Below are 143,680 nucleotides of genomic sequence, written 5' to 3'. Positions count from 1 at the left end.
AAATACATCAGCTGGTTCGCATGCATGCTCTCTCAAACTCCAAATTCTGTCTACCGTTGCTTTTTTCTCTTACAAATTCTTCTAACTCTAAACCACCCACCAGCTAGGCAGCTAAATATAAATGAAAGTACTGAAGAATTCTTGTCAGGGGGGGGGAAATGCAACAGAAAAACTGTTAAGTGCTATAATCAGAATAAAATGAAGCAGGAAAGAGTGGAGCTGGACCCTCAGCAAATGCTGTCAGGCACATGCATAGGGTTGCCAGGTTCAATCCCTGAGACTGATCCTGTATCTTTAGGAGAAGAGAAAGTCAGCCAAGTGCAGGTGTTCTTGCAACCCTGTAATGGGAAAAACCACAAGGTGGAATTCTCCCTTCCCCCTCCACAACTTTTAAAGATACAGAAGACGTCTTGGAGGCTGGGCCTGGCAACCAAGAGCTCTTCTATATCTTTAAAAGTTGTGCAGGGGGGAGGAAGAATTTCACCTTGTGGTTTTTCCCATTACAGTGAGCCTGGCAACCCTAATTCTGACCTGCATTTGTCACAAGCACTGCTGTTTCCGTTCCACTGCAGTTCAGCTTTCACCAAAAACAGCTGCCACATCGTTCATTTCAATGCAAAGGCCACTCATTTAAATGAAAAGGAAACAATGCAAATGATATGGGAAGGGGGGAACATAATCAGTTATGTATCATTTGTGGACTGAAAACATCAGCGACTACTGATCATATTCGCTGGATTGATTTCCATTCTGGACATAGGACAAATAAGCAATCATCTGCAATTTCCGCTCCCCTTTCTGTTAGAATTCGCCGACATCCCTAGTGAATCCCACCAGGATGGCCCATCTGCCTTGTCCTGCCTCTTCTCAAAAGTTCTGCTGTTGTGATCTTCACAGCTACAATCATATAAGTGAGACTGCACAAAGGCTGTAATGAAGAAATTGGTATTGCTTCTTAGAAGGTGAAATGAATGGACAACTGGCTTAAGGAGCAGTTTTTATTTCTGTTTGGTCAGGAAAAATATACACAGCTTTGATTAATCTATTTTCATCGCAAGGATTATTTAAACATGGGCTGGGAGCATGATTTATCACCATGTCTGATGATTCACATTAATAGGACTGTTGGCTCCCTAATAATTCAACTCCCCCAAGTGTCTGTGCATAATTACGCATGCCATCATGCAAAATTAACATTCTGGGCACTGGCTTACTGGGGGAAACCTCCAAATTATGCTATTTAAAAGAAAGCACAGCAACTAAAGATTATGATTCTAAATATTCACAAGCAATGCCAAATTAAAATGGAAGGGCCATAGCACAGTGGGTAGAACACATGCAAAAGGTCCCAAGCTCAGTCTCTAGTCTAGCATCTCCAGAAAGGGCTGGAAAAGATGCCAGTAAAACCCCAGAGAGCTGCTGCCAGTCAGTAAAAACAAGACTGAGCTAGCTGCACTACTAATGTCATGGTGTGAGATAGCTTCCTACATTCCTATGAAATCAATGGGACAAAAAAATTGGACAGGACTGGAACATTTCTAGTTTAATTAAGTGTCAATAAAGTGATTCTTGCAAGCATTATTTGGAAAGATCAGGAGTAAGTCAGTCCCTGCTTTTACAGTTAAAATCTAACAGACATGACACAAAAGGAAACAGGAATGAGGAGGGAGGAAGAAAAAAGCAAGCTCAAACACCAGTTCTTATTACAACCAACTAGGATGAAAACAGCTGAGAAAGCTGTTGAGTCCAGAGACCTAGCACTCTTGAAAATAAGAACTTAGACAAAGGCTAAGGTTATTGAATGAAGATGTTTATTTCAAAGTACCTTCCTTGCTCATAGTTATATATATACTGATGTTCTTCCTTCCAGAATTCTCTGTAACTCCTGGGGTGGACCAGCCTATGCCTAGCCCAGAGCATTCCAGAATCCTGGTCTGGATCAAGGAATGGCTCTGCCATAGATACAGTAATACCTCCCTTAAGGAATCCTCCAGGAACAAAGTTCCTTTTAACAAAGGCTTTTTTAAAGGTGAAACTGACAAGCCTGTGTCTTTGCTTTGCTATCAATAAACTGATAAGCCTGTGCCTTTGCTTTGCTAGAGTGAAACTGGCAAGCATGTGTGTTTGCTTTGCATTAAAGATCTCTCTTCTTTCTCCCAGGCTCTGCCATAGGGAGGGAAGGATCCAATATGATTCAGAGGAGGAGAAGGAGGGGCGGGAGGGGGAGGGGGAGGGGGAGGGGGAGGGTACCAGGTAGGTACACTTTAAAGCTCCTGTTGAAGCTGCCCCCCATCTATAAGCAGGTGTAGGAACCTATCCCTATTCTTTCCATGTTATTCCTTCCTCCGGTACCAACAATTCTGTTAAAAACAGAATGTGCAAGAATGCATCTACTTTTTCAACGGAGATATTACTGTATTACGAAAGCCTAATGGAATGGCTGCTGTTTGGTGATCGGTGAGGCTGGACCAAAGGCAGCTGATCTCTTAATGAAATAGCTCCACCTCTCTTCTTTCCTTCTAAGAACATAAGAACATAAGAAGAGCCTGCTGGATCAGGCCAGTGGCCCATCTAGTCCAGCATCCTGTTCTCACAGTGGCCAACCAGGTGCCTGGGGGAAGCCCGCAAGCAGGACCCGAGTGCAAGAACACTCTCCCCTCCTGAGGCTTCCGGCAACTGGTTTTCAGAAGCATGCTGCCTCTGACTAGGGTGGCAGAGCACAGCCTGATGTAGTTTTGTAAAAATATTGACAATTCAAACACCAGGAGGCATTATTTTACAATATCCATTAGATGTTAACTTTTACTGTCAGGCTCACTTTCAAATCTGCTTTGTCTCCTAATTTCCAAACATGGATTTGCTGTGTTGCATTTGTCATAGAATATAGATTTTAAAATTTGTTTTTCAGCTGCTGCATAGAGGAAGAAAGAACTAAAATTTCTGCACACAAAAATCTGCAGATTTTCACTACTGTCACTAACATCACACTCTTTTATGGAACTTGACAGTGAGATGCAGCCACCAAGTGGCATAAAAGAAATATCATCCTAAATCCTTTGGCGAAAGAGTTCAAAATGTTCCATCCAAGCAGCAATGTTTATTTAAAATATTTCTTGATATAACAACCCATCAGAGGGAAAATAAAGATGTAGTAGAGCTTTTATTTGTAGTGTGCTGGTATACAGGGATGCCAACAGGATTTCTGTGGCCCAGTACATTGTATGTGGATTGGGCCCCTGCACCACCATCCCTGCACAATTGTACATGGATGCCTCCAGGTTTTGATTTCTAACTTTCTTTGTAAATGTTTGATTGACTTAGTTTTTTTAAAAAAATGAAAGTGAAGAGTCCAGTACCCAGTACACATGTACCTCCTGTAGCCCACACTGTTGGTGACCCTGTTCAGACATTGCTGAGTTATGCCTGAATTGCCAGCGATATTTTTCCTTATTCACAAGTCAGGTATACGGATCTGGAGTGTAATCATTCTGCCATTTTTATAGGACTTACAAAAGAGGGATGTGTGTGTTAGAGGGAAGGACCATGTGCCCAGCTATGTGCATACGTGTGGGAGAATTTGTAGTGCAATCCTACACATATTTCCTCAGAAGTAAGTCCTACTTTGTTGAAGAGACTAGTCTTGCTTTATAGGAAGTCTGTTTAGGATTGTACCTCCTCAGCTCAAGGTGACTAGATGCAAAATCATTCCAAGGCACCTATGGGCTGATTTTGTATTGTTTCATGGCACTCTCTATATACTTTGGGTTTGACTTGTGGCACAGTCACCACAAGGAGATTATTTGAGGAGTTGTAAAAGCCCACCTCAAGCTCTAGATGAAAAATTAACCTGTCAACTTCAAAACACATAAGGACACACAAAAACAAATTTTTTCAATCACTTGGTATCCTTAGATTTGTTCCGATGATCGTGATATTGATTACTAATACTCTCTCGAAAGCATTTTTGGTTGAGACCAGCGCACGGGTCGACATTCAGTAATTGCCCCTGATGAAGGCTGTATATTGTTAGCCAAAACGCGATGGGCTTTTTACAAGAATTTTAAAAAATACATGCTCCTAAATAAACTTTTGGTAATTTCCTACCTATGTTTTTCCCTTTTTTCTTCTGTCATTCTGGGGCAACCCCCCCTCCTCCCTTCTATCCTTTTATCCTCAAAAGGAGAGCCAAGCTTTTAAAGTTCCTAATTCTTCTCCAGCTCAAGTCAAATCCAAGCGACAGAAGAATTGTTGGTTTCCCTCCTCTAGTCACCACCAGTCCTCTCTACAGCCGCCAAACACTCTTTGTCACTACTGATCTCCCATAAGCCCCTGGACCTTGGTTCCAGTGTACTGACATTCTACTCAGGATACTAGGGCAATAAAGAGGGAGGGAAGGAGGGAGCAAACCTCTTCTCCCCTCCTCTTCTCTCCCTGCATGCCACAACTGCTGCTTTCATTGTCACTGCCAGATAAGGAATGGTGAGAGTCCATTTCAGAGCAGGGTCCACCAACCATTTTTTGGCCTGTGGGTACATTTGGAATTTTGAGGGTGTGCAATGTCACAAAATAGCTGCTATAGAGGCATAGCATAACATAACATGGCTGCTACATTTGAAAGCAGAAATAGAAGCAGCCCACAAAATGATGCAGGCATCCCACCCCTGTCAGCTGCCCCATTGGGTGGGGGGCAGTACCTATACCAGCCTTAACTGTGTTGACTCACAGTGAGAAGCTCTTTGCACCTCTCCTCTGTTCAGAACTGAAGTAACATCCTGGCATCTAATGAAATGCGGGCATATTTAAGAGGGTCTGTTCTATGTGGGAGAGGCTGAGTCAGCGCAACAGGAACTACTACTTTAAAGGGACAGGGTATGTGTGCTCTCAGTAAAAAGCCCTTTCCAGAGTCATTTATATGTGCAGGGGGAAGAAGCAACTTTAGCCATGAAAATGAATATTCAAATCCTCCGAGACTATGTAAACCTTTCAAAGAGCTGTCCAAGGAGCACCTTGGACAGCTTCTTGAACGTTTACATTAAAACCCGGAGCAGATTCCGCTGCCCCACCAACATGGAGCCACTAGCTGCCACTGCATGTAAACACTATACCTCCCCAGGTAATCTGGAATTTATTCCTGCTGTAAAAGGAGCAGAGCATAATGCAACTCAGCAAAGTGCTAATTTATCCAGTTATCACTAAAAGACGTTTATGTTAGAGTGTTTTTTCTCACACACAACCACACCTGTATCACAACGCCATAAAGAGCTCCCAGAGTCACCTCTCCATTTCTCTGCAGATAACTTTAACGTTATTGGGTAGAGATGCATATTTGGCACTGTGATCAAAAACCAGAGCCCACATTCCTGAGAGAAGGAAGTGGATGTGGTCTGTAGATGAATAAAGAAGAGTGGAAGGGCAAAGCAAGACCTAAGAATTGTGAAAGAGGAGTTTAATCTGACCCATACCCTAAGCTGATTTAGATAGTTGTGCTGAAATTAATCAAAAGGCAAGCCTTCGTATTTGTTTAATTAATTTTGAGGGATGTATTTTTGCCTAGGGCCTTTCCAGATGTGCTTTCTCTTGTGCATGCATGATGGCATCAGGGCAGTTAAACCTAATCCTGCTTTCAGTAGTGTTGGGGCCTGCAAGAGGGGCAGGCATACTGCTTTGTTCCTTATACATCCATGTCCTGTAGCTTCTTGCTGAACTCCTGTAACTTTTTATACTGCAAATGTTCCAGGGATGGGTGGGTGGGTGGGTGGGTGTTGGAGACCCATTGTCAGATGGAAAGATGGGTTATACATATTTCAAATAAAGAGAAGTATCAGGAGCCATGCTACTCACAGTAGTCCAGAGGCTATGAATACATTTTACTGCACAGACTGACCCATCACAATCACAACATAGAAATATAGGAAGCTGCCTTATCCTGAGTCAGACCATGGATCGATCTAGTTCAGTACGGTCTACTCTGACTGGCAGCTGCTCTCCAGGGTTTCAGGCAGGAGCTTTCCCCAGTCCTACCTGGAGAGACCAAGGATGGAACCTGGAACCTTCTACATGCTCTACGGTCCTTCCCCACCCAGTCTGACTCCATGATCAAGATGGCGCCCTCAGCAGTAAGAGCTTCACATTTATGTCACGCGTGCACTTAGCCACAGCTGAGTTGCATACATAATCCAGGACAGAAATGTAACATTAACAGCTTTCTTTTTCTTATACTTGGGACTGTGGGCAATTTAGCACCAATTTTTAATCAAAAACCAATTAGCTTAGAAACTACTAGATCTGGGCTGAGAACCACCATCCCAGAGAGCATCGGCTATGGGGCAGTATACAAATGCAATAAATAAATAAATAAATAATAAATCCCTAAAATGGAAACAATGAAATGTCGCCAAATGGAATAAAAAAATAAAGCATATGGGAATTAGACATTGCTAGTAGAGAATCAGGGTGTTAATTACTAAACATTATTAAATTAAATAACAACATGCAAAGGATAGCTTTGTCTTTTGCATTTTGGAACTATTACAGATACAGGCCAGAAGACAGGTTTTAAAAATGAGTTTTTAAAAAGGAACATTCACATGTATTTACTGACAGGAAAAGAGGGACATGCACAAATTGATCTAGGTACTATTTCTGCTGAAATAATAACTCCACACTGACGTCTGCAAAACAAAATCCTTTCTGAAAGCAAATGCTGCCACCTTGTGAACAATGGGGAAATATCCATGTAGAGAATCAGAATTTTATGAAATAGATGGGCTGTTGCAATTCTAGAATGCAGCTCAAGAACCAGCAACATCGAGAAGGTGTTCATATACAAGGCTTAATTTGCCCTTTGAGCCTTTCTGGTCTTGTTTAGATGAATGTCAGGTCATACTTAATGCAAAACAGAGGCATTTATCGTGTAAATCACGTTCTGGCCATTGTAGGCCCTACAATTCGATATGCATAATTTTAATTATTGCTGTCAAGTTGTATGGGTCCCAGACCAGGGGCCCATGCACCTAGTTGTGATAGCTAGTGCCACACAACCAGGGTAAAACCCACCTTGCCAGGTAGTAATGCTACCACCACTCCTCATGTCCTCCCCACCTTGGGCCAGGAGACTAAGAATTTAATCCTCGATATCCTTTGAGATTCACTGGAACAAGAGCTAAAACCAGATTTTCTGTCCCTTGAGTCTCAAAGCCTCTGCAGTTACTCAGTAGCAGATAGCCAAACAGATAGGACCAGATTTAGAACCAAATCTCATCAATAAACTACAACAAATTATAAGAGGTAGATTTTATTTTAAAATATTATTTAAAAATATAGCGGCATAAAATAGGAACCCGCATCTAGTGAAAATATACAGATAATAAGATGTTAAGAAATACCACAGTGCAAAATAGGGAACTCACAAGGCAGACACTAAAACAAATAAAGCTAACTTGCCTACTTTAAAGCAAACCACTTTAAAGCATTTGACCCCACTAGCCAGGAAATAGCACAGGTCTCAGCATCCAAGAGAGGGATCAAGATGTGTGGGGCAGGGAACAAAGGATCCTGAAACACTTTCACAGAACAAGCCTAGCAAAAGCAAGGCAGATTCCTCAACCAATCAAAAGGGCACTTGAATAGACCCTTCTGATGACTCAGAGGGGCAATTGGCTGGAACCTTCCAGGCCTAGAGGGTAGGTGAGAGTCTCACCACTAAGGTGTGTGACTCCAATTAGCAGAGCCATAACAGCCTTGAAGGGCAACTCATATCAGAGATAGCATGTGCAAGAAAATATCTCACACAGGCAAACAGAGAAGATTGTAGAAGGAACATAGGCTAGCTCTTTTCCCAGAAATGTGAGCACAAGAGCCACTTTCTAGGACCAAGAAATCAGGATTTCTTGACAGTTATTACTGTGATTTCATTTCATATGGGCTTGTGGATTATTTCTCTCCAGACAAGGTATGAGCAAAAGCCAGGGTTTGTTCTTCGCTTACCACTCACGGTTTGTTTGGAGAGAAACAAACCATGAGCCCAAGTTTGCATGTAACAACACACCAGAGTATAGTTTGTTCCCTCCCATGCTGATTAAACCATAGTTTATTCAGACTTATGGTTCAATATTGCATGCAAATCAAGCCATATACAGGCTAACATTTAATGAAGTAAATCTTTTTAAAATAAGGGATATCTGGTATTAGGTTTTCAAAGATAATGTTCCAGACGAGGGGTAGCCAATGTGGAGCATTATAGATGTTATTGAATTCCAACTCCCATCAGCCCCAGCCAACATGGCCTGCATGATGTAGTGGTTAGAGTGTTGGACTAGGATCTTTGAGACCAGGGTTCACATCCTGACTCAGCCATGAAGCTTGCTGGGTGATCTTGGGCCAGTCACAGTCTGTCAGCCTAACCTACCCTCTAGGCCTCTAGGGTTGTTGTGAGGATAAAATGGAGAGAGAGGAGAACCATGTATACCACCTTGAGCTCCTCGGAGGAAAGGTGGGATATAAATGTAATAATAAATACAAATAAAAATAATATTCAGGGATAATGGAAGTTACAGTGCAGCAACATCTGAAGCACCACGGTAGCAAGACCTGATCTAGGCCTTTGAGAATGTTGGCTGAGATGGAGCCAACATGTGATGAACAAGAATATTCCAAGGCAGTTAGGGGAGTCAGGCAGTTAGGGAAGAAGAGTTAGTTAGACCCAGATGGAAGAGAAAAGGATAGAAAGAGACTTCTCACTTTTTTTTTAGTCTCAGGATTTACTGTTAACAACATGTCAATGTTATTGGTTAGTATCACAATATTAATTTATTGTTTATTTTTTCAGTGATTCTTTATGAGTTATTTTACAACAACTTTCTCCATCTCCTCCATGTTTCTGAAGTAGAATTTCTACCTGGATCTCTTTTGGATTGCGGTGAGTAGCTTCACAAACAGGATTAGGAAGCCCAAAGCCAAGTGAGCCAAATTGAAGGGAATTCTTGGGACAAAGTTCCACTCTCAACACATGTTCACTCCCTTCTCTATGCTGCATTACTCCGGTGCTCTTTGACTGCCTAAATTTTCAGGAAGTCCCTTAAAAAGGGGTGTGCCCTTTCTGGAATTTCAGGGGGGAATTGTTAACTTTGTTTTTCTTATTTAAATATTCAGAGAGAGGAAGTAAAAGGTTTTGCTAGGTTAGTTGGAAGGAGTCACCCTAGGGAAGAGAGAAGATGGGCAGGAGAAAAAAGAAGGTGCTGCAAACAAAGTGGCACAGATTTTTTTTGCCACTGTCACGAAAACAAAGGTGCAAAAGGAGTTATTCTCAAAGACGCACAGACTATCATAAAAATGTCTTGCCCTAGCAGCACTGCAAGAATTATGTCAGGCAGTATAGACTGATTTGCTCTGATGTCAGCGGGGCAGTGAATCCACTCTGGGTTTAGTCTGAACTTTCAAGGCAACGTCCAAGGTGGTGAAACCTATTTCCAAAATAGGTTCAGCACCTTGGACAACTTCTTAAAAGTGAGGACTGAAACCCAGAGTGGATTCACTGCCCCACTGACATCAGAGGCCCCAGTCTCCATTGCTTTCAGGTCATTCAGAAGTAGCCTTTCATGGACAACAGCGGAATGGAAAGAGCCTTGAGTGAGAAGCTTATGGAGGGACTATTTGATGCTGTTCTCCAAAGGGGATTAAATCCTTTGCTGAGGCAAATCCAGGCATGTTGTTGAAATATGTTTATTGATCCAACGACCATTACAAACAATTGAACAAGCATCATAAAACCAGTTATTCCATGGTTTTTAATCTCTGAGCAGTTTAGCCCTTGTGTCAATAACAATTCTTAAAAATTTGGTAACATTTAAAATGGCATAAGAACTATTACTGTTTAAACATCCTTTCAAAATAACTTCTTCAGCTCTACTGGGAAACTGTTCCTAAATGGGGTGCAAAAATCTGTCGCTCACACCCTGTAAAAATATGATACAAAAGCATGTGCACTATAGTCTTAACAGCACTTGAACCACATGGACAGAATCTCTGGGCATGGGGTATACCTTGGAAGCATCTTTCCATTGTCATAGAGGGTATGGCATTAACACTAGCCAAAAAAAAAAAAAGCTCTATATTTTGGCAAAGGTAATTTGAAAATCCAGGCATGCCATTTTGCTATTTGAAGAAGGAAACAAATTATGCAGTTTGGAGGTGGCTAGAAGCAAGATGTTCAAGCTCTGTTCACAGACCAAAGCTGCAGCTGCATTTCTGAAAGGGCTCATAAAAATGCAGCATTGGCACAGATTCAAATTAGCCAAGTGAAAGCTAACCTGAATGGAAAGCTACCATGGACAAGGAATTTTTGCAAGAACTGATGGACCCATGACTAGTTCAGCAGTTTCACATGGATTGTTAAAAAAAGGTTGCAACAGAGAATTGGAAACATGAATACTAGTTCTAGGAAGGAATCGGATCCTCACTGATCAGTTTGGCATAGATGGCAACCCAGGTTGCTGGAGATAAGGGAGAATGGGTGATATCAAGAAGAGATGTACAGCAAAAACAGGAATGTTAAACTGGGTGACCAAAAGCAAACAGCAGGCTAACAGACATCTTGATAATTTGATGTTCCTCCAGACAAAGTCCTTAAATTTAAAAATCCAGGTACAGCAATGTATGTAGAGGATCACTGCATTCCCATTAAGGCTCCAAAATGTAAGTAGGAAAAATGGATCAGGAAAAAAGTTGCTTTCCAATCCAATTCAAATAGCTTTTCAAAACAAAACAATCTTTTCAGACAAGATACTCAGAATCAATTGAATCATGCAGTTGACAGATTAATTCATCCTGAAGTCAAGGAAAGCAAGCAGATGCCATCTCAGAGGATGTTTTAGGGAACAGCCCTGCAGATCTGCAGAAGCAATTTGTCTTGCTCATTCACAGCAGCCCAGGCCAGAAAGAAAGAACTGCAGAAGAGAGATGGCATCCTAGTGTGGAAGCAGAAAAGAACAAAATGGCCTAAGTGCAGCCATCTTGGATGACTTGTATACGCGACAAGGGAAAAGACCTTATTTTTGAGTCAAGGAAACCACAGAATGTGCTGCTCAGTTATGTTTCAGGAAGATAGTGGGTAATGCCTGATTAGGCATATCTTTAATATGAAATAACAGCTAGCGCTGCGATAACCTAGTATAAATACTTGCCTAAAAGATTACACCGGCTGAAGATCTGCTCAAGGACAGGGGACACTCTGTCTGGTTGCTGCCTTCTCTTGCAATTGCTCGAATAAAGTGTCTCTGACTTTGTTGCAACCCAAAACAGAGAGTAAAGGCTTCTTTTCTTCCACACTAGCAAGCTAGGTCAGTAGCAGCAAAAGAGAAATCCAGTATGGGAAAGGACCATAGCTCAGTGGTAGTGCACCTGCCTTGTGTGCAGAAGGTCCCAGGTTCAATCCTCGGCATCTCTAGATAAGGCTGGGATATCCCCTGCCTGGAATCTTCAACAGCAGCTGCCAGTCAGGGTAGACAATACTGAGCTAGATGGACAGCTGGCTTGACTCAGTATAAGGCAGCTTGCTACGTTCCTATGTGGCCGGTGCTCGAGAAGCTACAATCATGACATGGAATTTCATTCACATGGAGAGTGCAGTCTGCAGCCTCCTCATGAAGACTGTACTATGTGTACACAAAAGAAAACCTTTTGGCATCATGGCATCACAGCAGAGGACCTAGAGAGGTAGTCAATCATCTGCTGCCAGTCAGTGTAGGCAATGCAGCAGTAGATGTACCAGTGGTCTGACTCGGTATAAGAGAGCTGCCGATGTTCCTATGGTCTGCAGAAGCCAAAATGGTCTGAGGAAAGAGAGAAAGAGAGTTCAACAGCTAGAGAATGAGATTTCTATGCCTTGAGGACATGAAAGGGAGTGCCCGGGAGCCTCTCACCATTAACATAAAAAAGAGACGGAAGCATTTCTCCAGACCACTGAAGACCTGATGGTGTAAACAAGAAGAGCTGGACCACCAAGTCACAGAGCTGCACAGAATCACCCCAAACCAAAGAAACAGAGACATGAAGGAACAGCGAGAAGCTGCACCAAAACATGCAGAGAGATCAGATACTCGCTTCAATAAAAACGTGTTGTTTCCTATGATATATTGTTGTAAAATGTTAATGCCTGGGGACCTTAGGATGGCCACTTATGCATTACCAGAGGACAAAAGAGGACACAGATACACATAGCATTGGCGGATGCTAATTTATTTGTCTAGATGACAAATTTAGAAATAATTACTGTAATTTAAATAGAAATACAACCATCTCACCGGGGTAAGGTGAACCAGGTGCCTACTCGGTCTGCTGTCCAAGTGCTGACTGTTGATGAGCAACTTCAAGACCCGTCCTGCTCTCCCTGTCTAGGGTTCTTTAGCTTTAAACCAGACTTGGACTGGACAGCCTTTCAAATTATCTTCTGCAAAGCCACCCTAGACATGAATTCCTTTTTCCTTTTGTATTGCATTTCTTATTGCAGGGACTTTCTTAGCTTATCATTAATCGTTGTGAAATTGTTGGCAAATTTTGGGCACTTTATAAGGGAATAACATCAAATCTGAGGTTCTTCATGGGGTAATAAGAACAACCACCGTAACAGGGGCTTGGGGGCCCTTTTGGAATGTTGGTGGAAAACGGCTTGTGATTGACAGGAGCATTCCAAGACAGTTAAGAGTCAGAGACTGACCAGACGGTCAGTTAGAGAACAGGATTTAGTTAGATTAGGGTGAGAGAGAAAAGGGCATAAGAAGACAGTTTAGAGCCTGGAAATTTATTGATCGTTATTGTTAACATTTTATAGGGAGTATTGATTAATGAGATAATACCTACTGTTTCATAATTCAGTAATTTTTACAAGATTTCACATGAACTGGCTTTGTCTCTTTCACATGTCTGAAGAAGTATTGCTACCTAGACCCATTTAATTTTCCTAATGCTAGGGAATTCCTCCCTCTGTTTACTCCACCCCTCCTTTGTTTTGTCCTTCCTCAGTTTCCCTAAAGCGTTATCAGCTGTGCTGGTGCACTGCGTTTATTGTGATTCATAGCTTTCTTTTTGCGCATTTTACATCAGGGATTACCAGCCCATGATTTTTACCTGGTCCAAAGACATCATGAAAGGATTTTTAGCAGAGTCATTTCTATTGATTTGAGTTTAGATATTCCAAGGGGGTCTTTTCAGGTTGCCAAATTCAAAGAAGAAAAAAAAATCAGTTTCTGGAAACCATTAAAAGTTGAAAGCTACTATCCTAATTGTACTGTGAGAGTGTGTTTCCCTACCACACAAATTTTTAAAAGGTTGTGACTCCATATCAACTGGTATCCTTGTCAATGCAAGTGGCAATACATTGTTTTCCAAACGGTACAAAACCCTACTCTTTTCCAGATTCACACATACCCAAACCATCACAAGGTTTCTGGGTCTATCTGCTCAGTTTCTAAGCCCTATTGGACCTTTCTTCCAAAACACCACAACATCCCACATCCCAGACCCATATACACAGTCTCATTTGTTCCTTCCCCACTTCCCCCACCATCACCTGCAATCTGAGATAATGTGTGATTCACAATCCCATTTTCTCCCCTTTCCATGTCCCCAGTGGGGCTGGAACCCACACTTAGGAAATCCTGAGCTTTATAAACCTGATACCAGTACAATATGCAAGATTGTTTGCACCCTTCCTTGCTGGTGTGCTATGTCCAGTTTAAGATATTTGAAATATTCCTGTTGAAACTATTTGTCCTGAGGGATCTGGAAACCAGAGATGATATTAGATCTTTGGTTTTAAATGGGATAACGATCACGCAAGGATTTTCTGTTTTATTAACCTGGGAGTGCTGTACTCAATTAGAAATGTTAGAATTGAATATTACTAAAACAGATTAAGAGCAAGCGGACAGCTTCCACATATATAATTGATACTTTCTTCAGAAGAGCTCAGTGTTTTTCCCTAATAGGACACATGAGGCAAATTACAACCATATTAAATGCTTAATTCCTGATGATTTCAGTGAGAGGGAAGCATGCACTTAACTGCCCCACTGAAAGCAATGGAGTTACATTGTGGTTAACTGTGGCTGAATTGTTCCATCTTGTTTGTTTGTTTAAGAAAAGAAAAAGACCTCTGGTGCTTAAAAGCAGTCAAGGGTACAAAAGGTTAGGTAGAAAATTATTTTTATCTGTGTATGAAAATGTGTACCTCAGCTTTCACTTCTATTCTAGAACCACCAAGGTGGCTCATAAACTATATAAAAAAGACAATTCCACGTAGTTTCAAATGGGATTACTTCTGGAAAAGTCATGAAGAAGAACGGGGGGGGGAATTCAAAATCTACATTCCAACGATATTTTTATTAGGCCAACCAAAATGTCACAAAAGAATTCTGCAATCTTTTGATTTCTGCAGAACTCTTCATCAGGCTAGATCAGCCTTACCCAAACTAATTCCCTGCCCACCATTTTGGATTCAAACTTCCTTCAGGCCCTGCCAACATGGCCAAGGATGAAGGAGTTGTAGTCCAAACCATCTAGAGGTCACCAGATTGGGGAATGCTGGGCTTGATAGTGCTGCTCTCTTCCTCCACTTGCTTTGTTTGCCATTTCCTAATGCAGAGTTCTGGAGAACTCAAAAGCCTGCACACAAATGTTGTGACATTTTGGGTGACCTAACAAGAACCTAGCTGAGAGTCCAGTCTGTGAGTTCAAATCCCCACTCGTGTCTCCTGGGTGTCAAGGGCCAGCTAAAGGTCACCCCCACAGTGAGTGGCTCAGGGCTTACGTGTCCTGTCACCTGTGCAGCCATGGGCGAGCTGCATAGTCCCAAGGAGCCCAGTTGTCCCCCAGCTGGCAGTTGCAGACAAGGGGCTGGCTTGCGCAGCTGTGGCAAGCTGAGCAGGCCCTAGCCAGCTGAGGAGGACTAGCCTCAGAGGGAGGCAATGGTGAACCCCTCTGAATGCTTTTTACCATGAAATCCCTATTCATAGGGTTGCCATAAGTCGGCATCGATTTGAAGGCAGTCCATTTCCATTTTCAATAAGAGTATTCCCCAAATGTGGCTTTTGGCTTTTTTAAAAAATGAACCGACAAAACTGCTTTTGTTTTTTGTATGACTTAAAAGGAAAATGAGGATGATGTAGCAATTTTTAGATACTCTGTCAGAAAAGATAATTACTTCATTTTTTGTCATAGGCTTTCTTTGGGGGGAGTCATTTATGTATTACAATGCAGTTATGGGAAGATCAATACCTGTTTATTGACTGCCCATGTCATCAGCTATTACAGGAAGAGAGCTTCAGTAAAGGAGGGGGGTGGAAGTGGCAAGCCTATATGGTCTTGCTGGCAGCCTAGGGATAGCATCCTGGCCTGCAAAATACACATTTTCCAGTGGTGGCTGATGGCTCCGTATCAGTGGGGCAGTGAAATCCACTCTGGGCCTTAGTCCAAACTTTCAAGGAGCTCTTTTCGCACCTTTGACAGCTCCTTGAAAGTTCAGACTAAGACCTGGAGCAGATTCCACTGCCCCACTGACATTGAGCCACCACTGGTGTATTCCCCCAGTACTACCCAAACTGTATGTGTGCACTTTTAAATATATATTCCAGGTGTTTTGAGCTAGTACTGGACAATTTGATGGGCTATGGAGACCTTTCAGTGTGAACATTCCCTTCCCTCAGCAGGCATCAATGAGCATCTAATATATCCCCCTGCTTTTTTAGGGGATAGTGGATAACTTTAATATTGGGTATATATCAGTAAAAACTGTCAGAAGGACTATTGGTCTAATTTGAAATAATTTATATTGTTTTAAAAAATAGTTATTCTACCTTTCTTATAAAAATAACTCAATAGAGCCAACAACATATCAATTATAGCCAAAACTATAATAATCAAATAATCTACAAAAATATGCAACTTGGAAAAATAAACAGGAAAAGTCCAAAGCAGCCCAAGCAAAACACACACACACACACACACACCTGAGGGTTGTATTCAACTAAGACCTGCTCAGAGAAGACCCACTGAAATCAATGAATCTAAATCACTCATGTCTATTCACTTTAATCAGTCTGCTCTGAGTAGAACTAGCACCGAATGCCACCCAGTGGGACCCCCAATAACCTAGCAGTTTATCAGTACACCAAATAAGAAAACAAACCCAACATAAAAATCTAAGAATTAACATAGCCCAAAGCTACTCAGAAGAGCCAGGATTGAACCTGATGCCTGAGCCTATAAAGTGTCTGATGGGCTTCCCTCAGCTGGTCGTTCCACCAGGTTGGCATCAAAACCAAAAAGGGCCTGGCCCCTGGATGCCCACCACGGCTCTTTCAGCAGAGGCGCCCACAACAAGGCCTCTGATGTTGAACGGAGTGCGCAGGGTGACTCAAAAGGCAACTTCTCAGATACTCAGGCATCAAGCCATTCACATTAAGGCTTTATAGGCACCAGGAGCCGTGTATCCAGTTTTGTGGGCCCAGTTTTGTGGAACACCCTTCCACTCGAGATCAGACAGCACCTCTCCCTGTTGACTCTCCAGCACCTATTTTATTTAATTTATTTTATTGATTTTATTTAACAAAATTTATGTACCGCTTGAATGTAAAGACCTCTAAACAATTTACAAAAATTGCTAACGAAGACTAGTATTAGTATTATTTTCAGCAGGCATTTAAAGTCATTTCTGATTTTACAGTTAGTTTTGAACAGATTTTATCTCTGTTGTATTTGTTGATCTTGTTGTACGCCACTCAGAGACGATTGCAATGAAGTGTTATATACATTGTCTAAATAAATAAATCCAGCACCCTGAATTGAGCATGAACGCAGACCCGTGACCAGTGCAAATCAAACAAAAACAGGGTGATATGCAAACAACAGTGGAGGCTGGCTCATTAGGACAAGCAGAGCAGTGCCACACCAACCTAAGTCTATCCCAGCCAACACTCAGCTGCCTGACTTACAACCAGCCCAGAGAGTAGCACTGCCTGTCGGTTTTGCCCTCCTTAGTCTCAGCTTTGCCTTTTGTAGAACCCAGCAAGGAGGAGGATGGGGCCAAAACTAGTATTAGTTGGTGCTGCCTGTCATTGGCTCTGGCTCCACCTGCTGGTGGCTCCCTGCCTTCTGCCTTACCAGACCCAAATGATCACCAGCCACCACTAGCAAATAATGTTCATGCTAAATGTTTTTCTTAAATTCTTAAACAAGCACTAAACATCTGTCTTTTATTTTCAGGGTGCTGCATGCTCAGTAACCAATTTAGTTTTACAACAAGGCTTAGGAAAAGTAAGTTGGAAGGTAAGTCAAGTGTCGCAGCTTTTTCTCATTAAAAAAATAACACAGGCCTAATCCAGGTTCTAATCTAGACATATGGATTACAGGATGTGATATATCGTTAATAATGAAGATTTCTGAATATCTTCCTTGTCATTATACAGTGCAATTAAGTTGCTAAAGTGTTTTAAAGTAAGTAAAAATGGATGAATAGATCCAATCAGTCCTTCTTCCCAAAGAATTCTTAATAACATAACAGCTGGGCAGTCCTATTCTGCAGTAGGTGCAGCTTCTGGACAGTCTTCAAGGGTAACCCCATGTAGGTCACATTGCAGTAGTCCAGTCCTGAAGTTTCCAGGGTATGGTCAGGACATCCCAGTCTAGGAACGGCTATTCCTAGTGAACCAGCCATAGCTGCAAATACACACTCCTTGCCATTGAAACCATCTGGGCCTGCAGTGACAGCATTGGATCAAAAAATACCTCCAAGCTACATATCTTTTCCTTTAGGGGGAATGCAGAACCATCTAGAACAACATCTCCCTCCTTCTCAGACACAAGAACAACCTACCAACAGCTCAACTATCTTATCAGGAGTTTCAGTTTTTTGGTCCTCATCTAGCCAGTCACTGCCTCTAGACGGTGATTTCTTAAATAGATTTTCTTACTTGTACTATCCAGTACTTGCACAGCCTAATTGAGATGGAATGGAGAGAGAGACAGCTGGGTGTCATCAGCATCGTGGGGACACCACACTCCAAATCCCTGGATGACTCCTCCCGGTGGCTTCATGTAGATGCTGAAAAGCATGGGGGGCAAGATGGAACCCTATAGAAACCAGCACTACAAGTGCCATGGGGTTGAGCTAAAAGTCCCCAAAGCTATTTTCCGGTCACAGGCTCAATGGTTGGAACATAAGACAGTGCCCCCAACTCCCAACCCACAGAGCCATTCCAGAAAGATTCCATGGTCGATGGTATGAAGAGCTGTTGAGAGGTCTAGGAATATCAACAGGGTAGCACTTCCCCATTTTTTTTCCTGATAAAGGTCATCAAACAGGGTGGCCAAGGTTGTTTTGGTGTGAAACCCACAATGTCATAGGCAGTCAGCGAAGTAGTGCTTTGCATCTGAACTCAGTCCTTAGAAGTAAGATTGTACTTCTGATTGTACTTCTGTGATGACTCTTCCATAGCATACTCACAACTCAAATTATGTATGCCAATACACATACTAGAAATTTCAATGCGATTTAAGCAGCCTCTGTGCAAGATTGCAGCTCAGATCAGCTGATACCTAAATTCACATGTCCTTCATATAGTTTATGATATATCATTTATGAAAAAGGTAATCTTTTTTGTATCTCGGGGCTGCTCTAGCTCCAAATTTCCTGCACTGAACAGGGGGTTCAACAAGGAGGCAAAAGAAATACATTTGACATCGTTATTACATGGATCATTGTCTTCTTGAAATCCATGCTAAACTGACTCATTCAAATTTTCCCCAGATTTACAAGACAATCAACAGTAACTTCTTGATATCACAAGCGCTTTTTGCTCAGTGTTTTGAGCTCAGAACAGATTTTAAAGAGACATTAGCAAAATACATGGTAAGTAATATTAAATGAACTATAATAACTTTTACTAATGTCTGTCATGGTAAAGACAACAACTAGATGATCAATCCATTTCAGTCTGGTTGTGTCAATAAAATATTTCTGTTGCAGAACCATTTTGAATTCAATATTTGTATAGCTTATCCAAGACTAGACGCTGTAGCAAAATATTAACCAGAAGTTTCAATCATTGTTTTCCACTGCGTCATCTCATTAGACAGATACCTTCCAAAGAGCAGAGGAACACACACCCATTTCAGTACTTTCACTCTTCCCCCGGATCTTCTAAAGCTGCTTTAGGTAAAATAATCTTATTATATTCACTCCAGCAAAAGTTAATTGGAAAGATTGCCCCAAGAGGCTACTGACATTTCAAATCGGCATTAACAAAGTTGTCTGAAACTTGATGTCTTGACAATAGTTTAGTGGCTCTATTTGTAATGTCAAACTGGACTCTGTAATCTTAATCTAGGCTATTTTAGCACGCAAGCTGCTTTCATGTAAGGTGGCCAGATGCAAAAAGAGAATAAGGTCTCCCGCACCTTTGCTACTGGTGTAGACAAAGGGTCATTTCAACAGGGGTAGTTTGCATGACTTAGCTTTTCAGATACAACAGATACATGAAAGTAAGGTGGTCAGATGCAAAATAAGAGGGGGATCCTAATAGCTGTGTAAGGTATGGAAATTCCCTCTTTACCACAGCTACTTAAGGTGCAGGCACCCTGCCTTCTTTTGCATTAGCCATCCCACCTTCACATGTTTGTTATACCTGGAGCTAAGTAATGTTGGCTTTTACAGTGCTGTAAGCTCATAGTGGCTTTCCTGTAAATATGTTTTGTAAAGAATAGACATCTAATAGAGATGCAGTTGAATTTCCAGATGCTGGAGGATTGTGTAGCTAATACTAGACTTGAAGTCTTAAATCATTGTGTTACGCTAACAACAATTCATCCATCAGTAACTGGCTCTGAATAGAATTACTGATATAAGAACCAGGTGTTTATAAAAGCATGGATGATCCTCTCCCATGTTCTGTTAACTACTTAACTGCTTATTTTCAGTGCGTTTTTAATGGAGATTAGGAAACCAGATTTGGTTGCACTTAAGTGTCTTACTTTATTGCAGAATTTTTAAAAAAATCTTTAAATATATTAGAAACCAGACACTGACTAGGGAGGCAGACATTCAGACCTTTGGACAATAAGGGAGTCAAAGGTGCACTAAAGGAGATTGCAGAAAAGCTGACTGAATGCTTTGTCTTCCTTGTGGAAGAGGTAGGACAGCTTCCTGCACCCCCAAATGTGGGGAGTGGTAAAGGAGAGTGTCTCCAGAATGCTTGGGGATTGTTCAAAACCACAATAATCGACACTCAGGTAGAATGTGCTCATAGTTCTTTATTTCTTTGCATTGGCTGCGTGTATTTCTTTTGCCACCTAGTTGAACCCCGTTCTGTGCAGGAAATCTGGAGCTAGAGCAGCCCTTGAGATACAGAAAAGATTATCATTTTCTGAAGGCAGCCTGCATGCCTCTGATATGCTTCCAGCAGAGTTTTTAGACATGTTTTTAAATATGTTTTTGTTTTTAAAGTGTTTTTTTTAAAAAGACTTTTTAGTAATTTATCCCTTGTTGTTTGCCACCCTTGGTTCCCTTTGGGAGGAAGGGCGGGACAGAAATGTAAATAAATAAACAAATCATGCTGGCATCCTCTTGGCTCTTGCCCTCAGGTCCCATTTAAGGGCTTCCTATAAGCATTGGGTTGACTGCTATGAAAACAGGATGCTGGACTAGATGCGCCTGATCCAGCAGGGCTCTGCTTACATTTCTGTTGTGCTCGAATACTTCTGATCCATCAAAGGACAACAATATGAACGCGCACAGACACAAAAACCATCGCTAGACAGACATGAGAAACCTGTGCAAGACAGCAAGTGTAACATTAACCTCTACAATATGATTTTTTTTAAAAAAGATTCTGAAGTCTGCATTATCTCAGCCTGAGAGGTGGAGGAAGAACTTTATCAGTAGCCTTTTATATTCTTGAAATCTGTGGCATGTAGAAGGACTACCAGAAAATGACTGTATTTTGTGTGCTTTAAGGGAAGGTAGATGAAGAAGGGAGAAACAGGAATTTCACAGATTTCCACAGCAATTAGATCTATAAAATATTGTTGCCTGTTCTTGACAATCTTTGTCACCGTTCAAAGATCCCCCCCCTTCAGGAATATGTATGCTATGTTATAGGCATTCCCAGGGTTTCCATTTCTTTCACCCCAGTGCCTTATCACAAATCTCTGTTGAACCTATCCCAAGTGAAAAGTAGTTTGCTGCCTACCCTGAGAGACTGTTTTTAAAAAGCCAAAGCTCTATAGCAGGGATAGCCAACATAGCGCCTGTCAGACGTTGCTGGACTACAACTCCCATCATCCCTGACCGCTGGCTGGCGCTGATGGGAGCTGGAGTCCAGAAGCATCTGGAGAACACCCCATTGGCTGCCCCTGCTCTATAGGAAGGGTTTCTTCTTCTTCTTCATTATCATCATCATCATCTTAACTCTTTGAGATTTTTATGTTTAAAACTTTAATATTTTGGAACAGGCCTAGACATCATGGGTGATATTGTGTGTTAGTCAGTGTAGTGGTTAAGGTGCTGGACTATGATCTGGGAGACCAGGGTTCAAATCCCCACACAGCCATGAAGCTCACTGAGTGACCTTGGACCAGTCACTGCCTCTCAGCCTCAGAGGGAGGCAATGGTAAACTCCCTCTGAATACCGCTTACCATGAAAGCCCTATTCAGAGGGCCACCCATAAGTCGGAGTTGACTTGAAGGCAGTCCATTTCATTTCATTTCATTTCCAGTTTTTGAATGTTCATTTGATTCTTAGATGTTTGCTTTGTCATACATTAACATTCTCACATGCACACAGATAGTGCACAAAAGGTTCAAAGGCTCTTTTGATAGACAATCCCATATATCTGTGGTGGAGAACCTATGGCCCTCCAGATGTTGTTGAACTACAGCTCCCATCATCCTTGGCCATTGGCCCTGCTTGTTGGGGCTGATGAGAACTGTAGTTTAGCAACATCTGGAGGGCCAAAGGCTTCCCCCACCTGCTGTACATGTGATTCAGAAAAGCCTCATAGAGAAAAATGGAGCTTACTCACAGGTATAAGTGTGCACAGAATTGCAGACTCGGTGTTATTTATACATTTCATTGTTTCATGATAGTATATTGCCTACCTCATGAAGGTTTTTTGCTTTTTGCTAATTAGTACAAGTACTTGGGTGACCTCTAGTGGCCATGGAATGCTATAAACCACACAAACATAAAATATACAATTGACTTGAATATAGTGGGCAAACCACTTTAAGAGGAGCAACAAATAAAATCGAAACTGTGCACAATCTTCTTTTAAAATGACCTATTTTAAAGCCAGTTTTTGTTAACATGTATTTACCAGTGAATACAAAAAATGTGGCAATATGGATTATTCCTGCTCAGTGTTCAAACCTGTCAGCCACCAATACCCTCTTCCAAAATATTCTGTTTCTCCTGCCCCCTGGTTCATTATCTCCACCCCCACCCCAGTCAAGGCAGCATTCCATGCCCATTCAGTATGCTAAGTCCTCTTTGGGCTGTTTTTCTCTAAAATATTTTTTGAATTCTTGCAAACCTTGGGGTTCCCTGAAGCCTTCTTTCTGTGCATGGATGGTGGTGTATTGGTTGCATAAAAGAGCCATTCAGAGAATGAATGCAGTGTTTATAGGATTTAACTTGGAATACACTCCATTCTGAAATAGAGCAAGCAGAATGAAAACCTTCATTCATACTATTCAATATGAATATTTCATGCTGTATATGTACCATCTCCCATCTTTAGCCACAGATCCTCAGAGACGCGGCTGACCACCTGAATGCAGTTTGCAAACCACAGGTGGTCCATAGACCACAGTTTGGGAGCCCTTACCTTAGACCATAGTTTAAACAAAACACTTAAACCTCCTTGTAATCAGAGAGATTTATTTTTATTTATTTTATTTATTTATTTAAAAAAATTTCTATCCCGCTCTCTTTCCAAAGAAATTCAGAGCGGCATAACAGAGTAATTATAAACAATTAATATCCAATAACAAAGTAAAACAGTATCTCACAATTTAAAAGCTAGAGAGAATAAAAAGGTTTTAAGCTGCTGATGAAAAATTAAGAGGGAAGAAGACAGACGTATTTCTTGCGGTAAATTGTTCCATAGAGTAGGGGCAATTACAGAAAATGTCTTATTTCTAACAATGGACAGATGAATTTGGGAAAAAGGAGGAATAGTAAGGGCCGGATCTAAGGCAGATCTCAAAGGCCGAGGGGGTTCATACAAAGAGATCCAATTGGATAAATAGGAAGGGCCCAGACCATGTAGTGCTTTAAAAGTTAAAGTTAGTATTTTAAAATGTATTCGATATAAAACAGGCAGCCAGTGAAGTTGTTGGAGGAGCAGAGTGGTGTGTGCTTGCCAGTTTGCTCCTGTTATCATTAGAACCGCTGCTCTTTGCACCAATTTAAGTTGTTGCAGTATTCTTTGGGGGAGCCCAGTATAAAGAGAATTACAATAATCAAGTCGAGAAGTGACCAATGCATGGGTCACTTTAGCTAAATTAGCAGTCTCCAGGAATGGACGGAGTTGACGAACCAGTTTTAATTGGGCGAAGGCACTTCTAGAGACTGCCGAGATCTGTGCTTCCAAAGTCAAGGCGGAGTCCAGCAGAACACCCAAGCTCCGGACTTGAGACTTTAGTGGCAAGGTAATTCCGTCCAAAATTGGGTGATTTTCATTTGCTAAATCAGGTTTACGACTAACTAAAAGTACTTCAGTTTTATTCGGATTTAATTTCAATTTATTGAGACGCATCCAGGACATCACTGCGGACAAACAAGAATTTAAAGGTTGAATAGCCTCTTTAAGATCGGGAGGAAAAGAAAAATAAAGTTGGGTATCGTCCGCATATTGATGGAAGGTGACTCCAAACTTACGTATAATCTCTCCAAGAGGTTTCATATATATATTAAATAGAAGTGGTGATAGTACTGAACCCTGAGGGACTCCATATTGCAGAGGCCAAGGATCAGAATGGAAGTTTCCCAGGCGAACTCTCTGAGATCTGCCTTCCAGGAAGGAGCGTAGCCACTGCAAAGCAGTGCCTCGTATTCCCATCCCTGAGAGGCGATCAAGGAGGATAGTATGATCAATGGTGTCAAAGGCCGCCGATAAGTCAAGAAGGATCAATAGAGAAACATTCCCTTTATCTAGCTCTATTCGGAGGTCATCGACTAAGGCAACCAGGGCCGTTTCAGTCCCAAATCCAGGTCTAAAACCGGATTGAAGAGGGTCAAAGTAGTTGTTATCATTTACGAAGTATTGAAGTTGATTAAAAATGACTCGTTCAATGATTTTACTCAAGAACGGTAAGTTGGAGACTGGACGGAAATTATCAAATTTAGAAGGGTTTAAAGAATATTTTTTTAAGAGAGGTACAACCGTAGCTTCTTTTAGACAGTTGGGGAGACAGCCTTGTTGGAGGGAGGCATTAATTATCACACAAATCCAGTTGGTCAGGTCCTTCCTAGATTGTTTTATAAGCCAGGATGGGCAAGGGTCAAGAGGACAGGTGGTAGGTCTCATCCCACTCAGTAGTTTGTTAATATCGTTTGGGTATATAGGTCGGAAGGAGTCTAATATAGTTGGTAAGTAGATAGTGTCAGAAGGAACAACCTGCAAATCTGTAACAGGATTAGAGTCTAATGTGGAGCGAATCTGTGTAACCTTGTTATGAAAAAAGGCAGCGAAATCTTGGCATCGTGTCTGGGAGTGGTCAATAGTGTTCTCGCAACGTTTCGGGTTTAAAAGAGAGTTAACAATCCGATAAAGTTCTTTAGGTTGATTGTCAGCAGAAGCAATAGCAGCAGAATAAAAAGTTCTTTGAGCTAAGCGTCTGGCTGCTATATAGGTCTTTAAGTAGTTTTTTGCACAGGTCAGTTAGGGCCCGAGATTTACGCCAACGGCGTTCCAATCTCCTAAAAGTGTGTTTCATTGTTAACAATTCTTTAGTAAACCAGGGAGATGATCTATCTCGAGAGCGGGTAAAAGGACGAAGGGGGGCAATAATATCAATTATTTTAATCATCGAGTCATTCCATGAGTTAACTAGAGTTTCAATTGAGTCCTCACTCTTCGGGTCAGGAAACTCTTTAAGCTTCACTATAAAAATAGCTGGTTCTAAGAGCCTTTTTGGGCGGATCAATTTGGTGGTTTTCTCACTCACAGGTAGAGAACATGAGATTAATAAATTAAATTTAATCAGGTAATGATCAGTCCAGGATAGAGGGGTAATTAAGATGTTATTTATTCCTGAAATTTTTGAATTATCAGCGTAAAATATGAGATCCAAAGTATGACCTGCCACATGGGTAGGGGTTAGAATCCGTTGGTATAGGCCCAAAGTAGTCATACTAGTTAAAAAATTCTGGGCTGCTCCAGAAGAAGGAGATTCAGCGTGAATATTGAAGTCACCTAGTACTAACAATCGAGGGGACTCCAATATCATTTCTGAAATCAAATTGGATAACTCAGGTAAGGAAATTGAAGTAGCGTGGGGGGCACAGTAAATTAGAAGGATGGTTACATTGTTCTTAGATCCTACTTTTAAACAAATGGCTTCAAATTCTATGGATTGTTGGAGAGGATGTCTAAATAAAGGAATATTTTCTCGGTATACTATAGCCACTCCACCTCCTCGGTTATTGAGTCTGGCTTGATGGAATGTAGCAAATCCAAGGGGGCTAAGATTGATGAGGTTTGTCCCCCCATGTTCGTCTAGCCACGTCTCAGTAATGCATGCGAGGTCGACTTTTTCGTCTAAGATGAAATCCTGAATAATATCTGACTTGTTATTAACTGATCTAGCATTCAAAAGTAAAAACAAAAAGTCAGAAGGAATATTTTTTAAATGGGATTGATTATTCTGTGCAGAGGAACAAGAAGGGGTAAGCAGGTAACGGTTTACTATGGATTTCCTAGGGTATTGGGAGAAACGATTCTTACCGTGTCTTGCCCCACTTACAATAACTGGGATGGGGCAATTTAGAGTAGTTCCATTTGGGAAAACTGAATTTACAAGTAAAGTAGAGGATGTTAGCTCAGATTGCAATAAAGGTCAGGTTAAGGAAGTATTTAATTGGTGTAATGTTGTATCTAGCGGAAGGGGATCAGTATACAAATCACCCTTGGACTGTTCAGAAAAGAGAACAGAGGGAGAACAAAAGTTATTACTGGGGCTGCAAACAGTCTCTATATTTGGTAAGCAAGAGGATTTCACATTCAGTAAGGTCTTAAGAAGGGAGTGTAAATCCTCAATAATCTCCTGTTGAGTGTCTTTAGAGAAATTAGGGAAACTAATCACTAATTCATGAACCTTATCCCCAGAAAGTGGAGATAACAGGTTTTGTAATTCTTCTGAATTGGGGGTTTTTAATGGTAATTGAGTAGTTGTCAAAGTAGTAACAGGCGATTGTGACATATCAGAACTAGTGAGTGCAATGTTAGGAGGACTAGACATATCTTTTAACTTTTTAGGGTCCACTGATTGAGGAGAGGGTATAGGAAGAGAAGGATGTTCTTGGGTAGATTCGCTTAAAGTTGGCATTAAAATGTCGTTGAGCATACCCTCCAGAGAAAAGACTACGCTGTATAAGAATACACCTTTAGTAGCTATGAAAAGTTTATTAACAGTGCCTGGCTTGTAGTACAGCAAGCTACACCATCTGTTTTTTTAAACTATTTTCAAAAAGCTCACCAACAACTGGACGTAATTATGCTCCATGAACATGTAAGCCTTGTGCATCTGGTGCCTTCATTGTAACTTCCACCATTATGCTGAAGACACACCTCTTTACCCAAGCCTTAAGGACATACGAACAACCTGCTGGATCAGGTCACCTAATTCAGCATCCTGTTCTCAGTGACCAACCAGATACGCATGGGAAGCCAGCAAGCAGGACCTGAGCACAAGAGCACTCTCCCTTCCAGCGGCTTCCAGCAACTGGTTTTCAGAAGCATGCTGCCTCTGACTTTGGTGGCAGAGCACATCCATCATGGCTAGCAGCCGCTGATAGCCTTATCCTCCGTGCATTTGTCTAATCTTCTTTTAAAGCCATCCAAGCTGGTGGCCATCACTGCCCTCAATTGAGGCAAATTTAGGACCCACTCTATTTTTCTGATATAAATTGTTTTAACTGACCTTAACAGTGTATTGCATTATAGTACAATTTTTATATTATTGTAACCTACCATGGTGAAGGGCAGGTAAGAAATCATATAAATTGTGCTTATGATTTGATGGGATTTGATTTGAAATTTGATACAAATGTAAGCTACTAAAATTCTCCATCTGCTCCTCAATGAAGATTCTTTGTTGTGCAGCTACAAAAGACACCTTGGACAGTAGTACCCAGTTGAGTAGTTCCATCAGCACAAGGATTTCCATTTGCGCAACGTTAGTTACCCCTCTCCTGACCTCCCAAATCTGCTCGAGGGTTGGCAGAAATCTCAGAATAGATTTAGGGGGCATAAAGGAAGAGGGAAACTTCTGTTGCTCAGTCAGACGCCCTTGCAGAAACAAAACTAGTTCATTGGATAGCGCTCCTCAAGTTGTGCTTTTTGCCCCACTTTTGTACACTTCCATTATTTTGTGCTGCTGGTTTTATATGACAGGGAAGGTTATGCTTTGGATCTTGTTTACCAAAAAGAATTGGAGACATTTTAAATAAAATACTAAAAGGCATTTATCATTACACAGTCATGAATGCCTACTAAACAAAAGCATTTTCCATCGTCCCAGGTTCTCAGTATCTGGCTTTGCTGCTCTGCTGTTTATTTTTATGGTACTTGCAGTTTTGTGTGTTTTGAATTATAAGCTGCTGTCTCTAGACTGAAAATTGGGATAGAAATCTATGAATAGACACAGACCAAGTGAAAACAAGGAAATCATTCAGTATTATTTCAAAATAGCCTATACTTGGCTCACCAGCTTATTTTCCAGAAAACATTAAGAGGTATCTCAACTGATTTGCTATACAAGACCATGACTGGCATAATTCATATGAAGTATGAGTGAAAGGAAAATTTTATCCTAGACAGATGGATTTTAATCAGAAACACAGTGATACTGTAATTTCTACACTTCAAGTTCAAGTGGATGATGTGAAAAATGTCATGACTCAAAATATTGAAAAGGTTCTGGAAAGAGAGGAACGTCTGAGCGAACTGGCTGATCGAAGTGATGATCTCGAAACAGCGGTAATTCTACATTTATTTACTGCATGCAAAATATTCATTAGTAGAACAGCTTTAGAGTGGCTCTTTAATTTAGGGATCAGCATCAGGCAGGCTGATCTGCAGGGAAGCCATGTCACCTGTTTTCCAACCATGTGACAACAGGTGTAAAGATAGTACCAGCCAGCAGGCTACTCTGGGGGGCCACTATCAGTTGCTTTTCTGAGAAAAGGTTTTAGTGGTTAGGGCCTTCAGTATTCAACATGCTATTCATGCTAATTAAGCAGCTTCAACTACGCTAAATATCAAGACAAGAAATATCTTAGGCCTATTTTGTGATTCTGCCCCCACCTGTATCACTCATTCAACCTGACATGAGGCTAACAGCACGATCCTAACCATGTCTACTCAGAAGCCCAATTTAATTCAATGGAACTTACTCACAAGTTTACGGGTTAGGATTCAGGACTGCAGATTGTGCGATATAATACAGTTCTTTGAAAAACAATGCAAGCTGATGGATGAAATCCAAACACCCTAATTAACGGTTGTGGGGCAGTATGTAAATTGAGCAAAACAGCTTCCACATTCTAAGTCGTTTCATCTGTTTCATGTGCCCTAATTATTAACTTGCTCGTTTCTCGTTTGCTTTCAGGCTCATGGTTTCCAAAAAACTACTACAAAGATTTCAAGGAAGATGTGGTGGAAAAACACTAAAATGATCATAATTATTGTTAGCATTCTCCTTATCATTGTTGTTTTCATCATTCTTCTAGCCACAGGCGTTATCCCAACATAAGGAGCTTTTAAGCAGTACAAAGCACTGGCATTCTGAAAAAAATAGTTCCAGATTAAAATGCAAATATTTATGTTCACTATTTTTATATAAATAAATGCAACTAACAGCCACAAATTGCTTTCATCTACTGCTTGCCTTCAGGTGGCAACAAGGCCGGGATGGGGAATCTGTGACCCTCCAGGTGTTGCTGGACTACAACCCTCATCATCCCCAACCTATCATTGCCTATGCTGGCTAGGGTGGATGGGAGTTAATGATCCAGCAAGATCTGGAAGGTCACGTTTCCCACCCCTGCCATGAAGGAATGAGCTGTTTTCCCCCACCCCATTTTTATGTTTCATATTATAGAAAGTAACAGGGCGATTTACTTAATTAGAACCCTCAGACAAAACTCTTGAGCAGAATTCCCAATCTGCCATTCATGTGTCCAACCTCAAGAGCATTCCTATTGAAAGGAACTTGTTTTCCCCCAAATATGACTAGAAATGGGTGCTGGAGTATCAAGTTCTAACCCAACTTGTTGCATCTACTTCCTATTTTGCATCTGTATATGACCACATTCTACAAATATTGACATTTCTTTTAAGATTTGTTTTCAAACCAATACCAAGTAGAAAAGTTCTTTAATAAAGGGGGAAGTCATGCTGCAAAACAGCAGTACGCTTCTAGCAGTATGCTTCTTAAATCAGCATGTACTGCCCAATCCTTTTGGCTTATTGATTCACTCACTACAGTTCAGTTTCCTCCTTCCGGGAGGAAGGGTGGGATATAAATTAAATAAATAAATACATTTCTTGTTAATTGGCACTAGCCTCGCAAATAAACCCATCAAGCCCCAGCACAGGTGTGTCAACTCACTTCTTTAGTCTCTCTAGCTGAAAACCGGCAAATGTGGCCAGTCCATCTAGAATTACACCCAGACACATATACTCGCGTGTATGTAGCGCCAACCTTTTAAGAAATTGAGGAAGGAGCAGTGAGAAAAAGACTGAGGCTTGCTGCCAGCCACTGACAACAGAATGTACCTGGCCCCTGAAGAAGCATCTCTTTAGAGCCATGAGAACAACTGTCGAGATGAATGGATTGTGTATATAAACCACAGCAGCAGAGCGATTTCATTATTTCACAGCAGACTGTCAGGACCCTTGACAGGACCCTTAACTACCAGTCATATAAGTACAAAATTAATGAAGTGCTAAACATTCATAAGTGTTGTCTTACTCCATTCAGCTGCTCAACTGATTATAGAAAAAATTCTGTCCAACAGTGATATTGAAGTAACAATCATACCACAAACTTAAAATCAAAGAATGTAGATACCTATATACCATCTGCCAATATTTGTATTACATGGCTGTTTTCAGAACTCACACTTTGTTGGGCAACTCACACTGTTATAAAAGCTGGCAGAATGTATCATCTCCAATATTGTGTGAAGTTTACTTTGTAAAAATGTGTTTCTAGCACTCAGGGGATAGAGGAAAAGAGAACCTGTAGTTGTACTGGATCCTAACCAAGAGCCAGTAAGCAGCGTCAATTCAGAAAGGCTATCTGCAATACTGAAATTATCTTGTGTTTAGGATAACTGACTCATACATGATACAGATATGTACTACCAAGTATAATGTAAGCCAGTTTTCATTGCCAAATACCTCACGCATAACATCTCTTTACAAATAATCAACACATACACTTAGTGTCTGGTGTCCACATGGAATGAGAGCCAGTGTGGTGTAGTGGTTAAGATGTTGGACTATGACCTGGGAGACCAGGGTTCGAATCCCCACACAGCCATGAAGCTCACTGGGTGACCTTGGGCCAGTCACTGCCTCTCAGCCTCAGAGGGAGGCAATGGTAAACCCCCTCTGAATACCACTTACCATGAAAACCCTATTCATAGGGTCGCCATAAGTCAGAATCGACTTGAAGGCAGACCATTTCCATTTTTTTTCATCCACATGGAACAGGAATACATTTTTGTAATCTGGAAACAACTGTAAAGTATTTAATACAGTGATCAGATTTCTAGTTTTCAAGGCTAGACAAGAGTAGTACAAGCTGCTGCTGTTATAGGCATCTTGTAGTTGCTGAGCCTTAAATGATGTTCCTAGAAAGCAAGGTGCAAGATGCATCTTAAACCTGTCTAATGGCCCATGCATTTAATCTTTCCTAACTTTGACTACCAGAATCCAAATTAAAAAATCTGGAAGTGTTATATTTTGTTATAGGACTGTGTCTGTGATTAACTGCCCACCACCAATATGTACAGCTGCAGATGTCCCCTCTTATAGTTACTAGGTGGTGGTATTTTTCATTTATTTTTATTATTACTATTACTAAATAAATAAATAAATAATAATAATAATAACAATAATATAATAATACATCTATTACTCATCCTTCACCCAAAGGTCCCAGGGTGGGTGGCAATCTAAAAATACAGCATTAAAACAATTGAAAAACAACCTAAAATCACAAAATTGGGTAGGTCCTAAAAATATACATCTCAGGTGTCAAAGGCTCAGGCAAAGGCCATATGTGTAAACCTGTACAATGAAGTTGCCAGGTGCACCCTCAGTGGGATGGGGGTTCCACATCTTAGGGGCCACCACAGAGAATGCTCTTTCCTGGGCCACCACCTTGAGCTTCTGAGGCTGGCAGAATTACCAAAAGGGCCCCCTCTGCTGCTCTCAACATCCAAGAGGGTTTGTAGGGAAGGAGGCAGTCTTTCAGATATTTGGGGCCTAAGTGGTTTAGGGCTTTAAACTGGTATGAGCACCTTATTAAGTCTGGAAACTGGCAACCAATGTTAATGTTTTTTATTGTTGTAAACCGCCCAGAGAACGTCGGCTATGAGGCGGTATACAAATGCAATAAACGAACAAACACGGCTGTTTTAAACCAGCTAGAACTAGAAAAATGCACTCCTAGCCACTGAAGCTGCCTGAACCTCCAGTGACAGTGTTGCATCCAGGAGTATCACCCAAGCTGCAGACCTGCTCTTCAGAACAGGCCATCTCCCCACCTCCCAGACATGAGAACTCTGGATGTACAACACGGCTTTTTTCCAGGATTTAGCCTCAACTTATTGGCCCACATCCAGCCCATATTGATGCATACTGATGACACCTCACTACAAATCTCCTGATGACAGCACCCAGCAACTACAAATAGATGTTAAATAGCATGGAGGACAAGATGGAATCCTGACCACCACCACAGGACAGCCTCCATGGTGCCAAATAGCAGCCTCCCATTACTACTATTTGGAAGTGGCCCTGGAGGCATGAATGGAACTACTGAAGCCCAGTGCCAAAACCCCCACCTCCCTGAGATGTTCCAAAAGGATACCAAGAGATCAAGAACAAGCTGGGTCATGCTCCCCCTATCTCTCTCCCAACAGACGTTATCAACCAGGGTGACCAAGGCAGTTTCAGTGCCATGGCCAAGCCTGAAGCCAAACTGGAATGGATCCTACTAATCAGCTTCATCCACGTATGCTTGAAGCTGGACTGCTACCACCTTCTCAAGCACCTTGCCCAAAAAAGGGATATTTGCCATTGGGCGATAGTTGTTTAAGACAATTGGGTCCAGGGAGGTCTTCTTGAGGATGGCACCTCCCCCTCCTCCAGTGAAGCATTAATCATGCCCTTGACCCACCTAGTCAACCCTCTATGGCTAGCTTGATGAAGGCAAGAGTCAAGGGGGCAGATGGTCAGCCACAATTCTTCAAACAGCTTGTCCACATCCTCAGGCAGCGATAATTGAAACTGATCCAATAGATAGAACAGACAGTGCTCTGGACATCTCACAGATGGTGGCATAGTGGGCGGACGTGTTAACTCGGAGCTCCACGAACCGAATTTATAATAGCCAACCCACCGCCTTTACATCTTCTTAAGTGAGTGCGTAATTTAGTTTACACCCCCCTTTTTTTTCGATGAGGCTTGTCCACCTTATCGTGGAGTGGGAGCAAGAGTGGTGGCACCGAAGGAGCACTGTGGAGGCGACCGGGTCGTTCGGCTTGCCTTTGTTTTGGGTGCCGAAGGCCGCGGAGAGCATCGGCCTGCCGTCAGTGGTGAGAGCACTGAGGAAGGCGGCCGAGCTCGGGGTGTTGCGTGCGGAGGATATAGAGAGCCTGGACCCAGCGGTGGTGAGAGCACCGCGGAAGGAGACCAGGCTCGGGGCGCAGAAGACACCGCACAGAGTGGCACGGGAGGAACGGGATGGCCGGGGTGTGGAGAACAACGCGGGCGCCCGAGTGAACGTCCAGGGGCTGCAGAACAACCCGGCAGTGGTGAGAGCACTGACGAGGTCGGCTAAGTTTTCGGTGTGGCCAGGTGCAGATTGGCGCTGAGTAACGGCGGCGGGAGAGCACCACACGGAGCGGCTGAGTGTGAAGGGCCGTGGGAAACACCCTGGCCCAGCGGTGGTGAGAGCACCGCGGGAGGAGGCCAGGTTGTCTGTGCAGCCCAGTTGCCGGCGGCGGCAGTGGTGGCGGCAGGAGAACGCTGCGGAGAGTTAGAACGCCACAAGGAGTAATCAGAGCGTGGGTGCGACTCGGAGCAGCGGGAGAACGCCGTGGAGAATGATCAGGGACTGGATGTGATTTGTTTCCCTGTCCCCCCCCCCTTTTTTTTCCGGAATATGGTTTATATTGGGGGCGGTAAATATAACGGCGCTTTACAACATTTAGCGGCTGGCAGTTTTTATTACTTAATTGGGGGATTGGCCGCCATTTTATAAGTGGTCAGATTGTATCTGTTTAGGTGTGAATGAGTGTGTGAGTGTGTGTGTATGTGTGTTTTTTATCATGTGCCTGGGAAAGAGAACTTTGCACCGAGTGGGGAGACTTGCGGGAGCCCCAATTAGCGTAGTGACGGATAGCAGGAGGTATGGTGGTGGGAGAAGGACATGCCAGGTAAGGGGAACTCGGCCCAATTAGTGGCTGTGCCCTGTTCCGGTCCTTCTCACATCCACAGGGTTGCTGGATGTCCTCTCAGCCAGCTCTCGGATCTCCAAGTACTGCTTTTAAATGCCAGATCGGTACATAATAAAACCTCCCTTGTCCATGATTTAATTGTGGAGGAGGGGGCCGGTCTGGCATGTATAACCGAGACTTGGGTGGGTGAGCAGGGAGGAGTTACTCTCTCCCAGCTCTGCCCACCTGGGTATATGGTTCAGCACTATGGTAGATCCGAGGGCCGGGGAGGTGGGGTTGCTGTGGTCTATAGGAGTTCTTTCTCTCTCATCAAGCATCCTGTCCATGTGACTACTGGTCTGGAGTGTCTTCACCTTGTCTTGGGCCATAGGGACAGACTGGGAATTTTGTTGGTGTACCGCCCACCCTGCTGCCCAACAGCTTCCCTAACTGAGCTGACAGAACTGGTCTCGGAGGCATTGTTGAGATCCCCTAGACTATTGGTACTGGGGGATGTCAATATCCACACCGAGGCTGCTTTATCAGGGGCGGCTCAGGACTTCATGGCCTCCATGACAACCATGGGGCTGTCCCAATTTGTTACAGGCCCAACACATGTGTCGGGACATACTCTAGATCTGATTTTTGCCACTGGACATGGAGAAGGTGATCTGGAGCTGGGGAATTTTTCATCTATTCCTTTGTCATGGACAGATCACCGCTTGTTGAAGTTTAGACTCACAGTGGCCTTTCCCCTCTGTAAGGGTGGGGGACCCATTAAGTTGGTCCGCCCCCGGAGACTGATGGATCCTGAAGGTTTTCAAAAGGCTCTGGGGATTTTTCCGGCTGAGAAGACTGGCGCTCCTGTCGAGGCCCTGGTCGAACTGTGGAACACGGAAATGACCCGGCCCGTTGACACGATCGCTCCTGCGCGCCCCCTCCTATGTAGAGCTCATACAGCTCCGTGGTATACCCCGGAGCTGAGAGTGATGAAACAAGAGAGGAGGCGGCTTGAGTGCAGATGGAGACGAACTCCTGACGGATGCAATCTTGCACTGGTGAGGGCCTTCACTAAGCGGTACTCAGAAGCAGTGAGAGCAGCAAAGAAGCGATATTTTGCTGCTACTATCAAGTCATCTCTCTGCCGCCCGGCAGAGCTTTTTAAGGTTGTCCGAGGGCTATTACATTCTGGTCCTCGGGACATTATAGAGTCATCGGAAGCTGGCTGCAATGAGTTTGCTAGGCACTTCCAGGACAAGATCTTATGCATCCGCCAGGACTTAGACTCCAATATTACAGCAGTTGAACCTAATGAGGCATCCAGAACACAGTCTTGTCCTCATTTATTGGATGAGTTCCAATTGGTGCAGCTTGAGGAAGTTGACAAGGTGCTTGGACTGGTGCGTGCGACCACTTCTGCTCTGGATCCTTGCCCCTCTTGGCTGGTAAAATCTAGCAGGGATGGAACAGCCGGCTGGGCCAGGGAAGTGATAAATGCCTCCTTACGAGAGGGAGTGGTCCCCAGCTGCCTGAAAGAGGCGGCTGTTAGACCACTTCTAAAGAAGTCTTCCTTGGATCCAGAAAACCTAAATAACTATAGGCCGGTAGAGAATGTTCCATTCCTGGGCAAGGTCTTAGAGCGGGTGGTTGCTAACCAGCTCCAGACATTCTTGGATGAAACCGATTATCTAGATCCATTTCAATCCGATTTCAGGCCTGGTTTTGGTACTGAGACAGCCTTGGTTGCCCTGTATGATGACCTATGTCAGGAGAGGGACAGGGGGAGTGTAACCCTGTTGATTCTCCTTGATCTCTCAGCTGCTTTTGATACCATCGACCATGGTATCCTTCTGGAGCGACTTATGGAGTTGGGAGTTGGAGGTACTGCCTGGCAGTGGCTCCGCTCCTACTTGGTAGGTCGGCTCCAGAAGGTAGTGCTTGGGGAGCATTGCTCGATACCCTGGGTTCTCCAGTATGGGGTCCTGCAGGGGTCAGTTCTGTCCCCCATGGTCTTTAACATCTACATGAAGCCGCTGGGGGCAGTCATCAGGAGTTTTGGAGTGTGTAGTCATCAGTATGCTGATGACACGCAGCTCTACTTCTCCTTTTCATCTTCTTCAGGTGAGGCTGTCAATGTATTGAACCGTTGCCTGGCTGCAATAATGGACTGGATGAGAGCTAATAAATTGAAACTCAATCCAGACAAGACTGAGATGCTGTTAGTGAGCAGTTTCTCTGATCAGATGGTGGATACTCAACCTGTCCTGGACGGGGTTACACTCCCCCTGAAGGAGCAGGTTCGTAGTCTGGGAGTTCTTTTAGATCCTTCATTGTCACTTGAGGCCCAGGTAGCCTCGGTGGCACGAAGTGCGTTCTACCAACTTCGGTTGGTAACTCAGCTACGTCCCTATCTGTGCAGCGACGACCTCGCTTCAGTTATCCACGCTCTGGTAACCTCAAGACTGGACTACTGCAATGCGCTCTATGTGGGGCTACCTTTGAAGACGGTTCGGAAACTGCAGCTCGTGCAAAACGCTGCGGCCCGATTGTTGACTAGGACCAAACGATCCGAACATATAACACCTGTTCTGGTCCGTTTGCACTGGCTGCCTATATGTTTCCGGGCCAGATTCAAAGTGTTGGTCTTGACCTATAAAGCCTTACACGGCGCAGGTCCGCAATACCTGATGGAACTCCTCTCCCGATATGAACCTACCCGTACACTGCGTGCAACATCGAAGGCCCTTCTCCGGGTCCCAACTCATAGAGAGGCTCGGAGGATGACAAGATCTAGGGCCTTCTCAGTGGTGGCCCCCGAACTATGGAACAGTCCCTCTGACGAGGTGCGCCTGGCGCCAACATTGCTTTCTTTTCAGCGCCAGGTTAAAACGTACCTCTTTTCCCAGGCATTTTAATATATTTTAGTATATTTATAACACTCTGGTATACTAAATTAATTGTGTAATATGTTTTTAGCTTTGAGAACTGTTATTATGTGTGTGGTAATTATTATGTGATTTTATCTTATTGTATTTTTATATTTATGTTGTTCACCGCCCAGAGAGCCGTTGGCTGTGGGTGGTATAGAAACTGAATTAATAATAATAATAATAATAATAATAATAATAATCTCCACTGGACTTGCTCTAACTGTGGCTGAATCACAGTGACTTTGTCCCTGAAGGGCCTTGCAAAGACGTTACAGCAAGCCTCCAAGGGTGCCTCTTGGCCGGATGACAAAAGCCCACTCACCACTTGGAAAAGCTCTGATGGACGGCTACCTGCGGACGCAAGTGGTGGTGAAATAGGCTTTCTTCACCGCCACCACCACCACTGCCACATGGTAGGCACGATGATGCAATCGGACCGAGATTTACGCCATCTGTGCTCCAGCCACCAGCCCTCCTGTTTCATCGCTCAATGGTCAGTGGGAGTTACCAAGGTGACCTAACTGCTCCACAACAAAAGCGAGGGCTCTCAGGAGCAATTGTGCTGATGACTCCATGCATCTCGCCATTCCACAGTGAGACAAGAGCCTCAACAGCAGCACCAGCCATGTAGATACATAAGCACCTTCTGTGTGCTGGAAATCCTTTGAATAACTCTCTAGAGCTTCCCTTCCCTATTCCCGGGGGGGGGGGGGGAAGAAGCCAATGCACGTTTATACAAAAAGATTTATTAAAAAACCAGTAAGACACTACTACATCATGACACTGTCACACTGGGCTTTAAACACAAGACTTGCTCTACAATACTGGGGAACAAATGGGCGTGGGCATAAATCAAATTGATTCTTAAGCATAGCAATTAAAAAAAAAAAAGACGGTGAAAGCAATTCTGTTGTAATGAGAACACAATCAAACTTCAGAGGGACCAACATCTTACTTCCAATTCAGGGACTTGATACAAAAAATTTAGTTTGAACTGCTATTAGCAGGCAGCATGAGCCACCTCAAAATGAATCTTCAAATGAGAATACTGCTTGTCCACCTAGAGAGAAAGAAAAAGAGGTCAGTTTGTGGAGACCATGAACTCTAGCCAAAGTTACAGAAAATGTTTAGATACCCCTATGTCCCACTATGTAAATATTGTATCAACATTAATCAAATATGCTTTTTTATATTAAAGCTGAACAGGAGAGTCCATGAGCTGGAAATCCACATGTGCACGACTGTTTGAAAAAGAATCTTTCATCATCTCTGAAATTACTCAAAGAAATACTTGTTTATTCACCAAATGCTGTAAAGCAGCATCTCCCCAAATCCTTAGTGATCAACCACCAGCAAGTAGCAGTAGTTTAGCAAGTGGTTATTTTTGGCCCAAACACTTCTGTTAGACTTATAATTGCCAGCCAAGCAGTGCTACGTGTCCATTAAGACAAATACAATAAGGAAAAAGGGTTAAATGTCTACTATAAGTAGGTACGTGTGTATATATATATATATATATATATTGAAAAGTTATAAGAGTTGACACAACAGGACTTCAGCTCAAGAACATCTTGCAATTACTGCTACAACGTCTATAAAAATGGGAAAAGCAAGCATTAAAATAGATTAATAAAATATAAAATTAAGACTGGAAAATCCAGAGACAAGCTGTATCCTTAGAAGAACAAACAGTTAAAATTATTGAGTAAGCTGACGTATTTAACCATTACTGGGCCTGTAAAAAATGCATTATAATTACATTACAAGTAGTTTTACAAGCAAAGAAATAAGTGAAGGCAAAGCTTGAAGTATCCATTTTATTATAATGCTGATACAGGATGTTGGAAGAGACCATACCAAACGGCAGCATTCGAGAGCGTGAGCATCTCGTACCCTGTCCGCATTGAGCGGGCCTGTGAGAATCGGGAAGTCAGCGCGACACAGGGCCTGCAAGGAAGTTCCCGCTGGCGGGTACAAACAAGGTATAATATCAGAGTTAGTAGGCAATACTGTTTCGCTGCAATTCCTTAATTTGTACCCATTAGCAGTACTTTACCTGTTAACTTTAATGACTTGTTAATTTATAGGGCAAAAGGCAAAAGCTTAAGAGCACCTGTGTTACTTATCTTCAAAGGCATTACGTTACATTACGGTAAGCACTTCTGGGTGCTGTGAAATTTTAAAACATCAATCATTACAGTATCTTACACAATGTAGTTGAAAACTAATATTAATTTTAAAGTCAGAACTCAGCTTACAAACACAGAACATACCTGTTTGGGATGGGCTGCCATTGGAATAATTTAGTACGGTTTGTAGCTATTTTGATGACCTCCTCGCCGAGATATCTTCCCATAACCACTCTGCTGATCTAAATACAGAAAAGGCGTCATATGATTCAAAGGACTATGGAGGCCACTGAGCTTTAGGGCTATTTATTAATTTTGTAAAAGATTAGATCCCCAAGCGACATCATACTGGAATCACGCATACAACCACAGAACCTTCTTTTAAACCCATCAATGCCAAGATAAATTGACAACTAATTTTACAGCTACATCTTATACAACCTACATGAGCCCAACAAGGAAATTCATTAAAAGCTTCTGTATTTAAGATCCCAAAAACCAAACAAAACAGGAATCAGGTTAAAAGGTGATACTCCAATAATTCCCCTCTCAGAAGGTAGTAGCAGGAAGGAGGAGAATCTGAGTCTCATAGCAGTACAGAAGGATGGAAAGCAAGCAACTTAAGTGTAGGACCAGAAGTGTACAGCCAGGGCAGAGCTCCTTATTAATATGAACTTTGTAACTAGACTAATCTGTGATTTCAAAGGAGCTCCAACGGCAATATAAATTAAAGTGCAGACTAACAGTCAACCTTCGTGCTATCATGAAAATTGTATTTAAAACAAGACCAATGCCATTTCTTGATAACAAGTGACTGTGTACTACCTTTATGGTGATATGCCTGACTAGTACATCACAGAAAGTCAAGAGTCTTTTAAAAGATCTTAACTTTCTGTCAGTGTCACTGAACCAGACAATGAAGAACCTACAGTCACTCCCCAACTCTGTGTTAAGTTTATTGTGTTACGTAGGTGTACCAGCTTTCTGCTTGCATGTTTCTCCGTCAGGCTCCTGTCGCTTCCATGCTGTTTGGTTATTTTGTGTGAATGCACAAAAAGCAATACAGGAACAAAATGAGGGCCAAAAAGATAACTGCAGAGGGGCTCTAGTGCAGGCGTACGCTAAGGACTGTTTCCAAAAGAGCACTCCAAAGAAAGCAACTAATATTCCATTAGTAAAAGTAGTGAGCCTTTCAAATTAATTAGGCAGATTTCCTCTGCTAAGAACAGAAGCCAAGTATTTTCCGTTAAAATGAGTTGTGCTTTTCAAACTCAGTTGTGCTTTTCAAACCCTCCCCAAACAAACACTCTAGATAGCCGTCACCTAAACCCACAGCATTTGTTGGTATTCAGAATATAACATGAAGGCTTAAGTAGCTTTATACTTACTGCTATAATCCCCATATCCATAATAGTTGTTGTAGCCAGTGTAGTCATAACCTCCGTAGCCACCATACCCTTGGCTGTTGTATCCACCGTAGCTGCCATACCCCTGATTCCAGTAATTACTGTATCCCGGGTTCCAGCTTTGACTGGGGCCTGCAACAGAATTAGGAGATGGTCATGGGAAAAAGGAGCCAGAAACAGGCACAACTAAAGATTACTATAACTCTATAGAAGAGAAGAGAAACTGGGCTATTCCATCACCTCAGCTGCGACCCCAGCTGCTTTTGGCCCTCCCTGAATTGTCACCTAGCAACTGCCACTCCATCAGGCTACCGGAACCATTTCCATTCCAGCTGATCATTCTAAGAGCTGTAACTTCAAAAAAAAGTGGTGCCGGTTTTTCTTTTTCTTCTTCTTCCCTCCCCATTTCTTTTCCCTTGAGTCATGTCTTTCAGACTGAAACTCTGAAGGCCGAAACTGTCTTCCTACCAAACTTTGTAAGCTGCTCTGGATCCATTTTCGGCTGAAAAGCAAAATAAAAGCGCTTCAGATAAAGCACTTTTATGCACGCTTAATCGGAAGCAATTTCATTTAAATCAGTGAGCTTTATTTCCAAATTCATTTTAATTTCAGGTAGATTAGGGGGTTTATGGTTCAGCAACAGCTACATTGTGCCAAAACACCAGAATATGTTAACTAGCTTTCCACTGTGACCAAGTATAACTTTATTCCATCAGCAACAGTCAGGTCCCCAGCATTCCCAAATTCTTAACAAGGACTGTCAGTTAATATTTTTTAAAAAACGTGGCACAAAGATTAATGCCTTCACCAAGCAATGAAGCTACAGGTGCTGTAAATCAGGTAGGTAAGCTGAGTTCACAGAGGAGTTTGGTGAATTGTTAAAACAAAGTTGAGAAACATGCAGTTAAGAGAGATACTGGTGTTTAGTATCAATGCAAGTTACACAGAAACTTACCTCCACCTCTGCCACGAGCTCTTCCAGCAAATCCCCCTCGAGTTCCCCACTGCTGTTGCTGCTGATACTGTTCTTTTGACATTGCTACTTTTATTTCACACTGAAAGAATGAGAAGTAACAGCACAGGTAGTTGGTTATTTTTGCAAAGTGCAAGGGAGCACCTATCCCATGTTAAATACCCATTTATGTTTAAGACTTCAGAGTTAATCAGAAATAGCAATGTAGCATAAGGAGTAAGTGGTTTGGTACTGCAGTTTAAAAAGAAATTATAGCAAGTAAAAATGCAACTAGATGATATTTAAGTGTCAAAACCAAGTTTTCATAAACACACTAGGAAGAATTTGTTTGTTTGTTTATTATTTGATTTATATCCCAGCCTTCCTCCCACCAGGAGCCCAGGGCGGCAATTGAATTGATGCTCAAAAGAATTAAACTTTGGATATATAGACACTGCTCAACATTTAGCAACTTTAACAATCTTTTCAACCAGCAAAATTATTGTTGATAAGCTCCAACTGGTTCCTGCTCCGGAAAATGTATAACACATTTTTCAGGGCAACAGGGTTATTTGGAGCTTGTATCTACAGTCGGCAGTGGAGGGAGGGATTGCTATTAAGTAATAAACACTCTTAGCAAAGATAATCACAAACTGCACAGCATAAACTTAAGAAAAGTTTAACTGCTTGTGACATTACACAAAAGATGTAATCCAGGGATGAGGAACCTCTTGCCCGTGGGCCTAATTAGTCCCAAGTGAGCCTGTGAGGTCATTTTCCGCATACCGTGCCCGCCTGCCCCTTATCTGCACATGACACAAGCAAGAACACAGCTATGAAGGAACAATCGAGACTTTAAAGTGAGCTCCTGACTGTTCTTTTGCAAACAGAAGTTACTGGCAGTGCCAAAGATTAGCAATTACAGTGAGCCCCACTGGGATCAGCTACATTCGGGAGCTCCCCATTGGGAACTCCTGTCTTGGCTGCTTTCAGTGCTGTCAATTAGCCCCCTTGAATGTACACATTCATGGACAGTGCACCTTTAAAAGGCTCACTGTAACTGACAATCAGCTGATCAGCTGTTACAGTGGCCTCTTTGAACTTTAACAAGTGGGTGGCCCCACCCACCTGCTGACATTGGACCTCAGGGGTTGGGAATTAAGGATATGATCCACTGGCCAGATCCAGTTCCCTACTCCTGCTGTAATGTCACAAGCAATTAACAGTCCAGAGTCTGTCTCCGAGACAAAACAGGATTAGACTCAATCATATACAAGTGGAACCTATGGAGTGTGCTTGTTCTAGTTTCCAGCCACTCCATACTACTCTCCCTCCCACCTACTCCCAGGTCCTATTCCCCCACTCCCCAAAAAACAGTCAGCATCCCATGCCCTCATTGGACTGTTCTGGGATTTCCCCCCCCCCAATTAGGTTTTTTGAAAGTTTGTACTTCTGCAAACTTGGGGTCCCCTCAAGCCTGTTCCCTCTTATGTGTAGATGGTGCCATTAAGCACATAAGGACCAGCTATTAAGTATATAATGAGGATTCCAAAGTATTTGTTCAAACAGAAGTGTTAGAAACATTTACAACACTTGTGCTGGTGCATACACAAATGCAGTTTCATCCCTGACATCCACCAAGAACTACACCATTTGTATACTGATTACTCTTCAGTCTTTATAAGCACTTGCTGCTATTAGCTGAGCAAAACCAGGATTCTCTTTCTAAAGAGGTGGTGTTTAGGAATCATAGCTTGCAACATACTTTACTGAGACCAACGTTGTGGTATTTTTTCTCCATAATCTTCTTAACTGGTTCTTCTTCTTTGAAAGTAATGAAACAAAATCCACGGCGTTTGTTGGTTTTGTTGTCCATTGGAAGTTCTATTGATTCCACCTGATCAAGAAATACATGTAACAAGCAAAAGTATGTATTTTGAGTTGATTATGCAACCAAAAGCACATGAAAACTGTCTTTTGAAAATTCAAATTACGTAAGAATAATATAGGATGGGAACAGTCAGGTAGCAACCAGTCTGGCTCAAATTTAGACATCACAATCAACAATGGTTTGTATTGACCAAACCAAGCCATAATCTGAACTTCTTAAAGCACAGGCAATCCATTTAGAAGAGTGATGGGGAACTTTTCTGGCAGGTGGGCCAAATCTTTATTTCCCTATCCTTGGCTGGTCAAATTTTTAAAGGGCGTGATCACCACCTATCAATCACCTGACATCAGGCGACACTGCGCTTTGAACGTCTGAAAACCAGACTTGATGAGTGAAGACTTCAATTCTGTTCTCTGCAGGGGTCTGAGCAGGATACGCCCCCACTCATCAGCTGATAAGAGGGGGTTAAATCCTGCTGCTTGGATGCACATGCCTGTTCCCTTGGTGAAAACAGGTGCACACTGCCAGCAGAGCATGGAACCCCTCCCTTCAGCGGAACCCCTCCTTGTGCCTATTTGAGTGATTTCAGCTGATTGGCAGGTGGCCAAGGCTTTGGAAAATGACCTCATGTGCCAAATTGGACCCCCCCCCCGGCAGGCCAAGACTGACCCATAGGCCAGAGGTTCCCCACCGTGGTTTAGAGCCATTTCAAGACCCAAGTCTTGAGGCACAATCTCTTTCAGACAGCGTAACTCTGATTTGTGAGTTCAGACACTGCAGTAAGCAACAGTAAGCTTCCTTAATCGTAGTTTACCATAAAGTCTGAACTGAGCCTCTGTCGCCAAGCAAGTGCACAGAGAAGTAACCCCACTCACCACGAATTACTAAGTTATTGAAACATAGCTATGCTTAATGCAGAAAAGGCTGAGAGCATTAAATCGTTCACAGTCCACTTAACTCTTAGAGACAAGATGGTTGCAGTTTGACCTACCTCAGAAGAACTTTGAATACTTAGCAAATCCCAGGCTCCCCAAAGAAAACATAAAGTGATATACTACTGAACAATTTCCACCAATTTGTCTTAAGGATATTACCAGTCAAATATTTAATTTGAATTTTTATCAGCTGAGTCAATTAAGACTAGGGATTTGTAGAAGTAAAGGTAAAGGTGTCCCCTTTGTACTGAAACAATAATAGAAGTGTGCTCTACATCCCACTAGCAAGCCTCCCACTGATCTCAGCGGAGCTGACAAGACCTTACGGCTCTGGAAACTAATTACTACCAATATAATCATAACATCCAAAAGGTCACAAAGCAGCTTTTAAATTGATTTGTAGGGGAAAGACAATAGGACCCAAGAAGCTTCTGATATAGGATATTACTTAGAGATTATCAAAAAGTCTCTGCTCTCAAACAGAGGACAGCATAGAAGCTGGTAATAAGAATGTAGAGACAATAGTGTGCCAAACAGTCAAACATATCATAGGAAAAACGGCATGCAAACAAAATGGGGAAAAGTACCATACAGCAACAGTTTTCTTATTGGGTAGCTAGACATGTGCCTACAAGCTGGCTCTGTAAGGAATACCAAGCAGTGATCTCTTTGGTGTGCCCGTTACCATGTATGTTTCATTATCCTTCAATGGTTGCTTCTGAGCAGCAGGCCAGACTAGCCCTATGGGTCAAGAAATAATTCTGACCCCACCCAGCCTTTTTCCATTTTTGTTATCAAGTTGTTTTCCAGAAAATATTTGGGAACAAGTTGTGAGAGGAATCTAATAGCATCTGTCCCATGATTGAAGGAATTCATTAGCAGAACTGGGCAGGGAGACACTTTTTGGCAATTTCCCCTTTCCACAACAGCCTTCTACACACACACACAGCAAATTTAGAGGTGAGGGAATTATCAAACTAATTTATAGAAGTAGTGCAAGCTTTTAATACAATTTACAAAAACTGTGTTGGCAGGCATTCCCTTAGATGAGGCATTCATCTGTCTCACGCACATGAGGAAATATTTCTTCTAAAATGGGGCTTGCTATAGTGCCTAATCTAAAAACAGGTATTTTCAAAACCAGTGTTGTATTAATATACACATTTAGCAGATTTAATCAACAGACTAAAATTTCTTTAATAAGATGTCTGTACGTGAACAGATAGGCAGGTGACTTACCTCACCAAAACCTCCAAAGTATTCCCTTATTTTCTCTTCAGGTGTATCTGGAGATAAGCCACCAACAAAAATCTTTTTAACTGGCTCTTTTGTTTTCATTGCTTTAGCTCTTTTAGGATCAATCACTTTACCATTCAGTTTGTGCTCTTTCTGATCCATGACCTGTAAACAGTTACAACATAAAAAACAATTCTGAGAAAACAAGGCATCTTAAAACAATATTTTCATGGATTATGAAAGAACTAATGTCAAGACTATTTCTGCATTGTTGCAACAGTAACAATATCTCTTGAAAACATACCTTGTCGGACTTCCGGGAAGGGTGACTTAGCCTGTGCCTGCTTTTGAGACGGGCTCCTGCCTCAAAAGAAGCTTATTCAGATATATCAGTCAGTTTTTTCTTTTTTTTTTGACTGATTAAACTTCTCCCGGGTAGGGAGAAACGAAGAGATTAACCTCAAAGCCTATTTTTGTTGGGACGACCAGATCTCATTAATTTATGGGACGAGGTCCAGCCGACGATTTATGGGACGGATTTTCAACAGCAAGCTCTATCTGTTAAAGCGAACGTTCATCTTATCTTCTAAGAGAGAACGCACTAACAGGCAAGCACCCTTCTTTCTATATTTTTCTTTTACTTGACTTAAATTGTTGCTGTTTAAAAGAGATTTGCCAGATTGATCAGTTTTTGACATCTCACTGGGGAGCCATAACTTCTCTCTGCTACGCACTAATTAATAGCTTATCTCTGTTTTTGTTGCAAAAAGCTGTCCTGGATTTGCATTCTAAAGATATACACAGAAGAGGGATTTCTATTCCAGATTTTTATTTTGAAAAATATTATACTGTTTTGAGACTACTCTCTTTTTGGTCTATTTTATTTTGACGAATCTGTTTCTTGACGATTGCCATTAATTGTTTCGATCCTGGGAACTGCATTTTGTTTACTTAACTATTGGAGAGATAAGGCTGTCTGCTCTGTTTATACTGTGATGTCACCAAGTTTGGAGAATTAACCCAATTGTTGCTGAAATAAGAAGTGGTTTTCCTATATTTTTCTTTTAAAATGGCAATTAAGAAAGTGGCTGAAAATCTGGAAATAACCATGTTTTATAAAATAATGGATGAGATTGAGATAATGAAAATTGAATTGAGTAAAATGAAGCAGGAGATTAAAGATATAAGGGTCCCTGTGAGAGAGGTGACCCTGGAAGGGGTCCCTGTGAGAGAGGAGACCCCGGAGATTGGAACAGGGGTCCCTGTGAGAGAGGAGACCCTGGAGACTGGAATAGGGGTCCCTGTGAGAGAGGAGATCCCGGAGATTGGAACCAACGTGGAACAGGAACAAGATTTGGAGTTTATGGACTTTAGAAATAAAATCTATTGTTTGGAACTCAATGTTATCTCTGAAGAAATGAATGAAGATTCTAGAGATAAAGTTATCAATGGCATGGATAATCTTCTGGACTGGAATGATGTGATGGAGCCCAATATAGAGAAAATCTATGGAATTAACTGCAGCCATGTGACAATGGAAAAACTTTTAAGAGATGACCCAGTGTATTTTGAAAAAAAGAACAGAGATATGATTTTACAGCAGTATTTCAGCAACCTATTCAGAATGGATGGCAAGAAAATATTTGGGATAGAGGTAATTCCCATCAGACTCTTACTATATGACTATGGCTTTGACAGCAAGATTATTATGGAATACTGATAATGGAAGATTGGATATTGAAATTACTGGACTTAACAAGACTACTGAAGATGGAAGATGGAAAATGGAACTAATAGAGATAATAGAACAATGGCTACTGAAATTATTGAACCTAACAGATTCTGATGTGATGGATTAATTGAAATGTTTATTTTGACTATGGTTATGACAATAAGATTATCATAATTAGTAATGAGATGGATTAATCGATATGCTTATCTGGAAAAAAAAATTGATAGATATATTTCTTAAAGAATTGAAACCTCTCTTTGACTTTTTGTGGAAAGAATAAAGTAATGTTTATGAGATTTGATGATTAAGTAAGATAACTACTGGAGGAAAGTGATTTTATAATATGATTTAAGAGACAGGATTGTTATATATTATAGACTTATAACTGATTTGATCTTTGACAAATGGGAAGTCAATATTTTACTCTTTATTTTTTATTTTTGTTTTTTTCTTTTTTTCTTTTTTTCTTTTTGTTTAACTATTTTTGATTTTGTTTTTTGTCTTTGAATGTTTTATGATTTTGTCTTGTATGTTTTATGAAAATCTGAATAAAAATTATTGAAAAAAAAAAAAAAGAAAACATACCTTGTCTACACTCTCCGATTCCTTGAACAACACAAAGCCGAAGCCTCTTGACCGTCCTGTTATAGGATCCAACTTCAGGGTGCAGTCTACAACCTCACCAAATTTCGTGAAGTAATCTTTAAGATCTTTCTTTGTAGTATCCCAGCTAAGGCCTCCAATAAACATTTTCCTGCAAATGAAAACAAGTGTTAATAAGACAGACAAACTTTAATAGGTTTCGCTAGAACAATGTCAACAGTCATTAGATATCCCATCTCAAACCAAAACAAGGGGCCTAAGCCTTACATTCATGGGCTGGGGGAGGGAGAACCCATCCACTCGCCCAAAATAAGCTATTTGGGGGATGACTTGCAAGCCCTCTCAAAAGGATCTGCACACCTGTTTTATAGTGAATACACAACTGAAACTAATAAGAATTGCAAGAAGAGTGCTGTGGCAAAAGCAAAAGCCCCACTCCCTTCTCCATTCCATTAATGCCAGTATACCCTAAGGTAACACCAACAAACTTCTCATAGCTGGAAGATTGCCATCTTGGCATGGAAGTAACCATACACCAACTGGCTGGCTCCGCTTAAAGTTCATGTCCAAAGCTGTTTATTCTATTATGTTGTTGCAAGGTGCTCAGGGTTTTTAAATTAAATATTAGTGCAAACACAAACCAGTTATCCACATGCAGAATTTTTATCTGTTTAAGAAATTTATATACCACTAATCATCTGCATTTCTAAGCAGCATACACAAAAACAAGCCATACATAAACCACAACAATATCACCATAGAACCAAACACTACCTTAAAATGCCTGCTGGACAAATAAGTGTTAGTCATTAACCTGAAGTTCTATAAGGAGGGTGCCTGTCTAATCTCCGTTGGAAGGGAGTTCCACAGGCTTGGGCCCACTACACTGAACGCATGGCTTCTACTCATTATGAGCCATGCTTCTGAGCCAACAATGAAGTTTTACACCAAGTTTCAAGAACGCTAATGACATGTCAGTGGGAATTCAGTTGCAATTCCACATATTTGTGAGTGAATACAGTCCAATGAACTGGATCCAGACCCTTCTGCAAATGGAAGGGCTTTATATCCAGTGAAGGCTCTTGCTTGAAGAAAGGGGGGAGCAAGTTTCATCAGTTCCCCTTAAGCCACATGCCAACACTGTTCCAGAGGGTCCCCCAACCCTATGAAACAGATTTCAGGGGAGGCACAGGGATCAGAGAAAGGAACAGAGGAATCAATAAAATTATTCACTCTTCTACTAGCAGGAGCATCTCTAGAGTGGAACCAAACCCATAGGACGTCTGTATACAATCCCATTAATCAGTGGTTCCCAACCTTTATGAGTATGGGGCCCCCTTTGTAAGCTCAAAAAATTTCATGCGCCCCCCACGCTAATTGTAATTTTAGACTGTTAATTGAAAAAATGGTACATAGCAAAATCACATCTCCAAATGTCCCTTTCCATAAAAAGCTACCTGCAGACAGGGAGGTGTTGCTTTCTTTTCTTAATGCAAAGGTCTAATCAAATTGGTATCCCCCTCCACCATCTGTACAGCCCAGTCTCCCAACACCAGTGGGTTACAGTGTTGGACTAAGATCCAAGTTCAAATCCCCACCAAGCCAGGAAGCTCACTGGGTGATCTTGGACCAGACACAGTCTCACAGCCTGTCCTTTCTCACAGGGTCGGTGTAAGGATAAAATGGAAAGGGGAGGAGCCATGTGCACCACCTTGAGCAACTTGTGAGGAAACGTGGGATAGAAATGCAATAATAATTAAATATATTTCAGCTGAAGTATGTGGACCCCAGCCTCAGCCAACTTGTTGAACTTTTATAACAACAATAATGATAATGAAGCAGCAATGAAGTAGTGGGAATGCTAGATTGTGAAGACAAAAGGATAGATTGAGGAGGGGGTTAATGCTTTTAGGCCTTGGGATGGTCATCACAACTGATGACCTGGTTAGCGTGCACTTGGCAAATGAGAGTGGAGCAGAAGACAGAGCAGCGCGCGCGCACACACACACACACACACCTGCCCCTCCTGCAAGCATTTGCAGGCGTGCATGCATTTGGGCACGTGAGACAGGGGAGCCCTCAAGCCGCAGCATCTTGGAGAGAGAGACTGGGAGGGGCAGAGTGTAAGGAGGTGGCAGTGAAGCAGAAGCCAAGAAAGGCAGGCAGGCAGGCTGCCTGCCTGCCATGAAGGAGGAAAGCAGCCTTTCCATGCAGCCCTGCTTCTTTTTGCTTCACGAAAAGTCCTCTCCTCTTGCTCTGAGTAAGGGCGTCATCAGCAGCAACAGTGCAAGGAGCCGGAGTCAGTGATAGTAATCCCCTCTTCTTTCTGGAAGCTCCACCCTCAGCCTCCTTTGGCATCTGCCACATGTTTTAAAGGCAGATGTTTGCCTAAAAGACGCTCTGGTGCTTCAGCAAAAGTCCTCCCCTCTCGACTGGAGTAAGAGGGAGATGTCATCTGCAGCAGTAGTAGGGAGCAGACAACTTCCAGGGAGTGAAGACTTTTACAAAACAAAAAAAATTCATTTCTTTACTGTTTGTGGCCCGCTCTGGATTACTTCACAGCCCCCAGGTTGGGAACCACTGCCATAAATGTTGTATGATGAAAAAGCAATGAAGCACGCAAATTAGCCAGGCCAATTATTGTACTAGCTTCCACAACAAAGAACATAACAGTAAAATCTTCAGAATTCTTGTAGGAACTAGTTTTGTTATTACAAGAAGGTTTTCACATACAATAGCACTGCTATAGATGACAACAGGCCCCTCCTAAATCAAGCAGGCACAACTCCTCAGACAAGAGGTTGAGACATGTCTGCCACTCCCTAGAGAGCAGTGCCTGACAGAGGAATTTAAGAATAGTGAATACACCATGTACACCAAAAATTCTTAAATGAGCCAGACCTTGGGGAAATGGTTCAAGGAAATAGTCCTGAATTGTTGCGAGACAAAAAAACAGGGAAGGCAAAAACAGCCCACTGGACAACACTCAATGTTATAACTGTACTGGAAAAGGGCACACACACTAGCTGTGTTTAGGAGGCTGTCTCTTCACTTCCTTGCATGCAGTCTGGGATTACCTTATTTTAAGGCTGCACCTTATGACTGTAGTTTTGCCTGAAGCACCACATGATGCAATAAGAGCTGTTGCTAGAAGGAACATCCCATCTTTGGGCCTGAACTTTCACATGAAAAGAACCAAGCAGAAAGTTGAGTGCTAAATTGAAAACAATACGAGAAATCTGAAGAGCTACAGGTTTCCTGAAGCTATTTTCAGGATTAGAGAGCCAGTGTGGCCTAGTGGTTAGAGTGTTGGGCTACAACCTGGGAGACCAGGGTTTGAATCCCCACCCAGTCATGAAGCTCACTGGGTGGCCTTGGGCCAGTCACTGGCTCTCAGCCTCAGAGGGAGGCAATGGTAAACCCCCTCTGAATACCACTTACCATGAAAACCCCGTTCGTAGGGTCGCCATAAGTCGGAATTGACTTGAAGGCAGTCCATTTCCATTTTTCATTTTCAGGATTAATGCAAATAAGACAACACACGCTGACATTTATGTCAGAGACAACGTTATTAGTTTTGACGCTCATGTGTTATAGCTAAGAAATCGACTCCCAAAAAACTAATTTTGACACATGCTTTTTTACGGTCTTGCAAATAAATTGACAGAAGGTACTAGTCTACAACTTTTTCGCATTTGTTTATGCTCAGTAATCTGTGGTACACTGAACTGTAAAGAGTTTTTATTGTCATCCTCCCATGCCTGTTCACCTTCACAGGATTCTATGGTACTCTGAGCGCTTCAAGTGGAATACAAAACTCAAATGTTGTATATGAACAGCTACCTTTACTGATAATATTGAAGCCTGAGCCTCCCTTCTCACTGATTTTTTTTACGCATTAGAGAACCATGGCTGCAATGCAAACTCCATCCGGTTTTAACTGTTACAGTGTCCATGCAAGAATGACAGAAGATGGAGTGTCTAATGATTTAAACGTTGAGCTTCAATTAAAAGAATTACAATTCCAGAATTCCCTTCCGGAAGTTCCAACTGTTAACCCATTTCAGGTTTGGAACATAGATAAAGATCCCCAAGTTTCACAGGTTAAGGGCACTTGAAAGCAATTATTGCATCCCATCCTTCCTTCGAGGAGCTCAAGGTGGCATACAAACATAGTCCTCCCCCTCCTAATTTTATCCTCACAACAACCCAGTGAGGCAGGCTACACTAAGAGACCGAGACTGACCCAAGGTTCATGGCTGACTGGGGATTTGAACCCTGGTTTCCCAGGTCCCAGTGACACACTCTAACCACTATACCACACTGACTCAAAATGCCCAATGAACTTTGATGGGATGCTGCCTTTTCCAGACCAAACCGCACACTGGTCAATAACAGTACAATGTATTTGTGTTAAGCAATTTCAAGTTTGTAATCAACAGTGTCCTGCTAATTTACTGTGCACATGAATTACTAGACACTGGAACCACCACGTAAATAGCCAAACCCAAAGAAATCTCTATCAAACTACAGCAAAGGGTACAAATGCAATCAAAAGGTGCTGAAATATGGCCCTGTACTTGCCTACCATGGATCTGGTGCAAACTTAAAGCATTTAGAATGCACATCTAATCTTCTGTATCTACACTAACTTTCCCTCTTTAGAATTAGAATGTTTAAGTTTTCATACCTGCACTTCTTCAAAAGAAACCAAGGCAACTTACACAATAAAAACATCATTATTGTATTAATAGGATTACCATAGACTGCTACTTGTTCAAAAAGCCAACATGTGCAGAACAGAAGATGGGCTCTCCTTTGGTTGTAATGTTTGGATTTGCACTATTCAGCCTCAACTCCCTTCTTCCTATACCCATATGAAACACAAATATTTGTAGAAACAGGGAGGAGAACCTAGCAGATTAGCGACTGCAAACATGTTCCCAGGCAATAGTTCTGCTGGCCCAAGAAAGCAATACATTCAGTGGACACAATTATCTACAGTAAGCATAGGCAACTTGCAGTCCTCCACCTGTATGCTGGCAAGTGAGAAGAGCCTGGGATGAGAGGGCGATGGATGGGGAAGTGGGAGTAAAGCCGAAACAGACAGAGCTATGGAGTGAGGGACAAGAAGCCCTCTACATGAGCTCTGTCTGTTCTTGGACAGCCTGCTAGGAAGGGAGACATAGAAAAGTGGTGCGCCCACCCACTTCTGACTCCAGTCCTGGCCATCAACTGCAGCAGGATTATCCCATGTTCTACAGGAGTAATGAAAATAGTCATCCAGATGCACATGTGCTATCACATCAAACAGAAAGGAAGATTCCCTGCAATGCAGACATGTCCTTAGATCATCTTGTAGGCATAATAGGTTCCTTACCATTAGACAATACAAAAACTGAAACATTTCACAGCAAGGGAAATATAGGGGGAAACTATTCCTGCCAAGTTACGCCAAAACAATATTTTAGAACCAAAGAAGGCAAAAGGCAGAAATATAGGGCACAATTATTTCCAAAGACTGTGGGCACAGTTTGCTTTTTTAAAAAATTCTCATGTGCACAGATGCTCATTTATTGTATTTCATTTGTATCCTAACCCATCCCAAAGCTTCAGGAAGATGTCAATATTTTACAATAGTTAAAACCACCCTCATGCTAACCATTCTACAAATCTGTGATTACCAACTAAAAAAAATCCACTTAGGCCTGATTTATATGTTGGACTGCCCAACTGTTGCTCAGAAATTGGCTCAACCTATGTGGCATAGCTTCAACTCAAGTGGTTAACCATGCAGTTCAGGTTTTCAGTGGCAATCATTCAATCTGTGTGCTCCAACAGCCCAAGCTTAATACCAATACCAAATGTTCGCCCTTATTTGAACTTGATATCATGGAAAAAGAGTGGCACACACCATCATGCTGGGTTCCAGTGATTTAAGTATTTTATCGTGCCATAACTAGTAATATCGAAAATTGGAGTAAAGCTAAAGAAGAAGAAAGCAATCGTAATTCCAAAATACAATTTAAATAACATCCCAGAAGAATATAAAGATCAAATGAACAGATTTGAGGCTTTAAACTTAGTTGAGAGAGAACCAGAAAAACTATGGACTGAAGTCAGAGACATTATCAGGGAAGAATGCAAAAAGACAATACCTCTAGTTAAAAAGAGAGAAAGACCTCAATGGATGACTGAAGAAACTGTTAAAATGGTTAACGAGAGAAGGAAAGCAAAAGCAAAAGGAGATAGAAACACAGTCATAACCCTAAATGCAACAATACAGCGACTAGTACATAGGGACAAAAAGAACTATTACAATAATTACTGTATAGAAATAGAAGAACAAGAGCCCTATTCCAAAAGATTAGAGAAATTAAAAGGAAATTTAAACTAACAGTAGGAATGTTGAATAGTAAACAAGGAACACACTGGCTGACCGAGATGAAATAAAAGGAAGATGGAAGCAATACACTGAAGAACTCTGTAAAAGAGATGCCAGGATGACAGATTCATTCACGAAAGAACCGTATGATAAAGAACCAGAAATTTTAGAATGTGAGGTGAAAGCTGTCATAAAATACTCGGAAGAAACAAACCAGGAACAGATGGCATACTAATAGAGTTGCTACAAGCTACTGAGACCAAATCTGTCCAAATTTTGACAAAAAATTGTCAACAAATATGGAAAACTAAACAATGGCCCACAGACTAGAAGCGTTCAATATACATCCCAATTTCAAAGAAAGGTGATTCCAGGAAATGCAGTAATTATTGAACTATTGCTTTGATACCCCATACAAGTAGAATAATGCTCAAGATGCTATGAAAAACTATGGAATGCTTTAAAATGGGGGGGCACAGCATGTGATTGTTCTGATACCTATACTCTGGCCTATTGTAAGTACAGAATATGGAGAAACCAATTGGTTCCCAATCAGAAAGGGTGTGAGACAAGAGTGCATTGTATCACCCTATTTGTTGAATCTATATGCAGAACATATACGAAAAGCAGGATTAGATCAAGTTGGAGGTGTGACAACTGGAGGAAGAAATATCAATAATTTAAGATATGCAGACGATACCATACTACTAAGCAGAAACCAGTAACAATTTGAAACGAATGCTGATGAAAGTTGAAGAGGAAAGCATAAAAGCAGGACTACACCTGAATGTCAAGAAGACTAAAGTAATGACAACAGAAGATTTATATAACTTTAAAGTTGACAACAACGACATTGAACTTGTCGAGGATTATCAATACCTTTGCACAGTCATTAACCAAAAGAGAGACAATAGTCAAGAAATCAGAAGAAGGCTAGGACTGGGGAGGGCAGCTGTGAGAGAATTAGAAAAGGTCCTCAAATGCAAAGATGGATCACTGAACACTAAAGACAGGATCATTCAGACCATGGTATTCCTGATCTCTATGTATGGATGTGAAAGTTGGACAGTGAAAAAAGGGGATAAGAGAAAAATCAACTCATATGAAATGCGGTGTTGGAGGATGCAGATAGCATGGACTGCGAAAAAGCCAAATATTTGGGTGCTATAAACCAGAACTATCACTAGAAGCTAAAATGATGAAACTAAGGTTATTGTACTTTGGACAAATAATGCGAAGACAATTCACTAGAAAAGAGAATAATGCTGGGGAGAAAAGAAAGGAGTAGAAAAAAAAGAAGGCCAAACAAGAAGATGGCTTGATTCCATAGAGGAAGCCACAAACCTGAACTTACAATACAGGAATACCCAGCATTAACGTATGCAATGGGTCTAGAGCGAGTATGTAAACCGAAAATGTACTTAAAGTGAAGCACTACCTTTTTTCACTTATCGATGCATATACTGCACTGTAATCGTCATATACGGGCATAACTGATGTAAATAACCATTTATAACTAAAATAAACACAGTAGGCCTTATTTTAAGCAAAAGTCTGTAGTTGGAAAATGATCGGGCGGTGGCATCATGCTGCTAAGTGTCCGTTCTTGCGAAGCGAGCGTATGTAAACAGAGGAATGGTGCTACTGTAAATATGTCTGTACTCACAAGTGTCCATAAAGTGAAGGTCCATATAGCGGGTTATTCCTGCATCTTGTGGTTTATGACAGATGCTATTGGAGGTTGCTGATTCATAGGGATGCCGTAAGTCGTGGTTAACTTGAAGGCACATAACAACAACAACAAATTGGAGGCTGAAGATTCATAGGGTCGCTGTAAGTCGAAATCGACCTGAAGGCACACAACAACCTAGCCCAGCAAGGAAAGAGCTACAGTATTTAGCCCACACACACACTATGGAATGCTCTCTAAAGTGAGAAAGGAAATCTACACTTTCAGCATCTGGTTACAGCAATTCTTCTGTCCCAGTCCTTTTAAAGATCTGGTTTTAAGTCCCTGTAGTATGGGCAGTGGTTTTAAAATTTGAATTTGATGGCTGTTTTAGTTCTGTGGTGTATATATTATTTTATTGTGCTGGTTTTGTATGTGGTTGTCTCTGAAGTCGTAGTTTTATTGTAATATGATTTTATTGTTATATTAGTTTCTTGTTATTTGTGTAAATATATATGAGCAATATGCTTAGGACCTACCAAAATGTCACAAACCTGTCAAGAACTCCTGAACTTGAAAACTTGCCATATTTTTGGAGCCATTTTGTTTACCTAATAAAGATATTGCCCAACTGTGGATTTTAGATTTTTTCCCCCTATGGACCAACACAACTACCTCTACCTCTTATTTTATGAGTTGTCTTAACAGATATGTTATTAAAAGCCTCCAAACCATGGCAGCCACACACATACGCCCACCGGGAAGAGCACATTACAAAAGTTTAGTCTCAGAATTATGAATGCATGAATAGCTGTCACCAGAGCTAGTAACTTATGTATATGGTGTTATACTTATCACATCGTAAAAGCTGTGATTGTTAACAAGTCTCCAAATAAGAAAACTGCTTAGGTGGACAACCTAACCCACTGAATGACAATGAAACCTTACAATATATTGTGGATATCTTCATTATAAGCAATGGGGATGGGCTTTAATGTTTCCTTCAAAAATAACTTCCTTATATAAGGAACTTGTCTGAGCGATAGTCTGCTGGTACTAATGCACTAAAAGACCAATATATTACAGAGACAATGCTAGCGGGGCAGGAAGTAAAAGGTAGGTTTCATTAAGGAACAAAAGAGGGCTCAAGGATGAGGGGTGCTACAGAATAATCTAGAATCGTTGATTTTCAACTTTTAGTCCCCAGATGTTACAACTCCCATCATCCTTGGCCACTGGCAATGCAGGCTGGGGTTGATGGGAGTTGTAGTCTGACAACATCTAGGAACCCAAGGTTGAAGAACAGTGATCTAGACCATTAAGTTCTTATATAAGGTCTGAATGCTTACAACTGTCTTTTACACAACATACACAACTCAAAATCTTAGGCAGAATGGACTCTACTTATACCATCTCTAGAGCGATTAGCCTTGCTAGTCTCTTCCAGGAAGAACAACGGTCAAGTGGCGGGTTTTTAGTCTTTTAAGAGGCTACAAGGTTCGTTGTTGTTTTCGCATACACTGTGCTTAAAAACAGCAAGATTTACCCCCAAATCTTGCAAGCCACCTGCTCTATTTGACGGCCACTGCTACATTACCACCATGCAGATTCTATCATCCACACAATGCATACCAAAGTATATACTTTGAAACCACGAAACCCCCTTCCCACTTAAGTACAGTAAAGACCACAACTTTATCGTACCACTCTCCTCTCAACCACCCGCTACAGAAAGTAGCTAGACCGAAGCAAACGTCTGCCGCTCTTTTTGAAGCGCGCGTCTGAGTGAAGAGTCTTAATCCGCCAACGACGCGGGCCTCGCCGATACAGACCACAAGCGCATGATGGCGATTACCGTAAACCAAAAAGTCACCCTCCCCCTCCAAAAAGAAAACCGCTCTCTTGCAACTGGCAGCTGTTCCTCGAAGTCGCCTAAGGCGCAAGAGTTCCGCTTGTTTGCTCCCGGTTTTGACTAAGTGCGGGAGGGCTGGCGGCATGGGAAAAAATCAGAAAAAAAGAGAGGGAAAGGGTGGTAATGCCTAACCGGCGCAGGGCCAAAAACTCGCGTAGTTAGCGATGGCACCCACAACCCCACCCCACCCCACCCCTCCGCAAAGGGCCGCCAGCAGTCCCTCATGCACTTCTTCGACTCGGGAGTAAGTGATGTCACTAGGGGCGACCCGAGCGCACACGCGGCGGGGCGGAATGGGGCCACCGTTCACCACCTCCACCATCCCTATCCAGCGCCGCCGGCGGAGGCCGTTCGCCTACCCTTCATCTTCCTCATTCTTGCTCGCGTCAATTTTGGCTCCCTCCGACTCGCCGGAGCCGCCACCTCCTCCTCCACCGCCTCCCCCTTCCGCGTCGTTGTCTCCATCGCCCGCGGCTCCTTCCACTTGTTCGGCCTGTTCCGAAGCCTCCGCAGCAGCGGCATCTCCGGTAAACTGCTGGTCCGACATGGTGGCCGTCGCGTAGACTTGGTCGGCCGGTTCTCTCACGAAGAGGAGAAGCGCAGGAGAATTATTATTACTAGGGGAAGGCGGGATCCTGCGATGGGGGAACTGCCGGATCGCGAGTCCGTCAGCTCTTCAGCGGCGGCGCCAGCTGCGTTGCGGCGAAGCGCGGGCTCTTTGGTCTTTTCCCTCCTTTCTCACACTTTAATGGCGCCGCCTCGATGATCCCAACCTAAAATGGCTGACGGAAGGAACGCGGCGGCGCGGCCACGTGACCGACGCCCCAGTTTCCCCGCGCGCGCTCCCCTGCCTGAGCTCTAGTTGGCTAGAGCACCATAGAGAGAGAAAGAGGGAGGGAGGTAGAGCGTCCAGGTAGCCCCTCCTGGCGCATGGCGTCTCTCCAATTAAACTGCTGCGTCGCTCTAGCTGTCCGTTTCTTAGCTCTTGTTGTAGTTGTTGTTGTGACTTCATCACTTATTATTTCTTCACCAGCTCTTCGTCCCGCGGGATATAGATTTTAAAAAGGCAGTCCAGAGTTGCGCGTCAGGAAATTAAAAACAATGACACCGCAACAGGAGACGGACCTTTAGTGTGGCGGCACCTACCCTGTGGAATTCCCTCCCCTTGAATATTAGGCAGGCGCCATCTCCAGAACTGTCGCTAAAATGATGAAACTGAAGTTATCATACTTTGCACACATCATGAGAAGACAGGATTCACTAGAATGCTGGGAAAAAGAGCAGGGAGTAGAAAAAGAGGAAGGCCAAGCAAGAGATGGATTGATTCCATAAAGGAAGCCGCAGACCGGAACTGACAAGATCTGAACAGGGTGGTTCACGACAGATGCTCTTGGAGGTCACTGATTCATAGGGTCGCCATAAGTTGTAATCGACTTGAAGGCACATAACAACATATCTGGTATCTTTTGGGCGCCTTTTGAAGACTTTCCTCTTTCAACAAGCCTTTTAAGTTCAGACCTATCCCAGTCTGCTTCTGTGGTAGAATTGCTGTTAATATGTGGTTTTCTTAATGTTTTAAACGCTTTTTAAAGATGTTTTAAAAACTTTTTAAAATGTTTTTAATGTTTTGTTTTAATGTATTTTAAGGTCTGTTTTTATGATGTTTTAAAGTGTTTTTAGCGCTTCTGTTTGCTGCCCTGGGCTCCTGCTGAGAGGAAGGGTAGGATATAAATCAAATAAATAAATAAAATAAACAGCCCAACTTTAATTTAAAAACAACAAAAAACAGTTAAGGGGGGGAAATGATGATAATAGCTGAACAATTCAGCAGCGGACAATAGAAGTGCCGCCCTAGCAGCCTTTTGCCTTCCCATGCCGGACATAAGAGGTTTGTCTTAGGTTTATGCATCCTATTCCCACCCTCCCCGGCCCCATCATATGGAACTAACAACAACATATACAGGGAACATAAAGTGGCTTTATTCCTGTCACAGAAATGCCGCCATTGCGTGGAGAACATTCCGAATTATAGATAAGAGCCTTTCAGCAAAGCAATAGAGGCTCCAAGAGACTCAGATCAGGCGGAGTTGCAGTGGAGAGAGGGTTGGTTCCTGAAACCAGTGGGTGGCTGTTATCTTTTAGCGGAAGGTTCAGTATTATCACACTGGTGCACTGAATCAGCCACACTACAGTTAACCATGCTATATGTGTTAGGCTGCAATCCAATACCTGTTTACTCAGAAGTAAACTCCTTTGGGTTCAATAGGAATTACTCCTGGGTGTGTACTGGATTGCAGGCTGCAGTCCAATACACACCAAGGAGTAAATCCCATTGAGCCCAATGGAACATCTACTGAGTAGACAATGTATTGCAGCTTTAGTTGGCTTACCATGCCAGGATGTCTGTGCTGCCAACACTTGTTGTCAAGGTTGGTAGTTTATTATGTAGTTATGTCTGTACTTTTCTGTATTTCATTTCTGTTTCCAATCCTATCTCCACCCAACCATGTGTGCATATATACAGGGCTCTTTTGTGTGATGGCACTCACCGATACAGACCGCTGACACCTCTGTTTGGGCTGCCCATTGCAACCATTGGTTGCTGGTACCCCCAGCACTTTTATAAATCTTCGAGTAGCAGCATCTTAATTTTTAACAAAAAAAAAAGCACTCTGTGTTTGTATATATATATATATATACACACATGTACTTTCAACTGTGGTAATGCTTTATGAATCTAATAGACAGTGGTCCAGGAAAGCTCATGCCATAATAAGTGTGTCAGTGTTTAGGGTGCCACAAAACTGTTCTTGCTGCAAAAGACTAACATGACTACACCGCTGGAAATTTAAAGTATATTTTAAATATGTATATATTACACCTAATATATACCAGGATACTTTAAGGATAGCCTGCACCTATAGGCTAACTCCATCACTGAGTTCATCTGGAGCTATGTTAGTTGTCTTACAGATACCCAATTGGCTTCAACTACAAAGGGCATTTAGGGCCATTGGTCCCATACTGTGGAACACTTTTCCAGCAGTGATTCCACAGGCATCCTTGCTTTTGACTTTTAGGTATCTCTTGAAGACCTTTTTATGCCAGCAAGCCTTGGTGGCTGTTTAATTTTTACTTTTGATTAGAATCATAGAATAGTAGCAGTTGGAACGGGCCTGTAAGACCATAGAGTCTAACCCCCTGCTCAGTAGAGGAATTCAGATTAAAGCATTAGCCAGTCACCTTATCTGTATTTTTAGTTTTTTAAATGATGCTTTGTTTTAAAGCTGTACACCTCTTATATATTGATAGGGTAATGTAGAAATTAAAATATTGTACAAGACCATCCAAAAGTGCACAGGTAGTTTGCATTATACGGTGTAGAACAACACTGTCTGCTCTCCAGGGCTTCAACCAAGTCATTTTCATCTTACCTAGAGATGCTGGGGACTGAACTGGGGAGCTAGTTTTTCCTAGGTAGTTTTAGGCAAGGCTGTTAGCCTGTCTCTTCCCCCCTTCATTATTATTAAGGATACCAATTTATCTAAATGGTTCGTTTAGGGTTAATAAACTAGTTAATGCCAGTAAATGCTATAAAAATATTACAATAAAACAAGGGCCTTACAAATTTTGATACAGGAATCACAGATGTGTCTGCACATATATCCATGTATGGTCGTATGTGTATGCATAATGCATTTTATGTATTTTAATAGTACATGCATTTTAAGTTACTGTACTTTTGTGTTTTTATTGTGTATTTTATGTGTGCAATTTTATTGTAGCCGCCCCAAGTACCCTATTGTAGGGTAGAAGGGCGGGATAGAAATATTTTAAATAAATAAATGGCCTAGTGCAGTGAGTAACTGCTCTTAAGGTGGCCATAATGGAACAAATGAACTTCAAAGGGATGAGACTATAATATGAATTTAAAATTTATCAAGCAGTTTGATGCTGTTACTTCTGGACTGAATCAGGACAGAATTGTTACTAACCACATCTTACCATTCCCAGAATGTCTGTATCAATTGCTTTTGTGACTGGCCAGTTAAACTATCCAACTTTCTGGGGCAAACCTCTCCCTCCCAGTAGTTTTACTTGTGAAATGTACATATAAGTAGACCTACATGGTAGTCTTTCTAGGACATTGTCCAATTGTCATCTGTACAACACCCCCAATTGTGAGCCAATTACTAGTTACAATTTCTTCTGGAAACAAAAAACTCTTGGGGCATAAAATGTCCCAGAAATGCATTGGGGTGCATTCGCTACCCCACCCAATGTCAGCAGATTGTAGTAGTAAACACCTCTATCCTTTTTTTCCATAGAAAAATGGTCAGGGGCAGGGTCACACCAAAAAACAAGTCAAATGCAGAGAAATATTCTACCTCGTTTTCTGGCTCTACATGTTGGGGATTGTCAAGCACATTTCTTCCAATGCCAGATGCAAATATTTTCTGGGGTCAAGGCATCAGCCCACAATACATTGGAAATCTCATTGAGGTAGAAATTCACCCCCAAAAAGTGTGATTTATAGAAAATTATAGAATATATTGGATGAAGGTTCAATGTAACCTGACCTTTTCTGCCTTTTTTTTTTTTTTTACAATTCCCTCCCAACACGTACATATACACCTATCTACTGAGGGTAACACTTCTTGTATTTGATGAAGAAGGCTGTATTCTATTAAACTTTATACAGTTACCATAATAAATTTGTTAGCGTTTAAGGTGCCACAAGACTTTGATTATAGAGGGGAGCATGACTGTATAAAGAGGGAAGGCAAGTGGCTCAGAGGCAGAGCATCTGCTTTGCATCCGCTTTGCATCCAGGTCTCAAGTTCAGTCCCAAGCATCTGATCCCGCGTATGGCAGCTTCCTGTGTTCTCAGCACCTGATAGCTTTAAAAGCCTGTGGCTATGAAAGAGACATTCAAAAGGACTGGCTACAACTTTTGGCATGAGCAGGGCACAGGAGGCTTTTAAATGGAAAAAGGAGTAGGATTTTTCATGCAATCATGTTGCATTACAGCTTAAAATACTGTCCTTTAACGGTCAAGTCACATACACTCTTCCATTCTTATGGCACAGTATGTATATCTATAAATTGGTGCACTGCTACTCAGAGGCACATTTTAAGACCGTTCTTGATCCTAATATAGGAATGCCATGGTATTCCCAAAATGCAGAAGACAGCAATCACAGAAGGTAAGCATTTTTATTTGAGTCATTCAACAAGAAATTATACAAATAAAAATTGTATAAACACAAGAACCACATTGGCATCATAACACAGATGACAAAAGGACAAAAAAGTAAAAACCATAAAGAAAACTAGTCGGCCACTATGTACAGTTGGACACTGTTGTGTCATACACTAAAAGTCTTTTACAAAATAATCTCATGTCACGAAGACCACCCTCCAAGTCAGTCCTGATGTTCTGCAAGATGGCTTTCCTGTAGAATCTCTACCTATAAAACCAAGACAAAAATCATTATGAGACTTGTGCAACATTTACAAGCATTTTTAAAAGGTCCATTTTCATGAACTGCTTTAAGTCCTTTATTTATTCCTCGCTTCACTGTTAAAGATCATATGCAGCTCTGTTAACATGAAATATTTCTGAGGACCCAATTGCACTTTCCGTGCCCAGATGTACCAGTTCAGCTCAAATGATGGAGCTATGTCAAAGAACTGTAGAAACTCAGCAAGCAAGTTCTTGGTTTACTAGAAACCAAGCTGTAGAAGAGCCTTTCATGGCTTCAACTGCTAGTGGGAAAGAGAAAGTGGCAATACAACAAGGAAAATTGTTAGCCAGGTGATTAAAATAGAAACTGCCATTTGCATATGATCTTTAATGTTCCCAGATTTAATAGTTCGTTTTGGTTTGTAGAATTCACTAATAGCTATAAAGAAAAAAAGCAAGCATTAAATCTTAAAGAACGAACACTTAAAACGAGGTTCCACAATTGATATACAACACTAAACAGAAGACCAAAAATGATTAAGCTGTAAAGGCATTTATGCACTTTAACTCCTGTAAAAAACCATTTTAAGTTAAGACACTTAAATCTTCAAAGAAGATTTTTTTTAAAAGAAGCCAAAGTCTGAAGTTTTCCACTTTAATCTTTACGCTGGTACATGAAGTTGGAAGAGACCATACCACAGGACAGCGTTTTCTGGTGTATGCCTTGCGCTCTGCCTGCAACGTGCGACCCCCAGAGATAGACGTGGTCAGGGTGACACACGGCCTGCAATGAAGTTCCCGCTGGCGGGTACAAACAAGGTATAATGTCAGAGTTAGAAGACAACAATCTTGTTTTGCTTAAGTTGTACCCATTTCAGTACTTTACCTGTTGGTTAACACTTCTATTAAGTTTAATTATTCCTCTACACCACTTGGCACACAATGTAAGCAGAAAAACTCTTATGTTTCTCTGAAGTACTAAGGACGATGAACCACCTTTTACAGAGTTAAAGATCTATAGACACTTAAAGCAAAGAGTTTTAAAAACACATTTTAAAACACATTTTAATGTTTAAAAAAAATCAGGCTATCCAAGAAAAGTGGTTTTTACTCATTTGTCTATTGATCTTTAAATTAGATTAGACATAAGGGAGGTGACACTTGTACTCAATACACACCTGTTTCTTTCCAAATATTTCTTTAGTATGGCTGGTAGTTGTTTTGGTGATTACCGCCACCTCGGGATGCCTTTCCATATGTGCTTTGCTGTCCTGTTAAGAGACAAAATCTGCAGCTTTAGAGCCCAGCTCAGCACAACACAAGCTCAAGATAGCTATTACAAGTTAGCCTTTGTATTAAACAGAGAGAAAAGCTGCTATACCAAACTGGTATCAGAATTGTTCTGGAATATCTTACATGAACTATCAGTTTTATCACAAAGACTCCTAACACTCAGTTTGAGGATGACAATAATTCTGTAAGAAATACTCAAACCCCTCTTCTCCCTGCCCCCTCCTACCCCACAGGTGCCAGGGCAAGAAAGACTAATAGTAAAATCAGTTTAAATCTGTAGTATAGATTAGAGGCAAAGTAGAAAAAAAATATGCTTACCACTGTAGTCAGCATATCCCTGTCCATAGCCATAACTAGGGTAGTTGTACCCAGAATAATCATATCCGCCATAGCTGCTGTAGCTCTGATCACTGTAAGGACTGTTGTAACTTCCATATCCTTGATCATAGTAGTTGTTATACCCTTGGTTCCAGCTCTGGCCTTGACCTAAAATGAATTGACCATGGCATGAAATCTTTAGTCCCTTTCCTGTATCAGCGAAAATTTAGAAGTTGCTGCATTTAAAGCGTTGTTACCCTGCTTTTCATCTGAAAAGGCTCCCAAATCAATAAAGATATAGGACAGTCCCTGGCCTCAGACTTACAAGATGCAACACAAAAAGGAATGCCCAAAAAATGCCCAGGCATTTAAAGCTTAATTTTAATTTAAATTTAACTGTAATTGTAATTTTTATTTCATTTTTATTCTAATTTTGTTTTTAAATATGTTTTATAATTGTATAGTGTAATCCACACTTGTTCGTATTTTAAAATGTGGTTTTATCTTGTTGTACACCGCCCTGAGAGCTTGTTGCTATAGGGCGGTTTAAAAGTGCAATTAAATAAATAAAAATAAATAAATAAGAGGGGGGAGGAAATAAGCAAAGGCAGGCATCAGCTCTTGAAGTTCCAGTTTTTAAGAACAAGCTGGGCAGAAACAGTTTAAGTAGCCTGATGGAATGCCTGCTGCCAGGTGACACTTGGGGAAGAGGAAGAGTCAAAGGCTGCTGGTCTTTCAAGAGGCAACTGAATAGCCCTGCTTCTCTTTTCTTCTCTCTCTGCTGTAGCCTGATGTAGGCATGCAACACACCAAGACACTTATGACATTTCCCAATCTGGTTCCCATTTTGCTATTGCAATGCTACGTTGCCTTTTTAGCAGAAACAAGACACGCGCCAAGAGCAACACCATTCATCTTTCCTACACCCATGACCCATAATTTGCTATTAATCCAATAACTTCCCCTCAAATTGCAACTCCCCCATTTCAAATAGTTTCTGGGCATACAGCAGTCAAGATTTAAGCCACGCTTACCCCTGCCACGTCCTCTGGAACCGCCACGCCCACCAGATGAAGCACCTCTGCCTCCTTTCTGTTGCTGCTGTTGTTGTCTATATACATCTTTGGGCTGTGCTACTTTGATCTCGCACTAGAGGAAAACAGAATGTTTAATTTTAATACTGCATACATGAAGGAAAGTTAAGTTCTTAATTATTGTTGCTTCTGCATGTAAGAGAAGATATAAGTGACAATCACACTCTTAAAACTGAATAATGATACCTTGCCAGAACCAATTTGATGATATCTGCTTTCCAACAATTTCTTTACTGGTTCTTCATCTGAGTATGTGATGAAACAGAAACCCCTTCTTTCATTTGTCTTTGTGTCCATAGGAAGCTCAATATTTTCTATCTGAAAACACATTGAAAAGCTGTAAATACACACACGTGCTCCACCAACTCATTATCCATAACCAGTGCTAGCCTTCACCAATCTGATACCCTCCAAATATTCTGAACCACAACTCCAAGCAGCCGCAGCCAGCACAGCCTTTCTTCATCTTTTCTGCTCTGATTTCCCAGTGAACCCTGTTTATACCTTAAACTCTTCCAGCTACCCACTTCTACCACCCATTCTCCCTTGCAAACCCTCACATTTAGAACTATACCTCAGACTTCTGTGTGGTACTACTGCTCCCTTCCCATCGTTCCTCAAAATCCTTATTTAACCCCTTGTCATCAGCCAAAAACACTTTTATTATACTACATTTACTTCACACGTATCCGTTGCACTTGCCTCCCATTCTTTTTGTTACCCTCTTGATTCTTCCTTCAACCCTGTACTTTTTGCCCATTGATGCACTTTAAACAGTAAGCTCTGTAAGACAATGCTTATATTTTTATCTCTTATTCTTAAGCACCAGACATATAACAGCGCAGCAACAATTTCTATCTTTTGTATGTTTGCCTTTTTTGCTCGCCCTCCTCCATTCTGCTCTGCACGCTGTACAAATCAACTACATCAAGAGAAAAACTGTCAAGGCTACTGAAACGTCCTATTTGCACTTAATAAGCCAGTCGTTCTTGCTTCTCGTGGCTTATTGTGAACAAGCTTTTAACGACTGAGGCTCATTACAACAAACAGCCATCTCTCACCTGAACATAATGGGAAGCCAAAACTTCCCCCTTTGTTGATCCCGTTTGTGCCACAGGAGGAGTGACGGTCAGGCAATCAGGCAGCAGCATCCATCAGCATGCTGCTCGTTCACAATGAACTATAATAAGCCGGAAGGTCTGGTTTACCTTTGCATGCAAATGTGGCCACTGTCATTCCAAGCAGCTATATTAGAACAAGGAACCTTTTTACCAGCAAGTATGCTATACAATGCCCTTCAACTGTAGACCCTAAAACTAATGCTAGACAGAGCCAATAACAAAGATTATACCTCTCCAAAGCCACCAAAGTATTCCTTTATTTGCTCTTCAGATGTATCTGGACTCAGTCCACCAACAAATACTTTTTTGGGTGGCTCTTTACCCTTCAAAGCTTTTGCCCTTTTGGGATCTATTAACTTGCCATCCAATTTGTGTTCTTTCAGTTCCAAGACCTAAAAGATACGAGTTCAAATTTAGATTTAGAGAAGATAAACTGTCATATATAATCAGAGATGCTCCTTGTGGCTAGATTGCACCATGGCTACATACCTTTTCAACACTGGCAGCATCTTTGAAAAGCACAAAGCCAAAGCCTCTGGACCGCCCTGTGACGGGATCCGTTTTAATTGTGCAGTCCACCACTTCTCCAAAACGAGACAAATATTCTGTCAAATCTTTTTTGCTTGTATCCCAGCTTAGGCCTCCAATGAACATTTTACTGCAATGAAAGAATGAAGAGTTGAGCATTATTTGTTAAACGTATGTCTTGCCTTTACATTAACATGCTCAAGGTGGCTAAATTACACTACACCAATACAGAACAAATTAAGCAAGGTGCACAACTAAGGTTGACTGCTCCTACTCATGTGGTACAACCAAGTTACCTTCCACATAAATTAGAAAAACCAACACTTCTCATACTTATGGCTCAGCCACAATACTGTAGTAAGAGAAATCCAGAACCTCACTTTTTTAATGGTGGAGGAAGAGATGATCCTTTATAACACTGTTCTACATCAACGCCCACATGGTTTAAAATGTAAGCAAATATGACTATTGGTTGTTATATGCCTTCAAACTGATTATGACTTATGGCAACCCTATGAATCAGTGACCTCCATCTGTCATGAACCACCCTGTTCAGATCGTTTAAGTTCAGGTCTGTGGCTTCCTTTATGGAATCAATCCATCTCTTGTTTGGTCTTCCTCTTTTTCTACTCCCTTCTGTTTTCCCCAGCTTTATTGTCTTTTCTAGTGAATCATTTCCATGACTATTGGTGCTGAACTATTTTAAAAAAACACATACATATCCCAAACCCTACTGTAGGAACCACTGGGGGAAAGGTCCTCAAAGTCACCGCATATAGGTCTACAGAATTATTTTAATTTTCCCACTACTTGCAGGGAGGTACTCAAAAATCCAAACTCAAGGTTGACTGTGAGTTAACTTTTTTACAGAGAAACATAATGAAGACCTATCAAGTGTTACTGCTAATGGAAACCACATTCTGTCCTAGATTCCCAAAAAAACCCAGTTCTATATCTATTCTGAGGATATGACAAGTTTGCTAATTCAAATACCTCTACACAAAAGTAAACTTATATACACTTTAAAATAACACACATATATAAGTTGAACTCTATTACTCTTTCAGTCACACAGAGATAATATTAACCATGGTTAATGGAAAGTTCATTCTTTCCAACTAAATGTGAAAGGATTAGGGTGTTACTTTCAGGCAAATGCATGACTTAAAAATTTTGCTACAGGAAAAAAAGTTATTTATCTCATTATAGCGCACCCTATCTCAAGAGCTTAGAACAGAATTAGGGCAAAGACCTTGCCTGAACATACCCCTGGAACCAGGGTAACAGTAAGTAAGGACAATTATCAGGTTTGGATAGTCTTGGAACAATTAAACATTTAGAGAAATGCAAGAGCACTCAGAATCCAGGGCAACCTGAAAATAATTATAAAATCTTGTAGACAACCAACCCAAGCTAAATGGCAATCACACCTCACTCTCAGCTTCACTTGCCATCCGTAAATCAGAACACCACAACCTCCTGCACAAGCTATTTTAAGGACAACATACATAACTGAAAGACACGTTACACAAATTAGAACAGTGCCAATAAAACATTTTATTGGGCTTTAGAGTGCTCAAATATTTCACCATGTTCTCAGTAATCTTAATAACCCTGAAAGGTAGGTCAGTGTGGTTCTCACATTACAGTCGGGTATGATAAAGCCTAAAGAACTGTTTGTCTGAAGGAACTATCAAGTTCATTTATCTGAAATGGAAACTCGTACGTTTCAGGAACTAGATTATGGTAGATCTCCTTATACATGAAAGGATTAAGCTAAAAAGTAGAAGCAAGCCCAATTTAACCTTGATCAGATCTATTTTAAGCACAGCAGCCCAACCAATAATTTAAAAGTAGGCATAGTGGCTGTGGAAAGTTATTGATCTAAGAATGTATCCATGGAGGTATCAAGGTCTATATTAGGAAATGTTCCTTAACACAAGCCATTTATTTTCCATTGAGACACCATATCAGCAGTGACTTCAATTTTGGGGTGGCAAAGAAAACACCTCAACAGGAGAAAAGGAGAGTAAGTGTAAGACACAAAGACAGCAATCTTTTAATACTTGTTTAGAACAGAATTTTAGCAGGGGCCACCTTTATGAAGTTTATAATAATAATAATAATAATAAAATTTTATTTTATTAAATTTATTTAAAAGTTTATTACTTTTCTGTCTCGCTCTTTCTTGAGGGAGTTATGGCAACGCGTATGGACCCACCTACTAGTGTAGTGGTTAAGGTGTGGGACTACGACCTGGAAGACCAGGGTTCGAATCCCCACTGGGCCATGAAGCTCACTGGGTGACCTTGGGCCAGACACTGCCTCTCGGCCTCATGAAAACCCTGTTCATAGGGTTGCCATAAGTCGGAATCGACTTGAAGGCAGTACATTTACATTTTTAAATTTTATCCTCACAACCATCTGCTGACTACATTAGGCTGAGAACTGGCACAGTTGATTTAGAGTTATTATGAGAAACTTCAGTGGAGCAGGAATTTAACCCTTTTTTAAAGTTGTTTTTTCAATGTTTTTAATGCTGTTTTGTTTTAATGTATTTTAAGATCTGTTTTTATTTAACATGTATTTAGCGCTTTGTTGGCCACTCTGGGCAGCTGCTAGGAGGAAGGGCAAGATACAAATTAAATAATAAAAATAAAATAAATAAAATAAAGTACAAATCTTACCCATCAGTGTAGTCACAGCCACTCTCTCCTACATAGCAAGCTAGCCTGTCAACATTTCTTCTTCCACACAACTAGCAAGACCCTGCACTCCTTTTGCACCTGCTCACTCTAAAGCGGGGGGAGCATCTTTTTTCAGACCAAAGAGCACACTCCCTTCTGGGCAATCTTCCAAGGGCCACATGCCAGTGGTGGTTAGTGCCAGAGACAAAAGTAGGAAGAGCAACAAATGGAAATTTACCTGGCTTCTTTGCACTCATACTCCGCTGCATCCTCCACCAGACTAAGAAGAGGCATTATCAGAGGTCAAGGCCACATTCCAGCCAGGCAAAAACACCAAGGTATGCCTGTGTGTGTAAGGGAAGGCCAGGGAGGAATGTGGACTGGGAAGAGTTTCAAGAACTAAACAAAGATACCTAGAGGGCCACATTTGGCACCGGGCCTAAGGCTCCCCACTCCTACCCTGAAACAAGGTTAGAGAAAACCTGTGTCCCTCCAGATGCTGTTGGACTCCCAATTCCCACCAGCCCCAACCAACATGGCCATTGGGCAAGGGCGATGGGAGTTGTAGTCCTGCAACACCTAGAGGACCACACATCCCCATCCCTGCCCTAAATCCTTACAGAGCAGACATAGGCAGACGGGATGGCGGCGGTCAAAAATTAGATTGCACAGCGAGTAGACTGATATGGTAATCCCTAGATGGCGCCCCCTGACAGGGAGAAGGTGTGTCGGGCTCACAGCAGGGATCGGCAACCCAGAAAAAGAAAAAAGTCCCACCCGCTCCCTGCCAACCTCTATCCGCTTTGCCACAAGTCGCCCTGAGCGCACAACGGCGCCGGGGCCCTCCTCCCGGCTCACGTCGCGCCCCCTCCGGGCTCTTATAGGCTGTCGGTTGCGTCATGGCACTTTAAGCGGCACCTTCCTAGCTCCGCCCACTTGGAAGTTAAGGCCAAAGCGCGAGCTGGTAAGACACAAAAGGAATCGAGAAGGGGGCAGCGACGCGCACATGAGAACAGCCAAGTCACGTGGGGGAGGACCTCTATAAAGCTTTTCCAACCCTTCTCTCCCCCTCCATTTTTTACTTTTCTTACAGGACAAAATGGCGCCCGGAGACACCCCTTCTTCTTCTCCCCCCCCCGCCATTCCAGGGCTATAGGCTGTTCCCTCCACCTGCTTGCTCTCCCTTCGTACCCGTCATCTTGCTGGTTCTTGCTGGCATTGATTTTGGAGCCCTCGGCGAAGTCTTCTTGGCCGATGCCGGAGCCTGCGTTGTTATTGCTGCTACCGTAATCGGTGTTGTCCTCCATGGCAGAAGCGAAAAACGGGCCGGGAAGAAGCGCACACAAACCACACGCACAAAGAGGAACAAGCAGGCGACCAGAAGAACAAGAGTATTAAAATGGCGGACGTAATAAGAGATCCGCGCAGAGGATGCTCCGCGTTTATATATCAGCTCTCTCCTCCAATCAGCATCGTCTGGCGGCGCAGGCGCAGTAGCGACTTCTGAAAAGGCCGCGGAGGGAGGAGGAGCGTTTTGTAGTAAATGAGGACGCCCGTGGCGGAAGGGCAATGGCGGCTGCTTTAGTGGATTGGAACGGGAAAGTAGTAATAGGGCTTTACTGCTTCTTTCACCAGGGTCCTCAAGGCGTTTACTTAGAAATGTGTCCTACTGGATGGATTCAGTGGGACTCATTTCCTAGTAAGTCTGTACAGTAATGCTAGGTATATTTACTAAGAAGTAAATCTGTTGACTTCAGTGGGTCTTGCTTACTTCCAGGCAGGGTTTGATTTTTTATTTGGATTAAGGGAACTCGCATCTGGCATCAGTTTTCGTAAAGCATATGAAGTCAAACATGGGCTTCCCATAGGCATCTATCTGGTTGGCCGCTATGAAAACAGGATGCTGGACTAGCTGGGTCACTGGTCTGATCCAGCAGGCTCTAACATTCTTATGACTGGATGCACCTCGCATGTGTGTACAGTCAACACGGAAAGGGGGAAATTGAGTCATGCCTCGGTTTTATCAGCACTCCACATAACATCTGAAAGATTATTTCAGTGTGCACAGTAGAGAACCTTCGTTTTGGTTTTGTGCTTGCCCAAACACCCTGACCATACGAAACAACCTACTTGTGAGCAGTTTGTTTCTACATGGCCTTTTCCACGTTACCCAGTGCATATAAAGGGGTGGGTGAGGGTTTTAGTGGACACAATGAAGCCCTCCCCCAACGTTTGTGACTGTATACGCATACAGTGCGAACAGAGGCCCAGAGACTCCATTCACACCAGGGATTAGAGCAAAAGGCTTCTGCATATATGGCAGGGCAAGGTATTTTACCCTGAGGTTTGCATTCCCTTGTGGGAAACCTTCAGGGGGTTGCATATAGACGGTGGGCAGGGCCATAGGCAAAAATGGGTGGAACAATACAGGTGACATAGGTGTATAGTAGGCTACATTCCTGTCACACAAATGTTGAAGGTTTCTCTACACATACACAGTTCTCTCCATACAAGCAAGCAAGAGACACTGAAGCAATTCAAGGACATATTCAAGCCAGGCAAAACCACTTGAGGAGGGTGCAGAGCAGAGCTGTTGATCTGGGGAGTCCCAAGAGCCAGAAAGACTTGGAGGACTGCATTAGGCCCTCTGGTTTCCCACCTGCCATCTGGACTTTAACTCCGGTATTAAGTAATGCTTCCATGTAAGGTTTCAATCATATGCACACTTACCAGCTAATATATTCTTATTTATACAGGCCTTCAGTAGTTAAGTTAGCCTCTACTTTGTCCTTCTTGATTTGTTGGATAAGAATTTTGTACTGTACATTATTTTTTAAATTTCTGGCATATAATTTATTGGTTTGTATTTTATCTTGTTATTTTGAGACTTTTTTCAATACGCCACAGGACACTATGCTGGTTTTGCTTATGCCTCAGAAAACCAGTTAATCCCTAAAGGGCTCTAATGTATTCTTTTCCCTCATGTATTCTTTTGGCAGCCCTTGTGCCACTGCAGGGATTTATTTCTGGAACTGGGCCTCACTTAATCCGCATTGTTAATGACTCTGTCTCTGCCCCCCTCAACATGTCAATTTCATTTTAGTGTATACACAAAAGTGGCTGGCTCATGAAAATCATTCATTGCTCCCTCCCACACGAAAAGGAAGTATTTGAGACAAAATGCTTTTTCGCACAACACATAACAGAATTTCCTGCCAGAAGATTCGCAGTGATGGGCACTAGGTTAAAAATAATGAAAAACGAATTACATTGGAAGGCAATCTGATACGTGTCTACTTAGAAGTAAGTCTCACTGAGTTCACTGGGACTTCCCCTCAAATTTTGTGCAGCCTCAACGAAGGGCAGTTCTATTAAAGTATTAACAGCCGTTGGCTATTATTTTGTTTATTTTATTTTTTTAATGAGAGCTTCGGAGCCTCCGTATCCAAAGGCAGTATATAGCTCTGGATGCCAGACATGCCAGGGCGGAGGTGGGGCCGACGGAGAATTACTGCTTTCATACCCTTCTTGTGGGCTTTTTCCGCGCCGGATTTAAAACAAAAATCTCAAGAGAATTGGCAAACGAATACTCTGCCTAAAAGCAGCAAGGCAAGTGAGGGCACATTTCAGCTATTATTCCCATTCCAGCGGTGATCTGTGTGGTATCCACTAGCGAACCAGTCTATAATCTCCTTTTATAGGTTGTCCTACCAATAAATCTGCAAGGAAGTGATGTTTCTGTGCCGCAGATAAATGCACCCTTACCTTCATCGTCTCTACAGTAGGAAAATGGCCGCTCAACGTTATTACACAACCCTGTCGTTTGGAGGTGCGTCTAATTGCAGGTTTCCAAAAAGTCACTTAATGGTATAGCTCGAACTACTTTTGCTTAGAGAAATGAGGCTGATGGTCACATGCACGCGTTACCTATGGCCAAAAGAGCCCAAAACCCAAGCCTTGCCTATTATCAGTAATTATTATTACTGCAAGAATATCAGTCGCCGAATTCTGACGTTACATCCCTAAGGAGCAACAAGGCAGCCTTCCCGAGATCCGCAGAGCTTCTTGCATCATCGGCATCGTGCTTCTCACGAGCTCCCTGAAAAAGTGCATGGTTGCAACCCTTGTATTTTACACTGCGCCCTTACACGCGAGGAAACCCCATTGAGCCCAGTGGGATTTACTTCCCCAGCGATGTGCACGCATGGTGCAGCTGTACGCACATTTACCCGGAAGTAAGCCCCACTGAACTCAATAGGGCTTACTTCTGAGCAAGCACGCCTAGAATTGCACGCCCAGTCGGATTGCACCTAAGACTGTATCCGAGCACAAGCACCACGCCAGCCGCTTCCATCTCCTCCTCGTATTATGACTATCCCGCCTTCCTGATCATTTCTGGCAGCCAATAGGGCTGTAAGGATGCGGATGCCGCCGTCGCGGCTACTCCGCTTCTAGCCACGTGGTTCGCCTCCTAGCTGCCCTCCTCTCTTGACTGTTTTGTGCTACGTCCAGGCGCCTCCCTTTGCGCCGCATTTCTTCAGCTTTCTGGGCTCTGTGCGCGCGTCTAGCTGGGTCGTGTCGTCGCGCTTAGCAGGCCCTCCTCTCGATTGCCCGGTGGTGGACATGGTGGGTTTCGCAGTCCCCGCAGAAGTCAGCGTGTTCCTGTTGGATATAGAAGGCACCACAACTCCTATTGCATTTGTCAAGGTGAGATCTTGGGGGTGATGGGAAGGGAGCCGATCGGGCAAAAAGGTCCGGTCGTTGGATGCGCGCGTGCGCGCCTGACACAGTTTTTGGGGAGTGTTTATTTTCCCCATCTGGATCGGGCTGTCGGACGCTCAGGAATTCCCTTGAGTGCAGAGGAGGCTTCTTTCCCTTCGAGTAAGCAAATACGCTTGCGTAGGCTTGGGCTGCGTCTCTCCACATTGACTTTCCTTTGCTTAAGAATGACAGGAATTTCCTCTAAATTACTTTTAACACCCGTGTTTAGGGAAACTTGGGAGCTCACTTTTTTCCAGTAACCTTTTTTTTAAATTGACAATAGCAGAATCCCGACTTCCGTTGTTCTATGGTGAAAAGCTTCTGATGGGATCTTTAGTAGGACCAGCATTTGTCGATGGGGAGATCAGGCTGCCTCTCCCCACTTTTCACTGTAATTGTGCTGGCTTACTGTAAAACAGTATTTGCTGTAAAATGTTAGTGGAGTTACCCAGTGCTATTTCTGGAAGAGATTTCACTACTTTGTGACTTAATCTTGGGAGAATGTGAAATTAAATGTAAGTAGTTTTATCAGTGTGTGTGTTGTTGTTTTTAATAATCCCTTTCAGTTGTGGGCATCTTCTGGTTAAAGTAAGCATGCTTTTTAAGCACCATTCACTGAATATTTGCTAGGGATGTATTAGAGTCTGTAACCATTCACAACCCAATTAAGCAGACATGCTTAATTTTTGCAGTGAAAGACATTTTAGCAACTTTTTGCTTCATTGAGTTGTGGGACTACAAATGATCCTGTACATCTCTTTAGAAGAGATTCCCACCTCCTGAAAAGTGTGATAAGTGTGTTTTAGGCTTCAATCCTAAACAAGCTTACTTGGGAGTAGGCCTCATTGATCATAGCAGGAATTGGTTCCAAGCAAAAATGCATAGGCTTGTGCTGTAATTTAGTCCAAACAGTCTGCAAAGTATTTATAATAGAATTTGTCATAGAGCAGGATGGGGAACCTGTTGTTGTTATGTGCCTTGAAGTCGACTATGAATCAACAACCTCCAATAGCATCTGTCATGAACCACCCTGTTCAGATCTTGTAAGTTCAGGTCTGTGGCGTCCTGTATTAAATCAATCCATCTCTTATTTGGCCTTCCTCTTTTTCCACTCCCTTCTATTTTTCCCAGCATTATTGTCTTTTGTAGAGAATCATGTCTTCTCATGATGTGTCCAAAGTATGATAACCTCAGTTTCATCATTCTAGCTTATAGTGATAGCTCTAGTTTAATTTGTTCTAATTATTTGTCTTTTTCTTAGTCCATCGTATGCGCAAAGCTCTCCTCCAACACCACATTTCAAATGAGTTGATTTTTCTCTTATCCACTTTTTTCATTGCCCAACTTTCACATCCATACATAGAGATCAGGAATACCATGGTCTAAATGATCCTGACTTTAGTGTTCAGGGATACATCTTTGCATTGAGGACCTTTTCTAGTTCCCTCATAGCTGCCCTCCTCAGTTCTAGCCTTCTTCTGATTTCTTGACTATTGTCTCCATTGTGCTTTCCTCTTTAACTTTCATCAGCATTCATTTCTAATCGTTACTGGTTTCTGCTGGTAGTATGGTATTGTCTGCCTATCTTAAATTGTTGATACTTCTCCCTCCAATTTTCACACCTCCTTCATCTTGGTCCAATCCCACTTTCTGTATGATATGTTCTGCGTACAGATTAAATAAATAGGGTGATAATATACACCCCTGTCTCACACCCTTTCCAATTGGGAACCAATCGGTTTCTCCATATTCTGTCCTTACAGTAGCCTCTTGTGCAGAGTATAGGTTGTGCGTCAGGACAATCAGATGCTGTGGCACCCCCATTTCTTTTAAAGCATTTCATAGTTTTTCATGATCTACACAGTCAAAACCTTTGCTGTAATCTATAAAGCACACAGTGATTTTCTTCTGACATTTCTTGGTTCTTTCCATTATTCAACGTATGTTTGCGATATGATCTCTAGATCCAGCTTAGACATCTGGCATTTCTCGCTCCATATATGGTAAGAGCCTTTGTTGTAGAATCTTGAGCATTACTTTACTTGCATGGGATGTTAAGGCAATAGTTTGATAATTGCTGCATTCCCTGGGATCCCCTTTCTTTGGAATTGGGATGTATATTGAACGATTCCAGTCTGTGGGCCATTGTTTAGTTTTCCATATTTGTTGACAAATTTTTGTCAAAATTTGGACAGATTCAGTCTCAGTAGCTTGTAGCAACTCTATTGGTATGCCATCTGTTCCTTGTGATTTCTTTCTTCCAATTCCTAGTTCTTCTCTGTTCCCTACTTTTGAATTCCAGTCCCCCAGGATTATCAGAACATCTTGTTTTGGTGTGTGATCAATTTCTTCCTGTATTTCTGCATAACATCTTTTCCAATTCCTCTTCTTCTATGTTTGCCGTTGGAGCATAGACTTGGGTGATGGTTATGTTCATAGGTTTCCCATTTAATCTCATTGATATCACTCACTCAGACCTTGCATTGTAGATCCTAATTGCTTTTGCTACATCACTTCTCACTATTAAAGCAACCCCATTTCTTAATTTCTCATTTCCTGCATAAAATATTTTGTAGTTGCCTGATTGAAAATGTCCCATTCCCGTCCATTTTAATTCACTCATGCCAAGTATTATAATGTTGATACTTTCCATTTCTTGCTTGACAATTTCTAGCTTTCCCTGGTTCATGCTTCTCACATTCCATGTTCCTATTGTGTGCATCATACAACTCCGGACTCTCCTTTCGCATCTGTGTGCATCAGCCTCTGGGCTTCCTTTCAGTTTTGACCCAGTTGTGTCATTAGTCACAGCGCTACTCGTACTTGTCCTTTGTTCTTCTCCAGTAGCTCAGTGAGTGCCTTCTGACCTGGGGGTCTCGTGTTCCAGCACTATCTCGTGTTGCATTTTGGATACTATGTTGATAGGGTTTTTGTGGTAAGAGATATTCAGAGGTGGTTTGCCATTGCCTTCCCCTGAGTTTGGATACATCTTAGTCTGGTGTCTCAGCTTTGACCGTTCCGCCTTGGGTGCCGCTGCTAGGAGTCTAGCCTCTTAGTCTAGACCAGCCTTTCCCAACCAGTGTGCCTCCAGATGTTGTTGGACCCCAATTCCCATCTTTCCTGACCATTGGCAATGCTGGCTGAGGCTGATGGGAGTTGTGGTCCACCAACATCTGGAGGCACACTGGTTGGGAAAGGCTGGTGCAGACTCCTGACGTCATTGCTCTCAGCTTCTTCAACACTTTCATGTTGTTGGACTCCACCTTCCATGAGCCCTAGCCAGCATAGCCAACGGTCAGGGATGATGGGAGTTGTAGTCCAGCAACATCTGGAGGGTCACAGGTTCCCTATTCCTTTCTTAGAGTATCCTCATAGATATATACAGGATGCTGATGATACTGCCGGGCCTGGCAACCAAGAGGTCTTCTGTATCTTGAAAACTTGTGCAGGGGGTAGAACTCTACCTTGTGTTTTTTCCCATTACAGTGTTGCAAGAGCACCTGCACTTGACTGACTTTCTCTTTTCCTAAAGATACAGGATCAGTCTCAGGCCCTAAACCTGGCAACCCTAAGTATTATCTTCAGTTGTCAGAGGGGTGTGTGTGTGTGAGTCAGTTAGTCAATATATATAGACAGACAGACACATCTAGAGAAAACAATGTAAATAGAAGGGGCAAAAGGCCATTAAATACAAGTACCATTTTTGACACATCTGTATCTGTTGGATTTCATGGCCTTTTGTCCTCACTGCTTACATTATTTTTCTTTACCCACTCTTATAAATTTGCCAACTGAGGATAAGGCTTCATGCACCTGCAGTGGGCTCTAGTCCGCAAAAGCTGATTTCACAATAAATTTGTTATATTTAAGCAGAGCTTGGAAAAGTTACTTTTTTGAACTACAGCTCCCATCAGCCTAATCCAGTGGCCATGTTGCCTAGGGCTGATGGGAGTTGTAGTTCAAAAAAGTAACTTTTCCAAGCTCTGTATTTAAGATGCCACAAGACTTTGCTTTTCTCTTCTCTTCTTTCTATACAGAGTTGAGTATACTGTTGCTGATGAACATTAACTGAAGACATTTAGGACTGGGCTTCCACATCTTTAAAAAAAATTAATAAATCTCTGAAGGGGTTGAAAGTGCTTTATAGCCCTGCCATTCTTCTTTTTAAAAAGTAGAATAAACATTTCATAATGTTAACAAGAATTTAGGACTGTTACTTTTTCTGCTTTCACTTCTGCTGCATAAATGTGTGTTGAGAGCCCTCATTTCAGATACTTAGAAAATTAGGTCATTGAACTTCAGTGTTCCTACTCATACTGCATTTCGCCTTAACGCACAGAGGGAACAATTATTGTTATGTTAGGAGAATGTTCTTTTTGGTGTTTAGAAGTGCACCTGAGACCTGATGCGTTTTGATCCCTCCTGTTGAATGCTACCTAACATTAATCTCCAGCTTTGCTAATATAAAGGGTGCATATACACTATACCTTTAAAGCACATTCAAAGCACATCACCCCCTCCCAAGAATCCTGGGAAGTGTAGTTCACAGAACTACAATTCTCAGTACCCTTAACAAACTACAGTACCCAGAATTCTTTTGGGGAGGAAGAGGGAATGTGCTTCGGATGTATTTTAAAGGCATCGTGTGTATGCATCCAAAGATTGCCATATTTCTCTTCTGTTCTCCAGCTTAAAGAAGTTGTGTGTTTTTCTTAAGGCCGCAGGCAAATCTAGGTAAAATGGGAGGTTAGTCATTCCTTCTTTGTTCCATAATTGCAAGTATAACCTGAGACATGTCACACAGACCAGCGTAATGAAGCCTCCAATCTTTGTAAAAGGTTCTGAGTTGTTAGAGACCCTTATTCCCCTCACAGAGCTACAATTCTCAGAGTTGTCTTGGAAGAGGGATTGATTATCAAACCACTCCGGGAATTGTAGCTCCCTGAGAAAAATAGAGGTCTTCTAATAACTCTCAGCACCCTTAACAAACTACAGTTCGTGGGATTCCTTGGGGGAAGCCACAGCTGTTTAAAGTGGCATGATACTACTTTAAATGTATGGTGTGGATGTGGCCCCAGTATGTGGAAGTTAGGGTCAGGGCTAGTTGGCACACATGATGTTATAGCTGCAGCCAGCAGGAAGCCCCCTTTGCATGAGTAACACATGAAGCAGGCTTTTATGTTTTTCAGATGTGTGTATATATAAGGTTTTAGGGTTCGATTGAAAATATAAAGTAGGAACAACAATTCAGAGGAAACCTAATATATTTGCAGACTTTTATATCCTACTCATGTTTGTTTTGGGAGCCAGGATTATCTCTGGCACCGGTTGAGAGATTCAGTGCCAAACCTGGGTTTGCTGCTGTGTAATGTGTGAATAGGCCTTAAGAGTTGCTTGGCAAGGGGGAAAGAGGGGCTGTTATCCATGAGAACTCCTGGAAGGAGAAGTTTGTTCTTTTGAACCAAGTTGGCCTCCGTTTCTAGAGTAGCCTTATAATTTTGAAAGATCATGAGTTTTTCAAAGAATAATTCCCTCTCCTTGGTTGATTTTTAAAGTTCAAGCAGCCAGCCTTAAACTTCATTACTCACATGACTTGAAAGTCACATCGTTTGTCAATTAGCAGGTCCATTGCCCCTCTGTATAATTTGCCTGTGCCAGATATAGATGTTCCTTAAATTGGTGCCTTTTCTGATACTCAATAATAGCATCTACAACCCCTCCTGGCCAGCTGTCCTTATAACAACTCCCATAGGCACGCTCGCAAGAAAAATCCAGAAATGCAGGGGTCTGTATAGATCCATTATTTTTTTACATGTATACACCAAGAGCAGCAGTATATATCATAATACCCAATGTATTAGGATCAGCATGACTTCAATCCTGTGCATAGTTTCCTGGGAGTAAGCTCCATTGAACTTGGTGGTATGAATGCATAGGTTCAACTTGTAAGACACATTGTGCTTTAACAAAAGGTGTTCAGCTTTAATTGCAAACAATCTTGCAAAGAAGTGTTACTGTTTCAACCACTTGTGTGAAGTACTGTCTGTCCTGTGTATGTCCATGTCCTCGGTGCAGTGACCTCCTGGCTCTTCAGAAAGAAGTTCATTTCCTTGACCTGGAAAAACTGAAGAGAGGCAGAGAGGTTGGTGGATGTGGCTTTAGGGGATGCTAGAGCTGTGTCCCACTCCGAGGATGATAGCTCCCCTGCTGTCAATAAGAAGGAGGGTTTCCGGGAAGGAGGGTGTCGCTCTGAGGAAAAGGAAAATGATCTCTTAGAAGGGACCCATTCCTTGGGGTACCAACAGCTATCTCATGCAAAGGATACTGTCTTTGTGTGTGGGGGGGATCTTAGGAGTGGATAATTCAGTCATTAGGGTGGCTGGAGGGTGGCCACACGGGAACGGGCCTTTTCAGTGGTGGCCTCCCCTCTGTGCATTGAATGCTTTTCACAGACAGATGCACCTGTCACCATCCTTGTCAGTCTTTAGGCACCAGGCTAAACCCTTTTTGTTCTCTCGGGCAATGGGTAATTAAGCCTCCTGTGGCGTCCTCATCTTTTAGTGGGGTGAGTAGGGCTTGCCCTTATTAACATGTAGCTGGGTGAGCGTTTTATGTATTATGTCACTGAACTTGTGATGCATTTTGTGTGTCACCAGGATACTCTCTTTTCTTACATCAAAAACAACATTCGAGATTACCTGCGAGCACACTGGGAAGAAGAGGAGTGCCAGGAAGACGTCGGCCTTTTGAGGAAACAGGTAAAGCACCTGGCATGTCTTCCTTTTCTTATAGTCTTGTCTTGTTGCAGTCTACACATCAACAGAATTCTTAGGTCTTGCAGTTCTCTGGGCTTACGTTGAAAAGTTCACGCAAAGTTACTAGCCCTCACTAATTGTAACTGTTCACAAATGCTTATGTTAGTTGTGGCACATCAGTAGCTGGAAAGGACAGCTGTTGCCCCGGGTTACAAAACCTTCCCAGCCTGATCATCTGGAAGTGATATTTTATTCACCGTAGGAATGCTGACAAGTTGCTGTTTACAAGGCTGGACTACGGGATGTTTTCATATGTCATATCAGAAGGTAGAATGTGAGAGGTGTGTGAGGCATTCTGCTATCCAACTTGCAGAATTGGCCTCTGACTTTGCTTTTTTTCCCTTCTTCCCCCTCTGTGCTTGTTTTCTTTTATGTCATTTCTTTTAGATTGTAAACCTGCAAGCAGGGATTGTCTTGTTTCAATTCATTGGTTGTATCCTGCTCTGGGAGCATTTTTGGCCGAAGAGCCAAGTACAAATGCTCTAAATAAAACAAATAAATACAATGCATCTTGTTTTATAAGGATTAGATAAATTCCTGGAGGATCGGCCTACTGAGGGGCTACTACTCGTGATAGCTCAATAGAACCTCCACATTTAGAGGCAGTATACCTCTGAATACCAGTTGACGGAGGGACAGTAGTAGGATAGGAGGATTGTCTTTGATCCTGCCCTGCTTATAGGCTGACTGGAGCCATCCGGCTGATGTTCCTGCAAAGCAGGATGCTGGGCTCTTCTTAGGTTCTTACATTCATGTGAACAACAGAGGCTCCGAGCCATTGGGCTGGGGGAGACTGAGGCATGCTATGTGAGGAATTAGTGTGTGAGGGGAAGGGAAAGGGAGCAACATCTTGTGAGGTTGGCTTCCCGTTGCTTCAGTTTCACTGCTTAGGATTTGGTTTTTTGCGGCAGCATCTGCTGAGGCACCTGGCTGCATAAGAGTATTTAAGGCAGGGATGGGGAACCTGTGGCCTTCCAGACATTAGTGGACTCCAACACCGATCAGCCCCAGCCAGCAGTTCTGAAGGGGCACAGGTTTCCTATTCTTGTTTAAAAGAGTGGGAAGGCAGGATGGCCCTGTGGTAAAAAAAACCACGTGCCTAGATCAGAATCCGGCAACCCAGGGCTGTGGAGTCGGAGTCGAAAGCAATTTTGGTCGGAGTCGGAGTCGGTAGAAATGTACCGACTCCGGCTTCAAAATAAAAACTTTCATAGGAATTTAGGAAAGTTTTCTTGTTCAGAAATTTTAATCAAATAAATATATTTTATGTTCTATCAATCTAGCCTGATGATTCACGTGGTGGTGATGAAATGCCTTGTGCTACCATTTTACTGCAGTAAATTTGTTATTACTGGTTAATATACATTTGCCATTTATGAAGAAGTCGGAGTCGGACAGTAGAAAAATAGAGGAGTCGGAGTCGAAGGTTTGGCGTACCGACTCCACAGCCCTGTGGCAACTGCCAGTTCCATGAAGTAATCCCAAGAAGCGATGGAGGCTGAGAGTAGACCCCCAGCGTTGGCTTGGCTTGAGCCCTTTTCTAGTGGAGTGGGCAGGGGTTTCAGCCTGAGGACTGCATGGAGAGCCAGTGTGGCCTAGTCTGTGTGCCTGGGACCTGGGAGATCAGTATTCAAATCCCGCTCAACCCATGAAGCTCACCCAGTGACCCTGGGCCAATCAGGGTCTCTCAGCTAACCTACCTCACAAGGTTGTTCTCAGAATAATAGAATTGGGAAGGGGAGAACCATGTTTGTATGTCACCTTGAGCTCCTTGGAGGAAAGTTGGGATATAAATTCAACAACAAAGTCAATTCCCTTTATAGCCACATACCAGTGGCGGGCAGGGCCAGAAGCAAAAGGGGGCAGAGGAGCAAATGTTAACTTACCCACACAGCCTTCTCTATCCTCCATCCCGGGAAATAAGAAGCATTATCAGAGTTCAAGGACATATTCCACTCTGGCAAAAACTCTCAGGGAGGGTGCAAAGCAGGGCAGGTGAAGGGTGTGGCTTGGAGAGTAGGGGGTGTGGCTTGGAGAGAATCCTGAGGAGCAGATAGGCAGGCCTAGGTGGGCCACACTCAGCCCCTGGGCCTAAGGTTCCCTATCTCTGATTTAGGAGCATGTTATGGGTCCATGGGAAAGCTGAAAGGCCCATTCCTACACGTTTAGCTTCCCAGCAGTGGCTGCTCTTCTTAACCTTAAACATCTGGGAAAGGGGCATATCCATATGACTCAATCTTCCACTTTTGACTGCAAGCATCTTTTAGCTGCGGCAGTGGCCATTGCTCTTCCACCTCTCTAGGAGTTTGTGACAGCTCTGAGGATTGCCTCTTTGAGATCCTCTGTGGAATTATAATTCAGATTTCATTGGCTGGCAAAGCCATGTTAGTTACACCAGGTTAAAGGCACTGTTTGCTTCTAGCATGCATAAGAATATTTTCAGGATTCTTTAATCTGTGCAGAGTCTTCATGAAGCCCACATTGCAGATAAGAGAATCCTACTTTCTGGTCCCGTATCAGCAGAAATGCTAAGAAGCTGCTGCAGGGAGGTGGGAGGGGAAAGAAGAAAAGGTAGGAATGTACCGTATTCAAAACCCTTCTGCAGCTACATGCTTTGCGTTGGTACTCGAGGTAGAGAGTATGTGGACCCTTTTCATGAGAACATAGGAAGAGCCCTGCTGGATCAGGCCAGTGGCCCGTCTAGTCCAGCATTCTGTTCTCACAGTGGCCAACCAGATGCCTCTTTGAAGCCCACAAGCAGGACCTGAGCACAAGAGTGTTCTCCCCCTCCTGTTATTTTCAGCAGGGCTGTGGAGTCAGAGTCAGACTGGGAAGCAATTTTGGGTGGAGTCGGAGTCGGTAGAAATGTACCGACTCCAGCTTCAAAATAAATTTTGTTTGACAATTTTTTAAAAATATAAATTCACAATGTCAGAGAAGCTTCCCATGAAGTCATCTGTATTTGAGCATTTCACCATAACTCAAGATGGAAAACATGTTGTGTGTCAGTGTATGACACAGGACCCAGATGAAGACAAATGCTGTGATGCCAAGATCAGCGCATATTCAGGCAGTGATAAAAATGCTCCTATGAGAGCTTCCAATTTAAAAAGACATTTACAGTGCTTTCCAGGGCTGTGGAGTCGGAAGCAATTTTGGGTGGAGTCGGAGTCAGACAGTAGAAAAATAGAGGAGTCGAAGGTTTGGTGTACCGACTCCACAGCCCTGGTTTCCACCAACTGGTATTCAGAAACATGCTGCCTCCGACCGTGCAGGTAGAGCGTAGCCATTGTGGCTAGTAGCCATTGATAGTTATGTGTTTGTCTAATCCTCTTTTAAAGCCTTCCAGGTTGGTGGCCATCACTGCCTTCTGTGGCAATGGATTCCATAGTTTAGCTATGCGCTATGGGAAGAAGTAGCATTAGTTGATTTTCAGAACCCTGTTTATGGCCTTTATCTCTTCCATCATGGAACTCAAGGCTGAACAGATAGTGGGCACTTCCACACCAGTTTATTGTGGGTTCAGGGCTGCTCATACATGCAAGATTTGTGCAGCATCCACGTCTTCCTCATCAGAATGCCATCCCATATTCCTCCCCCCTCCCATTTTAATCCAGATTTACTGTTCTTTTGTTTTTGTTTTATTTACTTAATTGGATTTTCTGCAGAAACGGTAAATCTGGATTAAATGGGAAAATAATATGGGAGGGTGTTTTTATAAGGCAGTTGCTGCGTGGACATTGTGCAAAACATACATGCATGACAGTCCACAGTAGTCCCGTCTTTCCAGACAGTCTCCCATCCAGGCATTGAACAAATCCAGACCTGCTTAGCTTCAACAAGGCGGTTGCGCCATCTGCCTTCAGACCACACCTTGGCATGTTTAATATAAATATATGTAAAGATTTTCCTTGTTAGCAGTCTCCTTATTTCAGTGATGCCCTGAACAAACAGGGTGTGGCAGTGGAAATGGGCTCCAGGTATTTTCCTATCTTGCTGCTGTTTATTTAAGTCAAGGGTAAAGCACCTTTTCGCAGTCTGAGGGTCACATTTCCTTGCACACAACCTTCTGTGGGCCACGTGCCAGCCATACAGAAATCAGAGGTTTCTACACACACACACACACCTCTCTCCAGATTTCGACCGAACATCAGGAAAAACTTCCTAACTGTTAGAGCCATACGACAATGGAACCAATTACCTAGAGAGGTAGTGGGCTCTCCGACACTGGAGGCCTTCAAGAGGCAGCTGGACAGCCATCTGTTGGGAATGCTTTGATTTGGATTCCTGCACTGAGCAGGGGGTTGGACTCGATGGCCTTATAGGCCCCTTCCAGCTCTACTATTCTACGATTCTATGAGAAGAGTCTTCCAACATGCTTCTTTGTCCTTTCCTGCTGATTGGAGCCAGAGTTAAGTAGGTGAGTCTGCCACTGAGAACACTCTTCTCAGTAGCTAACACATTCCCCTTTCATGCTGATTAAGTCCTAGGGACGTCTGTTGTGGGAGATGCCATTAACAAGGACAGACAAGCAGAAAGCAATATTCAAATCTGGCCAGATTGTAATCATAGAAGGTTGTATAATCTTAGAAGGGGCATAGCTGTTAAGTGACATGGCTGTGACTATCTTAAACGGACCCTGCACTTGCTACCACACTACTGATTATGAATGACCTTGAAGGCAACCAAAATACAAGGAATGATGACCTGTTAGACACTGGAGGCATTCAAGAGGCAGCTGGACAGCCATCTGTCAGGAATGCTTTGATTTGGATTCCTGCATTGAGCAGGGGGTTGGACTTGATGGCCTTGTAGGCCCCTTCCAACTCTACTATTCTATGATCCAGGCAAGTAAAGGACGTCCTTATAATTCAAGGATACATTGCAGCCAGGCAAAACACGAAAAAGGGTAGAGCTGGGCTGTGGAGGGGTTTGACTTAGGGAGAGTCCCAAGGGCTGGATAGAGTGACTTGGAGGGCCACGTTCAGTCCCCTGGGCATGAGGGGTCCCTTACAGATCCCTTGTGTCGATCTGTAGTCTGCCTTGTCCTCAGATAGATAAATAGATATCTGAAGCTTCCATTGCCCAGAATGAAAGCTCGCCACTCTGAAGTATCCTTAGGACCCTCCTGCATTGCTTCTGCATCGTGCCACCATGTTTTCTCTCCCCTTCAAAAGGCTGAAGAGGACTCCCGCATGGATGGAGTTGTGCCCATCCCATTGGAAACCAGGGACGGGGAAGAGGAGGTTGAACGTGTCATCCAGGCGGTCGTAGACAACGTCCACTGGCAGATGTCTTTAGACAGGAAGACAATGGCTTTAAAACAGCTCCAGGGGCACATATGGAGGGCAGCGTATGCAAACGGCCGTGTGAAGGGAGAGTGAGTATCTGGCTTATAGGAATCCTGTATATGACACAAGGGGCCACTGTGTATACCATTGTCCTGTCCCTTCCCCACCAACACACACACAGAGTAGATCGGTGCATTAAATCAGCAAACATGGGTTCTCGGCCTCAGTACCGGGCAGACTTCTGGCTTGCGGGATCTGCATTGTTTTAGAGCTCCTGAATCCACTGACTGAAGCCAGCTGCAGAGTATATACACAGAAAATTAAAGAATTCTTAGCCGAGGAGTTTGTCTAGAATATCAGAACTGAACAGAGCTGACAGTCCTTCCTGGTCTCTCCCTCCCCCCCGCCCCAGATTTTTAAAATAAAATTATTTTAGCTGTAAGGATGTGTCTGTAAGTTGCTTTGGGACATAATATATGAAAGGCGATTCACAAGTTACCTAAACTTCATAATCCAAGCAAGTGAGAAGCACTGTCAAAGTTGAAGGACACTTTCCAGCCAGGCAAAAACACTGTAGCTCAAGAGGGTCTGTGGCCTGCAGAGAGTCTCAAAGGCCAGATAGCAAGACCTGGAGGACTGCATTTGGCCCCCGGATGTGTGGTTCCTTATCCTTTCTATATATTGTCACATCTTTCCATAATTTGGCAACACGAGTTTTTATTGCCACAGTCCTTAGCAGAATCAGGTCTTGATCTTCCTGTTGCACACTTCTGGAATGCAATTATCTAGTAATCAGTGAGGAAAGCATTTTAACTGTATCTTCAAGGTTTCTCTGGGTTGCCTTCTCATGATCTGCTGTTGCCCGCCATGGCAGGTTCTTTGAGGATGTGGTTCCAGCAGTTAGAAAATGGAGAGCAGCAGGGATGAAGGTTTATATTTATTCTTCTGGGAGCGTGGAGGCACAAAAGCTCTTGTTTATGAATTCTACGGAAGGTGATATTTCAGAGGTAGGTACAACATTTCAAGTTTGATCTTCTTTTTCTTTCCAGCTTTGCCCTCCCCAAAATGGCAGCACTTCCTGCTTCTCTCAGGAATAGAGTGGCCTTTGCATTCACAACATGGAGCATAAGGCTATCGGTGGCTACTAGCTATGATGGCTATGTTCTACCTCCACTGTTGGAGGCAGTATGCTTCTGAGTGCTGGTTGCTGGAAATCACTAGTGGGGAGAGGGCTGTTGCACTCATGCCCTGCTTGTGGGATTCCCATAAGCATCTGGTTGGCCAGTGTGAAAACAGAGTGCTGGACTAGATGGGCCACTGGTCTGATCCATCAGAGCTGGTCTTATGTTCTTAAGGCAAAGCAAAGCAGCACATGGTGTCCTCCAAGAGTAGCTTGGGAGTATATGGTTTAGTTCTCTGTGGTTGAATTGCACTCATTCATATTTTGAGACAATAAGGTGGGCAAAAGCAAAGAAGGCATGTAGTGAAATGTATAATAGGACCTGGTCTACAGGAAGAACAGAGTGAAGTGGAATGTATCACTTCACATTGCAGATAGGAGAACTGAGGTTTTTTCCCCCATGTTCCAAAAATGTTCCCAAATCTTTGCAAGTGGAATAAGAGCACAGCAGAGAGAGCAGGCTGATCATTTCTATGCATTTTAACCTTGTTTCTTGGAAAACATTGAAAATGTCTTTGTGTTCTGCTGTTTTACTGAAGAATGCAAGGTGGCTTGCATAAAGATCAGCACAGCACAAAAACTATAATGCAAAATACAGTAAAAAAAAAAACCTAAAACAGAGCTTTTTTAAAATGGTACATATACCCTCTCAGTGTCAGGTGGTACAGGCCATTCTACCACTGCATTTTGCTCCACATGTAAACTGTAGAAGGGTCTTATCAAAGTAACCAAGACTCTGCAACCTCGATTGTATTTTGCAAAATGGGGGTGATCACATGTGTATTAATAAATTGCTCTTGTATTTTTAGCTGTTGTTACTTATGCCCTGAAGGGCGCAAAGCAGCTTACATAAATGTTTCCCAGGCAGCCTCCCATCCAGACAGCTTAAAAGAGCCAAACCCGCTTAGCTTCAGCAGTAGAACTCTGCCTTCAAACCGTCCTTGAGGCATGTTATTGTAATTCTTCAAGTCTCACCGGGCCTGGCATTAGCACCTATCATCCTCGGGCAGCTGCTGATGCCCCAACAGGGCCCATGTCTGACCCGTCTTGGGTCTCCATTAAATATATATATTTTTTCTGAAACTGGGCTACCATTTTAACTTCCCACAATGCCCTGACAAAGTATCACTCCAGGGCATTTTGGGAAATTAAAATGGTGGCTGCCAAACCCCAACTGGGGGACCATCTGGCACTGATTAGAGTACTGTTTCTGCCCATCACTGCTACTGCCACCACGAGGTAGGCTGCTGAGGGAGGCGGCTCACTGGTGGAGGAGGGCGTCCACCAGACAGGGGCACCTTGTCGAGGCTTCCTCAAACCTGAAGTCTCCCATGAAGGGTGAAGGCTGCAAGCTCTGCTCACTGATCACCAGAAATCCCTTTCAATCAGTCCCTCCATGCAAATACAGTGTGTGGAGGTGGCCACATTGTGAGAGCAATTGGAAGTGGCCTTGATGTCGCACCTGTTTCATAATTACTTAGCGCTTCAGGCGATTGTTCCTCAAATCCTTAATTTCATCATCCTCTTTATTCGTATGCCAGTTTCCCAGAAGATTGTGCCCAAAGTGGCTTATAACATATCGAGTGCACAAGAAGTGTAACAATTCAAATCATATTATAAACAATTCTATATAATCATAATATCAATAGCAAAATGAATACATACCACATAGAGAAAACAATACAAATAAGCTAACCTAATTCAACAATTTAGATTAAACAACACTGTGGAATGCAGTACAGATATTGCTGGCCTTTACTAGGGACCGAGCCTTTAGTGTGGCAGGTCCTGCCCTGTGGAACTCCATGCTAGTAGAGGTTCAGCAAGAATCATTCCCGCCTTCTCTTAGATGTCCTCTAAAACCTTCGCAGTGTAAATTTCTTTTTACCAACCAGTCTTTACTGACCTTATTGTAATTTTTTTATGCTGTGTATCGCTTTGCTATATTTTTTTATGAAAGTGCAGTCTATACATATTTTAATAAATAAGCAGACATAATTATTAAATAATTGAAATGAAGCAAAAGAGGCAAATCCAAAAATGACAGAATAGCTTACAAAACATTAATTTCTAGATGTTGCTTCTTCCTACAAGGAAACCTCTCCTTTCAAAAAAAAATTAAAAAGTCATTCTTCAATCTTCCAGCTCTTTGATGGCCACTTTGACACCCAAATAGGCCCTAAAGTGGACAGTGAGAGTTACCAGCGGATTGCCACAAGCATTGGGTGTTCCACAAACAACATCCTGTTCTTGACTGATGTCACTCGAGGTAAGAGAGTGGGTGTTTGTTGCTGTCTCACTGTTCTCGTTATTCCAGCAGGTCTGCCCAACGGTTGTTCACTGTGAACTGCAAAGCAATTGGTGCCAGAAGAGACCTCTTCCACCACCCATGAAAAAGAATGGGCAGGAAACTGTGCAGGTGTCACCCTGCATGGTAACTTGTTTGTGTAACTTGCTGGTTTCCAGCCTATGCTGAGACTGAATAGGTTCAGAAAAGGGCAACCAAAATAATCAAGGAGATGGTGTGACTCCCCTATGAGGAAAGGTTGCAGCATTTGGGGCTTTTTAATTTAGAAAAAAAGGCAAGTAAGAGGTGACCTGCATAAAATTATGCATAGCATGGAGACAGTGACTAGAGGAAAGTTTTTCTCCCTCTCCCATAACACTAGAACTCGTAGACATCCAATGAAGTTGAGTGTTGGAAGATTCAGGACAGACTAAAGTACTTCTTCACAGGTAGTCAAACTTTGGAACTCATGCCCAGACGAGGCAGTGATTTGGATGGCTTTAAAAGAATATTATTTATGTATTTATTTATTTATTTTAAAATATTTCTGTCCCGCCCTTCTACCCTATAATAGGGCACTCAGGGCGGCTTACAAAAATAAAATCAAACACGTACATAATAAAATTGTAAACAATAAAATCACAAAAACAATAAAATACACTACAATTAAAATACATAAAATACAATATATACATATACATATATATATATACACATATATAAGGAGTGGTCCTAAAGGGGACTACAAGGGTAAAATTTAACATAGAAGGCATAAAATTAATGTCAGGCTCTACCTTCAGTCCCTCCCAAAGACTCTCCGGAACAAGATCGTTTTCAGAAGTCTCCGGAAAACCATCAGGGAGGGAGCAGAATGGACTTCTTGGGGTAGGGTATTCCAAAGCTTGGGGGCAACAACTGAAAAAGCTCTCTCCCGCGTGTAGACAAATACATGAAGGATACGGCTATCAATGGCTACTCGCCATGATGGCTGTGCTCTGCCTCCACAGAGGAAATATGCTTCTGAATACCAGTTGCTGGAAACTGCAGGAGGGGAGAGTGTTCTTGCGCTCAGGTCCTACTTGTGGGCTTCCCTTTGGGGCATCTGGTTGGCCACTGTCAGAACAGGATGCTGGACTAGATGGGCCACTGGCCTGATCCAGCAGGCTCTTCTGATGCCGTTTGAATAGCATGTGCCTCTCTTATACTGAGCAAGAGAGAAATGGAGCAGATCGGTGGCTTGTCTAGTGCCAAGTAGGAACCTTAAGTGCAAATAAGTTCTCTCCCACAAGATGAAGACCACCAATTTAGAAGGCTTTGAAAGAGGATTTGACATATTAATGGGAGATAAGGCTGTCAACTGATGCTAGTCACGATGGCTCTGTTCTGCCTCACCTGTCAGAGGCTTTGGTAACATGGGGGTGATGGGTAGCGAATTATTCATTGCTAATGTACTTGCCTGTTTGATATTCTTGGTCTGTCATTTGCTTGCTTATATAAGAAATTATGTTAATTAAAAGGAAATATTTTTTTAAAAAACTGCAGGCAGGGGGATTTAATGTTTTAATGATTCCTTGTGTTTATTTTAGAAAACAAATACATCTGGCTCAACAAAAGCAGGCAGAAGGCTAGGTTAGAATGATCACCCTGAGATGGCAGTTTTCTGTGAGAGATAAAAATGTCAAAACCCCTTATATCCCCAGTCGATCACTGCACTCTGAAGGTGAGGGCCTCCTGCAGATACTATCTTACCAGGAAGTCCGTTCCACACAACATAGCAAGCAGACCTTTAGTATTGTGGGACTGACACTTTGGAATTCGCTCCCCTTAAACGTTAGACAGGCGCCATCTCAGTTATCTTTTCAGTGCCTTTTGAAGACCTTCCTTTTTCAACAAGCCTTTTAAGCAGAGACCTTATCCCAGTCTGTTGGTTTTTTAAATGTTTTTAAAGCCTTTTAAAAAGATATTTTAAAAGATGCTTTGTTTTAATATATTTTAAAGTCTGTTTTTAAGATGTATCAGAGTGTTTTTAGTGTTTTTGTTTGCTATCCTGGGCTCCTGCTGGGAGGAAGGGCGGGATTTAAATTTAATAAATAAATAAATAATAACAACAATAATACCATGTGATCCCTTCATCCTCCAGTCTACAGTCTAAGATGGTACAGTTATGGGAATCCTGTACTATAGGATTTATTTATGTGCATAGATGGGTCTCGAGATATCCTAAGGAAAGGTGTTGCTCACCACTACCACCAGAATACGAGAGGTATAGGTGGCAGCCTTGGAGTAATAGATGGGGGGAGGTAGTCTTCATTCATCCTGTTTAATGGATCTCTCTTGCTCTTTTTCCCCTCAGAGGCAGATGCCGCAGAAGAAGTTGACATGCACGTGGCTATAGTTGTCCGGCCAGGCAACGCAGGACTGACAGACGATGAGAAATCTTACTACAGACTCATAACCTCTTTCAACGAACTGTTCTTGCCTTCATCCACTTAAGCAAATTTGGATAGAGGATTAAAGGGAAAAAGATGGAGCGACACCTGACAAACATTCTTCTTGTACAATTTGCGGTAGTTTTTGCTGGTGACCAGAATTTTGAAATTGAAAAATTGGGGTCCATGTCCTTCTTCTCAGGACAAGAATTTGAGCCCGGTATGGTTGGTGCATCCGCTGGGGTTGTGAGTGTGTTTCAAACTGAGCAGCCGCAAAACCCGCAGCTATCAGCACCATTACTTTGGAACTGCACGTGGAAGACCCAGAGGGCACAACCCACCATGAGGATCTCCTATGCAAGCCCCTCTTGGTATGAATGGGAGCTGTGCGAGAGTCATGGACAGCCGGTATTCATCTCAAGAGGGCTTGTGTAGAAGATCTGTTCAGTGGTTGCGCCCAGCATGTTTACCTCAAACACACATTCCCTTAGCTTTATTCTCTCCTGCAAATAATAATAATAAAAGTCTTGTACGTTTTTCAGTTCTGTTGTTTCTCTCGTTGACACTAGGTAAAATATAATATTAGACCAGTTCCTTAAAAGCTGGGGTGAGGAACATCAGGCCTGGAGGCCAAACACAGGCCTCTCTATTCAGTCCTTGGGGCTGTCTCCCCAGGCCATGCCCCCTTCTCAGGCCACACCTCCTGCTGGCTCTGCTCACCTAGTGCCCCCCTCTAGTGCTTTTGCCTGGCTGGAATGTGCCTTGCGATAATGCATCTCGCACACCAGTAGCTGGAAACTTCCAGAGGGGAGAGTGCTCTTGCACTCAGGTCCTCCTTGCAGGCTTCCCATAGGCATCTCATTGGCCACTGTGAGAAAAGGATAGTGGACTAGAGGGCCACTGGCCTGATTCAGCAGGCTCTTAATGTTTTTGTCTCAATAGAGGATGGAGAGATGGTATGAGATTAGAAACCATTGACTTTTGTGTGCTGGCATGTAACACTGTGTAAAGGTCACATCTGTTACTCCACCCTTTTGGCTCTGGCCACACCCATTTTTGGCTCTGGCCACACCCACCACTGCCATGTGGCCCCCAGAAGTTGCTCATGAGGGAATGCAGTCCTTGGGCTGAAAAAAAGTTTCCTCCATCCCTGCTTAAAAGTGTTGCTAGTTATTCTGCTCTGAGAAGGTGAGGAAGTGAGAGGACGCAATACTGTAATAACTGACCTGCAGACTAAAGTTAAAAGTTTTTGAGGCCTTTGCAGGTGAGGAAGCTTTCTGCATCTGAAAGGTGCAATCCCCTTCTCTGCCAGTGTTTTTTGAGAGATCTGTACAATGTTTGCACAGCTAGCATATACATTTGGGGAGAAATTGCACTTGCCCAGCAACTCAATCCTGGGAAAATGCAATCTCTCCTCTGCAGCATAATGAGTTCTTTGTGCATTGCAGTTCAGCTAGTAACCGAAGCACCAGTGACAACAGTCACTTCTCTTACCTGTACTGTTTTGAGACAGTTGAGTTCCCAAAAGATCTTTCTTCAGATTGGTTTCCCCCCCCCCTTTTTTTTTTTATAAAGTGTCTTTATGTTTTTGGTCTCCAGAATAGGAGTGTGTATCACCTCTGATATTGCCCACAGCTATGCCTTGCAGAACAGTTGCTCCTGGCCTACAAGGCTACTCCTGCCCCCTTCCATTCTGTGTGGAAGGGAAATATCCCCATTCACAATGGATGGGGCTGATGCTAAGAGACAGAAGTTTTTTTCCAAACAAGCAACATTGGAACCATGTCCTTGCTTGGAATAAGTTCTATTGCAACAACTGTAATCCAGGGCATGGTCTTAAAAGCACATGTTGCACCAGTGTTGCCGATGCTAAGATCTGGGTCTGGCCAGGGCCTGAATGCCCTAGAAGACCCACGTATAACTCCCTGAGTTTTACGAGGGAAGAAATGTAGAAAAGAGGCCACATTCTCACTATACGTTTAAAGCAGTAATATACCACTTTAAGTAGTCAAGGCTTCCACTAAAGAATTCTGGGAAGTGTAGTTTGTTAAGGGTGCTGAGATTTGTTAGGAGACCTATATACCTCTCCAGAACTACAATTCCCACAATGGTTTAATAATCCCTCTTCCCAAGGAACATTGGGAATTGTAGCTATATGTTTGTGTGTAACAACTGCCATTTGCTTCTTGTATTACACAGACAATACAGGTTATTTTTTGCAATAATTTTAAGAGGACCTGAGCATGCCTTTTCATTGCTGTGTTGTGCTCTGTGAGCCCCCATGTATGTTTGTACTGCTTTCCCTTCCGGCAGATCTTCAGCTAGAGGTAACTTAAGCATACTTGGAAGTCAAAGTGTTCAGTATAACCCAGCTACCAGGCCCGAGTATATATCAGTGGCTGCTGAATAAATTAACAATTCTGCTTACACAAATTACCTCAGAACAAGCTTTTTTAAAAATCCCACATACTTTGTTTACAAAGTCACAAAACATTTGCGCAGCAAAGCATGGTGCAACAAAAGTGACTCCTACTGGCCATTTAGTTCTCGTTGGCCGATGAAATCAGACATAATGATGGGTGAATGATGCCCTAAGAGCATTGTTACCACTGGAAGTCAATGGCTTGATTGGAACCAAGTATTTAACCCTTGATAGATAGAACTGTTGAGTGCTTAGACTCGAGTGTGTGTTTTCGTTTCAGCCTGATCATCAGAACACTCAGGTCAGATGCAGAGACCAAAATGCAGTAAGTATTGATGAAGATATTTAAGTACTGTACAAGCCTCTTTCCAGTGACACGTTTGTTGCATGTGATTAGAAGGCTAGCATCTTCCAACCTGCATCTATGGGAAGGAGGAAACTAGTTTCTGCCATTAGCTCATTCTTCCTTCTCCTGAGGAGGGAAGGGAGAAAAAGGGAAGTTAGTGATAACAGGTGTGTTAGGAATACTTGATATATCTGGCAGAAACCCAATTTTCCTGAAAGGCCCCTATGAGAAGTGGCTGGCAGAAATTCAAAAGCAGGGGTGGCTAACCCTGTGGCCCTCCAGACTGATGGGACTACAGCTCCCATCAGTCCCAGCCAGCATGGCCAATGATGAGGGATGATGGGAGCTGCAGTCCAAAAACATCTGGAGGCCTGCAGGTTTCCTGTCTATCCTTAAGAGCATTGTTTGCAAGTCCAGATGCCAAGGCCTGGCATCCTTTGGAAAGCTGCTGGGTCCACAGCAGTCCCCACAAGGTCCACCATTGACACCTATCCTACGCATCCTTTAAACATTGTTTTTTCTGCCACTAGGCCACCATTTTAGGTTCTACAATGCCCCAATGTAGCATCACTCCACAGCAGCTTTTTCCAATCTGGCATCCTCCAGATGTTTTGGACTACTACTCCCATCAGCCCCAGACAGCATCTCCAATGGTCAGGGATGATGGGAGTTGTAGTCCAGCAGACCTGTCTGATTTTCCCCTCCCCACAAATTAAATGTCACAGCAGTGTTGTGGGATGTCTTCTTCTATGGGACAGCCCTTCAGGTATTTGAAGAGGAGCACATGATCTGGAGGCTGAACCCTATCACCCCAAGACCATATTCTCTCCACAGTCTTTGCATGCTGGGAAAGTAAGATTTCCAATGAAATTCACATGTAACAATTTGAGCAATAAAGTTTTCTCCTTGAGCGGCTATAGGAAATGTTTCTACATTGCAGATCTATTCAATGTCAATATGTTTTTTACCTTGTGAATGTGTTGCCTTTTAACCAATCTGTTGCCGTAATGGAAGCCCTGTAGATGTGGCCCTCTTGTCTGAAGTGGCTTCACTTTGGTTGTCGTTCATGCAGTGTGCACTTGTGGTAAATAAAGGTTTGGTTTTACTGTTTGGCAAGGGCCTAATAAAAGTCAGTAGTTTGCTAACATGTTGCTGATAGTGCAAATTCAACCTCTGATAATCTTTCAAAGCATGTTAATGAAGGGGACATTAAACCAAGGATGGGGAACCTGTGGCCCTCCACATGTTGGACTTCCAGCTCCCATCAGCCCCAGCCAGCGTGGCCAACAGTCAAGGATGATGGGAGCTACAGTCTGAAAGTGAGGTTATTAATTTGCCCCAGTGGCCAAGAGGGGAGTGACCTAACAAGAACTAAGAGGTTTTAACCGGCTTGGAAACATTTATTTTAAATATAGCAGCAGAAGGCCAGTGAATGCATTTCAGTTTATGAAACAAAACAGAAATTAACTGCTCTTCATACATGAATGAATTTGGGGGAATGAATGCAAGGATTACAGTATGCATGATCAAAATTAACTACAGCTTAACTATTTGTTGCTGAATCTTACATTGGCCCACCTAAACTCCGCCAGCCTTCTCGTTAAAGCTTACTGCATAATCCCAGCTGTCCTAACTACATGGCCTTTTAGTGCTGCTTCTACCCATTCATTTTTGTTGCTCTTCTGCATTGCGCCTCCCTGAGTGAGCCCCATGCCCATTCACTTGCATTCCGACTCTTGGCCTAACCTACACAACAGATTTTTTTTAATTGGGCAACTATGGAGACATTTCACATCATCTGGCAGGGGCATTTGTTTGTTCTGACTTTTGTTATCTACCCCAGATATTTGAGACAGGGCTGGCTAGGAAATTCAAGAAATAAAACCAGGGGAGGGGTGTAAAGAGAGAGGCCTCAGGCCCAGGGGCCAAATAAAGCCCTCTGAGCCTCTCTAACTGGCCCTAGGGACTTAGCCTAGGCCACGCTTCTCACTGGCCTTGGCCACACGCCTCACTGGTCTTGCTTCACACCCTCAAGTGTTTTTGCATCTCCAAGCTGAGTCCTTGGACTCTGGTAATGCCTCTTGCTTGCCTACTGTACGAAGGTAAAATTTACATTAGTTGCTGTGCCCACCACTAGCATGTGACCACTGGAAGGGCGCCCAGAAGCGAATGTGGCCCACTGGCTAAGAAAGGTTCCCCACCTCTGACATAAAGAAACATCATCTCCACGCATGAAGCTGCCACTTTTCTGCTCCATCCACCCCAAATGAGGGAGTGTGTATATATATGTAACGGGGGGGGCAGAGCCCCTGACTCACTTTGCTCACCAATGCCACCAAACACACAAATACCACAAGCACCCCCAAACACACATGGATACACATTCACACACAGGGACTCTCTCGTACGCGCACACAGGCGAGACACACAGCCCAGGCATCCCCAAAGACACACACAGGTGCTCCCAAACACAATCACTCATGAACTGTTCTTCTCTGGGCACTCACAAACATTACAGGCCTCCCACCTGCCCAGGCCACCACTGCCCCATATAGGCCACTTCCTGCTGCTGCATAGGCCACTGCTGCTGTCGTGTGAGTCGCTTACCAGTACTCACTTGCCATCCCCTCCCTCTTGTCATATTCTCTCCCCCAGGCACCCACACTCGCCACCATAACCTGCTTGCCTCAGCTGTTGCACTGCTGGCCTCCTGCCCACCCATCCACCTAGGCCGCTGCTGCTGCCGCCACAGCCCACCTGCTCACCACTCCCCCATGCACCCAAACTCCCCAATCCAACCCGCTTGCCTCGGCTGTTGCACTGCCGCCACCGCTGGCCTGCCACCCACCTAGGCTGCAGCTGCTGCCGCAGGCCACACACCCCACGCCACACTGCGTGATGTCGTGACAGCGTAATAGGTTACCTTTTCATTATATAGTTAAGATCATACCCATACTCTCCATAAAAGAAATTTATTTAGTGGTCATGTTTCAGTGTACAGTTATTAGTCATCGCTCAGCTGTATTGAAATGTGTCATAAGAAATACTTTTAAGAAATGTACAATATTATCACCAAAAAGCTTGAATTTCAACTTGGGTTGCATATCAGGAAAAAACAAAAACCTTTCACAAACTTATTTTTTCCCCTTCCAGTAAAATTTCAAAATATAAAATGATACAACATAAAACATTTTATTTAAAAAAGGTACATACTATTTACAGTAAAACACATTTGAACAGAAACCTGTTTTAGCTATATATATTTGTGTCTATCTCAATTTCTGTAAGTTTCTTCTGCCTTTCATTCTCCAGCTGTTCATTGCTGGCATCTCTCTTTCAGCCAACACCCCCCCCACCGCCATACCAATCTTTCTACCTATTAAGTGTGTATGTTACAGTTTGAAGTTGACTTTTTTTAGTCATATAGTTCATTTCCAACAGACGTTGGCCCAAAGCAAACATGCGATACTGTCCATTTTGACAAGGCTCCTGTTTCCAAGCATTTAACTTGAAGCATTGAACCAAATTCCATGCCCAGCATCAGGAGAAAAGAACTAAGGTGTGTTGCCTGTATTTATTATAAATGCTTTATTGCCACCTTTCCATAGGCAGTGTTGACTCACCTCCATCTATAACCATGGATTGCATCCAACATGAGGAATACTCAAGAGTAGACACATTGAAATAAATGGATATGACAACCTTGAGTTTCAGTGGGTGTACTCTGAGCAGAACCTAACTGGATCCAACCCTATTTCTTTATTATCTTGCATATTTTGGAGGGAGTGTCCTAACGTTAAAAGGGAGAAACTAGGACTGTGCGTACATGCATCCATCCCCCCAATTCGGGGCCCTATTTGGTGCTTCGGAAAGGACCCAATACGACATGGGACAATCTGGGCCAGAAACCAAAATTGCACAGTTTAATCAGGGTGTAAAACCCTAATTACACATGCAGTCTGGAGGTTTGCGGGGGCCAGAGAAGCAGCAGCCAGCTGGCAGGACAGCATTGCTTACCTGCTTCCCAACATTGTGCATTGTTACAGGTTACCGAGGGAAAGGGGCGAGAGACAGCAGATGCACATGGCCTGCCTGCACGCTTCCTTCTCCCTCCCTCCCTCCTTCCTTCCTGTTCCTCACAGCTCTGCATCGCTCCCGATGGAGCCAATCTGGCCCAGTCCCAGGTCAAGCCAAATCAGCCCACTTCGGTTTGGGATCTGGGATTCAGCCGGATCCAGCGCACAGCCCTAGGAGAAACCAAGGCCTCTGACAGCACAACCCTCCAATGCATGTTTAAATCCCACTGTGTTCTAAGTAAGGGTGCATGGAATGCGTAGGGTTGCACTGTGAATGACTTAGTACAGGGATGAGGAAACTGTGGCGTTCCAGCTGTTGTTGGCCTCCAACTCCCATCAGCCACACCTGGCATGGTCAATGGACAGGAAGGATAGGAATTATAGTCCAGCAACATCTAGAGGGCCGCGGGATTCCCATCCCTGTCTTGTCTCCAAAGACCGGTGCCTGCACCTGGAGTTGCTAACTCCCTGTGCTAGCATAAGCCAGCTTTTAATTGTTCTCTGTAGCTCTTACATTTAACATACAGACACTAGCTGGTGGTTGTGTTCATGATCTCCATGCCTGAAAAAGCTTCTGCTGCCGATTCTGGCACATTAAGCTGATGTCAAAAGTGGAGCAGGAGGCCAGGTTTGAACTTCTTAATTTTCTGATCAGTACAATAGAGCAGCCTTTCCCAACCAGTGTGCCTCCAGATGTTGTTGGACCACAACTCCCATCAGCCTCAGCCAGCATTGCCAATGGTCAGGAAAGATGGGAATTGTGGTCCAACATCTGGAGGCACACTGGTTGGGAAAGGCTGCAGTAGAGAGATCTACCCTGCAATGATTAAGCTGATCAGCAATGCTAAAGGAGCTCACTGTTTTTGAAATAAGGTGCTGGTGTTCTCTGAATAAAGCCTGCCAATGACTCATACATCCCACCCCCCATTAACCTGTCCTACATGTCAGTGCCATCAAGAGCTGCCTGAAATGCAAACATTCCACAGATGAACTTGATTTGTCTCTTGTTGCCAGCAAAGCATCAACTGATATATTTCGGCATGGCAGGCAATTCTTAAAGCACAAGAGACTTAACATTAAGAAAAAGCTGACAATCCTAACCCCTGAGTTTAGGGAGAAGAGTGAGAGGTGCCATCTCCCTCTTGCCCTGGTGCTTTAGTAAATTAGGCTGCTTCTAGGATTACCAGCTTTTCCCCCTCCATCAAGGCTCCTCTGCTTTTAAAAGGTTCCTGCCATGCAGTAAGGAGGGAGGAAATGCAATAGGGTTGAGCAGACTGCAACCTGGAGAGAACCTTTAAACGGTCGCTGAAGCAGGAGGCAAAGCAGCTGTGGCTTCTCCTCACCCCACGCACATGCACACACACCTTCTGTCAGCAGCCTCCCCTCCTGCTGTATGGCATTCAGATACCTGCTTGCTGCAACAAGCCAGGGAAGGACGTGTGTGTGTGTGTAAGACAGGAATGGATGCAAATGATCACTAGAAGCTGCATTTTCCAAGCCTCCCAATCCGGCAACAGATCCAGAAAGGAGGAACGCCTAGATTGCAGGGCCTGACGCAGACTGAGGGTGTCTGTGAAAGATGGAGTAAATTCTTTGGTGCACCTGTAACTCATTTTAGAACAAGACTGCACTGGGTCTGTCTGTGCATCTGTTTCCCGCACTCCCAAGTGCAAACTCTGACCTGCAGGAAAGGCCCCTAGAAAAGGCAGTCGCCTGCTCCCACTCCCATGGCACCAGGGAAACTGGTACCTTCAGGGCGGAACTAGCTCTCACAAGAACTACAAGCTGCTCCATATCCCTTTTCTGCCTCTTCCTTGTAACATCTCCAACATGATGTAAAATATGGTGTCGTCACACGGTGTGTTTCCACACTTCTGCCAACAATAAGAGGTGGGTGGGGAGAAGATGCACAGGCTGATATCGTATTGCACTTTGTGTTGCAAAAGACATTATGAGGAAGTGGAGGAGAAGAGGCACAGAGGGCGGTAGCAGCTCTGGGGCTCTTGTAATGCCTAGTTCTGCCTCAAAAAAACCCAACATTTTTTGGCAACTTACTTGTGGTAGTAGGTGTGGGGAAAAGTTTTTAAAAAATTAAGGTGGGGAATGGGGCCATGGGTTCAACCATGTGACTACAAGCACCCAACACCATGACAAAAAGAGAAAGAGAGACTGAAGGCAGGCTGGGTTACACCTGATCTGTTTGGTACTCGGATGCTTCGGAGAGGCTTTCGGAAAAGCTGAGGAAGTTCTCCTGGTACTCGGAGCAAATTATCTCAAACCGGTAGTGTCTGAACTCCACAGCAAAGGAGCCAAAGTAGCAGAGGAAGCACATCACCATTCCCCACTGTATCCGCGCTGCATGCATGTGGAACTTCTGGGCCATCAAGATGAAATCTGGAGAGGCGTCAAGAAAAATGCACAGGAGATGCACACGTGCATGGACTTCCAGCCGCGGCTGTCTATGTAAACTCTGCTATATAGTCAGGTGATCCAAGTTCTGCACCACGAAAAGTGGAATTCTGTCACCTGTTCAACTTAAGACTCTCATTTTACATCTACTCTGCAGGGGGTTTGTCACTTTTCATAATGTATCCTGGCTTTGCTATTGAAGGATACTGAATAGGAGAGGCAAGGATACTGAAATCCATTCCCAACCACCGAGTATCCTATTTCCTGAATTCAGCAGACACTGGTCACACACTTCCCAAGCATATCTTCATAGCCATGAGGACCAGAAACCAAAACTCAAATATTAAAACTGAAATTCTCAAAAGACTGATTTCTACACTAATTGCCACCACACACTCTGTTTCTTCTAAACTCTCGCACAAGATACACAACCTTGCTTACAGTGGGCCAATACTAGGGCAGTTAAACTCATTTATCTACACAGAATGGCAGTGGCTGTCCAAGGTATCAGAAAGTGGATAATCTCTTGAAAGCCTTTTGCTTGAGATAGATTTAACTGGAGATGACAGGAGTGAAAGTAGGGCTTTTCTACATGCACACAATGTGCTGTCCCATTCCTGAAAACTGGGCTGCTTCTGAAGATGAGCAAGAGGATACTGTTGTTTTATTGCTCCTCATTTCCTCAAGGGGATGGAAGTTCTGGGGAAAAACCATTTTTCAGAAGCATTCCCCTTTGTACAAAGAGAGTACATACAGACGTGGGTGCACACAGATGTACCAGTCTCCTCCTAGAGTTAGTGAAGTTGTGCTTCTACACATGGGCTTCGCTTGTTAGGCCAAGGATGTGGAACCTGTGGCCCTCCAGATGTAGCCAGACTCCACCTCCCATCATCCCTGGACATTGGCCATGCTGACTGGGGCTGATGGGTGTTGGGAGTCCAACAACATCCTAATCACCTATGAGAGCCTTTACTCAAGAGTCAACTCTTTCCCACTTTTGAAATGGCCTCTTCTGTCCAAAACTCCAGGAACCCTCTCTGTAACTTGGCTAGTCATCCTAGAACAGAGCTGGGGAAATTGGATCCTTATCTATCTCACTCCCCACAGGCCATGTTTGACAGATAGGTGGATTGCCCACCAGTCAATCACCTGACATCACAATGTCAGGTGACCTGTTTTTGCATAGTGCTATGCAATCAGCCCAGTCTTTACCTGCCCCTAATTAGGCCTGGAGGTTACCCACCATCCTAGAACATGAATTTCTGCAGAGCTTCTTAAGGGTCAAACTTGATGCCAAAAGGACAAAGTAGTCTTGGGCCATTGGCTGCAGAGCAGGGTTCTACTTCAACATCAAACAGGGCACATGGGGGAAAGGAGCAAAATGCAATACAGGCACAGCCTTATCTCAGCATGCTGGGATACTTTTTTGCTGTTTTCCTCCAGCCCAAATCGCTTCCAGAAAATGGGTGGGGGAATTCACAGCCAAAAGCAGCCATGCAGGGGAGGGGCTGGGTTTTTCTCTCCTATCCCATGAGCCCCACTGGATATTAAAAAGAGATTCCCACTTTGGAGACACCTGCTCTGTCACACTGCACCCTGATCCAGTAAGAGTTCATCATACTTTCACACTGCTTATGTAAGGACATTTAAAAGGACGCTTTTTACCAAATTCAACTTGCTACTGCTATTTTATTAGAACCTCACCTCTGTCAGGTACGTGTCTTTTGGGAACTGCATTAGCTGGAAGAAAAGCATGCAAAAGGGACAAGGCTGGCAATCTTCCAATGTAGAATGCAAGCAAAAAAGGAGATATTTGAAAGGAAATGAGCTGGAGCTCGAGTGCGTGTTTTTTTAAATTCAGCTTCAAAGAGATTTCTCAACTGATCGGCAGATCAACCTGTTCCCCCTCCAGGTATAATTAATGGAAACACTTTGCTCTAGTGACTTGTGTGTTTACAGCCTAAAGGGTCACAGTGTATTTATATTGTGCATTTTTGCTTTGCTTTCTCAAAACACATCTTCTCATCAGGTGACTAATCTGGGACTTGTGCAGCACAATCCTATATGTTTACTCAAAACTAAGCCCCACCAAGTTTAACTGAACTTACTCCCAGTTAAGTGCATATAGATTTGCAGCCTATTAGCAGAATTCTACGTCTGCTCAGAAGCAAGTCCCATTGTGTTTAGCGGGGCTCACTCTCAGGTACATGGGTACAAGATCACAACCTAAGACATAGGTTTCCCTTGACAGTCCAAACATACAAGCTTGGCACAGAAATACTGCCAGCATTAAACTTTAAATTTCAGCTTAATTTTTAGTTTCTGAAATACATAATTTGAGTGAGTTCCGAGGATCAGTGTAAGATTTTGGTTCATAGCACAATGCTCACACTTTGATGACACACTATAGTCTCATCCAAGTAGTTTTGTTTTTTGGAAACTCAAATGTCACATTGTAAATACTCTACTTTTGAAACTGGAAGTTTTTTTATCTGGGGGAATTGTGCAGAATTAAAGGATACAAAGGACGACGCAGAGGGTTATCGCTGCTGACAAGACAACTCGTGGGATTCCAGCTTTCCTTCCTTCATTCTTCAAGTTTATTTTGAGTGTTAGGGCAGACTGAATCCAGCAGGCCAGGGTCCCGAAGCCAAAGGTCAGGGATGTGCCGACATTATGAATTTCTTCATCGTTGGAAAGCTGCAAAGACAACCCAACTGGTGATGTTTTTCTCAATGCAACCAATGGGAAAGCCAGTTGCCCCAATCTCCTGTTAATGCTGCTTTACGTTGTTTTTTTCAGGAGCCAGAGCATGCCTAGTCATGTCACCAATGCTAAACTCAGTATACAAGGACGAGTACTGTGATAGCCAGAGGACATTACCATCCTTTTCTTTGTCTGCCCCTCAACTCCAAGCCGGGTGGCTTGTGTGTATGCTGAGACAGACACAAAAAGGGACAGAGCTCTTTGATAGTTGTGTGGAAGAGGGAACTTCACCAGGTGTAGCTTGGCACACAAGCTACACCTGCTGAGCTTCTCACTTCTACACAGCTATTAAAAGTGCAGGAGCCCCACCCTCTGTTGCGTCTGCCCACCCTGGGCATGCCTGGAGTAAGGGGTGATGGAAGGGCAGAAGAAGAAGTGGAGACACTTTTGCCCGGTCTGAAACAGATCAGAAGAGACAGCTAAGGCACTTCTACCCACTCCAAACTACCCACTTCCTGTATTCCAAACCTGGTTGGTACCAAAAACAAGTTGCAGGGACTGGCAAGCCTGACATGGCTGATGAGCCTCCACCTGCTACTAATCTATTAAGAAGAATAAATCTATATGAAATTTACATTCTTACCACAATAGGTGGATTTGGGATTCATAGGAACGGCAGGTTCTTATCCATGTGCTAGTAAATCCTGCATGCCTCAGCTAACATGCACTGTTGTCTGGTAAAGTTACCGGTTCTGTCTCAGAGTTTCCTGTTTCCTTTTATGGAGGTATCATTCACTATCCCACATCTGCCAATAATCATCTCACCTGCCTGGGGCAGCGCATTAAACGTCACTGAAGCTGGGCATTTGTGGCATCAGACTTTGCCCCACGAAACAAATGCTTACATTTATTCCGTGACCTGAGGGCACCTTGGACACAATCCAGAGAACTGTGCAGCTAGTTGGAGGTGCCTGACGGATCTTGTCCTTCCCCCATAAAGCTGCAGAGCAAATAGCTTATGAGAATCGGAAGGCCTTCCAAAGCAGAGGTGTGTGTGTGTGATAAGTGCTGATCAAAGAAAAGAAGCCAGAAAGGTCTTGTTAGGTATACACAAGACTCTGGATTCTCTCCTACAGCATCTTGGTGGTGTGAGGATATCAGTATGACACTGGATATGAAGGGCCTATCTCCATGAAAAGGGTAAGGCTAGATGACTTTCATACACCTTTCAGCACTGCCATTCTGGATGAAGCAGGAAAGGGATTGTGGAACATAAACATCAAAAGAGGATGGAACCATCCAGCTTGCTGATAAACAGGACACAGCTCCATGGATTGTCTAGTCCAGCATGCTGTACCAGTTCCAAGTGGTACAGAAAAGCTATACACAGGCCAATAAGAGAACATTCCCTTTCTTTACTGGAGGGGTGGGGGACCCTTCTTCAGTCTGAGGGCCACATTTCCTTCTGGGCAACCTTCCAGGAGCCACAAACCAGTGGTGGGCAGGGCCAGAGGTGAAAGCGGGCAATGCAACTGAGGTCAATGCTATGTTTATAAACAATCAAGTCTATTTTTACTTGGCCCTGAACCGGGTTATTTTTTTTTCCTGACAAGAAACAGAAAAGCCATTTTAGCCAAGGCTGCATTACTGAGCAGTGTAGGGCTGTGATTTTCATGGCATAGTCCAACTGCCATCTGCTAATGTTCCTCTTTTACAAAATCACCGGTTAAATGGGCCCTTCCCAGCAACCTGGCTTATAGCCTGTGATTTTCATAATACGGTGATGGTTTTGACACTGCTGCCAGTGCCAAAGGAAAAAATGCTATTAAAATATGAGTTATGCATGTGCTTCGATTTGTAGAACTAAAAAAAAGTTTATTTAAGTGGTTCACTGAGACCCAGGCAATTTTCAAGTAGTTTATTGGAGGGCGGAGAGTTGAAAGCTCTTTCTCTACTTGATTTCCAATATGAAACCCAAATGGATGGTACCTGCCATTTCTGCAGTTGATTCAGTAGCTCTCTCAAAACTGTCTATGGCAGAAAGAGCTATTGATTTCTGAGAAGTTGCCCTGTATAAAGGAGAATGACTCCCGCCCTCTCAGCAGTTTCCAAATCACAAATCAAGTTTTCATCTGTAGCTCACAGGAACGTAAGAAGCTGCCTCATACCAAGTCAGACCACAGGTCCATCTAGCTCAGTACTGTCTACACTGACTGGCAGCAGCTCTCCAGGGTTTCAGGCAGGAGTCTCTCCCAGTCCTAGCTGGAGATGCCGGGGATTGAAGTTGGGACCCTCTGCATGTAAGGCAGATGCTCCACCACTAAGCTACGGCCTTCCCCTAAGGGACAACGAGGAGATTGGGGACTGCGCAGGAGGACATGCTGGATTTCTCTCCACTTTAGGGTCAGTTTGTAATGGCTCAGAATAGTAGCTAGCCATTAAAAAAGATAAAGCAAGCACGGCCCACTGTGCATTGTATGAAGCAAGGCGCACGAAAGACAAATGCTATCGGGAAAGACCAAACTTACAGAAACTGCCATCTGGTGGCCAGATAAAGAGAGGCAGGAGATCATTTTACGACAGGGAGGGATTCACTCTCCCCTCCATGCTGAAAGCACACGCAATACCCTCTCCCCCCACTTAGAATGCTGGACAGGAGCTGCACCTGATGGACAAAAGGACACTGCAGTTTTGACAGTGGGAAAGAGGTTAGTTTAGAGTACAGTAGGGCCCCACTCATATGGCAGGTTAGGTTCCAGACCCCTGCCAAAAAGCAGATCAGCTGTAGCGTGAGATCTGGAACCTAACCCGCTGCTCGCACCAGAGGAGGAGATCAGCTGTAGCGCTCTACAGCTGATCTTCTCCTCCTCTGGTGAGATCAGCTGGAGTGCGGGGAGCTCCAGCCCCCGCTCTAGCTGATCGCCCCGCTGGTGCCGTATTAGTGGAACACCGAAAAGCGGGGCCCTACTGTAGTGAAAAAAAAGGGAAGGAGGCTATACAACAAGGCACATTTCAGTCTTATAGCACACAATGCTATGATCCCTGGGAGGATCCCTCTGGGGATATAGAGTACAGGAGATCTTCTCCACCAGCAGAGAGGGAGGCCTGCAGGGGGAGAAGGAGGTCCATCCTTGAAAGCATCTCCACCGTGGCACGGAAACGTCTGCTACCCTTGCTGCTCATGTGGACTTAAGTGTGTACCAGACCCAATGTACAGTTTAATTTATACACTGTTTAACTTACCGCATGTAATAACTTTTTGATGGCTAATGGCTGAAGCAAATAACTGAATCTGCCTGAAGTATTCTGTATAGATCAGTCCAAGTTTCCACACACACACAGAACACTTGGCGGACCATGTAATTGTTTTTCTGCTTGTTGTAGCAGTAGTAATGTGCTGTATTAGGTGCTGTATGATTTTAAATTGTATTTTTACAGACATGCCGCAGACCACCTGAATGATGCTCGTGGACTACTGGTGGTCCACGGACCACATTTTGGGAACCCCTGGTATAGCTCACAGATGGGGAGCCTGTGGGTGTCCAGATGTTGTTGAAATCCAACTCCCATCAGCCCCAGCCAGGACAATGCGAGTTGCAGTCCAAAACCTCTGATGTAAACTGTCTAGTTTTCTGCAAGGATAGTGATGCATTTGAGTGCCAGAGAGAAAGGTCTAGAGGGCCACATTCAGCCCTTGGGTCTGAGCTTCCCCACTCCTGGGGTAGACAGTACTTAGGTTCAGCAGTCTGACACAGTATAATGCCACTTGTAGACTGGCCCTTAATTAACTAGAGAGAGAGAAAGAAAGAACAATATACCTGGAAGTTGCCCAGTAAAGTCATTCCAAAGGAGGCCAAGCATAACGCCACCAGCCCGCTCACATTGAGCCAAGGATTCAAAACTTTTGGCTTTAGCTGAATAAAGCGGAGGACAGCCACGACAAGTGCTGGAATGAGGAACAAGAACGACATATGCATGCAATTGTACCTGCAAATGTAAATACAATTCTAAATCCAAACTGAGGTCTAAAACCCAAATTTACAAAGGCACCCATTACAGCCATCTGTTAGGCAAATATCTGTAGGACTTGAGTAGTCCAGAAGTGTCCACCCTCTTTCAATTCTGTTGCCCCTGGCTGAGCCAGCCAACTTGTGAGCAATCTGGACCAGAAAGAGCCCCTTTCTCTATCGTGGGAGTGACACAAGGGAGAGTATGCGTCGAAATGCATGCCCTGTGCTGAACATAACTTGGGTTATTTCTTGGTCAGCTGTAGGCAACACTACCTGGAACAGTTCGACCTGACAGGGCTCTAGAAAGCCCTCTTCCGGCAACCATTTCCACTGTGGTTGCATCTTGTCTGAATAGGATAACAAAGCAAAGGTAGCCAGGCCTGTTACACTTTTTATAGTTGTGTAGGAAAGGAAAGTTCAGCAGCTCCACCTGGCATACCTACCAAATTTCCTCCTTCTACATATAGGTACCCTGTTCTCCTTCGAATCTGGTCGTCCTATTTTTGAAACAGCGTACTGTACACTTTTGTAGGAACAGACAGTGTCTCCCTGTGTATCTGTGTAGGCCAGAGGTAGGGCCCCCCCAGATGTTTTAGACTACAACTCCCATCAGCCCCAGTCAGAATAGCCAATGGTTAAGGATAAGGGCGGTGTAGTTAAAAACATCTGGAGGGTAGCAAGTTGAGTACCCCTGATGCAGACTGTCTAGTTTTCTGCATCTATGAGGCTAAAACCCGCTGTGATCACTGAAGAGGTCTCACCCTGAGAGCTAAACTCCAAGTTCCAAACCATGGATTTTCATAAGGCTGATAGTAATACGGTCCCAACTGTCCTACCACCCAACCCTCAGCCTTGGGAAGTCTCTCAAACTGATACCAACCTCTAGGTAGGGGAAGGGGGAAACCTGTGGCTCTCGGGATGTTGTCAGACTCCAACTCCTATCAGGCTCAATTAGTATGGCCAATGGATAAGGATGGTGGGAACCAAAGTTCATCTGGAGGGCCACTGGTTCCCCACCTCTGCATAGCAGTCCCATCTCCTGTACCTCTCCAACTGTGGAATGCCACGGATAGCCCCATGAGCATAATAAAGTGGAGTGTGTCCTTGATACTGAAGCAAATGAAAAAGAACCCTCTTCAACAGATCACCAAGCACACACTGAAGCCTCGCTTAGGTACTGTAGCTACTGAATGCTTGCCTTTATCATTCTGATTCATAACATAAGAAGAGGCCAGCTGGATCAGATCAGGGGTTCCTCTAGTAAAGGGATAGCCCTTTACATGTTGTTGGATTACAACTCCTGACCTTGGGCCCTGCTGTCTGAGGCTGATGGGAGTTGGAATCCAGCACCACCCAGAGAGCCACAGGTTCCTAATCCCTGATCAAATGCAACATCCTGTACTCAATGGTAGGTGTCAGGCCCAGGATGCGACTCAGGAACCAGACCAGAGGTTGTAGTTAATTCGTGTTTTATTAGAGTAATGTCCAACAAAGACTGCGCTTTCTCATGAAGCAATACAGGGATACAGGTCCTGCGACATTGGGAGAAAGTTGACAGAGCAAGGGACTTCTTCCCGCCTGTTCTTTAAGAAGGGGCTAAACGGGCACGCAACCTTTCGCTCCTCCTTAACTCCCCCTCAGGTACTGCCCGCCTTCCCCCCCTTCTCTCCTGTCTTTTCAACCGTCTGCGTGTGCGTAGTGAGGGGGGAGGCATCACCTCCTCCTCTTCTGAAGTGTCCGATTCCCCTATGGGTGATAAAGGAGGAGCTGAGGGTAAACCATCTCTCCGCCTTTCTGCTGTGATCAGCCCTCCCTCTTGCTCTGAGCTGCGGAGAAGGGAGGGCCTGGGAATGTCTGGGGGGGGATTCTAAAACTTCAAGGCTCTCAGGCTCCCCGTTGCTAGGCGACCCTATCTCTGGCATGTCCTCTGTTTCGGCTTCGCTCCACAGAGGGTAAGTTCCTCCCTCCTCCCTCTGCCAGCCATTTGAATCCTCTTCTGACAACCCCCCAGGAGCCCAGCTCATCCTCCCGACAGTAGGTGGCCAGATAACTCCTAGAAGCCTGCAAGAAGGATATGATGACAACAGTACTACCTCATTGCTTATTTATAGCCTGTTTGTACCTAGAGATGTGAAGGTTCAGGGGGGGGAAATGGAAAAATTTGTGGGGGGGAAACTTTTTTTCCCAAAGCCTTTTTGTTTTTTTCCCCAAAAATTGAGGGAAAAAAGAGGAAAAATATTTTTTCCAAATTTTTCCAGTTTTTTTCCAGGACTTCACTTCTCTACATGTACCCCATTCAGAGGTACACTGATTCTAAAAATGGAGGTTCCATTTGGCTATCGTGGTCAATAGCACTGGGTAGTTCTACCCCTCAATAATTTGTCTGTTCGTTAAAGCCAACTGAACTAGTAATCATCTCCACATCTTGCAGTAGTGTAATTACTTCCTTTCACCATTTATGCTGTTAATTAATAAAAGTGGTTTTGGCTTTTTTTTAAAAAAAGTGTTTTCCATCAACCATTAGAAATGTTGGCTCTTGTTTCATTTGAACTGTTCCTGATCACAGTTAAATTACTGAGTTTTAAAGGTGTGAAACAGTGCAGTCCTATTATGCCTACTCTGAGGTAAGTCCCATTTAATTCAATGGGACTTACTTCCAGGTACATCTGTATAAGCCTAAAGCCTAAATGTCAGATATTCTATGACTCCATGACCACCCTGAACAATTGCAAAATATTGGATGCAGATCACAGCATCCTCAATAAACAATTGTTGTAAACAAATGTCTAGCCCTTAAGACTTGGTAGTTTAATAATGGTCTTAATTTGAACTCTTTTATCCGTATTCTCTGATGTCATTTTTGTTCAAAGTTGGAATACAACTTGTTATTTTTATGTGGGCTCTTACAGATATTGACTTTGCAATGTTCAGAGCTGTATTTTTATTTTTTTTAAAAAAAATCTTGTTGCTTTTGTATCCATCCACCCCAGCCAGCATAGCCAAAGGTTAAGGATGATGGAAGCTGTAGTCCAAACATCTGGAGGATGCCACGTTGGCTACTCATCCTAAAAGGTAAAGGTGTCCCTGCACTTATAGTGTGAGTCGTTTCCGACTCTTAGGGTGACGCCTTGCAACATTTACTAGGCAGACCATATATATGAGGTGGGATTGCCAGTTCCTTCCCTGGCCTTTCTTTACCCCCCCAGCATATGCCAGGTACTCATTTCACCGACCACAGATGGATGGAAGGCTGAGTGGACCTCGACTCCTTTTACTGGAGATTCTACTTCCTCCTTCCGTTGGAATCGAACTCCGGCCGTGAGCAGAGCTTCCGCTGCGTTACCGCCGCTTACCACTCTGCGCCACGAAGGCTCCTCCTACACTATGTGAAATACACCAGAAGTGCAGACTTGCTTCATTGGCATAATCCATACACCTTACAGCATTTGGAGCAGTGTTGCAGAGTCTCATTTACCCCAGAACAGAATTTTAATAATAATTGGGGGGGTACACAACTTTCAACAACCCTTATTTCATCAGAGTTTAGGTGGCCCAATGCAGTTAGCCTCAAAACCATATATCCAAATTGCATTTTAGCAGTGGATTCGGTGCATGGCGGTTTTGCAATTAAGTCCACAAAAGTTACTAGCCCACACATATTTTTACTAGCCAATCAGCCCTACCTTAGCCATTTGTGGCAAACACTCTTTTAAAGCTTCCCAGACATGTTCAGCTAAAGCAAAGGAAAGCACAAAGTAACTGTCACATTTATTTCTAGCAGCCCACCTAGCGACTGCTAGTTGTTGGGATTCTTGCAAAGGATGCTGGACCAGATGGTCCAATCCTTATAAGATACCAGGAGTCCTGACCTGGGGGGGGTGGTTCTGGCAGCAGGACCCAGATGCCTTATTCCCTGAGACACCAGAGCAGCTCACAGGGAAAGGAGCCAATGCCCTAACCAATGCTGCACTGCAGAGCCACCATTGTAATGGCCAAAGATGGTAGTACAGCTTTTTCAGCCCAGCTAGGCCAGGGGACGTGACGAACCAATAGGCACATGGAAATAGAACTGTTGTTCCAGGCTTGGTTCCTCAGTCTGAGCAACTTGTCTGTAAGCTTTTAATTTTTTATTTATATTTATTATTGCATTTATATCCCATCTTTCCTACAAGGGGCTCAATGTGGCAGACATGATTCTCCTCCCTCTCCACTGTATCCTCACAACAACTCTGTGAGGTAGGTTAGGCTGAGAGGCAGTGACTCATCCAGGGTCACCCACTGAACTTCATGGTCAAGTGGGGATTTGAACCTGGGTCCCCCAGGTCATAATCCAACACTCTACTGGCTAAACGTCCCGTTGTCTGCCCACTTGAGAACCTGACCATCAGCCTATCTTAGATCACATAATCTGACTTTGGCCCTTTCAGAGCTTTATCTATCTGCTCTAAGCCAGAGACTTAGACCTGCCTGATCATATCTTTTGACTCCGATCCTACTGGGTCCTGACACTCCTGCCAAGCATTATGTTCTTACTTCTTATGGTGTTACATGCTCAGGGTCACTTAACACTGATTAGCTATGCCTTAACTGTTAAAGAGATCCTGAATACACATTCTTGTTTCGTAAATTGAAAACACAACTGTGGCCCATAGGGATTTGAGGAGGAGTAGAGGAACAGACCATGCAAGACTGCAGTCAACCCATCCCTGGCCATTCTCATTCATCACAGGTAACCAGGTAAGTGAGTATTTGTAAGTCTGCTGGATGAACTACTACATTTCAGTTCCCAACTGTAACAAAGGAATACTGACCTTCAGCCAAGGCAAAATTGTAAACATTACATATAAATGATACACCGTCATTTATTATTATATGCACAATCACATTCTTGCAGGATTTAAAGCATGCAGGATTTAAAGCAGTGGAAACTGGTAAAAAGTGTCATGCAAACAAAAAGTAACGGCTGAAAATGATATTTAAAAAAGGCAAATAAAAATATAATGGAGACTCTGATGTTTCAGTATCTTGGTGTTTTACACATCTTTCACATAAGCTGTTTTATAGCAGGGGTGGATAACCTTTTTCAGGCCAATGGTCATACTGACCCCTAGTCAACCCTCTGGGGGCTACATGCCAAAGTGGGTGTGTCTAAAGTGCAAAAGTGGGTGTGGCAAGCCAAAGGGTTTTTTTTAAAAAAAGAAGGTAAATTTTGGTGGGTCTTGGTGGGGTTCAGAACAATCTTTTGGCATCATAGAATTACAGCAGGGGTCCTGCAGGAATGGTCAGGGAAGAGGTAAAATACTATTTTTAAAAAATTTAAAAGCTGTTAAACAGAAATATTGGAGGGACCTTGGGGTGCCACAAAAATCATTTGGCATCATGGCATCACAAATTAAAAATGACAAAGTTTGAGGGGGGAGGGGTCTTGGGGGCTACAAAAACCTCTTGCGGGTCCAGATATGGTTCACGGGCCATGGGTTAGCCACCCCTGTTTTATAGCCTGGTTCTCACAGAGGTAGGAAATCTGTCAAGGCAAGAGCCAGCTCCAGCTTTAAGAGGACTTTGGCAAAGTGATGCCTGGTTGATCTCTCAACATTATTGCCTCTCGCCCCTTGGACATCACTGACCTTCCCATAAGGCTTACCGGTGGTCACAGACAGCAGTGCTGCAAACTGCTTGCAATTTTAATTACCTACAATGTCTTGGTGTAGTGTTGTTTCAGAGCATTGTGCGAAATTTAAAATGGCAGCCAACTCTACTGTTTGGTAAGCCCAAACCTGGGCAGAAGTCCAGTCTAGACAAGGTGTCAGTGCTAGAGGGCCATACTCAAGGATGCTGAGTGCAGATGCCAGGCCTAAAATCTCTATCTGTGATGAATCACTTGAGACTATAAGTAGGGACTCCCATGATTCTCAGTTTTTAAAAAATATATCCCTGCAAGTAGAAAACCAGTATGTCCAACCTTCTTCCTGACATTCTAGTTTTCTATGTTAAAGGATTTTAATTTTTGTATGGAGGAAGAGTCCATCATGTGAGTCCCACCTGCAACCTTCAGATGTAACAGCCCAAACACCTCCTCAGTGAGAACTAAGCCATAGTAGCTACAGATCACTGGCCCTCGCCTTGACAACATTTGCTGGGCTGAACCTGGTGATTTCCTAATAAGAATCAGAATGACAAAAACAAAAAAAGCCAGACATTCTCCATGCAACGCCTACCTAGAAATGCTGCCATGTTCATGACTTGGCTAAACACACAGCTTGCAGGAGGGGCATCACCTGCAATACTTCAAAAATATAATGCGTAGCATTGTAATTCTACTAAGCCTGCAACAAAGATACATAAATCAATAAAAAGGTCCACTGGCAAGAATGGGCCTTATTGGGAAATGGAGAGAGAGAGAGAGAAGAATAGGAAATGAGCTTGTTACCTTATATAAGGAGGCTTTTGGGGACCTGGTTTCCTAAAGGACATAAAAAGAAATAAATCATACACAAGTCAGAATTACAGTGCTGGTTATTTGATGTTACAGAATGTGATTTAGCTTAGACCAGGGATGAGGAGCATCTCTTGATGTTGTTGGACTCCAGTCACACCAGCCAGCTTGGCCAATGGTCAGGGATGATGGGAGTTGCATCTCAACAACATCTAGAGGGCCACTGGTTCCCAATCCCAGACTTAATCTGTCTGAGGTGACCACCTCATTCTACCTAATGGGATGTATATGCATGTGTGCAATACCAACTCACATGCAATGCACATGATTTGAAAGGGCACTGGTGATGGAGGGCAACATTTCTGGATCAGTCCACCCTGCAGAGCTTGTGACAGTCAGCAGCACCAATGCTGGCAGTCCCTCCTCTAGCTACCTCGTTTGCCATCACGACAGCAACTGCTGCAATGGACCAGCGTGCCCCCCCCCATTTTTTGGCCAGTTGGGTTTGCCCTGACTGTGACTTGAAGCTGCAGAGGCAAGCAGGCAGTAGCAGCACCATGGACAGCCACAGGAGAATAAGCCCTTCACAGAAGGTTGTGTGTGCACGTATGGATGCCACTGTCTGTCTCTCATGCCCAGCAGCAACTTCCCTTCACATCCTCAGTAGCTTGGAATGCATGAGTGAACAACTTGTCTCAGCCTCAGTATCTCCCGTCTGCAAAATGGGTACAAGTTTCTTCTCTGTGCTTCATTCCCTGACATATGAATGTGTGTAACTCATTCATCCTGTGATGTCACTCACTTTCTTGAGCAACCTGCTCTGCAGGCAGGCATGCTCCTCATTCCTGCTTTCTGATTGTGGCAAAGTTGTATCAATTATGTTATGAGCTGTGGAAGCTTGATATGACATTTGAATTTTGTTTCGTGGCGTCCTCAGACTTGCCAGAGACTGCTATCCTATGCCTCAGGCTCTGATTTTAAGTTTCCATTTCCCTTCGTACTCATTCTCCCCACCTTTCAATATCTTCTGTTTTATCTGTCACATTAATGCAAGAGTCACACATTAGGCACTAGTAGACCTTTCTATGGAAGGTACATGTACATTTGTTTAGGCCAGTGCAGGGTTTATGGGGTGCAGCAAATAACTGAGACTAGCTCTAACGTTTTGCAACTTGCTCTGAAAAAAATGAAATGAAATGGACTACCTTCAAGTTGATTCCGACTTACGGGCGACCCTACAAATAGTGTTTTCATGGTAAGCGGTATTCAGAGGGGGTTTACCATTGCCTTCCTCTGAGGCTGAGAGGCAGTGACTGGCCCAAGGTCACCCAGTGAGCTTCATGGCTGTGTGGGGATTCAAACCCTGGTCTCCCAGGTCATAGTCCAACACCTTAACTGCTACACCTCACTGACTGTTGCCCAACTTGCTCTGAACTCTGGCTAAAAAAAACAAGGATCATTCAAGCCTAACCTATCCCTATTTTTAAAAAAGCAAATGTGCTAACAGAAAAGTGCAAAAAAGCAAGACGCTAGTAACAGACTGCAAAACAGCAAGGCACTAGTAGCACACTGTAAAATCAAGCAGGCTGTCCCAACGTAACTTTCAAATGAAGATACTCTGCACTGCTTTCCTCATGTTTCTTTCATTGGCTCACACTTTCATTACTGTTTGGCTAACACCATCCAGGGCTATTGGCAGAGGGCATCTGTCTGCATCTCAAGGAATACCATTAACAAAAGGGTTATATAGTGCATGGTAGGGGTCAGCAGAGCAGGTCCCCCGACAATGCTTTGGGCTCAATTACCAACACACACCCTAACAGTTTGATATTGAGAACCTTTCAAATACTGACTAATGAGGACCACATCATTAGAAAATAAGGTTGTTGGGTTTTTTACCTGTCCAGCACATTTAGCGGAATAATGTTGTTGTCTTCTACTGCTATAAAATATCTGCCAAAACAGGAAGGGAGACATTTAGACAATTCTAATAGAACAATCTTTTGAGAAATGGGGTGTCAGGGCTGATGCCTGGAACCAGGCCGGTTGTTCAGCAGAGTGGCAGGATGAGGTGGGGGATGACTCAATATGGAATCAAGCAGGAAGTTAGCCTATGAGCAGCTCAGACTAAGGAGTGAGATCAAATTCAACTTTTTAGAGCCAGATGGTCCCTGCTGGGCTGAAAGATACAATGCAGCCTCTTCAGAACACATCTGTCTATCTTCAGAATACAACTGTTTTGTGCAATTTCTATACATCCCTCATATTTCATTGATGCGGAGCAGTTATTAGTTGTTAACGTTATTGTTTATATTTATTTATTTATTACATTTATACCCCGCTTTTCTTTTCATGAAACCCAAGGCGGCTTCCATATGGTTCCCAGGCGGTCTCCCATCCAGGCACTGACTACACTTGAACCTGCTTAGCTTCAGCAGGGAGCTGACCTTATGTGCCTTCAGACCATGGCCTGGGACCATATTTGAATATCTCATTGGCTATTTGATAATAAGGTTGTCCTTGCAAAGTCATTTTTTAGCCTTGTGTATATGGTACAGAAATGTATTTTATTTACTGAGTGCATTGACTTCATTTTTTGCATGTATCAAGTGGTCTCGGGATATATTCTCTATGTTTGCTTTTGCAGCCTACTGGTTCATCAAGCCCAGTCTTGCCTACTCTGCTGGCAGCAGCTCTCCAAGGTCTCAGGCAGAAAGGTTTTTCCCATCAGTTACTAACTGGAAATGTCAGGGATCGAATCTGGAACCTTCTGCATGCAAAGCATGTGCTCTGCCACTGAGCTAGAGTCCATCCTAAAAGAGGGTGGGAAGGAGAAGGATGGGATAGCTGCTACAAATCCAGTTCTAGCAGGGGAGAAAATACAAATGGGCACAGGAAATATTTCTTGAATATTCTTCCATCAGGGGAACGTTATTGTGATTGAAAATCTTATTTTACAGCCTTCCCCAACCTGTTGCCCTCTAGCAGTTTTGGATCACAATTCCCATCAGACCTATCCAGTGCTAGTTGAGGCTGATGGGAGCTGTAGTGCAGAAGAGCTGAAGAGCACCAGGCTGGAGAATACTTTTTTACAGACACCTAACAACATCTGTATATATCCAAGGCTACAATAGCATGCTACCATTCTCTAAGAGCACATAAGCAGTGCAGGATGTGGTTTTTGTTGTTATGTGCCTCCAAGTCGACTACGTCTTATGGCAACCCTATGAATCAGTGACCTCCAAGAGCATCTGTCATGAGCCACCCTGTTCAGGTCTTGTAAGTTCAGGTCTGTGGCTTCCTTTATGGAATCAATCCATCTCTTGTTTGGCCTTCCTCTTTTTCTACTCCCTTCTGTTTTTCCCAGCATTCTAGTGAATCAGGTCTTCTCATTATGTGTCCAAAGTATGATAACCTCAGTTTCATCATTTTAGCTTCTAGTGATAGTTCTGGTTCAATTTGTTCTAACACCCAATTATTTGTCTTTTTTTCAAATGAGTTGATTTTTCTCTTATCCGGGTTTTTCACTGTCCAACTTTCACATCCATACACAGAGATTGGAAATACCATGGTCTGAATGATCCTGACTTTAGTGTTCAGTGATACATCTTTGCATTTGAGCTTTCTTTCTGTTCTTTCCCTTAAAGCTTCTAGCCCTTACGGCTGCAAAGATGTACTTGACAATGTGTGGGCAATGCCTGATGAAATCTCAAAGGCGCTTGAATAAAAGTTCCAGTGGTGAGGCTTAAGTCCTTGCCTAACTCCTTCCCATGGTTAGCCAAACAAGAACAAAATATTCCAAGAAGTAAACAATGCAAAATAAATAATGCAAAATAGGATTGATTATGCAAACTTGCTCAGTTTGCAGACTGCAGAATTTTTCTGCAGAATTTGAATTGCCTGGGTGCAGATAAGAGATATGGATATGGATATTCCTTTTCCGAAGACAAGATATTTCATTTCATTTTCATTTCATTTCATTTTATTAAATTTATATACCGCCCACAGCCGAAGCTCCCTGGGCGGTTCACAACAATCAGCATAAAATACAATAAAACACATATTTAAAAGTTTTTTTAAAAGCTTAAAATTTAAAATTTCATGAGTTGAACATTCTATCTGCCAGAAGGAATGCCGCATGACAATGATGTTCGAACACAATGATGTGCCTCCAATGGAGAGCCATTTCATCTTGAAACATGCTGAGGTGCCTTGAATTATGTTGTGCTGTAGAAAATTATTCCACCAAGAAACCATAAAAGGTCTGCAAAGGCCACTTACACAATCCACAATCCCGCTGAGGTAAACAATGTCAACACAAGAGGTAAGAACATCCATACGCTGCATTTCTTCCCATCCATGCCTAAGAGAAACAAAGAAAACAGAAAACATGGCAAAAGGGTGGGGGGAGAGAGAAAGAAGACAAGTCTATTCAGTGAGAACTAGCAGCCTTTTTTACCACAGCACGGGAGCAGATATACAATGTTCTCTATAGACACAAGATGGTAACACTCCTTACCCATCTTGCATGTTTATTATTATTTATCCCATTTGTAACCTGCCCTTCTTCCAAGAAGCTTGTTCCATTTTTTTCTCAGGAGGACACTGTGAGGCTTAAAAGGGCAGGACCAATGTTCCACTCAATGAACCTCTTGGCCAAGTAGGGATTTGAACCCATCTCCCACATCCAATCCTACACTCTGTTCGCTATCACCAACTTCCCACCCAGGACTGGGGAAATCATGGGTACCCAGTCACCTAGATACTTTCAATGACACCCAAAACCTGGACATTTCCATCCCAGATTGAAAATATTGCAATAAAAAACAGCACAGGACTATCCTAAACATTTGATGTGAACAGTCCTAAGAAACTGAACCTGCGGGTCAAAGATCTGAAAACATTTCCAGCCTAACGTCTCCCTTCTTTGCCTCCACCTGTCACTAATTTGTCCATCCACCTGCTGTTCTCTACATCCTTTTCTGGAAAGAACGCGAGGGGGCAGAGGCCACTACTGTTGCTTCACCCAGTCTTAATCCTGGTGCTCTTTCCAAGCAGGAGAAAGTGCAAAAGTACATTGCCTCACTAGGCTTTCACCTGAACACACAAATACTCAAGGGGTGGATGGGAGCAGAAGGCCCAATCCTTCACACGCATCATACACACCCCTCAGTCTGCAACATTGCCTGTTGTGAGTGGGTAAAGTCCACAGGGGGCTTCCTACTCACATTCTCTTGAACACAAGTACAGTAGGGCCCCGCTTTTTGGTGTTCCGCTAATATGGCGGCTTTCCATTAGAGTAAGGCCCCACTCATACGGCACTTGTTCTGTTTTTGCGGTGTTTTTCGGGAGTTGGACCCATTCTATTGAATGAGTTCCACTTTTCGGCAGGTTTCGCTTTTAGGTGGGGGTCTGGAATGTAACCTGCCATATGAGTTATGGGGCCCTACTGTAGAATGCCTTGCACTATCAGCCACCCTGTTTTATCAGCATCCCCAGTTACACCGAGGGTTCTATTCATGTTCAAGCGAGCATGAGCCAAAGCCCCCTGCAGACTTTTCCCACTCAGAATGGGAATGACTGAGGACCGAGCATTAAGGCAAGTTATTCAGAGGTTTACCACTTTTGACAGTGGAGATAGAACATAGCCATCGTGGCTAGCAGCCTTTCATGGCCTTATCCACCATGAACTTGTGTAATCCTTTTTTAAAGCCATCCAAGTTGGTGGCCATCACTGCCTTTTGTGAGAGCAAATTCCACAGTTTATATGTTAGAATAAGCAAACTTGCATATTCTCCATTAAGCCTGAGGAGAGTGAAACATGCACATGCTCCTCTCCAGGATGACCATTACCATGGACTGAGATCTCTACTTTTCTTTCACCTAAGCTAGAACCTGTGTTTCCTGAACATATGAAAGGTGATGAGTAAACATTCTTTATCTTTTACTTAAGAAGATTGTGTCTGTTATTATTTGTGTCTGAGGGAAAGGGTGGACTGGTTGATTCTCATCCCGCTGCTTGCATTTATATCTCTGCTAAGAAATAGGACCACAAAACTATTCCTATTTCACACATATTTTTAAAATACCAAACAGTTTAATTATGTGCTGTGTGAAGAAGTACTTTCTTTTGACTATCCTGACCATGTACAAGTTTATACACCTCTATCATGTCCCCACTTACTCGCCTTTTCTCTAAACTAAAAAGCCCCACAGATTGCAACTGTTTCTCCTCTCTGCAAATGGAGAGAGGAGGTGCTGCTAACTCTATATTCAACTAGGTGCACTGTTATTCAACCAAGACAAACAGGAGGATGGATCACTGCTTTTCTGCCATCCATCCTTAAAACAGAGACAACTCTTTCTAGTCTTTGCATAATCTCCAAAAATGTCTGGTGAAATATCACATGAGAAGCATACAGGAAGAGTAAGAGCAAACTCAATGTTGAGGAGCCCAGAAGGGTTCTCATGGGACCATGAGCACACCCACACATTTTTCCTCCTTCTAGCCAAACTTTATATGAGGCCCATGAAATCCTTTGAGGCAAGTCTTATGGCCTGAGCTTACAGTGCCTTGAAATATGCTGTAACAAAACTCAAATGCAATACCCAAAGCACATTTCACGCAAATTGCAACTGATTGCAAATCTGTACAATAAAGCAGAGATTTATATTTTGGGCTGATCTGCACCAAATTGCTTTTTTTCACAGTCTCTTCTTACATTCCCTTCGCCTTACTCACCATCTATTATTTCCTTCAGTCCCCACACAGTTCCCTGCCAGAAAATGTCAACATTCTGCAAAAATACGTGGGGCGAGTAGGAGTGGGGGAGGCTGAGATTATGCAAACCAAGGTTGTTTATCCATACATTTTATATTTGAGTGTTTTTGTTGATTGGCATAATTTATTATGAGCACAGAGTTTTGAGTTTCCTCAGTGCAATTTTCACGCTAGATGTCAAATAAGCAAGGCGCAGGCCATCCTGGGAAACTGCTCTCCTACACAATTCCCTCTGCCCCAATCCTCAAAACCAATGAATTCATTAATAAAGTTAATGGAATCTGTCACTCGAGTACCAGGAGACATGCCAGCAGGGACAAAAGTCAATTTCTCTATGCTTCTAGCTTCCTTGCAAAGAAATATCTGCCTATGCTGGGTTTTACTTCAGCATCATGCAGCAAAGGCTAAACGCCATCCCTCAAGACTGCAGCAATTTAGCCGCCTCCTGCTTAGGGGTATGTTTCACTTTCCATTCTTCCCACTGCAACCATTTTCAGCACACACACACACACACCCAAAAATGAATCTCACCTGCTTAACTGGTTTCAAAGAGTTTTTGAGCTAGCTAAATTCTGGCTCACTCATTTTCTTCCCAGAAACACAAATAAAAAGGGAGCTAAATACCAAGTGATCAGAAAATAAAAGGGGAAGTTAACACAAGCAAACCCAATGCTTGATGATTGCTATACGATGGCCTGAGTTGCACCACATGCTAAGCCAAACTTTGGCTTAGCAAGACCACACAAACATGGAGGCTCCCAGAGGGGAGATCTTAGCCACTCTGCTACTCCCCAGACCTGATTACTGCCTCACTGGACTGAGCACAGCCAAGGTGTCATTTGAACTGGGACGGACTTGTGATTAAACTCTCTCCTCACTATCCATGAGCTGTAACCAAGAACAAACCTTGGCTTTTGCGGCACAAAGGAACAGGGAGGAGCACAGCAGCTGCAAGGTTTGGCTTAGTGTGTTGTGGTTTGCTTAAGCATGTCATGCAAACCAGCTCATCGAATGCTATAGCCAGTCAAAGATCATCTTGGCATATAGTGAACAAAGACACCGTTCCTCATCACACATGTAAGGTTGTTGTGTGACTCAAGACCCATATGCATGAAGACCTGGTTTTGTGCAAGCCCTCCTCCCCACGCACACACACCAGAGTAAATCTTTCAGGATCTCGAAGGCAAGATCTTCCCTAACTCTGGGAGATTAAATTCTCTAGGTGGATAAAAAAGTCTATAGTGTGCCTGCCAGAAACCAGAAATACAGTATCACAGCACTGTGTTCTGTGTTTAATAATTGAGAAAAATTACTATCCCATCATTCTGAACCCACTTCACTCGTTCTTTCCAGTCCTATTCTGAACTCAAAGACTACATTCACACCATACATTTATTCCACTATTATTCCACTTGAAACAGTCATGAGAGTTGTTAGGAGACTCCTATTCACAGAGCTACAATTCCCTAAGTGGTTTAATTGTCAGTTCCTCTTCCTGGAGAACTCTGGGAATTGTAGCTCTATGGGGGAAATAGAGGGCCTCCTAATAACTCTCAGCACTCTTCACAAACTATGCTTCCCAGGGTTCTTTAGGGGAAGCCATAGCTGTTTAAAGTGGAATAATAGTGGAATACATGTATGGTGTGAATGTAACCATAGTCACACAAAAGACCAAAACATGAGTGGGACCGTGCCAACTAGCTCTGTCCTTGACATCCCATGAGCCAACTAGCCCTTCCCCTGGCATCCACACAAACATCTGCAAGGTGGGAGCCTTCACACACACACGGGGTCTGACGCTGAGAAAAAATGTGTGACTTGCCTAAAATCATGGCAGAGGTAAGATATGAACCAGGGTCTCCCTTATGCGCAGCTCAGTCTCTTAGCTATTATTTATTTTATTTATTTATTTATTATTTCAATTTATATACCGCCCTTAGCAAAATAGCTCTCTGAACAAACAAAATAAAATACAATATATCATAATAAAAATACAAAAACATATACAAACAACGAAAAGCACAGCAAAAACAAAATAAATACTACAAAAATTAAAATACAGATTAAAAGATTAAAAAAATTAAGAAGATTAAAATGCCTGGGAGCATAAAAAGGTCTTTACCTGGCGCCGAAAAGATGGAAGTGTAGGCGCCAGGCGTACCTCTTCGGGGAGGCTGTTCCACAACTCAGGGGCCACCTGAAAAGGCCCTAGATCTCGTAACCACCCTCCGGGCTTCCCGATGGGTTGGTACCCGGAGGAGGGCCTTAGATTCTGAACGAAGTGAACGGGTAGGTTCATAGCGAGAGAGGCGTTCCACAAGGTATTGAGGTCCCACGCCGTGTAAGGCTTTATAGGTCAAAACCAGCACCTTGAATCTCGCCCGGAAGCAAATAGGAAGCCAGTGCAGACGCGCCAGGACAGGTGTTATATGCGAAGACCGACTGGTCCTCGTCAATAATCTGGCAGCTGCGTTCTGCACCAGCTGAAGCTTCCGAACTGTCTTCAAGGGCAGCCCTACGTAGAGCGCATTACAGTAATCCAATCTTGAAGTTACCAGAGCGTGGACAACGGAGGCAAGGTCGTCCCTGTCCAGATAGGGGCGTAGTTGGGCTACCAGACGAAGATGGTAAAACGCATTCCGTGCCACCAAGGCCACTTGGGCCTCAAGAGACAAGGAAGAGTCGAGAAGAACCCTCAAACTACGTACCTGTTCTTTCAGGGGGAGTGTAACCCCATCCAGAACAGGGTAAGCATCCACCATCTGAGCAGGGAAGGCGTTCACCAACAATGTCTCGGTCTTGTCTGGATTGAGTCTCAGTTTATTAGCTCTCATCCAGTCCATTATCGCGGTCAGGCAACGGTTCAGCACATCAACAGACTCACCTGAGGAAGATGAAAAGGAGAAATAGAGCTGCGTGTCATCAGCGTACTGATGGCAACGCACTCCAAAACTCCTGATGACCGCACCCAGCGGCTGCATGTAGATGTTGAAAAGCATGGGGGACAAGACCGATCCCTGGGGGACTCCACAATGGAGAGTCCATGGTGTCGAGTAATGTTCCCCAAGCACTACCTTCTGGTGACGATCCGCGAAGTAGGAGCGGAACCACTGCCAAGCAGTGCCCCCGACACCCAACTCCGCGAGTCTCCCCAGAAGGATACCATGGTCGATGGTATCAAACGCCGCTGAGAGATCAAGGAGAATCAACAGAGTCACACTCCCCCTGTCCCTCTCCCGACAAAGGTCATCATACAGGGCGACCAAGGCTGTTTCGGTGCCAAAACAGGGCCTGAAACCGGATTGAAACGCATCTAGATAATCGGTTTCATCCAAGAGCGCCTGGAGTTGGCTGGCAACCACCCGCTCCAAAACCTTGTCCAAAAAAGGGACATTCGCCACCGGTCTATAGTTATTCAGATTATCTGGGTCCAAGGAGGGTTTCTTTAAAAGAGGTCTCACTACTGCCTCCTTGAGGCTACCAGGGACTACTCCCTCCCTCAAGGAGGCGTTAACCACTTCCTTGGCCCAACCGGTGGTCCCAGCCCTGCTAGCTTTCACTAGCCAAGATGGGCAAGGATCCAGAACAGACGTGGTTGCCCGAACCATTCCAAGCACCTTGTCCACTTCCTCGAGCTGCACCAACTGAAACTCATCCAATAAAGAAGGACAAGGCCGTGCTCCGGACACTTCAATGGATTCATCTGTCACAACATCAGAGTCAAGGTCCCTGCGGATACATGCGATCTTATCTTGAAAGTGTCCAGCAATTTCGTTGCAGCGGGTCTCAGATGTTTCCATAGTATCGTGGGGGCCAGAGTGTAAGAGCCCTCGCACGACTGTAAAAAGCTCCGCTGGGCGGCATAAAGATGATCTAATAGAGGCAGTATTACACTACAAGAGCTCAGATTGTCATATAGACAATAGCTGGAGCCAGATAATGAATATCTGCCACACCTGCCGCTATCTCAAGCTCTCTGGAGAATCTAACCGGGATGAATGGTGGGAGTCTAGTGTACCAGCACATCCAAAAACCAGATTAACTAACCAGAATTAATTCCAATCCTCAGAAGTACTACTGAATTCAATGGGGCTTACTCCCAGGCAAATGGGGTTAGGACTGCAACCTTAGTCATGCTTACAGAAGACCAACCAAAATAAATGGGATTTATCTTCAGGCTAATTTAAGTTCTATGGACTTCCATGGGTCTACTCTAAACACGACTAAGATCTAGTCCACTGAGTCCGAGACTATGATATGGTGTATGTGGCTTATGTCAGCTACTCTATACACATTCTTGTCCTTACTAGAGGATTTAATTATCCAAAGTCAGGGCAGATCCTGCCTTCATGTAACTGCAGAATCTCTCTGTTCAGGCATTCACTATTCCACACAAACAGGAAAAGAGGGCCTGAGGATACTGCCCCAGGGGGAATTCTGAGGGGAAATAAACAAGCCCTAGACAAGAATGGGTAAAAGGTATTGAGGGGCAACTTAAATACATTTTATTTATTTATTTATTTATACCCTGCCCTTCCTTCCAGCATTGAGTATGGTCCCAAGAAAAGAGTTTCGCCAGTAGACATGGTGAGACCATATTAAGGCACAGAGTTCATTAGTACTGAAACAAAAAATTGTCTTTCTCCTTAGATTCACTTCCTCTTCCTCTTTCACATGTGTCCCTTTTAATAATTGCCCCACATCTGCGGTTATTCAAAGTTCAGAGTAAGCATATGTCAATAAAACTTGCCAACCTGTTTTTCTAGTGAACAAACTTTGCTCAAGGCACGCATAGCAAAAATTGGCTTGACAAACCATGCATGAAGGAACCAAACATTCACATGCAAAAATATTACATATTTCCTCTTATGGGGAATGAACAAATAAACAGTCGGGTCTTCCCCAAATGTTCCCATTTCGCAAATGGAAACCTTATATGCTGGTTCAGCTCTAAGTGCAGTGCAGAAGCTCTTCCATGATGGAGCCTGTGGCCCTCCAGAGGATATTGGACTTCAACTTCCATCACCCCCGTCAGCATGGCCAATGGTCAGGGATGATGGGAGTTCCAGTCCAACAACATTGGGAGGGCCACAGGTTCCCCAACCCTCATTCAAAGGCATGTCACAGACAGTGTCAATTACATTACATACTCCATTTCAACCAGACCTGTCAGATTCCTCCATCCCCACAAATCTTTTAAATGTTACAGCAGTATTGTGGCGTAAAGCCAGGGAAAAATCACCTCCCACATTGTTGCTGTAATCTATCATGGCATTATGAAAATTTATTAATTATGGCACTTTTTGGCACCGTCTCTCAGTGGGGCTTTGTTTATAGTGTAATGTACACAGGGTGGTGGGCTCTGCAACACTGGAGGCATTCAGAAGGCAACTGGACTGCCATCTGTCGGATATGGTATTAAAAGTTGGATTCCTGCATTAAGCAGGGGATTGGACTCGATGGCCTTATAGGCCCCTCCAACTCTTCTATCCTTTGATTCTATGAAAAGCACCTTAAGATGGCTCTTTTACAGATCTTCTAGGGTAATGGTGCCTGCGAGGTTACCAGAGAAAACTCACCTACGATGGGGGGAAAACACGGCACAAGCTCACATGCAAGGCATTGGCCCCGCCGTCTCCTTGGTTGAGGTCCTGATGCTGCCTTTGGTGCCCCCGTGGCTGTTCCTTGGTCCTGGAGAGCTCCTCTTGCTGTAGAGCTTTCTGCCATCTGTGTCTGTGTTCAGGTCAGGAGGCCTCAAAGCATCCTACAACGTAAAAGCCTGGGAACAGCACACCACTGGCTCCCTTCTGGGCTAAGTGGGAGTGACGTTCAACTTGAGGAGGAAGTCAGGTAATGGTTTCAACCACCTAGGCCCTGTCTCCCAGGATACTAAGGTGGGGGGGGGGTTTGCAGTGATGGAATGCGGAAACATGAAAAAACTGAGAAGGATGTTTTAGCCTCCGAATCAGTAGGCCTTACAGGTAGAACAAGAGAAGAGGGCCGTTGCAATCAAACAGAACAAGCCAGGGCCTCCTATAGGCCAAGAAGACTCCTCCTACACCACAGGGCCTGGCAATGGAACAATTAATTCTTCAGGGGTTACCACGGCAATGTAGTCGCTACTGAAAAAGATCTCTCCCACAGCCCAGATTTCATGTTGCCTTGGTAACGCAGCACGGTCTGATTATGAGGGGTTATGCTAATCACACGTAGGCCTAGATCTCACAAACAGCCAGTAAGGTGGTCAACCTATGTCTGGACTATAATTCTCTAGATGACAGGTGGGGCCTGCATGATTGACTGCTCCTCCATTAAAACAATAATAGAAAGGAAATAATCCCCACACAGAGAAAGTGAGTATGTTAGGAAGGAGAGCAGACTCCTCTTTAGAGCCCCAGGCCCTGACATCTAGTTTTATACATGTGAGGAACGTTTTGGTTGGTCATGATTAGAGTTGGTATAAAAGTACACTATGGCCTTTGCACTTATAACCAGTGAACACTAGAGGGCACAAAAACACTGCTTGGAATCCAGATCAAAGACTACTAGCAGGAAGTTTTAGTATCCAATTGCGAACTACGGGGCCCTAGTGAGAAGAAAGGGGTGCAGGAACTTTCCTGTAATATAGATGTAATAAGTACCCTTTCCCCACCACCACCTAAAAGTATAAATACTACTTGTGCCACTCTTTAAACCTCAGGTAGCTATTCTGTTCCATACCACGGATCACTCTGGAAATAAGCCAAGGCCAAGTCCCATGCTCATAGCACCACCCACATTTCTCTCCAGATGGGTATCAGGACTGCCAGAGCCTCCTCTCCCCAAAGGCCATTCAGCAGGGTCCAGTCACTAGAGAGGCAACTATGGAATCACTCTCGCCATGACTCCTCTTTTGTGGCAACATGTTGTGAGCAAGTAAGATACATTTTCAGATGCACATGGCAGATTGCACATTAATATGCTCTTTACACATAACTACAACCCTCCCTGCACTTAGAAAACTGTTCAGAAATGTAAGAGAACTAGTTCCTTTACTACATGCAGGGAGCTTTCTGGGGGAGCATTCAAACATGTGACACCCATCTTTCCCATCTGCAGTCTCTAGGAAAGGAATGGAGAACCTGTGACCCTCCAGATGTTAAACTACAACTCCCGTTATCCCTAACCACTGTTCATGCTAGCTGGGGCTGATGGGAGTTGGAATCCCAGTAACATTTGGAGGGCCACAGGGATTCTCTCCTTTGTTTGAGGAAATACTTTACTGCTTGATTCGATTACATGCATAAAGTAGCACTGTAACGCATTAGCACAAGTGCAGAGCCTGGCTTGCCTACAACACGAGAAAATGTGAGCGCACCTCTGCAATGTTGCATCAGAACCTGCTTTATATATGGTTGCTTATTTTTACACACAGCAAGCCAAGGACCATTCCATGCACTATGCTGCAGCCCTGAGAAGTTGCAGCAACAAGGCCAGCAGCCAAAGAGCTGCACTGTACTCAAGGCACACCCACTGCTGCAGAGACACAAGCTTGTACAAAGGATGACAGATATGTGACTGAAATGCACCTTCGGCTCCACTCTTAGCTACAAGACCTCCTTGCCTGTGTCTCATGTCAAATAAACTGTCAAGAAAATCAGGGGAACGTAACAGCCAGCTATTACGGCGGGATTACGTGGATTAGGATGGAGTGCACAGCTCACTTTGCAGCTCCAAGCCAGAGATCAAGCTTTCAGTTTAATGATGCTCTGTAAATATTCCAAAATATTCCATTTGACAAACAAGCACATGCGGGTGGTATTAACCATTAAAGCACTTGAAGCGAGAGCAGTCATTCAGAAGACTAGGCAATTTGCAGGCCATCAGATAGCTGCATGTGGGCCATTGGCTCATTGGGTATGAAAAACAGTCTGGGTATGTCAGGCACTGGATGCTTTGCCCTTGAAAGGGAAGAGCAGAACCCATCTGTGGTTTAGCAGATCCCAAAATGAATTGATTCTGCCCTGAGAAAACTCTGGAGCAGATTGTGGAATCTATAAAAGAGTCCAGAATCCTCTCAATGAGGCCTGATGCAGGGATACCTCTACTCAGCCTTTTCTGGACTATACCAGAATGGGACAGAATACAGAGGTACCCAGCCAGCAGCCTGGCTTCTTGATTCAATTCCTACTGGACTGGATTTCACCCCCATCCCATCCTTTGTGCACTCGGGACTACCACTGCACACCAGACAAAAAGGAAAACAGATGATGATATGGAAGAGCTGCTGATTCAAACATGCAGCTGTTCACATGGCTGTACTACTTCAGAATGACATTTGGTTGAAAGTGCCCCCAAAGTCAGCCGAATTAAGACTTGAGAGATTAGCATTGTTCATGTTCTCCAAGCAGAACTTGTATGTCTGCCTGCAGTCAGGGTCTGGAACTTCAGTCCCAGGGGCCAAATGCGCCCCCCAGAACTCTCTATCTGGCCCTGAGGACTCTCCCTAGATCACATTTGTCACCAACCCTGCTGCCCACCCTAGACCTAGAGTGCTTTTGACTGGCTAAAATGTGTCCTTGAACTGTGATAATGCTTCTTGCTTCTCTGGATAGATGGACAGAGATGTGTATTGGTTTGTGGATGGATGGATGGATGGACGGACGGATATCTCTCTGACTTTTGTTTGGTTGAAATGTAGCCTACAAAGGTAAGAGTCACATCCATTGCTCCACGCACTTTTCTCTCTGGCCTCACCCACCACTGGAATGCATCCCACCCCATCCACCCCACCCCCTAAGGCTATCTACAAGGGAATATTGCCTTCAGACTGGAAAAAGTTCCACACCCCTTGTTTGCAGGATGAGCCTTGGATGCATTTGTAGACTAGACCAAAGCCAGCTACTTGACCACATATCCATGACAATCCACAACCTGCAGCTTAAAGGACATGGGGTTATGAAGCTCATTTTTCACTGACAACTTACACAAGATCGAGCAAATATATGCATTATTATTTTGTACAGTATTTAATTTGCTGAAAGGGAAATGTGAGGCTCAAATCTGTCTGGAAATTTCTCCATCTGATTTGGAAGTCCTTTCCCTGCATCTCCGCTGGGTCTATTAGTGTTTCATATGTTCTAGGAATGAACTCTGACTCTGAAAACAGATTGCATGGTAAGTCTGGAGAACCCTAATACTTGTTATTATGGGTGGTATTCAATGCTAGTCCTATGTAGAGTAGACCCATTGCTGTTAATAGACATGAATTAGTTTCAACTTAGATGAATACAACCTTGTATTTTTTCTCAATAAATAGTTTTGATACTAGATTCAGATGGGAAGTGATACTTCACTGCTTCTGCACTTAAAGGGATAGTTCTGCACCACTACAGACTAATGATTCCAACTCTGGGAGTCTGGTTCCACCAGGAAAGTTTGAAGAGTCTTGGAGTCAAACAGTGGTTTAACTCCACATGATTAACCTGTTAATCACCCATTTACATGGTGACTATCTCCTGATAAGGGAGCCTTTTTTAAAAAAAAAAAGTCTGTGTGTTGATTCATAGAAAAACAGCCTGGCACAGAAAAGAATCCCATTAATGCATGGACATTGCCAAGAACAACAATGCAGGAAAGCAGAAGAGTAAGTTATAGGATAGCTGATAGCTGAGCATCACTTACATGCAAGTAATTACTTGGAGATGAATGATAAACCATTGATTGTCTCATATATAATCCTGCAAAAAGTAAGAGGCGTTTTGATTCTGCTATTTTTTTCATATCCAACCAAAGCCTTTATCCACCCTAGAGGCCAGTGCCATTACACTTACTTCTACTAATAAAAAAGAAGATGCAGTTAGCAGCTGATGGCAACTCATGGTTATGGCCAAGAAGTCTTCAGCTCTCCATTAAAAGAATCCAAAATGCTATGCCAACCCCCCTCCCACATTTTCTGCTTTGAATTCTGCAAATCTGGCACAGCATCTACTTGACAGCATTAGCGTCAATATTTTATTTTGAAAGGAATCTCTTGTAGAGTAGTAAAGTGTAAAAAGACATAACACAGAATCATGACAGACTACAGCCCCAGTCCAGCTAAAGTGAATCGTAACTAAATCCCACTGAAAGCAATGAGACGTAAGAGTCATGACAAACATGCCGCAATGTTTTAAATGGGTCTTACTCGTGATTAAGCATATAGGGCCTGCAGACAGCAGTACAGGTCAGTAGACATTAGTCCCATAGCAACTCACAGAGGGGCCATTCAATGAATCACATACAACAGGGGAAGGGGACCTGCAACCCAAGGGCCACATACGACCCTCAGTCTATTTTATTGAGTTTTACACATTATTTATGAAATTCTTAAACAATATAATCAAAATCTCTTAGCAGTTTACATAATAGCAATAAAAATACAACATTTAGTAAAATTTCCTAAAAATGAGATTAAAAACAAAACGCAAGTGTATTAAATGAATAAAACTGAGCAGAGTCAAAGCCCAGGAAAGTTTGGATAAACCCATCCATTTTTAAGAAGCACTTAAAACACCCCACGGATTACCCGAGGGAGGGCATCTCAAAGGGTGGGTGCTACCACCGGGAAGGCCCACTTCCATGTTATCATCAGGTGATGATCAGCTGGATGTGGAATGAATAGCAAAGTCTCCCCAGAAGATCAGCTCAGTCTGTATGTACCCAGGCGAGATGGCCTGCTAGGTCTCAAATTGTTTTATTTATTTATTTTTATTTTTATTTATTTATTTTATTTATTTAATTACGCTTTTAAACCGCCCTATAGCAACGAGCTCTCAGGGCGGTGTACAGCAAAATAAAACCACATTTAAAAAACGAACAAGTGTGGATTAAAACATACAATATAAAACATATTTAAAAACAAAATTAAAATACGAATAAAATAAAAATACAATTACAGTTAAGTTTAAAATAAAATTAAATTTAAGTTTAAAAGTTTAAAATGCCTGGGCGAAGAGGTAGGTTTTTACCTAGCGCCGAAAAGATAACAAAGAAGGCGCCAGGCGTATCTCATCTGGGAGGGCATTCCATAATTCGGGGGCCACCACTGAAAAGGCCCTAGATCTAATTGTTGTTCTCCGGGCCTCCCTATGAGTTGGGACCCGGAGAAGGGCCTTAGAAGTCAAGCGCAGTGAACGGGTAGGTACATAGCGAGAGAGGCGTTCCATCAGATATTGCGGTCCGATGCCGTTAAGGGCTTTATAGGTAAGAACCAACACTTTGAATCTGGCCCGGAAACATATAGGTAGCCAGTGCAGTTGGGCCAGAATAGGTGTTATATGGTCGAATTTCTTCGTCCCAGTAAGAACTCTGGCCGCAGCATTCTGCACTAGCTAAAGTTTCTGAATCGTCTTCAAAGGTAACCCTACGTAGAGTGCATTACAGTAATCCAATCTAGAGGTTACCACAGCGTGAATAACTGAGGCGAGGTTCTCCCTGTCCAGATAGGGTCGTAGTTGGGCTACCAGCCGAGGCTGGTAGAACGCATTCCGTGCCACCGAGGCTACCTGAGCCTCAAGTGACAGGAGCGGATCTAATAAGACCCCCAAACTACGGACCTGCTCCTTTAGGGGGAGTGTAACCCCATCCAGAGCAGGTCTGACATCAACCACCTGGGCAGAGTACCCCCCCACCAACAGCATCTCAGTCTTGTCAGGATTGAGTTTCAGTTTATTAGCTCTCATCCAGTCCATTATCGCGGCCAGGCAGCGGTTCAGTACATTGACAGCCTCACCTGAGGAAGATGAAAAGGAGAAGTAGAATTGCATATCATCAGCATATTGCTGAAAACGCACTCCAAAACTCCTGTTGACCTCACCCAGCGGCTTCATATAGATATTAAAGAGCATGGGGGACAGAACTGAACCCTGCGGGACCCCATATTGGAGTACCCAGGGACTCGAGTAATGCTCCCCAAGCATCACCTTCTGGAGGCGATTCCCAAGATAGGAGTGCAGCCACTGCCAAGCAGTGCCTCCAATTCCTAAGTCCGTGAGTCGCCCCAGAAGGATACCATGGTCGATGGTATCAAAAGCCGCCGAGAGATCAAGGAGAACCAACAGAGTTACACTCCCTCTGTCTTTCTCCCGACAGAGGTCATCATACAGGGCACCTCATTAGATTCAACTGCTACAATATTGGAGTCAAGGTTTAGGGCTTTAAATGTATATCTGTTTGGTTTGTAACCATTAACACATGGCTGGGGAACCTGTGGCACTCTGGACGTTGTTGGACTCTAACTCCCATCATCCCCAGCCAACATGACCAATTGTCAAGAAGGGAGGTGTAGTCCAAGAACATCTAGAGAGCCACAGATTCTCCAGCCCTGCATTAACAAGTGCCAGGAAGTTCAACGTTAAATTTACCTTGAAGCATCCAAGTACTGCAGCATATATGGTGTCTGATGGAAGATCTCACTTTACTCCCAGCCTGCTTGACAGAGGACAATATATTGGTTACAGTATCTTAGGTTAGAAACACACTCACTGATTTGCCAGTTCCAGTGTGTCTCCATCTCTCTCTTCTGAAAAGGGGGCACACGATGCTAGTCGAATACTGCCCCTTTTTACCAGTGGGATTGGCTTGAGCGTGTTTTTTTAAAAAAAATTCAGATTCAAAGAGATTTTGCAACTGATTGGCAGATCAACCCATTCCCCCTCCAGGTGTGGCAAATGGAAACACTTTGGGATAGGTGACTAGCGTGTTCACAGCCTTAGTTATGCTACGCCAAGATAATGCAGCATGTGCTCACGTGCCAATGGATGGCAAATCCAAAAGATGGCAATTCAGGCTCTATCCCCTCTTTGACCAGTAACAGAAGATGGTCCAAGGAAACCAAGCTGTGCATGTTGATATTTGCCTTTGTTTCAATCCTATTCCTAACTACATACGAACTATAAAAGCATGCTGCATATTGCCACAAGTAGATACATTTAATGTTATACCCTCTTTTTGCATTTTGAAGCGGCCATCTCCAGAAAGACCTTAGTCTTGCTTACAAGACCTTAGATCTGAGCTAGCCAATATACCTTAGATTTTAGTAGGTTGAAACTTAAGGGAAAACAGGATAATCAGTGAAGACTAAGCAACGAGAGTGCTGCACAAAGGAAAGCAGGTAGTTGTATCTGCTTCTGTCCCAGGGTTTTTAAACTGCAATTCTACATACCTTATAATCCTATGTGCTCTACACTGAATGGAATCTGATCCTTAAAAAGCCTTTTTCCCAGTAGCTAAAAGAACTGAACTCAAAACTGGAGAGGGGGCAGGAATCAATAATGAACATTTAATGTGGTTTCAATGTCATATTCAACGAAATTCAAAACATTTACTTGGGATTATTTTTTCCTGGAATATTTGTACATATTATAAGGACATGACAATTCAACAACATACACCTTGCTTATATTGTTTCTATTTTAAGATGAAAAAAGAAGGCACTGAAACTTGTTAATATCCTAATTTTAGAACACCCAAAGAACCGTGCATTTATACATTATATATACACATTCATTTATATCCCACCTTTCCTCCCAAAGGAGCCAGAGTAGCAAACACAATTGTATTAAAAAATACAATTAAAATGAAATAAAAACATATTTAACACATTTAAACACTATGGATGGTAGTCAATGCTAGTCCTACTCAGAGAAGACCCACTGAAATTAATAGGCATGAGTAATTTAAATGTTTTTTCTTTTCTTTTAATAATGTTATTTGTTATTTAATTTTGAGAATTGCATTATTGTATTTATGCTTTATGATGTGTTATATTCGTGTTTTTGTAAGCCGCCTTGCGGGCCTTTTGGCCATAAGGCGGGATATAAATTTAATAAATAAATAAATAAATAAATAATTTAGGATTATTGATTTCACTGGGTCCACTGTGAGTAGGATGTAGCTGAATACAACCCAATAAAACATCTGGAACAAATGTATCTGGATAGGCACACTTGACGAGAAAAGTTTTCAGCAGGAGTCTAAAAGGGCACCGTGATGGTTCCTGCCTAATGTCAATAGGCAGGGAGTTCCAAAGTACAGGCGTTGCCACACTAAAGGAATGACTCCTTAGAAATATGGAATGGACATTGCGTGGCACTGGTAGAAGTGCAAATTTTGCAGCTCAAAGAGATCAATCAGCACATATGGGGTAAGGCAATCCCTCAAGTAAGCTGGATACATATATCCTATAGATAGCCACTTGAAAAAAAGTTAATGACCGTTTTGAAACTGGCCAATTTGTAATCATCATGTTACTAGTGAATTTTCATAGTACAATCGTAGCACTGGGAGATCATGTAGTCCAACCCCCTGGTCAGTGCAGGATCTATAATGCAGGATGCAACTACAGCATCTCGGCCACCCAGCCTCCGCCTACATCAGGTGTGGAGAATCTTTGTTCCTCCATATGTTGAACTACGACTCCCATCAGCCCTAGCAAGCATGGCCAATGGCCAGGTCTCTAGTTCAGCAACATCTGGAGGGCCAAAGGTTCCCCACACCAGCTCTAATAATCAGCATTTCAAAACCTATCATCTATAAACGGATGATACATTTCTACATACGTTACCGGCCAGAGGGCAAACATTTGGGGAATGATCTCTACTGATGGAGACGGAAAACCTACGACCCTCCAGAAGGTTTTGGACTCCAACTCCCATAATCTCTGACCACTGGCCATGCTGCCTGGAGCTGATGGGAGTTGGAGTCCAGAAGCATCTAGAGGGCCACAGGCTTACGCATCCCTGGGCTTCAGCCACACCCAAGAATTACATAACTGGGCATATGCATAGAGAAACAGAAACTTTGTTTCCCATAAGAGCTCTATCAAAATACATGGTACAAAGTTTGTTCCATGCGTTCCTGTTACAAAGAAATGGTGTCACATTCAGGGATGATATTGTGGATGTCAGAAAGGGGAATTCTTCTTCTGTGTCAAATGTTGCAGCCTGGCAATTAATTCATGATGTAAGTGGGCTGTAAAAGACATGAGCATGCTACAAGGAAAGAACTGCTCTCTCCACTTCAATGTAAAGCATTTGGCATCCCTGCCCCCCTCCCCCACTCCCAGATTCTCCCTTTACTCCTGCATCCTCATCTCTCTCCTTCCTGTTTTAATTAATTAATTACATTAATTAATGAATTAATTCTAATAAAACTACTAAGTGGTTTTCAAGAAATGTCTCCCTTCTGTTGATTTTCTAGATTGCAAGCTGCTTGGAGGCAGGGACTTTTCTTATTCACTGTAAAGAGACAAGTATACAATATATATATATATATATATATGGGAACTGTTTTGATATATGGTTATATCAAAACAGTTCCCCACATCCCATCACACGTTAGTGTAACCAAGAATCTAGGTTGATTCCAAGGGGTTTTTTTCGGGGGGGGGAGGGTCACCAAGAGAGGTGAGAAGTTTCTCATGTTGTGTCAGTTCTGCCGGAGTGGTAGACCCTTTGCCAATCTTGCATCCCTCGAAAATGGGCTCTACCTGCTGGAGCCAGTTCTATCCTATGCAGATAGCAGGGTGGGATTCTCAATAAACTGGGTTCACCAGGGGTGAGAACTCCATCCAGACTACTCTCTGGCGGTATCCCCAAAGGCACATGCCCTTTACTTTCTTGCTGATATGGCAAATGAGTGCTACTCTCTCCTATAGGCGTGAGTCACACACACTTGAACTAGAAGGGAAGGCAAAAACTACCCTTCACTCCTGATACTGGGGAGACCAGCCTGCACAGAGAAGAGCCTGCAGTGGGGTGCAGTTTGTCTCCTTGCAGTTGATGCCCTCCCTCTGTACACACACATCAGCATCACTAACAAGACAACAGATACATGGCTTTGTCTCTGTCACCAGCCTGCCCGCCCAGCCCATTAAAATACAGCTGAATAAATTATTATTTTCATTATTATTATTATTTCTACTACTGCTGCTGAAAGCAAAAAAAAATTAAAAAGAGGGGCATTGCAGAGACATCTGATGTTGTTAGGGGCGGAAATAAAGGGGCACGTGTAAAATACACACACATAGGACATCCCTTAACAGACATTCTGCAGCCCCATTGTCATGCAGAGGGCTAGGAATCCGGGCTGGAGAGTGCCCCCAAGCAAGTTACCACCCCCATCCCCATAGTGAATATGGCTGAATGATGCTTTGTAAGCGGCATTGCTGCAGCGTGACAGGAAGCCTGGAGCAGAGAGGGGGAGGTGTGGGGGAAAGGTAGGGAAGAGGGCTTGGGAAGGGACACTGCATGTCCCCTTAGGGCACATGCTTGATTACATATTGCAGAGGAGGAAACTGCTGCACCTGCCAGTCGATGGAGTGTGGTGTGGCTTTTCCCCTGATGGGTAGCGCTTGAATCAAATAACAGCAGGAAGAGGAAGAATAAAAGGTAGTTTCCAAGTCCTGGACCAAGGAGATACGGCCGCCTCTCAGGTGTGTACAGACTAATAATAATAACAATAATAATAATAATAATAATCAAACGGAGAGGAGCCCTTTGGCGGGAGCACCAGCAAGGAATCGCGGGCAGATCCAGGCAATTCCCGGGACTTGCTCAGCAATGCTGCAGTTTGCAACGCGCGCGCACACATCCCCGGTGTCACAGTCGCCACGAGGCGCGACGGTGATGGTGACTATCCCCGGGGTTTTCTGGGCTGCTGCAGGAATTCTTGAGCGGAGAGAAACGGGCGGGGAGGCTGTGCCCTAGCGGGGGAGGGAATGCAGAGGTCTCTTGACGGGGAGGCTCAGGAGGGGGCGCCCACGAAGAAAAGCGATGAGACATACCCACCTACCGACCGCTGGGGAGGAGGGGGAAATGGTGGCCCGGCCCGCTGGTCCTTGGCGCTGTTGCACCTGCAGGAGGCGGCGGAGGCAGCAGCAGCCGCGGGAGGACTTGGCCGGTAAGGAGGAGGGCTTTCCCTCGAGGAAGAGGAGGAGTTTGCCGCCTCGCGGCTGCCGGAGGATTCCCGGGAGCCCGAGACAAAGAGCGCTCACCCGCCCGCCGGCCCGCGTCTCTCTTCCAAGCTCGCCAGGGAGAAATGAGGAGAGAGGGGGACACACCGCAAATGAGGGGTGGGGCGGGTGGATCCTGATAGGGGGGTCGGTGGATGGGTGGGGACATCCTTGCGATCTTCGTCGACACAGAACCAGAAAGGGAGGCGTCAGCGGCTGCATAGAAGCGACTAGCCAGCCTGCCACCCTCCCCTATTTCTCCCGATTTTGGCACGCACGGGCGGTTGCCCGCTCGCCGACCGGCTTCCCCCCCTCCTCCTCCCCATCTTGGCCGATCCCGCTCACATTGCTGCGGGGGGTGCCGCGCGTGTTATGTGCGTCTCACTTTGCAGGTCGCTTTGTGCTGGGGCGTGGGTGCCTCCCCTGGCTGATCTAAAATAGCGAAGAGGCTTGTTGTGGCTGCACTTTAAAGATCAACACATTTACTGCGGCATAAGCTTTCCTGGATTACACAGTCCGCTTCATCAGATGCATGAAGTATTGTCCTGTGTTGGAAGTCGACATATGGTTTGGGAGGGTGGGATTAAATGCAAATAAAAAGGGCAGGCGGTGATAATTACATATTTATTAGTGATTATTTATTTATTTATTAGGCACGTTGGGACTGACTTAGAATCATAGAATGGGAGAGTTGGAAGGGGCCTATAAGGCCATCAGTCCAACCCCCTGCTGAATGCAGGAATCCAAATTAAAACATACCCGACAGGCGGCCGTCCGGTGGCCTCGTGAATGCCTCTAGTGCTGGAGAGCCCACCATCTCCCTAGGTAATTGGTCCCATTGTCCTACTGGTCTAACAGGAAGTTTTTCCTGATGTCCAGCCAAAATCTGGCTTCCTGTAACTTGAGCCCATGATTCAGTCTCCTGCGCTCTGGAAGGATCCAGAAGAGATCCTGGCTCTGCTCTGTGTGGCAACCTTTCACGGACTGTTATATCTCCCCTCAGTCTTCTCTTCTCAAGGCTAAACATGCCCAGTTCTTTCAGTCTCTCCTCATAGACTTCTGAAAAAGCATGCTGAGGGGCGCATTGCCTTCTGGGCAGCCTTCTGAGGGCCATATGCTAGTGGTGGGTGAGGCCAGAGGCAAAAGTGGGCAGAGCAACAAATACATTTTGTAGCTTTGTACACTAGGCTCATGCACCCCTCCCTATTTTCTATCCAGACAAGCAAGAAACATTAAGAGTTCAAAGTGGCAAATTCAGAAGTTCAGGGTCCCTTCCTCTTAGTCACAGCCACACCCCTTCCCCCCCACCTTTTTTTGCTGCGGAGTTGAGAATGAGATCCTTGTTAATGGCTTCTCCCATAACAACAGACATCCCTAGGAGCCAATCGGCATGAAAGCGGAGAGTGTTAGTTAGTGAGAAGAGTGTTCTCAGTGGCTGATTCATTTCCTTTAAGAACATAAGAAGAGCCTGCTGGATCAGGCCAGTGGCCCATCTAGTCCAGCATCCTGTTCTCACAGTGGCCAACCAGGTGCCTGGGGGAAGCCTGCAAGCAGGACCCGAGTGCAAGAACATTCTCCCCTCCTGAGGCTTCCGGCAACTGGTTTTCAGAAGCATGCTGCCTCTGACTAGGGTGGCACAGCCCAGCCATCATGGCTAGTAGCCATTGATAGATCTGTCCTCCATGAATTTGTCTAATCTTCTTTTAAAGCCATCCAAGCTGGTGGCCATTACTGCATCTTGTGGGAGCAAATTCCATAGTTTAACTATGTGCTGAGTAAAGAAGTACTTCCTTTTGTCTGTCCTGAATCTTCCAACATTCAGCTTCTTTGAATGTCCACGAGTTCTAGTATTATGAGAGAGGGAGAAGAACTTTTCTCTATCCACTTTCTCAATGCCATGCATAATTTTATACACTTCTATCATGTCTCCTCTGACCCGCCTTTTCTCTAAACTAAAAAGCCCCAAATGCTGCAACCTTTCCTGATAAGGGAGTCGCTCCATCCCCTTGATCATTCTGGTTGCCCTCTTCTGAACCTTTTCCAACTCTATAATATCCTTTTTGAGATGAGGCGACCAGAACTGTACGCAGTATTCCAAATGCGGCCTCACCATATATTTATACAACGGCATTATGATATCGGCTGTTTTATTTTCAATACCTTTCCTAATTATTGCTAGCATGGAATTTGTCTTTTTCACAGCTGCCGCACACTGGGTCGACATTTTCGTCGTGCTGTACACTACAACCCCGAGGTCTCTCTCCTGGTCGGTCACCGCCAGTTCAGACCCCATGAGCATATATGTGAAATTAAGATTTCTCCCTGATTGGCTCCAATCAGCAGGAAAGGACAAGGAAGCAAGTTGGAAGACTCTTCTCAGTGGCTCACACTCCCCTTTCATGCTGGTTGGCTTGCAGGATGCTGGAGATACTGGGGCCCTGCTCCCAAAAAAGGAAGCGGTCTAAGACACACACATACCCCCGAGACCCTGGATGAGTACACCCCCTTGAGGTAAGGACAGTGAAGGGGTGTGGCCTGGGAAGAGGGGATGTGGCCCGGGGAGAAGGGGTGTGGCCTAGGGAGAGATCCAGAGAGGCTTGGAAAACTGCATCTGGCCACCTAGTCTTTGGCTCCCCACTTCTGCTCTGGAATAAACATTCCATTAAACAAAAAAAGCTTCCCCCTTTGGCTCATGCGCACAGATCGGTATGAGGGTCAGAAGCATTTGTACAATGTTCTTTAACCACCATGCTATGCTAAGTGCTTGGCATACATGGCTGTTCATCACTTGATGACAGCGATATCAAGTGATGACAGGCATCTATGAATGAGCTGTCGCAGGTCTGATACAACAGAACATAGGAAGCTGCCTTATACCGAGTCAGATTATTGGTCCATCTAGCTCAGTATTGTCTACACTGGCTGGCAGCAGCTTTGCAGCGTTTCAGGCAGGAGCCTCTCCCAGCCCTACCTGGAGATGCCGGGGATTGAACCTGGGACCTTCTGCATGCAAGGCACTTCCAATGAGCAATTGGCTCATTCCCAGGACGTCTCGCCCAAATCAGAGTCAGTTCACACATTCTGCAGCCAGTCGTAGAGTTTGGAGGAAACAGGTGTTGTTCACATGCACAAAAACCTGCTTTTAAGCTACCTAAAGCATGGATTATGTCAAATTTTCAAAGCATGCTTATGAATGAAGTATGAGGTTCTAGTCCAGGTTAGATCTTATGTGCATGGGACCAGGAATTACTCCAGCTTAATTAACATGGAATACAAGAGTGTAATCAGGTGTTTTTACTAATTAATTAATAAATGTATGTCCCGTCCTTCATCCCAGAAGAAGCCCAGGGTAGCAAACAACACTAAAAACACTATAAAACATCTTAAAACCATATTAAAACAAAACATCTTTAAAAAACATATTAAAACAAAACAGTTTTAAGAACATCTTAAAAAGCAATTCCAACACAGATGCAGACTGGGACAAGGTCTCTTTTTAGAAGGCTTGTTGAACATAATATCAACCAACATATCCACTAGTGGTGATAGATAGCCAGTCATAACATGTGTTCCCCACTTCCCCAAGTGGTGGGAGGTCTATGGGTAGCACTACATGGTTCAGTTTTCTTTGGATGCAAGAGCACTGGACAAAATTGCACAGGGGAAAGGGTGTATGAGCCAGGTTTGTGTATCCCTGGGGTAGCCAACATGGTGCCCTCCAGTTGTGGATCACAGCTCCCGTCAACTCTGACTATTGGCTATCCTGGCTAGGACTGATGGGAGTTGGAGTCCAAAACATCTCAAGGGCACCATGTTGGATACCTCAGATATATCCAATGTGGCTCTAAGATATGTAAGAATCTTAATAGATTAGCTAGAGAGGATAAAATTGTATTAGTTTCAGAAACTCTGCCTTAATATCCTGATAGTTTCAGGGCTGAGAAAGATTATTTCTATGCATCCCCTTCCAGCCTCTGATTTGGAACCCTGCACCTGGAGGTGAGAAACCTGCTCCGCTGGTCAGTTGAGTCTTTTTTGTTACTCTAATAGAGTGGCCAGGTGGGCTAATGGGTCTATTGAGTGCCCATTAACTGGTGAATGAGCCAGGAAGATCCTATTGTTATTGAAACTCTTCAGGAGAGCCCCCCCCCCTTGGGGCCAAAAAAGAGGCTTGTGCTTTGAGGTGAATCTGAGGAAAGGCTTGGAACTGGAGACACACAGAGGCTGGCTCCCTGCACCATGGCTTTAGGATGCCTCCTGTAAGCCTGATGGAAAAGCAAGATCTATTGGACTGCTGATGCTTTGAACCTCTCCATCTTATGCTGAGGTTGGAATGTGTGTCAATAAATAAACTATATTTCATAAAGACATCATAGTCTCTGCTAACCTTCTTTCCAAGGAAACCAAGCCCTAGGTAAGCTCAGGGACCCCTGGAGATCTCTCACCGCTCAGAGACTGGGGTGGCACGCAACAGTATGTTTATTTAGAAGCAAATCCCATTGTGTTCAATGAGGCTTTCTCCCA

At 43.4% G+C, this 143,680-nt stretch overlaps 4 protein-coding genes and 1 long non-coding RNA gene across 13 annotated transcripts; 2 read left to right on the top strand and 3 right to left on the bottom strand.

The window, feature by feature from the left end:
• The first annotated feature begins 19,131 nt into the window (after window positions 1-19,131).
• Window positions 19,132-30,452, top strand: LOC133363781 (uncharacterized). The gene is made up of 3 exons (XR_009757762.1): window positions 19,132-19,207; window positions 28,089-28,251; window positions 28,883-30,452. It is a non-coding gene; the product is annotated as an uncharacterized LOC133363781 (long non-coding RNA).
• Window positions 30,453-37,637: 7,185 nt separating this feature from the next.
• Window positions 37,638-58,577, bottom strand: HNRNPD (heterogeneous nuclear ribonucleoprotein D). Of its 2 annotated transcripts, XR_009757761.1 has the most exons (9): window positions 58,087-58,577; window positions 47,744-47,912; window positions 45,430-45,591; window positions 43,130-43,261; window positions 41,368-41,467; window positions 40,395-40,544; window positions 39,151-39,248; window positions 38,735-38,841; window positions 37,638-37,937 (listed from the first exon to the last, which is right to left on the bottom strand). XR_009757761.1 is itself a non-coding variant. In XM_061583198.1 (8 exons), exons 1-7 carry the CDS (start codon window positions 58,272-58,274, stop codon window positions 39,181-39,183), a joined length of 969 nt encoding a protein of 322 aa, XP_061439182.1. In that variant the 5' UTR covers window positions 58,275-58,576; the 3' UTR covers window positions 37,638-37,937; window positions 39,151-39,180. The 2 variants fall into 2 exon arrangements, 1 of the variants encoding a protein (XP_061439182.1); XM_061583198.1 differs by lacking the exon at window positions 38,735-38,841 and having other exon boundaries at window positions 58,087-58,576.
• A 4,348-nt stretch (window positions 58,578-62,925) lies between these two features.
• Window positions 62,926-71,662, bottom strand: HNRNPDL (heterogeneous nuclear ribonucleoprotein D like). 2 transcript variants are annotated; one of them, XR_009757759.1, is made up of 9 exons: window positions 71,427-71,662; window positions 67,510-67,678; window positions 67,251-67,412; window positions 66,086-66,217; window positions 65,840-65,954; window positions 64,806-64,973; window positions 64,373-64,465; window positions 63,891-63,995; window positions 62,926-63,198 (listed from the first exon to the last, which is right to left on the bottom strand). XR_009757759.1 is itself a non-coding variant. In XM_061583194.1 (8 exons), the coding sequence occupies exons 1-7, from the start codon at window positions 71,540-71,542 to the stop codon at window positions 64,395-64,397; spliced, it is 933 nt and encodes a 310-aa protein (XP_061439178.1). In that variant the 5' UTR covers window positions 71,543-71,661; the 3' UTR covers window positions 62,926-63,198; window positions 64,373-64,394. The 2 variants fall into 2 exon arrangements, 1 of the variants encoding a protein (XP_061439178.1); XM_061583194.1 differs by lacking the exon at window positions 63,891-63,995 and having other exon boundaries at window positions 71,427-71,661.
• A 2,381-nt stretch (window positions 71,663-74,043) lies between these two features.
• ENOPH1 (enolase-phosphatase 1) lies at window positions 74,044-93,536 on the top strand. Of its 3 annotated transcripts, none has more exons than XM_061583195.1 (6): window positions 74,044-74,942; window positions 81,653-81,754; window positions 86,989-87,191; window positions 87,977-88,109; window positions 90,428-90,551; window positions 92,923-93,536. In XM_061583195.1, exons 1-6 carry the CDS (start codon window positions 74,859-74,861, stop codon window positions 93,060-93,062), a joined length of 786 nt encoding a protein of 261 aa, XP_061439179.1. In that variant the 5' UTR covers window positions 74,044-74,858; the 3' UTR covers window positions 93,063-93,536. The 3 variants fall into 3 exon arrangements, with proteins under 3 accessions (XP_061439179.1, XP_061439180.1, XP_061439181.1); XM_061583196.1 differs by lacking the exon at window positions 74,044-74,942 and adding an exon at window positions 75,016-75,116; XM_061583197.1 differs by lacking the exon at window positions 74,044-74,942 and adding an exon at window positions 75,351-75,511.
• A 5,214-nt stretch (window positions 93,537-98,750) lies between these two features.
• Window positions 98,751-139,993, bottom strand: TMEM150C (transmembrane protein 150C). Of its 5 annotated transcripts, XM_061583191.1 has the most exons (9): window positions 138,993-139,009; window positions 134,568-134,631; window positions 119,685-119,766; window positions 117,303-117,356; window positions 115,398-115,430; window positions 115,186-115,253; window positions 108,776-108,903; window positions 104,774-104,951; window positions 98,751-102,236 (listed from the first exon to the last, which is right to left on the bottom strand). In XM_061583191.1, exons 2-9 carry the CDS (start codon window positions 134,575-134,577, stop codon window positions 102,028-102,030), a joined length of 762 nt encoding a protein of 253 aa, XP_061439175.1. In that variant the 5' UTR covers window positions 134,578-134,631; window positions 138,993-139,009; the 3' UTR covers window positions 98,751-102,027. The 5 variants fall into 5 exon arrangements, with proteins under 5 accessions (XP_061439175.1, XP_061439174.1, XP_061439177.1 ...); XM_061583190.1 differs by lacking the exons at window positions 134,568-134,631; window positions 138,993-139,009 and adding an exon at window positions 139,916-139,993; XM_061583193.1 differs by lacking the exon at window positions 134,568-134,631 and having other exon boundaries at window positions 138,997-139,227.
• Between the last annotated feature and the right edge of the window lie 3,687 nt (window positions 139,994-143,680).

This window comes from Rhineura floridana, chromosome 9 (assembly GCF_030035675.1).
Source record: "Rhineura floridana isolate rRhiFlo1 chromosome 9, rRhiFlo1.hap2, whole genome shotgun sequence".
Classification (NCBI taxonomy): domain Eukaryota; kingdom Metazoa; phylum Chordata; class Lepidosauria; order Squamata; family Rhineuridae; genus Rhineura; species Rhineura floridana.
The sequence above is the reverse complement of the archived record's forward strand: the minus strand, read 5'-3'. Positions and strand labels throughout refer to the sequence as shown.

What these genes read in the sequence shown, in the direction of transcription:
- ENOPH1 (XM_061583195.1), top strand. Translation starts at nt 74,859, where the DNA reads ATGGTGGGTTTCGCAGTCCCCGCAGAAGTCAGCGTGTTCCTGTTGGAT. An exon ending in AACGGCCGTGTGAAGGGAGA is followed by an intron (nt 87,192 to 87,976) that starts GTGAGTATCTGG and finishes CCGCCATGGCAG; the next exon opens with GTTCTTTGAGGATGTGGTTC. An exon ending in CTTGACTGATGTCACTCGAG is followed by an intron (nt 90,552 to 92,922) that starts GTAAGAGAGTGG and finishes TTTTCCCCTCAG; the next exon opens with AGGCAGATGCCGCAGAAGAA.
- TMEM150C (XM_061583189.1), bottom strand. Translation starts at nt 127,911, where the DNA reads ATGGCAGAAAGCTCTACAGCAAGAGGAGCTCTCCAGGACCAAGGAACA. An exon ending in CCGCTAAATGTGCTGGACAG is followed by an intron (nt 115,431 to 117,302) that starts GTAAAAAACCCA and finishes TATGTCCTTTAG; the next exon opens with GAAACCAGGTCCCCAAAAGC. An exon ending in CAAAAGCCTCCTTATATAAG is followed by an intron (nt 115,254 to 115,397) that starts GTAACAAGCTCA and finishes ATATTTTTGAAG; the next exon opens with TATTGCAGGTGATGCCCCTC.
- HNRNPDL (XM_061583194.1), bottom strand. Translation starts at nt 71,542, where the DNA reads ATGGAGGACAACACCGATTACGGTAGCAGCAATAACAACGCAGGCTCC. An exon ending in ATGCTGCCAGTGTTGAAAAG is followed by an intron (nt 67,413 to 67,509) that starts GTATGTAGCCAT and finishes CGTATCTTTTAG; the next exon opens with GTCTTGGAACTGAAAGAACA. An exon ending in ACTTTGGTGGCTTTGGAGAG is followed by an intron (nt 66,218 to 67,250) that starts GTATAATCTTTG and finishes ATGTGTTTTCAG; the next exon opens with ATAGAAAATATTGAGCTTCC.
- HNRNPD (XM_061583198.1), bottom strand. Translation starts at nt 58,274, where the DNA reads ATGTCGGACCAGCAGTTTACCGGAGATGCCGCTGCTGCGGAGGCTTCG. An exon ending in AAGAATGAGGAAGATGAAGG is followed by an intron (nt 47,913 to 58,086) that starts GTAGGCGAACGG and finishes TTTCATTTGCAG; the next exon opens with GAAAATGTTTATTGGAGGCC. An exon ending in ACAACGTTGGTCTCAGTAAA is followed by an intron (nt 41,468 to 43,129) that starts GTATGTTGCAAG and finishes TCATTCTTTCAG; the next exon opens with TGTGAAATAAAAGTAGCAAT.